The 144,179-nt window shown below is 36.6% G+C and overlaps 2 protein-coding genes and 1 non-coding gene across 4 annotated transcripts; 2 read left to right on the forward strand and 1 right to left on the reverse strand.

Moving 5' to 3' along the window:
* The first annotated feature begins 5,999 nt into the window (after positions 1–5,999).
* On the forward strand, positions 6,000–16,077 carry TTC14 (tetratricopeptide repeat domain 14). 2 transcript variants are annotated; one of them, XM_043874611.1, is made up of 12 exons: positions 6,000–6,316; positions 6,778–6,902; positions 7,001–7,200; positions 8,128–8,212; positions 8,312–8,441; positions 8,773–8,928; positions 9,344–9,415; positions 9,831–9,950; positions 10,055–10,177; positions 12,364–12,481; positions 13,391–13,500; positions 14,542–16,077. In XM_043874611.1, the coding sequence occupies exons 1-12, from the start codon at positions 6,156–6,158 to the stop codon at positions 15,455–15,457; spliced, it is 2,316 nt and encodes a 771-aa protein (XP_043730546.1). In that variant the 5' UTR covers positions 6,000–6,155; the 3' UTR covers positions 15,458–16,077. The 2 variants fall into 2 exon arrangements, 1 of the variants encoding a protein (XP_043730546.1); XR_006335304.1 differs by lacking the exon at positions 14,542–16,077 and having other exon boundaries at positions 12,364–12,954; positions 13,391–13,429.
* A 1,446-nt stretch (positions 16,078–17,523) lies between these two features.
* On the reverse strand, positions 17,524–71,312 carry CCDC39 (coiled-coil domain containing 39). The gene is made up of 20 exons (XM_043874610.1): positions 71,104–71,312; positions 61,841–61,960; positions 58,309–58,455; positions 56,854–57,012; positions 55,965–56,057; positions 55,739–55,867; positions 52,976–53,167; positions 50,332–50,435; positions 49,883–50,015; positions 47,237–47,431; positions 46,252–46,416; positions 43,442–43,579; positions 38,925–39,133; positions 34,750–34,873; positions 24,905–25,064; positions 24,352–24,458; positions 22,890–23,030; positions 22,566–22,745; positions 22,339–22,424; positions 17,524–18,455 (listed from the first exon to the last, which is right to left on the reverse strand). The coding sequence occupies exons 1-20, from the start codon at positions 71,191–71,193 to the stop codon at positions 18,302–18,304; spliced, it is 2,826 nt and encodes a 941-aa protein (XP_043730545.1). The 5' UTR covers positions 71,194–71,312; the 3' UTR covers positions 17,524–18,301.
* A 29,659-nt stretch (positions 71,313–100,971) lies between these two features.
* Positions 100,972–101,044, forward strand: TRNAG-UCC. Its single transcript has one exon. It is a non-coding gene; the product is annotated as a tRNA-Gly (tRNA).
* The last annotated feature ends 43,135 nt before the right edge of the window (positions 101,045–144,179 follow it).

Consider the following 144,179-nt stretch of genomic DNA (forward strand, 5'->3'; position numbering starts at 1 on the left):
TACAGCCCTCAGACAAAGCAACATTAACAGCCCTCAGATGGACCAGTGTTACAACCCTCGAATGGACCAGTGTTATAGCTCCATGTTATAGCTCAGTTTTTGTTTTTTGTTTTTTAATTAATTTATTTATTTTAATTGGAGGCTAATTACTTTACAATTTGTAGTGGTTTTTGCCATACATTGACATGAATCAGCCATGGGTGTACATGTGTTCCCCATCCTGAACCCCACCTCCCACCTCCTTCCCCATCCCATCCCTCAGGGTCATCCCAGTGCACCAGCCCTGAGCACCCTGTCTCATGCATTGAACCTGGACTGGCGATCTATTTCACATATGGTAATATACAGGTTTCAATGCTATTCTCTCAAATCATCCCACCCTCACCTTCTCCCACAGAGTCCAAAAGTCTGTTCTTTACATCTGTGTCTCTTTTGCTCTCTCGCATATAGGGTCATCATTACCATCTTTCTAAATTCCATATATATGTGTTAGTATACTGTATTGCTGTTTTTCTTTCTGACTTACTTCATTCTGTATAACAGGCTCCAGTTTCATCCACCTTAGAACTGACTCAAATGCATTCTTTTTAATAGCTGAGTAACATTCCATTGTGTATATGTACCACAGCCTTCTCAGTTTTATTTAGAAAGTAAAGGAAAATACATCCTCAAGGCATGAGGGCATGCCAACCCAAAAAACGTGAAGAGAAGAGAGGCACCCCACCCCCGGCCCAATTTTGGCTCCTCTTTTTGTATGTTTTTTCTCCTCCCCCTGGACCTGCCCTATGTAAACTGGGCCAGCCAGGAGTGCTGTTTGCTTTACCTGAGGTCCTCACTCCAGTCCTGAGACCTTCCTTTGTTCTATTTTCATGGGCTTTTCCCTTCCTTGTCTTTTAGCCACCACCATTCCAGACTCCTTTTTCCTATTCTAACTACCTAACATTAGGAATTTAAATTGATACAACCACTATGTAAGACAGTATGGAGATTCCTTTAAAAACTAGGAATAAAACTACCAAACGACCCAGGAATCCAACTACTAGGTATATACCCTGAACAAACCAAAATTGAAAAAGACACACGTACCCCAGTGTTCACTGTAGCACTATTTACAGTAGCTAAGACATGGAAGCAACCTAGATATCCATCGACAGATGAATGGTTATGGTACATATATACAATGGAATATTACTCAGCCATAAAAAAGAATGAATTTGAGTCAGTTCTATGAGGTGGATGATCCTAGAGCCAATTATTATACAGAGTGAAGTAAGTCAGAAAGAGAAAAACAAATATTGTATATTAATGCATATATATATATGAAATCTAGAAAGATGATACTGATGAACCTATTGCTAGGGCAGTCAGACACAACTGCAGTGACTTAGCATGCAATGGAGATGCAGACATGAGAAAAGACTAATGGACATGGGAGGGGGGAGGAAGGAGAGGGTGGCACAAATGAATGGAGTAGCATGGAAATACATTCACTACCATATGTAAAATAGATAGCCAATGGGAATTTGCTGCATAATTCAGGGAACTCAAACCAGGCTTTGTGACAACCTAAAGGAGGAGATGGGGTGAAGGTGGAAGGGAGGTTCAAGAGGGAGTGGACATATGTATACCTATGGCTTATTCATGTTGACATATGGCAGAAACCAACACAATATTGTGAAGCAATTATCCTCCAACTAAAAATAAATAAATTTTAAAAAAAAGCAGCTTGTAGTTTGAATTATTTAATAATGAGGATGGATTTTGGCTAACTATACTTTTCATTTAATATTCTTCACTTTTTCTTGAGTCAATTTAGGAGGACTTTGAATAGAACTCTGAATAGAACAAATCTACCCTATATGGTAAAGTGTTAGTCACTCAATCATGTCTGACTCTTTGTGACCCCCATGGACTGTAGCCCACCAGGCTCCTCTGTTCATGGAATCTTCCAGGCAAAAATATTGGAGTGGGTTGCCATTCCTTCTTCTGGGGATCTTCCTGACCCAGGGATTGAAGCCAGGTCTCCTGCATTGCAGACGGATTCTTTACTGTCTGAGCCACCAGGGAAGCCTATATGGTAACAAGTCATAATCTAAACCTCTTGTACCACATGCTTTTGAATGAAACCAAGTGTCCTCATTACAGGAAAAAAATGTTCAAGATTATCTTTAGATGTTAAGATACTAGACCTGCTTTAAATAAAATAAGTTCGATACATATATACTTATAAATTACATCCTTAAGGAGCATAATTTCAGTCAACCGTATAAATTGTATGGCACGGTAGAAAGAGTACCAGATATAGAGGAAAATAATGTGTATTCTAAAATTATTTTTTGAACAAAGTATTAATCTCTCCATATCTGTTTCTTCACAAAAAAAAAAAAAAAGAAAGAAAGAAAGAAAATTAGAGTAGAAACCAGAGCAGAGAGTAGTTGATGGCTTCTTTGTGTATTAGTCAAAGTTCTTCTGGTTCCAAACCCTAAATTTACTCAAGTTGGCTTAGGCAATAAAAAAGAACTTTTTTAACAAACAAAAAAAGAGAGAGAGAGATGCTGAAAAATTAAAGGGAGGAGTAGTAACACATCACTAGGATCTTATTCAGTTCTATTCATGCTTTTCTGATACATACATCCCAACCTTGACCCCAGATGAGGAATGGGCTTTGCTGAAATTGTTTACATCAGTTCAAGAACCAGAAAGAACCTGTCTACAAACATTTATTATAAAAGTCATAGATTAGTCTGTGTAAATTTTTTCCAAATGGTAATATACAACTTTCTGAGATCTAGACAGACCTTATCTGTGGCATACAGTTTTACCAGCAGCCACACATGTTATTTTGGGAAAATTGGGGGATCTAAGAAAAGCTACTTTGTAATATGCTGTTTCTTCCCCTACTTCATGTGGCTACCTTTTTTCAGCTAAGTTTTTGTGTTCTTTGCTAAATAAATCAAGCATTTAATCTGTGAGTTTGTGTGTGTGCACGCATTCACACAGAGACAGAGGATCTCTTACCACCAATCTATAACTTGCCTGAAAAGACACTTAAATAATCAAAATGTCCATTATTAAAATAAAAATAAAATATCCCTAACTTCAATCTTGCAATCACCAGAAAGCATTTTGCTTTTATACATCTCTATTCCTTTAATTATATTGTTCCTCATCCTAAAATACACATACTTGCCTCCTCCTCTCCTCTCTTACCTTCATCAATTCCCACTACCTCATCCCCCAGAAACAAAAGGGGAAACTAAGCAGATGTGTAGCAGGTGTTCACAACAATAGTACTTACCATTATCCCACATTTGTTTCTTTTTGTGTTTATTCCTCTGTTGAATAGTATGCCAGAAAAGAGCCAGATGGGTTTTTTTCATATTTAAATATCCAGAGCCTAGAGAGCATTTATTAAAATCTGTAAATATGTATTTATTTAGAAATGGAATTTGACATAAAAATATGCCCAGGATGAAGACACCAAATATCTAGTTGTCTGTAATGCTCTGCCCTCTCTTATCTCCCATATATTCATGTAATCACTCATAATGCTTAGTGTGGAAAAATTATTTTGAAAATATTTTTAATGGTCAAACCAACAACCAAACAAATTAAATCAAGAAATGAAAAAAAGGGTCAACTTTCTATGCCCAACTTGAAATGTCCCATATGTAGGACTAGTTTCTCCTAGAAGCAAAACCAGTTTCCCCATTTTCTCTCCTCACTTCCTCCAGTCTTACTTCAAAGATCCAGTACTTGGTCCCCTTCAAAGCCAAAAGTATCCATCCCAGGAGAAAATGAATTGAAATACACTTGTAACTATAAAAGGCTCAAACCCCTGCTGTGGGAATGTTATTTGCAAAGTGAAGAACAATGTTGCCTCTGCACTTAACCATTACCATCACTACTCCATTCAAGGCACTAACCAAAGATGGAAAACCCCAGCCTGAGCTTTGATTAACCCTACTTGAAATTTATTAGCATTTGATAAATGTCACTCTTGACAACACTGCTTATCCTCTAAAAGTAGCTACTTTTTCCTATTTTCATGGCCATATCACAGCAGTTTTAGATGTTCAAATTATGGGGTAGTAACTCTGACGTTGGAATTAGGAAAAGGAGTGTTGCTGTTTAGTTGCTAAGCCGTATCCAACTCTTCTGCAACCCCCAGGACTGTAACCCCCCAGGTGCCTCTGTCCATGGAATTTCCTAGGCAAGAATACTGGAGTGGGTTCTTTCATCCTTCTCCAGGAGATTTTCCCCAACCAGGGATTGAACCCACGTGTCCTGTACTGGCAGGCAGATTTTTTACCACTGAGCCACCAGGGAAGCCCAAGAAGAGTAGCCAGATCCCATAGTGATGTTACTCAAGAATGGCTTTATAAGGGGACATTCTCAGAGTAGACGCACTGTCCAGCATCTGCTTCTCAGCCACTAGCTTCTCAGTCCCTCCAGAGATAATTAGATCCTTGATAACAGATCAGCTATAACTAAAATCACATACCTTATTTATCAGAATGTCCATAGTTTCTTTTTAGAAATCAGTTATCCTTTTCAGTGACAGCACCCTCTTTCCTAAAAATAGCCATTGTCTGAAGTTGTAGCTTAACACAAGTCAGTCTGTACCAATGATTAAACCTTCCTGATGTGCACCTCGTGGCTTGAAAGTTATTACCTTTTAATTTATCTTTAGTTTATCTTTACATTCTTTGTTTCATTTTCTGGAGTCTCAGTAAACTGTTAACCTATTTGCCTGGGTTTTTCCCAAAATAGTGTGGAGGCATTCACTGACTGGATCTTCTATCCAGGTAGTGAGAGGGCAAACTAAATTCCCAAATATACAAAAGCTGAAGATGTGGCAGAATAACCACTACTATTTATTTCTGTTCAAGAGGACGATACTAAACTACACGATTTAAGTAGTACAGACGTTGATATATTTTAATACAACAAAGTCACATTATTTCAATTTAAAGACAGGCCTGCTATATGAAAAAATACTTTCTCCAGCAACTCTGCCAGTGAAGATCTATTTAGTGGAAGGTTGGAATTCTAACTCTAGCCTTTTGCCAGCTGGTGATATTGAGCAATATACTGAGAGTCTCTGGACTTTCCTCAGTACAGCGGTTAGGATCAGTAAGTGTGGGGGAGGGGGTGAGAGCCTGTCATAATTATCTTCGAAAAATCACTTGAATTACACAGTAAACCTATGGGCACTAAATTTTGAGAAAACACTTAAACTAAAACAAATAAAAAGGAATGTATATATACATTTGGGGCTTCCCAGGTAGCTAGTGGGTAAAAAATCCGCCTGCCAACACAGGAGCGGGAGGTTTGATCCCTGGGTGGGGAAGATCCCTGAAGAAGGAAATTGCAACCCACTCCAGTATTCTTGCCTGGAAAATTCCATGGCCAGAGGACCGCGGAGGGCTACAGTCCCTTGGGTAGCAAAAAAAGTCCGACACGACTAAGCGACTAAACAACAAAACAAAATATGCATATGTCTAGGCATTAAAGTCATTCTGGTTTTAACTAAAATCACTAACAGTGAACAGAGTACGGCTAGAAAACACAACTCCAGTGTTTAATAAATATTAATGTTCTTCCTTTCTTCTGCCCTACAGCCTAACAGGAAGTCTCCCAGAGCGGTCGTTTTAATGCAGTTATGCCTGAGACGTAGATATTTATCCAGCGAAACTCAAAGGTAAGAAAGTTTGTAACCCGCTCAGGGTTCTCTTCCTGACACTGGCCCTTAGAGGCGCCTCGCTAAACACAAGGATGAATTATTATTTACCACAGATTAGAGCTTGGGCCATTTCAGTGTAATAACACCTCAGAAATTTTAAAACGAAAACTTGTTACACATTTCACTACCTCAGAGCGAAACCGGCCCTTAGCACCAGAAAAGCTTGCCCCAATCCTCCCGGCTTCCGTAATCTCGCTCAATTTCGCGATACCAAAACTGCGCTCCGCAGCACCGCCGCTGGGGGGCGGTTCCAGAACACTTCCGGGAGGCCACTCTGGAGGTGTTTGCGATGTGTGCTTCCGGCGGCTTCCAGGCCGCTTCCTCAGCCTCCACGACCACGGCCTGAAGTAGTGGGCACCGAACCGGGGGCTGGCAGCCCACTGGCCTCTGGTCACGACAGTTTCTAGCCATGGACCGAGACCTCTTGCGGCAGTCACTAAATTTCCACGGCCCGTCTTTGCTCTCCCTGCTCCGGAGCGAGCAGCAGGACAACCCGCACTTCCGGAGCCTCCTGGGGTCGGTGGCCGACCCTGCCCGGGGCCCGCCGGGCCAGCAGCAGTTACCGGGCAGGTAATGGGACGGCGGCGCCGCTGCAAGACGGGAGAGGGGACGCAGCTCCGGGCTTCATTACCGCAGTCCGGCTGCTGAGCCGAGGCTGTGAGCACGTGAGGACTGCGGCGCCGGCTTCGAGGGCAGGATGGAGGAGGATACCTTCTCCCTGATGTGGGCAATGCGGGATGTGGGTTGAACTTTTAAATCTAGTACTGCCACCAGAGGCGCGGATTCTTTAGCTAAAATCCTTTGGGCTTGTGTATATCTGGAACAGCGCGGTTGTTTTTTTACGTTTCCGCGCCCTCCATCTACAGACTGGCGTATGAGGGGATCCCTGGTTAAAACTTTTTTTCGGAGGATATGTGGCCAAGAGCTTAGGATGGTCACGATTGGGCGATTAAAACAGAGAGCAGAAGCTTGTACGTACTAAAAACTTTTGCAGAAAAACCAGTTTTCATAAATTTTGTTTTCTTTTTAAGAAAAGAGAGGAGAGTTGACAACATTGAAATACAAAAATTCATTTCCAAAAAAGCGGATCTGCTTTTTGCACTTTCCTGGAAATCAGATGCACCTACAACTGCTGAAGTTAGTGAAGACAATGATGGTGTGTTTAGTCTTAAAATTGTTGCGTTTTGGTTTAACAGCACTTTGATGAAGCAGAACACAGAGCTGTTGTTAGTAATTTTGTTACTTTTTTTTCAGATTATTATGCAGTCATGCCACCGTTAGAGCAATTCATGGAGATACCTAGTATGGACCGGAGAGAGCTGTTTTTTCGAGATATTGAGCGTGGTGATATAGTGATTGGAAGAATTAGTTCCATTCGGGAATTTGGGTTTTTCATGGTGTTGATTTGTCTAGGCAGTGGCATTATGAGAGATATATCCCACTTAGAAATCACAGTAAGTTATTCACCCTTTAGTTATTAATTGTTTTTGATAAAAATGTCATCTCAGTGCAAAAATTATATCTTTTCATCCAGCTGTAATTAAGTGTACTCTGCAGACCTAGTTTTTAGAATTAAATAAGTGTTAATAGAAAAATTAAGTACTTTTTAATTTTTTAAAAAAATTATTAGCAGTAATAGAATTACAGTTTCTGCCACTGTTTCTAGTTTGGGGGTTTTGGTCCTTTGGCTGGCAGAAGTGGGGTCCTTTTTTAAATGCTCAGATATTAGTGGACCTGGTGAGATTAGTTAGTAGCCAGGGTTATTTCTTCTAGCTGAAAAGTCTTTAATTATTTAGTATTCAGCATTAGATACTTGCATGTGGGTAATTTAGAAACAAATTCCTGTCTTCCTGTCTTAAGTGTATATATTTCCAGTAATTAAGTGATTGTACGTCATGATACTTTGCCCAAGGTGAATAGATCTAAATTTGAAATGCAGTATGTCACTTTAATTTGAAAGGTTTGATATTATCTATTAAGGCAGATAGAGAGGGAAGAAAACCAGAAAATGCCACAAACTTGATAACACACCTAAACCTAGAAGAAGTCACATTTCATTTTCTTTGAAAGTCTCCTACTTTCTGGACAGATTTTAGTTTTATATTTAATAAGCACAGAATATCTTTTTGTTTCATCATGCATACTTATATTCAGTTTCTAAAACTAATTGCAAGTTTCATGAGAGTTTAGCTTTGACCTGAACCAGAAAACTTTTTTGTTTATGTTTGGGCACAGAAGTTTAAATTTAGACTCTAGAGTGCTAGTTGTTTTCTTAATGTTCCTGTCAAGTCTTAGCTGTTTTACTGAACTGCTAGAATAAAAGAAGACACTTCTCACTGAAGAATAGAATGTCTAGTGTTTTACAGTGCTTCTCATTGCAGGCTCTATGTCCACTAAGAGACATGCCTTCAATCAGTAACCATGGGGATCCTTTATCATATTACCAAACTGGTGACATCATTCGAGGTGATCAGTTTCCTCATATTAGTAAAAAAAGTAACTGTGGTCGTATTTATGTTAGTTTGCATTGCTTTGCTAATCAACTTAATTTTCTTATTTTTTAAGCTGGAATCAAGGATATTGACAGATACCATGAAAAGCTTGCAGTGTCTCTATATAGCTCATCTCTTCCACCACACCTATCTGGTGTTAAATTAGGTGTAATTAGTTCTGAAGAACTTCCTTTGTACTACAGGTAATTTTATCCACATTGTCTCAACAAGTTAATTGCAAAACAGTTTCTTGGCTAAAAAATTGCAGATTTTGCCCAACTTCTAACAAGAAAGTAGAATTCTAATTTCTCTTATTTCAAAATATGCTAATTTTATTTTTATAACCCATAAATCATTTCAAACTTGGTAAAAGAAACCAAATCATAATTGCCACGCTTTCATGTACAAAAATGGTCTGAGTATTTAAATCTCATATAATAATGTTATTTCCATAATGAAAATGGGACACGCTGTTTAATTGTGTAAATCATCTTAATCATCTTTATATTTTGTGTTTTTTTTTTTTTTTTTAAGGAAAAGCGTTGAACTAAATAGCAATTCTTTGGAATCCTATGAGAATATCATGCAGAGTTCTTTGGGATTTGTTAATCCAGGAGTAGTTGAATTCCTTTTAGGAAAACTAGGAATAGATGAATCTAATCCACCATCTTTAATGAGAGGCCTTCAAAGGTATAGTAAATGAGTATTGTCCTGTTAAGTGGTGAGGTCTGTGGTGCTGATGTGAGAAGCTGCATAACTGAAGAACATAGTTGATTATCCTAAGCTTGGTGGCCAGCAGTATGCCAGCGTTTGAATGAACTAGATGATCCCTTCTCCTTTTGGAGTGGAGTCTTATCAGTGATTGATGTGTGCCATGTTACCAGGTAGATGCAGAAAAAATCTATAAGATGCAGAAAATTTATAAGAATATCTATATGCTAAAGGAAAATACTTTTTTAATAGTCATTCCTGAGAGTTCAAAAATTTTGCATTATAAATGGGAACACAGATTTCTTGCTTGAGATTCAGTTTTTATCTGTCAGGTAAAGTGAGATGTAGTTACCCAAAAAAATATTTACAGTTTTACTTTTATTTTCTTTAATAGCAAAAATTTCTCTGAGGATGATTTTGCTTCTGCGTTAAGGAAGAAGCAGTCTGCATCATGGGCTTTAAAATGGTATGAAGATTTTGTCATTCAACAATTGCATTATTTAACCTAACAGGTTAAGTTAAGGCAAGCATGCATATGTCATCTTTAAGACAAAATTTGTTTATAAATGAATTTAAATGATACCTTTTTTGAGATTAGCTTTTTTATAGATATAAATGCTACTATGTTGTAAACTTTAAAGATTTACATTTTAGCCAATATTTTTTAAATTTTGTTAAAAAGGAATTAGTATATTGATACCTGGATTTCATAAATATTTGTTACAAAATTATCCAAAGACTTATGAAATTATCCAAATACTGAGAATATTGAAGACTAATAACTAATAAATTTGGTTTGCTTTAAAATTTTATTTATGCTAACATTTTGTTTGGATATTCTGTGAAATATTTGTTATGTATGCTTTAAAATATATTTTTAGTGTGAAGATTGGAGTTGATTATTTTAAGGTTGGACGCCATGTGGATGCTATGAATGAATACAATAAGGCTCTGGAAATAGACAAACAAAATGTGGAAGCTTTGGTAGCTCGTGGAGCATTGTAAGTGGATCATGGGTTTTGAGGAATATTTAGAAGATAAATGTATATAAGATTTATGAATAGCTCACAAGATAAATTCCTCTAATTTTGTCTCATGTCTGTAGATATGCAACAAAAGGAAGTCTGAACAAAGCAATAGAAGATTTTGAACTTGCACTGGAAAACTGTCCAACTCACAGAAATGCAAGAAAATACCTCTGCCAGACACTTGTAGAAAGAGGAGGGCAGTAAGTGTCAGATTTGTTTAATAGTAGAGATCTAATATTTAATAGCCAACTACTATAAATCTTGAACTTAAAGAAATAGCATCTTTGACTTAGCTCAGATACTCTTAGTTTCAGTTTTGATTGAAAATGCTTTTTAAATATAGTCCTTTTTACATTTTCTGGTCCTTTTATCCTTCCTTATTACTTTCTTCATGATTGGAGATACTTTAGTGTCTTGAGTTCACTGTTCTGAGTATGTATTTTAATACATAGAAAGATAATAGGTAAATCTTATCTTTGGGCACAAACCAAAAGTTTTTGTTTAATAGAGAGAAATTTCTAACTCATTTCATCATTCTAGTAATTATAATGCCAGAAATATAAATTGAGAACTCTGTAGTTCATTGTGTATAAGATTTCACTGTTGTAGTCAACTTATTGCTCTGCTTTGTCTAATAAAATCCATGAACTTAGATTAAATGAAGAGCAAAACATTAAGAACAAACCCTGTAACGTGTATTATACTGTGCTAACATACTGGCATAGTACTTGGCATAATGACTAACAGACTAGTCTAATTTATATTTTGAAGAAATATAATACTTTTAATATAAATAATTTGGTAACAGCCTGCTTTAATAATTAAGGGCCACCATCTTTTTTGCTATCATTTTTTCTTAAATAGAATCATCCCTTTTCTGCTTCATGAATTTGCCAGATCATTACAGTTTGTACAATCATTTCAGAACTCCATACAATTGAAATTTTGCAAAGTTTGTTTTTAACTGATAAGAACTTCTACTTGGACCCAAGTGATTGGAGCAGCTTTTTTCTTTCTCACATAGCTTACATAACTGTGCTTAGTCGTTCAGTTTTCTGTCCAACTCTTTGCAACCCCATGGATTGTAGCCTGCCGGGTTTCTCTGTCCATGGGGATTCTCCAGGCAAGAATACTGGTGTGGTTGCCATGCCCTGCTCCAGGGGATCTTCCCAACCCAGGGATCAGACCCAGGTCTCCCGCATTGCTGGCAGATTCTTTACCATCTGAGCCACCAGGGAAGCCCCTAGGTACATAGCTAGTTCCTACTTAGATGTGGTTGTCTTACTATTCACATACTTGTGATTTTTAGCTCTGTGAATGGCAACACCATCTATTCAGTCATCCAGTCCAGAAATCTTGATCGTCTTTGGCTTGTTCCTTCTTCCCCTCATCCTATCTGACACAGAAGTGATTGCATTGAAACCACTGGGTTTATTCATTTGTTTTACAGTGAATACCTTTTCTGCTTTCTAAAAACTGAAAATATTGTGCAAAATCCTTTCATTGATCTGTGTCTAAACTTTCTAATTCTGATATTTCACAACATAGACTTGTGAGCATCATCTAATAATGATGATGATTATTCTTTCTGCAGGCTGGTTGTGATATGTGTGCCTTGGTATTTGTGATTTTAGCAGTGAATTTTCTGGGAAAATTTTTCTGTAGAAAGGAAAACTCTTCATAAACTACTAGGAGAAGCCAGCCTACATAATTCTGTGCTAAAGCTCAAGATCATACTAAATTTCAGAGGGTGTCATTTGATCGTGTGTTTTCACAAATTATATTAAAATGCCACTGCTTGACCTACAATATGGCTTTAGTTATCAGTAATGAATTCCTGTTTGTTTTTTTATTTGTTTGAGATATAGTTAACACATAACTTTTATGTTAGTTTCAGGTTATGTTCAACATAGGATTGACCGTTGTGTCTGGTTAACATTCATCATCACACAGTTATCATTTTTTTTTCTTGTGATGAGAACTTTTAAGATGTACTCTTTTTGCAACTTTCAGATATACAGTATGGTACTACCTATAATCACCATGCTGTATATTACATCCTCAGGACTTTATTTTATACCTGGAAGTTTATAAAATGAATCATTTTCACCCATTTTACCCACCTCCAACCCCACCTCCAGCAACCACGAGTCTATTCTCTGTGAGTTCAGTTTCTCTGATTTGTTTTATGTGGTTTTATATTGTCTTTTACAACAACACTAACAAAAAAATAGCACAAGCACAGTATTTAAGTATTGTTAAATTTGGAAAATTTTTTGCTAAACATAGTTTTTCCCTAATGAACTCACATAAGCTTCTGCCCTACATGCATATTTCAGAACTTCTAATTTTTACCAAAAAAGCTAAATTTTCTTTTTGAATTTAGGTTAGAAGAAGAAGAAAAGTTTTTAAATGCTGAAAGTTATTATAAGAAGGCTTTGGCTTTGGATGAAACTTTCAAAGATGCAGAGGATGCTTTGCAGAAGCTCCATATATATATGCAGGTGATTCTTTATTTCCTCTTAGAAATGTAATCATTTTTAAAATTAATGCCAAAACTTAACTTTCTTCTAGGGAAAGTATTCTAGATCACTTAATTATGGCATTATGAAAAGTTTTTTAGATACAGCTTTTCTTAATTGGGTTTGACATTACTTCATAGTTTTGTTGAGAAAATTCCCATTGCCTATTTGGTATGCAGTTGTCCTTGTAGAATTATCCTTGTAGTGAGCTTTCCTGATGGTTACAAAATTCAGTATTATTACTATAATTGAACTAATTATAAAAACCGTTCTGAAAAATATTTTAAACTGTCTTTTCCTGTAATACTGATGATGATGTTTTCTCATGCATTTTCTTCTGAATTGGACCATTGCTGCTGTGTCTGACATCTGGTGCTGCTCATCCCCATCCTCAAACTGGAAAATGATTTCTTATGTAACCATGCATCCAACTGGGCTGTGCTATTTTTTAAATGGTTTGTATTTGAACATGGTGATTCCCCTCTCAACTCACCATATTGGGATTTCTTCCTTTGAATTTTATTTATAAAATTTGTGTCCTGTTTCAATTTTTAATGGTTTTTATATATATATTTTTTTTTCATGGATTTTATTTTTTCTCTTTCTTGCACTCTGGGTCATGGGTATCAATGCAATGGCTTCCCTTTTTTTTCATGGAATACCGACTGCAATATGGTCCTCAATACTGTTCTGGCTATTCAATGATTAATGCCAAACACCTGTGATTAATTTTTATATGTTAAAAATACTTTTTTAATGCTGGATATATGGTGATTTGGGTATACCACATTTGGTTTCTGGTTGGGGGGTGGGTTGGTCTTTTGAAAACTGGATTTTATATATTCTGCTATTTTTAACGTGTGGTTTTTTCCGATATCTGGGTTCTAAAAGAAATCTTTGGAATTAAGAGAAAAACAAGCTGAAAAGGAAGAAAAGCAGAAAACAAAGAAAATAGAAACAAGTGCAGAAAAGTTGCGTAAGCTCTTAAAAGAGGAGAAAAGGTAAACTATAATATTCAGTATTTTAAAACTTAAAGCAAGTACTCAGTTGAACCAAAGTGCCATTTGGGAGATAAAGTAAGTAAAAAATTAAAGTGTTTCAAGTCATAATCAATGATTCTTAGCAAGTATGTGTACCATAAATTTTTCTGTAAAAGAGATAAAGCAAAATAGAATGGATGGCTAGAATTCTGCAAAAAAAAAAAAAAGAAAAATTAGAATTAAAATAGTATTTTAATTATCTGTATTTTAGGGAGAAATGTTTCAGAATTAGAGCAGTAGTTCTCAGCTGGGTGTGGTTTCCCATGGGACATTTTTGGTTTTCTTAACTGATAGGTGCTACTGGCATCTAGTGGATAGAGGTCAGAGATGCTGCTGAACTTAAACAATGATGTAGAATTTCACCACTCCCTGCCCTCCCAGCAAAGAGTTATTTGGCCAAAAATGTTAGTAGTCCTGAGGTGGTAAAACCATGAACTCAGTTCAGTTCAGTTCAGTCACTCAGTCGTGTCCGACTCTTTGCGACCCCATGAATCGCAGCACACCAGGCCTCCCTGTTCATCACCAACTCCTGGAGTTTACTCAAACTCACGTCTGTCGAGTTGGTGATGCCATCCTGCCATCTCATCCTCTGTCGTTCCCTTCTCCTCCTGCCCCCAATCCCTCGCAGCATCAGGGTCTTTTCCAATGAGTCAACTCTTCGCATGAGGTGGCCAAAGTATCCAAATGTAAAACGTTAGTTCTCTAATTTATGTATTCAGATGGTCTTAAATTTTTAACGTAATTTTAGAAATGTCACCATGTATTTCAAAAATGATGGATTTGCTTTCAATGACAATTGTCTACACAAGTATTTTTCCAAAAGTCACAACTAATGGTAAAATTGGATATTGTAGTAAAAACTAAACTTATTGCTAATAATTCTTATATAAGCCACAAACTTTTATGAAATCGTTAAAGAGAATAAAATAGAACTAAAATCTTTATGGGTAATTAAACATTTTTATACTCAACATATCTGATGAGTTAACTACATTTTTTTAGGCTAAAGAAAAAGAGAAGAAAATCAACTTCTTCTTCGAGTGTCTCTTCTGCTGATGAATCAGTTTCTTCTTCATCATCCTCTTCATCTTCTGGTCACAAAAGGCATAAGAAACATAAGAGGAACCACTCAGAGTCTTCTCGAAGTTCTAAAAGGCATTCAGCTAAGGCATCCTCAAATCAGATAGATCAGAATAAGAAAGATGAGTGCTTCCCAGTTCCAGCTAATACATCAGCATCTTTTCTTAACCAAAAACAAGAAGTGGAAAAACTATTGGAAAAGCAGGATAGGTTACCATATCAAAAGAAACAGGTAAAAGAAAAAGATAAATGTTCTTTCTCATCATCTTCTGTTGAAATTCCGGATGATTTTGGAGGTAGGTCTGAAGATCCAAGAGATTTTTATGATAGCTATAAAACTCAGGCAGGTAGTAGCAGAACAGAAAAGCCATATAAATCAGAAAGACATTTTTCCAGTAGAAGAGATTCCTCAGATTCTTTTTATAGGAATTCAGAGGATAAGGTAAAAATGTATGGTTATAGAAGATTTGAAAAAGATACAGAAGGAAGAAAAGAGCACTATAGAAAGTGGGAGCCAGGTTCCACAAGACATGCTACCTCACCAGCAAGCTCAGACTACTCTTGGAAGTCAGGAGAAAAATATAAGAAATCCACTTACTCGGGATCACGTGATCTAAGTAGACATGAGCAAAGATATCAATTAAATAAAAATCAAGGAGAATATGAAAGAGAGGGTAATTATGTGGAGGATATTAAAACAGAGGTTCAGGGAGAGGGACTCAATAGCAAAGACCATTCAGAAGGTGGAGTTAAAAAAAATTTACCTCAAAATTTACTCAATATATTTAATCAGATAGCTGCATTTGAGAAAGAAAAAGGAAATAAGCCAAAAAACTAATATGCCAAGGATATCCTCAACATTACACTAAAGACTTTTAATAAAATATTTGGATCTTTTAGTAATACAGTCCAGTGCAGAAATCTCTGCTCCCGTGGTTATTTTATTTGTAGACATTATGGAAGTCAATTGCTTTTTATAGTGGTTCTCAAGGTATATTTGTTTCAGTTATAGGTCCCCTTTTCATAGCTTGATTTTTATTTTAATGTGTGTATGTTATGTACAGTTATTTCTTATTCTGATGATTTAAACTTCTTCACCTAAAGATAACTCTCAAAGTATTGTTTCTTCATTGTACTACGGTATGTTAGAATTCCTTGGGTTCACCTTATCCTGCTGTTTGAGAAAATATTAAATTTGTGCATTGAACACTTGGATCATTTTTATCAAAAGTTATTTCATTCTGTTAAAAGCTCTTGACTTTCTAAAGAGATTATTTGAATGTTAAATACCATTTTATAATCATTATTTGTTTAAAGGTGAATTTTCTTGCATAACATTTTTAAACGGTAGACAGATATGTGTCTTGTCTAACTGACCTCTAAAGCCTGATTTAAAATGACTTATGTACCAGATGTTTAAAAGTACTTTAGGAATAAAGCCATGAAAGTTGAATAGGGGCCCATCTTGCTCATCTCTCTTTTTTTTTCTTCCCTTGCTAACAGTGTAGCCCTAAGAAATGTTTTTAAATATTGACAAGACCATACATTCCCAACAAGAATAGATCAGAGTAGGAAAGAGTCCTTTTAGCAAAAGCAGCAGTGGCAAGTGAAGCACACTATATATCTGGTCTTCCACTAAGGGAAGATTTCACTTCCTTTAAGTGAAGAAACTCTTAGTTTTGCAGATGTCCAGCTGAGAAGGCACTGAGTGTGTTCTTTGATAGCCTAGAGCTGGCTTGCATTTCTGCTTTTTTTCCTAGAGTCTGAACAAATGATTCAGCTGACAGAACCTGGACTTAACTCAGAATTAATTTCAGCAACTAGAGCTGAAGAAGGAAGGAACTTGGATCATAATGATTCTTCCCAAATTATTAAAAACAGTATAGATGAGAGTAGAGATAGGTATACATAGGAGTCACAGGTGTTTAGAATCTCATAGGCTTTAGAATCTTTCCAAGTCATGATGACACTGGATGGGTGGGTTGAAGGGTAGTGAGTATCCCCATCTACAAATGTCTAAGTGACAGAATGCTAGTGGAAGAAGACACTTAGTCCTTGCTCTGTCTCTCAGTTCTTGCCAGCAATAAAATACCAAAACTTAATATAACTTAACCATTCCACAAATACTGTGCTAGGCTTTGGTTGCTGACTCAATAATAGGTAAAAGCTACTGTGCAATTCGAGGGCTTCCCTGATAGCCCAGTTAGTAAAGAATCCGCCTGCAATGCAGGAGACTCCAGTTCAATTCCTGGGTAGGAAAGATCGCTGGAGAAGGGATAAGCTACCCACTACATTATTTTTGGCCTGGAGAATTCCATGGACTGTATAGTACATGGGGTCACAAAGAGTCAGACATGACTGAGCGACTTTTCATTTTCACTATGCAATTCCAGTGTGTTGGGCCCTGTGCCTTTATATAAATTACCTGATTTCAATAAACTTAACGTAGATAACTTTTACTGTCTCTATATTATAAATGAGAAAAAAAGCATAGAGAAGTAACTTTCCCAAGGTCACAGTACTGCTCCCTGCCTGCTTGGAATACAGTGTTTAATACTTCAACTTCCAGGTAATTTGCAAAGTAAAATAGGGCAAAGAATGAGAATTTTGGTGAACGTTCAAAGTGATGGTAAGATTAGTCAGTTTTTATATTTTACAAATCTCAATGGAATAATGTTTTACAAAAAAAAAAATATTCAGCTTTTTACCCATCTTATTGATTGGACTTGGCTGTGCCTTTTGCTGCCTGTTACAAGAAATGACAGTAAATACTCCAGTGATCCAGAGAAACAGGTTTACTACCATTACTGCCTTTCAGAAGGAATTGCAAGTGACAGTTCTAAACAATGACAGTTTTTATAAGAAATACTTTTTCCCAAGATTTGAAGAAGACAGTACTCATTTAATTATATATATTCTGATACATTTATTTGAAAACCAGTTTTATAACATAAGTCATACTTCACCCTCTATTCCAGAGTTCAAAGTGTTGGGCACATGTTATGATAAAAAATTGACAGAAATAACTAATTCTTAATCTGGTAGTCTGCCTTTACTGGAAATATACAGAATTCTTACTGCAAATCTAATCACGCCTGACTTTCTTTAAATTGTTTATTAAATCAAGGAAATCTTGAAAACATATTCTTGGTTGTATCTTGAGAGCAGAATCTTCACTATGTTTGACTTATTTCAAGATCAGAGTGGCCTGCTTCCTAGAAATTTAAGCTCCACTGTTGTTGACATATAGTGGTTCTCTTTCCTGTCAGCTGTTTTCTTGGTGGAGGGAGGGGGAGAGATAATGCTAAAAGAAGTAACTAACAGGTTTCTTCTCCCAAAGTCTAAGAAATGTTTCTTTTAATAAATAAAACCTAATTTCAGGATCATCTAGGCTAAAAGAATTTTAATAGTGTTATAAACTATATAGTACAGTAGATCTTTAGAGATTTCTTCCTAAAAGATTCTGTTACACTAGAAGTGAGTAGTTTCATGGCTAGCATGAAGTTTTTACATTTTTCACTGGATAAAACTTTTCTCTGGTCATTTGTATTTCTAACACTTATCTCAGTAGGCCTCTCTATCAGTATAAGGCACCCAAAAGCATAGGGTGTGGTACACTATTTTAAACTTAGGATCCCTTTGGTTTTGTGTTTACAGCTTGCTCAGGAGAGATTTAAAATGTTCATTTGTTGGTCTTCCTGCTTTTACCAGCACTGGAGGCACTGCTGGCACTGGTTGGTCTGGAAGTGCTGCCAGTTAGCGGGGAGGCTGGGAAGTTCAGCTCTAAAACTTTGATAGAAGTCTGAGAAGCAGAAGTGCTTGTACTCTTAGATGACCTAGAATAAAACCAGAATTACTGTAATGTAATTCAGAATTTTTATTTTAGTAGAGACCCCCTCATTAATCACAAAGATGCCATAATCCCACAACTACTTAAAGAGATCAAAAAAGATATAATGTTAAGAGTGCTAATAATGAGTTTTAAAAGATGACCATTAATAGTATCAGGAAATTAGTTTAAAAAGAAAAAGATGATAAACATAAGGTTTGAAATCAGTAGAAAAACAGTTCTGCAAATATATTTCTATTTAAAACATGTTTCAACTATAATTTAGAATCATTAGGTATTAAAAGTTTGCCAAAATCATTCAAAAAAAGGTAAGAGGCAAGAAAATTTGAGTGCTGGCAAGAGTGATTAAAATTATAGGTTATATAATTTGAGCCAAAAAAAAGAAAGAGAACTATTGACAGGATAAAGTGGTGGGGTCATTTGAAAAGCATAACTATCCATACAATTCTGCTAAGTTTTGAAAGCATGCCTTTACAAAAGTACTAGGGTGGAATGGGTGTTTTTAACTCAGATGACCATTATATCTACTACTGTGGGCAGGAATCCCTTAGAAGAAATGGAGTATCCATCATAGTCAACAGGAGTCTGAAATGCAGTGCATGGATGCAATCTCAAAAACAACAGAATGATCTCTGTTTGTTTCCAAGGCAAACCATTCAATATCACGGTAACCCAAGTCTATGCCCCGACCAGTAGCACTGAAGAAGCTGAAGTTGAACAGTTCTCTGAAGACCTACAAGACTTTTTAGAACTAAGCCAAAAAAGATGTCCTTTTCATTATAGGGGACTAGAATGCAAAAGTAGGAAGTCAAGAAACACATGGAGTAACAGGCAAATTTGGCCTTGGAGTACAGAATGAAGCAGGGTAAAGGCTAATAGAGTTCTGCCAAGAGGACACACTGGTCATAGCAAACACCCTCTTCCAATAACACAAGAGAAGACCCTACACGTGGACATCACCAGATGACCAACACTGAAATCAGACTGATTATGCAGCAAAAGATGGAGAAGCTCTATACAGTCGGCAAAAACAAGACCAGGAGCAGCTCAGATCATGAACTTCCTGCCAAATTCAGACTGAAATTGAAGAAAGTGGGGAAAATCACTAAACCATTCAGGTATGACCTAAATCAAATCCCTTATGACTATACAGTGGAAGTGAGAAATATATTTAAGGGACTAGATCTGATAGAGTGCCTGATGAACTATGGATGGAGGTTCATGACATTGTACAGGAGACAGGGATCAAGGCCATCCCCAAGAAAAAGAAATGCAAAAAAGCAAAATGACTCTGAGGAGGCCTTACAAATAGCTGTGAAAAGAAGCTAAAAGCAAAGGAAAAAAGGAAAGATAGACCCATTTGAATGCAGAGTTCCAAAGAATAGCAAAGAGAAACAAGAAAGCCTTCCTCAGTGATCAATGCAAAGAAATAGGAAAACGATAGAATGGGAAAGTCTAGAGATCTCTTCAAGAAACTTAGAGATACCAAGGGAACATTTCATGCAAAGATGGGCTCAATAAAGTACAGAAATTATATGGACCTGACAGAAGCAGAAGATATTAAGAGGTGGCATGAATACACAAGAACTGAACAAAAAAGATCTTCATGACCCAGATAATCACAATGGTTATCACCTAGAGCCAGACATCCTGAAATGTGAAGTCAAGTGGGCCTTAGGAAGCATCACTAGGAACAAAGCTAGTGGAGGTGATGGAATTCCAGTTGAGCTATTTCAAATCCTAAAAGATGATGCTGTGAAAGTGCTGCACTCAATATGTCAACAAATTTGAAAAACTCAGCAGTGGCCACAGACTGGAAAAGGTCATTGTTCGTTCCAATCCCTAAGAAAGGCAATGCCAAAGAATGCTCAACTACCGTACAATTGCACTCATCTCACACGCTAGTAAAGTAATGCTCAAAATTCTCCAAGCCAGGCTTCAGCAATATGTGAACCGTGAACTTCCAGATGTTCAATCTGGTTTTAGAAAAGGCAGAGGAACCAGAGATCAAATTGCCAACGTCCGCTGGCTCATTGAAAAAGCAAGAGAGTTCCAGAAAAACATCTGCTTTATTGACTATGCCAAAACCTTTGACTGTGTGGATCACAAAATACTGTGGAACTTTCTGAAAGAGATTGGAATACCAGACTACCTGCCCTGCCTCTTGAGAAACCTATATGCAGGTTAGGAAGCAACAATTAGAACTGGACATAGAACAACAGACTGGTTCCAAATAGGAAAAGGACTACGGCAAGGCTATATATTGTCCCCTGGCTCATTTAACTTAATATGCAGAGTACATCATGAGAAATGCTGGGCTGGAAGGAACACAAGCTGGAGTTGTTTGCTGGGAGCAATATGAATAACCTCAGATATGCAGGTGACACTACCCTTATGGAAGAAAGTGAAGAAGAACTAAAGAGCCTCTTGATGAAAATGAAAGAGGAGAGTGAAGAAGTTGGTTTAAAATTCAACATTCAGAAAACTAAGATCATGGCATCTGGTCCCATCACTTCATGGGAAATAGATGGGAAACTAGAAACAGTGGCTGACTTTATTTTGGGGGGCTCCAAAATCACTACAGAGGGTGACTGCAGCCATGAAATTAAAAGATGCTTACTTGGAAGGAAAGTTATGACTAACCTAGACAACATTAAAAAGCAGAGACATTACTTTGCCAACAAAGGTCCATCTGGTCAAGGCTATGGTTTTTCCAGTAGTCATGTATGGATGTGAGAGTTGGACTATAAAGAGAGCTGAGCACTGAAGAATTGATGCTTTTGAACTATGGTGTTGGAGAAGACTCTTGAGAGTCTCTTGGACTGCAAGGAGATCCAACCAGTCCATCCTAAAGGAGATCAGTCCTGGGTGTTCATTGGAAGGACTGATGCTGAAGCTGAAACTCCAATACTTTGGCTTACTGATGTGAAGAGCTGACTGATTTGAAAAGACCCTGATGCTGGGAGGGAGTGGGGGCAGGAGGAGAAGGGGATGACAGAGGATGAGATGGTTGGATGGCATCACCAACTCAATGGACATGAGTTTGGGTAGACTCCAGGAGTTGGTGATGGACAGGGAGGCCTGGCGTTCTGTGGTTCATTGGGTCGCAAAGAGTTGGACACGACTGAGCGCCTGAACTGAACTGAACTGAGGGTGTTCAAGTGGGTGCTCACCATTTTTACATAGGAAGTGTTTTTGTTTTGTTTTACTTAAAAAATACCCTTTAGGAAATCCTTTCATGACATCTTGCTGTGGAGTAATGAAAAGTAATATGGCGCTGAATGTGCCAGATTGGGAATTTTAAGATGAGGATCATCTTTAATATTAATAATTATTATTTTGTCAGCAAGGCACAGGAATGTTGACTAAATGTCTACCTGATAGAATTCCGGGTAAAACTAAACTGCAGAAGTAAAGAATAATTTCCTTTTTAGCAAAACAAAGCAGCATAAATAAAATTCTGACTCTTTAGATTTTACAGTGGATTTTAATCTTATAAATCTTACTCAATATGTATGTACAACTAAGTGGTCCTTTTATGATTTAATCAATTCTCCCTACACTCAGGGATGACCATGCTATGTGTATCATCCAAAATTTCACCCTGCTTGATCCTGCTGAAATAGCTGATAGTCATAAAGCACTATATGTCAAACTGGAAATGATAACACCAGACAGAAGGGAAGAGTCTTGTGCTGCTGGCTGGTTTCTGCCTCTGACACAAACATCAGAAGGTAGGGAAAGTGGAGGAGAGTTTAGCAGTGCACTGGCAGGTCCAACAGCTATGGCATATGGAAGTGGCCGAATTTGCTTGGGATGGAAGCTATAACTGAGTGAATCAGGAGATGGTGTTTTCTCCTTCCACTTACCTTACTGATAACAGTGAAGTCTGGGAAGGAGATCTAGAACTGTGACGACTACCTTTAGTACTACTTGTAGGTAGTTCTAAACCACTCTGGAAAAATATTCAAGAGCAATCATTAGTACCACTGCATTTCAGAATATTTTTCAGTAGATTTCATTTTATGTTGACTACCATAATTTTTTCTTCATGAAATGTTTAAGAAGTGTTTGACTAGAAGATAACTCTTATTACCTGTTGAAAGTATGTTTGAAGGATAACACCGAGGTCAGCATTTTCTTGTGTGATATCAATTAACATTTCATCAATGATCTTGTGAAGCTGTTTCACTTCACGAAGTTTGATATCTTGTTCTTCTAGTGTTTCATCTTTTGTATCTTTCAAAAGACGGACTTCCTTGATGAGTTTTGCACACTGTTGGTCAACAGCAGTCAGTTATTTAAACCTATTTTCTAGAACTAAGTATTTTTTAATGGATGAAGGAAGATGTGAGGTTACCATTTGGAACTCCAAAACATAAATAGGACAGACAGGTCAGTTTTTTAAAGTTTCCAATACCTGTTTAGTTACTCTTTCTAATTTTGGCTTCTGTTCCTCAGTTTCTCTATTTAATTGAAGTACATAAGCTTGCTTCTCTGTTACTTTTTCTTTGACATTATTTGTTAAGTGTTCTATAACTGTTAAAGTATTTTTCATGCTCTGCAGAAAATAAATATTAACAAATTTACTGGTTAGGATCAGAAATGACTTTTATAATTGCCACTTGTCAAGTATTTAATTCTGATTCCTTTGTTTTTGTATATATGTGCTCGGTTGCTGAGTCGTGGCCAATTCTTTGCATATATAATGTATATTCTATTAGTAGATAATAAGTTTAATGGTTTTATGGATTAAGTTTTATATATAATTCCACTGAAAGGTTATTTTATGGTATTTGGGAGAAAAACAAACAATGACTATTGAAAGCACACAATTTTCAAAGATTCCCAACTCATAATCTATTCCTTGAATCAAAAAAAAAAAAAAATCTCTGTAAGTGAGCTCAGTCATGTCCAGCTCTGTGACCCTTTCAACTGTAGCCTGCCTGGCTCTTCTGTTCTTGGGATTTTTCAGGGAAGAATACTGGAGTGGGTTGCCATTTCCTCCTCCAGTGGATCTTCCCAACCCAGGAATCAAACCCCTGTCTTGTGTCTGCTGCACTGGCAGGTGAATTCTTTACCACTGAGCAATCAGGGAAGCCCTTAAATGTTTATATAGAGCCTGCTTTTTACCAAGCACATTGTTTTCTCATCTTTCAAATTTTTGTTTTAAGGAACAGTCTTTTAAGGTGATTTTAAAGGATTTAACTGAAATAAAGATTAGTAGATAGATCACAGTTCAGCTCAGTTCAGTTCAGCTGCTCAGTTGTGTCTGACTCTTTGCAACCCCATGAATCACAGCACACCAGGCCTCCCTGTCCATCACCAACTCCTGGAGTTTACTCAAACTCTTGTCCATCGAGCCGGTGATGCCATCCAACCATCTCATCCTCTGTCATCCCCTTCTCCTCCTGCCCCCAATCTCTCCCAGCATCAGGGTCTTTTCCAATGAGTCAACTCTTCGCATGAGGTGGCCAAAGTATTAAGAGTTTCAGCTTCATTATCAGTCCTTTCAATGAATATTCAGGACTGATCTCCTTTAGGATGGACTGGTTGGATCTCCTTGCAGTCCAAGGGACTCTCAAGAGTCCTCTCCAATACTACAGTTCAAAAGCAGCAATTCTTTGGCACTCAGCTTTCTTCACAGTCCAACTCTCAGATCATAGTTAGCTAGCTATACTTTATTGACTGATTACCAAGTAATTGTCAGGGCTTAGCACTGGGATTTTAACTAGTTAATACTTTGATCACTTTTTTCTCATTTAAGTGAGATATCTCTAACTGCCTTTCTAAAAAATTGTATATTAGCAAGTGTAGAATAATTATAATAGTGATAGTTAACTTTTACTAAGGACTTATTATTAAAGCCCTATAGAATTTACCTGGATATCTTCCTGTAGTTCTCTGATTTGTCTTTGTTTGTATCTGTATTTTTCATCAACAGCTCTTTTTTGTTCTTCTAGTTGAATTTTTACCTCATACTCAGCACCTAGTATTTAAAAGAATTTTTGCTTTAAATTTTTAACATGCTGTGTAGAAAGCAACTTTAAAATATTACATAATTTAAACTTCTAACATTTTTCATTATGAAAGGTCAACTTCCATATGTCTAATTTTTGAAAAATAGGATATGAAATAACTATTCTTATATTGTCAACATAGAGCACCCAGTATGCTGCTGTTTTTTTCAGATTTGAAATGAACTCCATAGAGGAGTAATATGCCACATCACTATAACTAGTGACAGATGGAATTAATACCTTAGCACTTATTTTAAGTGGGGGAGGGAAGGGGGGTTGTGGTGATTAGGTTTTCCAGCTGAATCAAACATGATGCACTTGTTTTCCTTATCGCATAGTGATCCTCTTTTAAAAATAACTATGCAGCTTTCATTGCATGTACATTCATTTAAAAGTTTCAATAATTTCTACATACTAGATGGAGTCACTTTCTGAAAAGATTGTTTGTAATTGTTGTTGCAGCTGTTGAGCACTTGCAGGGTGTTTCCTAGAGCATAGATTTCTTTCTCAGCTTTGTTGATCTTAGCATCCAAACTGTCACCTTCCCTTTGGAGTTCTTCTTTTTCTTGAGCAGCCTATTTAAAACAGAATAGAATAGATTGGTTAAAAGTATTTATCATGGTGGGGGAGCAGAAGAATGTCTGTGATCAGGGCAAGAAGTACTTAAGTCACACCAATACCAATTTGCCTTGGGACCTACATGCAGCACCAAGCATTTATTTCTTGTACTTGATTTACCAAATCCTGAAGGCCTTTCAAATATAGCACTTAGGATACAAAACCATAATGGGAGTTAACTAAAACTTACATGAAGACTCTTGAACAAAAATGACCAAAAAATTAAGCAGGTATAAACTTTACTGAGAAAAGAAAAGGTTAAGTTGAAGAGGTTTCAAACTAGATATTAAATAAAAGGAATGTATGTTTCTTTCCTGGAAGAGGCTTGGCACACTTTGTCATTTTAAATCTTAGGAGTAAAAGAGGTTAGCAAGCTATGCCCATGAAAGTGAAAGTGTTAGTTGCTCAATTGTGTCCAACTCTGCAACCCCATGGACTGTAACCCACCAGGCTCCTCTGTCCATGGAATTCTTCAGGAAGAATATTGGAGTGGCTTGCCATTTCACTCTCTAGGGGATCGTCCCACCCCAGGGATTGAATATTTTTAAGAGGAAAAACTACTGCATGATTCTACTTACGTGAGGTACCTAGAGTAATCAGATTCACAAAAGCAAAGTAGATTGGTGGTTGCCAGGGATTTCAGGGAGGGAGAAATGGGGAGTTACTGTTTAACAGGTACAGTTTCAGTTCTGAAAGGTAAAGTTCTGGAGACGGCTGTTGTGTTGACTGCACAACAATATGAATATACTTAATACTACTGAACTGTACACTTAAAAACTATTAAAACAGCAAATTTTAAGCCCAATTTCATGTATATATTCCTGGAGAAGGAAATGGTAACCCACTCCAGTATCCTTGCCTGGAAAATCCCATGGATAAAGGAGCCTGGTTGGCTACAGTCCATGGGGTTGCAAAGAGTCAGACAGAAGTGAGCAACTAAGACTTCACTTCATGTATATATTATAATATTTTAAAACAGTTTTAATTAAAGATAATTATGATAAATGTGGCCAGGAACAATTGAAGTCTATAAACTGCTGAAAACCAAAAATTCCTCAGTGAGCAGTCAGTGGACTTCTGGGCTTGGCCTTCTAGAGTTGTACCCAGTTCCAAAGCACTTCTCCAATTAAAGACTGAGAGAGACAGTATGCATATATATTTAAAAATGCCCCCATGAAAAGATGCTCATCACTAATCATTACAGAAATTCAAATCAAAACTACAGTGAGATACCACCTTAAACCAGTCAGAAATGCCATCATTATAAAGTCTAAAAATAACACATGCTAGAGGAGGTGTGAAGAAAAGGGAATCTTCCTACACTCTTGGTGGGAATGTAAATTGGTACTGCCACTGTGGAAGACCTGTATGACGGTTCCTGAAAAAACTAAAAATAGAGTTGCCATATGATCCAACAATCCTACTCCTGGGCATATACTCATATAAAATGATAACTCAGAAAAGATACATGGACCCCTCTGTTCACATTATTCACAAGACATGGAAACAACTTATATGTCCACGGACAGATGAATGGATAGATGTGGTACATATATACAATGGAATATTAACTCAGCTGTAGAAAAAAATGAGGAGAAGGCAATGGCAACCCACTCCAGTACTCTTGCCTGGAAAATCCCATGGGCAGAGGAGCCTGGTGGGCTGCAGTCCATGGGGTCATGAAGAGTCGGACTTGACTGAGCGACTTCACTTTCACTTTTCACTTTCATGCATTGGAGAAGGAAATGGCAACCCACTCCAGTATTCTTGCCTGGAGAATCCCAGGGACAGCAGAGCCTGGTGGGCTGCTGTCTTAAGGAGTCACACAGAGTCGGACACGACTGAAGTGACTTAGCGGAAAAGAATGAAATGATGCAATTTGCAGCAACATGGTGGACCTAGAGGTTATCATACTAAGTGAAGTAAGAAAGAGCCAAATATCATATGATATCACTTACATGCAGACTCTAAAACAAGCCTATCTATGAAACAAACAGTCACACAGACATATTAAACAGACTTGAAGTTGCAAAGGGTGGGGTAGAGGAGGAAAAGAGTGGGAGTTTGGGATTAGCAGATGCAAATTTAGCCACTGGCCCACCAGGGGAGTCCAGAAGACTGTTGTTTTTTAATGACTAATATGGTAAAAGCAGGGTTCAGGAATCAAACCTCTAGTTCTCATTTATTCTAAGCAAGCAAAAAGTTCTCACAGTCAACATTACTGCCTCCTTCAAACCTGATCAAATTTTACATAACTTAAGATCTATAGTTTTTAAAGTCCTTCTCAGGTTCACTATTGTGAAATTAACTACATTTTAGTTATCTTTCCTAAAGTGTTAAGATATTACAATTGGCTCAATTACTGAAGCAAATTTGTGATAAAATGTATTTCTAAAAATAAACATTGACATAGAGAACAGAGGTGTGGTCACCAGGGGAGAAGGGGTGGGGAAGGGATAGGAGTTTGACATTAGCAGATGCAAACTAATATATACAGGCTGGGTAAACAACAAGATCCTATTGAATAAACCACAATGGGAAAGAATATTGGAACAAGAATATATGTATGTATAACTGAATCACCTTGCTGCACAGCAGAAATTTAACACTAAACAAATCAACTACATTTTAATAAAGTTTCTTTTAAAAAAAGTAGCAAAACCTATTTTTAGTCAAAATCAACTAATAATTTCTTTGGTAAAGTTATTCAATCCCAAGTATCTATCTTTAAATCAGAATGTGATCACTGGAAAAGTTTTGGCAACGTTTGGATTCTTAACATTTTCACTGTTTATTGTTTTATTATGCCTCAAGGTATACATTTTATATCAAATAAAAAGCTTAGCAAAAAAAAAAAAACATTCTGAGATAAATTACATCTAATTCTTTCAAGTTGAGTCTAGAATTAGCAAACATTTCATTTAAAATATAGTGTAATGGGAAAAAGAGCTAGAATGAGTCAAAACAGCTAGATTTCAGTTGTAGATTTCCCACTAGTAAGCTGAATATCATTAATAATTTATTTCACTACTCCAAGTTCAGTTTGTCAAATAAAGGTGTTGGATTTGTTCATTTATACAAATTCCTGATCTAATTCTATATATACCTTAAACTTCTAAACCTTTATGGTCCCATTTGCCTCTAAATCATCAATTATATAATGTTTACCTTTTATCCTGGATTAGAAGAGAAGTTATTTGGAAGAAATGTTTATACCTTTCTGTCAACATTTTAAAGTAATTTAAATTACCTTAAAATTTAAATTTTAAAATTTAAAAGGCTGTTTCATTAAATTCTGATCAGAATTGAACTATTTCCTTATAAAGATAAAAGGGAACTTGGAAATGTGATTTGAAAGATGCCAGACCTTCACTGATTGCTGATTATATTTTTTCTGACTTTTTAAGAGTCAGATAGAGAAGCTGCTAAGGTGGGAAAGATTGAAAGCAGGAGGAGAAGGGGATGGCAGGACAAGATGGTTGGATAGCATCACCAACTCAATGGACATGGGTTTGAGCAAGCTCCAGGGAAGTCTAGTGTGCTCTAGTCCATGGGCTCGCAAAGAGTCAGACATGACTGAATGACTGAACAATACAAGGTGGGTAAAAGGGAACATGACGATGTGTGTAACATAGACAAGAGGATACTTGCAGAACCAAAAATGAGGACTGTGGGTTGAATTGTTAACCTAAAAAAAATACAAGAAGTCCCAACCCCTCAGTACTTCAGAATGAGACCGTATATGGAAATAGGGTCTTCGCAGATGTAGTCAAGTTATGATGAACTCAATAGGGTAGGCCCTAGTCCACTATCCCTAGTGTCCTTACAAAAATGGGAAATTTAAACACAAACACAGACAAAGAAGAAAGGCTGAAGAGACACAAGAAGAATGCCATGTGAAGATGAAGGCAGAGCTAATGATGATGCTTCCATAAGCTAAGGAATTCCAAAAACTGCCAGCAAACCACCAAAAACTAAGAGTGAGGCATATAACATATTGTCCCTCCCAACCCTTAGAAAGAACCAATCCTGCTGACACCTTCATCTTGGACTTCCAGCCACTACAACTGTGAGATGTCTATAGGATAAGCTACCTAATTGTGACACTGTGTTATAGCAGCTCTATAATACAAGGGGTCAGAAAACAGTGTGGGAAAGAGTAAATATTTTAGGCTTTATGGGCCAGTCAGTCTCTAAACCACTAGTATTTAATACCACTGCTATTGTAGCATGAAAGCAGCCAGAGACAATACATAAATGAATGAGTCTATGTATTGTGTGGTTCAGCGCTTATTTATAAAATGGTAGTGGGCAGCATTTAGCCCAGAGTCCATGGTTTGCTTACTCATGAAATAAAGTATGCAGAAAATAAAAGAGTGGTTTGCTCTGTAACCAAACTCCTCTCCCCCAGTGCTATAAACATACATGTATGTGCCTATCAGGAAAGACCACCTTCAGGAGGAATGTAAAGGATATAAGGAAGGGAAAGGAGCCTGAATGGAGTGAATTTACATCGTAAATCTACCACATTCAAAACTAGAAATGATGTTTAGCTTGTAAGTTTTTTCCAGCAGTAAAACTGCTGAAACAGTATTTTCAAAAAGTTAAATATCATGTTTATATGAACATGTCAGAGATTTTATCCAATTCATTAGTGAAGGAACCAGTAAGACATTTAGACAAGTTCAAAAAGAGAATTAGAACAGATTTTATATACATACAGAGTCAGAAATGCTGAAATTAATTTTCTTATAAAACTGGCTAATATCTTTTAAGGGAATAAAATATAATGTTTGGGTAATCTTTCCTACAAGCATAAGTGAGTTGTATTACACTGGGAAAAATTCATTTGCATTGTTATGAGTGAGAATCATATGCATTACCATCTTTTTTCCATAAGATAACGTCTATCCCTCTAGAGAATGGTAAAATAGATTAGTCAACAGAAAATCAGTCAGAGGTGTGCATTCCTGTAGAATCAGATAATCCCTGGAGGGCCTGCTAGAAAATGGCAAGCCTTCTCTGTCACCATGCAGTGGCATCACTGCACACCCACTGATTGCTTTTCCCCATTTTCAGACCATGAATGATTTTTCTCAACATAAGCCAGACTGACTTTAATTATTAAAGAAAGTTTCAGTTTTATACATCTGGCACACATGAGGTATAATGAGTAAAACATTTAAATGTGCTATAAACAAAACATGTAAATAACTGTGTGGCAAGCTATGAACCCTGGAGAAGATGGAAAGTGGAATGTGGCATCAGGAAGTTGAGAACAACTGATAGCCTTGATTAATGTCACATATTAGAACTATTGACACAAAGGAATACTCTTCCTCATATGACCTGCCTGTTTTTTCCTAAAAAGTGGATATGTCCCATCAACATCATCATCATAACAGCAATAACAATAATTTCAGCTAACATTCATTGAGAGCTCATTTTGTTCCAGGCACTTTAAGGGCTTTACATGTATTTTCTCATTTACTTCTTACAACAAAAGTAACAGTATCCTAATTTTGCAAGTGAGGACACTGAGGCCCCAGTGGTTACGTAACTTATTCAAGGCCACCTACCTAATCAGTGATAGAATTAAGACTCGGAGGAAAGCACTCTTAACACCAGTGCTTTTTATGTAACTCTCATCAGAGCCCTTGTTGGGAGAGAAACTTCACTGCAATTGCAGCATCTATCTACTTCCCAACAATTAACATTTTAGAGCCTCCAATTCACCCCTTGGGAACCTTCAAAACCTGAGAGGAGGAAAATACTGTTAATAGTGGGCAGAAGCCTGAGGTACTAAAGACTGATGAGATATAAGAAGCATTTGAGAGCTGGGACTCATTTCTCATATAGGTTGAATGGAATTTCCTGAGGCAAAGTGGCAGACATATCACACAGTGTAGTATGTGTTCAGTTCAGTTCAGTTCAGTCTCTCAGTCGTCTGACTCTTTGCGACCCCATGAATCACAGCACCCCAGGCCTCCCTGTCCATCACCTACTCCCGGAGTTTACCCAAACCCATGTCCATGGAGTCAGTGATGCCACCCAGCCATCCCATCCTCTGTCGTACCCTTCTCCTCCTGCCCCCAATCCTTCCCAGAATTAGGGTCTTTTCCAATGAGTCAACTCTTCACACGAGGTGGCCAAAGTATTGGAGTTTCAGCTTCAGCATCAGTCCTTCTAATGAACACCCAGGACTATCTCCTTTAGGATGGACTGGTTGGATCTCCTTGCAGTCCAAGGGACTCAAGAGTCTTCTCCAACACCACAGTTCCAAAGCATCAATTCTTCGGCATTCAGCTTTCTTTATAGTCCAACTCTCACATCCATACATGACTACTGGAAAAACCATAGCCTTGACTAGATGGATCTTTGTTGGCAAAGTAATTAATGTCTCTGCTTTTAAATATGCTATCTAGGTTGGTCATAACTTTCCTTACAAGAAGTAAGCGTCTTTTAATTTCATGGCTGCAATCACCATCTGCAGTGATTTTGGAGCCCAAAAAAATAAAGTCTGACACTGTTTCCGCTGTTTCCCCATCTATTTGCCATGAAGTGATGGGACCAGATGCCATGATCTTAGTTTTCTGAATGTTGAGCTTTCAGCCAACTTTTCCACTCTCCTGCACTTTCATCAAGAGGCTTTTTACTTCCTCTTCACTTTCTGCCATAAGGGTGGTGTCATCTGCATATCTGAGGTTATTGATATTTCTCCCGGCAATCTTGATTCCAGCTTGTGCTTCTTCCAGCTCAGAGTTTCTCATGATGTACGCTGCATGTAAGTTAAATAAGTAGGGTGACAATATACAGCCTTGACGTGCTCCTTTTCCTATTTGGAACCAATCTGTTTTTCCATGTCCAGTTTTAACCATTGCTTCCTGACCTGCATACAGGTTTCTCAAGTTCAGGGCAGCCTAAAAGAAGGGCTACAGAAGGAAACTTAGAAGAGTAAGTAGAAGTCAAATAGAGGGTGCATCCACAGGGGCCATCCTCTAAAAGTATGAACTGGAGATCTCCTCCCCACTCCTATTCATGTATAATACAGAAAAAAATGTGCTAATGTTACAATTTCCATTCCTTCTTTGAACTGTTTCGAGTAACTTTCATACCTCTCTGCAAAGGAAATTACACCTGTTCAGGGTATTTTATGCAAGGGAAAGATGAACACAGAAGCAGTCAGGAAGGAAACTGCATCTAATTCCTGATCACTTCTAAATTTCCCTTAGGGTTACACCATAACCCTAAGATAACCACAAGATGGCAGTCAACTCTCGAAACCTCAGAAAAAATCAGACTAAATTCATCTGGTCTGTTTGTCTCCTAATATGAAGGCACAGGAACAGCCCCTTCCTCTCTGGATATCTGCCATACCAGGACAGCAGTGGTAAACTGGAGTGTAAGATTCGGAGGCGGTGGAGCTCCAGGAGACAAAGTCTAGGCTGGGTCACATGAGTGGGTACAGTGAAGTGAAGCTCTGAGCCTAACGTGCTACATGGATTGTCACAACCATGTGATACCCAGAGTGACAGCAGGTTTTAGAGTAAAAGAGTTTATGAATTTTGAATAAATGAGGGAACATAACATGACACAGGTGCGAAGAACTGACTCACTAGAAAAGACCCCGATGCTGGGAAAGATTGAAGGCAGGAGGAGAAGAGGACGACAGAGGATGAGACGGTTGGAGGGATCACTGACTCAATGGACACGAGTTTGAGTAAACTCCGGGAGTTGATGGACAGGGAAGCCTGGCGGGCTGCAGTCCATGCGGGTGGCAAAGAGCGACTGAACTTAAGTGAACTGAACTGAACATAACACAAATGATAACCAAAAAAAAAAAAAAAAAAAAACCTGTGTCAGAATGGTCTAGCCCTTTCTTTGATCTCATGTGTATAAAACTAATAGTCCTTCAGTACCTCCATCTAGCAGCTCAAGTTCTATGACCTAATTATGTACAATAGCTACTGGAGTGCTATGAAATTTGAAATTCCATGGCAAAAAAAAAAAAAAAATGCCATTTTGGTTGTTAACAAAGAGTTTGGGATTCATTCCAATCCCAAAGAAAGGCAATGCCAAGAATGCTCAAACTACTGCACAATTGCACTCATCTCACACGCCAGTAAAGTAGTGCTCAAGATTCTCCAAGCCAGGCTTTAGCAATATGTGAACTGTGAACTTCCAGATGTTCAAGATGGTTTTAGAAAAGGCAGAGGAACCAGAGATCAAATTGCCAACATCCACTGGATCATCCAAAAAGCAAGAGAGTTCCAGAAAAACATCTATTTCTGCTTTATTGACTATGCCAAAGCCTTTGACTATGTGGATCACAATAAATTGTGGAAAATTCTGAAAGATATGGGAATACCAGACCACCTGACCTGCCTCTTGAGAAACCTGTATGCAGGTCAGGAAGCAACAGAAAGCAACCGGACATGGAACAACACACTGGTTTCAAATAGGAAAAGGAGTACGTCAAGGCTGTATATTGTCACCCTGCTTATTCAACTTATGTGCAGAGTACATCATGAGAAATGCTGGGCTGGATGAATCACAAGCTAGAATCAAGATTGCTGGGAGAAATATCAATAACCTCAGATATGCAGATGACACCACCCTTATGGCAGAAAGGGAAGAAGAACTAAAGAGCCTCTTGATGAAAGGGAAAGAAGAGAGTGAAAAAGTTGGCTTAAAGCTCAACATTCAGAAAACTAAGATCATGGCTCTGGTCCCATCACTTCATGGCAAATAGATTGGGAAACAGTAGAGACAGTGGCTGACTTTATTTTTCTGGGCTCCAAAATCACTGCAGATGGTGATTGCAGCCATGAAATTAAAAGACGCTTACTCCTTGGAAGGAATGTTATGACCAACCTACACAGCATATTAAAAAGCAGAGACATTACTTGGTCAACAAAGGTCTGTCTAGTCAAGGCTATGGTTTTTCCAGTAGTCATGTATGGATGTGAGAGTTCAACTATAAAGATAGCTGAGCACTGAAGAATTGATGCTTTGGAACTGTGGGGTTGGAGAAGACTCTTGAGAGTCTCTTGGGCTGCAAGGAGATCCAATCAGTCCATCCTAAAGGAGATCAGTCCTGGGTGTTCATTGGAAGGACTGATGTTGAAGCTGAAACTCCAATACTTTGGTCACCTGATGCGAAGAGTTGACTCATTTGAAAAGACCCTGATGCTGGGAAAGATTGAGGGCAGGAGGAGAAGGTGATGACAGAGGATGAGATGGTTGGATGGCATCACCGGCTCGATGGACAAGAGTTTGAGTAAACTCCAGGAGTTGGTGATGGACAGGGAGGCCTGGCACGCTGCGGTTCATGGGGTCACAGAGTCGGACACGACTGAGTGATTGAACTGAACGGATACTCATTTTACCACAACTGTAAATCCATTAGAAGTGGAAATGTAAGTCACTCAGTCATATCCAACTCTTTGAGACCCCATGGGACTGTAGCCCAGCAGGCTCCTCTGTCTGTGGAATTCTCCAGGCAAGTATACTGGAGTGGAGGGCCATTCTCTTCTCCAGAGGATCTTCCCAACCCAGGGATCGAAACCTGGTCTCCTGCATTGCAGATGGATAATTTACCATCTGAGCCACCAGGGAAGCCCGTAAATCCATTAAGCTTACCTTTATTACATAGTAGGCCTGAGTTTTCTCCTCTTCTCCTTCAGGAGGCAGCATTACAACAGTAAGAATTTCATATCTATTCTTCAGCTTATCAATTTTACTTAGCCGCTCATGAAACTCAGCACTAACATGAAAAGAAAAATTAAACACTGAAAAACAAACAATATACTTTTTTAAAGGACTATACTGTTCTTAGAGAAGACATCTGTATTTGTGTTACTACTAAAACAGTTTAAATAGGTTCTCACTTTGCAGTTTTACACTTCTGTTTGAAAATAGGAAATCAGTCCTGAATATTCATTGGAAGCATTGATGCTAAAACTGAAACTACAATACTCTGGCCACCTGATGCGAAGAACCAACTCATTGGAGAAGACCCTGATGCTGGGAAAGATTGAAGGTGAGAGGAGAAGGGGACAACAGAGGATGAGATGGCTGGATGGCATCACCGACTCCTTGTATATGAGTTTGAGTAGGCTCCAGGAGTTGGTGATGGACAGGGAAGCCTGGCGTGCTGCAATTCATGGGGTCACAAAGAATCGGACAACTGAGCAACTGAACTGAACTGAACTGTGAAAGGTCTCAGATTTCACCCTATATGAAAGCTGAAAGCTACCAAGTTAGTCTGCCACTTTCATGGATGTTGGCAGAAAACACAAGATATCTGGGTCATAGAAAAAGGACTTTACCACTCATTGGCATACCAAGTAGCATGAGCTGCCTATTTGCATTGGTTCCCCTTGCTCTTGAAGTCACATGCAAGTGAGGAGGGACTCAAATGGATGCTGCACATACAGTAGGTTTATGTCACAACTGAAGAACTTAAGCTTAGCTAATCCAAATATTTCATAATGGGAAATAAGCAAACATACCTAACCTTTGCTCTGGAGGGAGATACTATCTCTAGCTCTCAAGGCTATTCACTATCCAAATAGCCTTTAAAAGATAGTCCAATGCAAACCAAAACCACAATAAGATATCACCTCACACCCGTGAGAATGGCTACTATCAAAAAGACAAAAAAAATAACAAAGTGTTGGTGAGGGTGTAGAGAAACTGAACCTTTAAGAACTCTTGATGGGACAGTAAAATGGTGCAACCACTATGAAAAATATGGCAGTTCCTCAAAAAATTAAAAATAAAATAGCTGTATGATCCAGTCATCCTACTTCTGGGTATATATCCTAAAGAACAGAAAACAGTTTTCAAAGACATGTCTGCACATTGATGTTCATATATTATTCACAATAGTTCACAATAGCCAAGCCAAATGTCCATAGGCAGATGAAACTGTGATACATGCATACAATGAAGTATTATTCAGCCTTAGAGAGAAAATCTGTCACATGCTACATGGGTGAGTCTTGCGGACATTATGCTAAATAAAATAAGCCAGTCACAAAAAAACAAATATCAATACTACATGATCCACTTATGTGAGGCATCTAGTGTAGTCAAATTCATACAGGCAGAAAAAAATAGTGGCTATCAAGGGCTAGGGGAAGGGGAAAATGCAAAGCTAATATTTAATGGGTATAAAGTTTCAGTTTTACAAGATGAAAAAGTTCTAGAGATCTGTTGCTCAAAAATGTGAAATAACTAATACTACTAACTATACAGTTTTAAATAGTTAAGATAAATTTTAGGTGTTTTTCACCAAAAATTTTCAAAAACATGGTCCAGAACAGGATAGCTATTGCCTCTCCTTGCAAGGTATGTAGAAATATGAGAAACCTTTGGAGAATTATCTCCTGAGATTTACAGCCTTAAAATTGCTGGTTACTTTCTTCCTTTTATTACAGTAAATTTATATTCTTAAATCATTTTTAACTTATTTTGTAATAATACTAATAATGCTAATATATGTACAGCAACATGGAGACTCATTTGCCTGCTAACAGCTTCATGAAAATAAGTCTTCCAACCACAGTGAAAAGAAATCTTCAACATACCAGGTTCCTACTCCTAAAGAAAGTTGATGGTAAAATATAGTAAGTATCAGAAGTTATAGCTTTGCTTATTTTTAAGTATTAATATTGTTTTATCAGAAAATATTTACTCATCCTTTATGTGATTGCAAAAGACAAGCCTTGTTGGCCTTTCAGGTTAAGATGGTGAACCAAGCACAAACATATGTCTCCCCCTTCCTAAAACAGAAAATATTAAAAGGAAAAAAAAAAAACTTACCACAGCTCTGGAAACAAGAAAGATAATTTCCTCTATGAATGAAAAAATGGAAAACAAATGTGATATGATTGAGAGGAGGAAAAAAAGGAGATACAGAAGATTATGCAGAAATAAGAGCCACTTTTCATTAAAGAAGTCTGTAGAAATTTTTTTCTAGAGAAAAATAAGAAATTTACTAAAACAGATGCAAGAAAAAATACAAGATCCACACTGCCCCATAACCAATAAATAAACTGAACCAACAGTTCAACTGAACTAAATCTTCCTCAAAAAGCTCCAGATGTCCAAAGGCTTTACCGGTGAGGTGTTCAAAAGTTCAAGAAAGATGTAATTCTGCTCTTTTACAAACTTACCTAGAGTATAGAAAAAAAAGAAACACAAAAATCATTTTATAAAAGTAGATGTAACCTTAATAACCTGATAATTTGACAAGGACAGGAGAGAAAGAACTATAAGCATAAAATGTAAAAATTATATAAAAATATTAGCAAACAAAATCTAGATACATACAAAATATAATATGTGACAGTTACATTTACTACAGGAAGGTGCGTTAGTTTAACTTTGAAAAAGCAATCAATATACAGTTTTCAATTATACTAACAGATTGAAGAAGCTATATCATATCAACGACTGAAAAAAAAACACATAATAAAAGTCAACATTCATTTCTGATTAAACAAATTAAAACAACCTCTTAGCAAAGAATGAAAATAGATGGGATCTCTCTTAATATTGTAAAAAGAATCTCAAAAAACACTATAGTAAACTTGATACTTAATGATAAAACAATGAACACCTTCCCTTTGAGATCAAGCATCTGCAAGACAAGGGTGCCTGCAATCACCATTACTATTAGGCATTGAACCAGAGGTTAAATAGCAAGGACAAGAAAGCAAGAACAAGAAAAGTTATAGAGGTTGAAAAGGAAGACACAAAACTGTTGTTTGCAAATAATGTCAATTGAATACCTGGAAGGTAGAATCTACAGATCAACTGTTAGAATTAATAAAAGTTAAAGCAGGTTGCTGAATACTTAATATATAGAAACCAACTGCATTTCTATATACTAGCAACAAATCAAATATGAAATGCTTTATAAAGAGATAACATTGACAGTAACATTTAAAAAGTAGCATGTATCCAGAAATAAATCTTATACAAGATAGGTGAAATCTCTAGGGGAAAATTGCTTCAATAAATGCAGCTATTGGGTATCCATAAGGGAAAGTATGTTATTGGACCCTTGGGTATGCGTGCATACTCAGTTGCTTCAGTCATGATCGACTCTGTGCAACCCCACAGTCATAGCCCAATAGGCTTCTCTGTCCATGGGATTTTCCTGGAAAGAATACTGGAGTGAGTTGCCATGCTCTTTTCCAGGGGATCTTCCCAACCCAGGGGGGATCTTGGGTCCCCCTGCAGGATCCTGAACCCGCATCTCCTGCATCTCCTGCATTGCAGGCAGATCCATAAGGGAAAGCAGGTTATTGAACCCTTACCACAAACTATATACAAAACTAAATTCCAAGGGGATTGGTGATCTTAACGTAAAGTGATAAATCTGCAGAACAAGGAGTTAACCTAAAGAAAGAAAGAGAGAGAGAAGCATAGGTTTGCTGCTAAAATATGGCCTATGTATTATATTAATCTTCCCTGGTGGTTCAAACAGTAAAGATTCTGCCTGCATTGCTGGAGACCCAGGTTCGATCCCTGGGTCGAGAAGATCCCTTGGAGAAGGAAATGACTACCCACTCCAGTATTCTTGCCTGGAGAATTCCATGGACAGAGGAGCCTGGCTACAGTCTATGGGGTGGCAAAAGAGTCAGACACGACTGAGTACACACACACACATTATATTAATAGCCTTTTCGAACAAATAAGAAAAAGATGGACATCCAAGGTGGTGGAGGGAGCAGTCAGTTCTTCTAACAATACTCTTATGTTTTCAAACTTCATTAGCAATATTTAAAAATTCTAATTATTACCTTATATTTTGCCGTTCTTGATCAACATATCTTATTTGTGATGCAAGCATTGTTTTGTGAACCTTAATTTCTTCGGTCCTTTCTTCCATAGCTGTGTGTAATTGTTGTTTTCTTTTTTCCAGAGAAAGAACTTCTTCTGCCTTACTGTGAAGCAGTTCTCGAGTACGTTTAACCTCAAGTTTTAAAAGATTGTCTTCAATCATCAAATCCTATCAACATAACAAAATCATCAAATATTGAAACAATTATTTGTATAACCAATCCAAAATATGTTTCTTTTCTATTGCTACAAAAGTCAAACTTGAAAATAGAATTTTTTCCAATTTGACCATTTTCCAAGATATTAATTAGGGTTAAGTTTAGATTGCTCTGAGTCATAACTCTGCCTTTCCCTTTTAAGAGAAGGGTTTATGACTATTCCAGCTTTTATTATAATGTAATTGTAAATTCAAGTTTTACTATTAATAAAAAAACAAAAAGAAGTTATTCCTAAAATTGAAAGTTACAATATCCAGAAAATATATGATGCCCTATGGATAAGAATTTTTATATTTTAAACTAATTCTTACAAGATAATGTGTAAATACACTGAGGAAACCAGATCTGAAAGAGACACGTGCACCCCAATGTTCATCGCAGCACTGTTTATAATAGCCAGGACATGGAAGCAACCTAGATGCCCATCAGCAGACGAATGGATAAGGAAGCTGTGGTACATATACACCATGGAATATTACTCAGCCATTAAAAAGAATTCATTTGAATCAGTTCTAATGATATGGATGAAACTGGAGCCCATTATACAGAGTGAAGTAAGCCAGAAAGATAAAGACCAATACAGCATACTAATGCATATATATGGAATTTAAAAAGATGGTAACAATAACCTATATGCAAAACAGAAAAAGAGACACAGATGTACAGAACAGACTTTTGGACTCTGTGGGAGAAGGCGAGGGTGGGATGTTCTGAGAGAATAGCATTGAAACAAGTATACTATCAAGGGTGAAACAGATCACCAGCCCAGATTGGATGCATGAGACAAGTGCTCAGGGCTGGTGCACTGGGAAGACCCAGAGGGATGGGGTGAGGAGGGGGGTGGGAGGGGGGTTCAGGATGGGGAATACATGTAAATCCATGGCTGATTCATGTCAATATATGGCAAAAACCACCAAAAAGAAAAAAGAAGTGGACTTGAAAATGAAAAAAAAAAAGATAATGTGTAAATACATTTTTATTTTAAAATAGTTCAATCATAAGTAGAATACTGAAAGAGAGTCAAGAGTAGAATAGAGCACAGAAGCAGAAGAGATTAAGAAGAGGTGGCAGGAATATGAAGAACTGTACAAAAAAGATCTTAACGACCCGAATAACCACAATGTTGTGGTCACTCACCTAGACTTGGACATCCTGAAGTGTGAAGTGGGTCTTAGGAAGCATTACTACAAACAAAGCTAGTGGAGGTGACTGAATTCCAGCTGAGCTATTTCAAATCCTAAAAGATTAAGACTTAAAGTACTGCACTAAATACACCAGCAAATTTGGAAAACTTACAAGTGACCACAGGACTGGAAAAGTCAGTTTTCATTCGAATCCCAAAGAAGGGCAATGCCAAAGAACGTTTAAACTACCATGCAATTGTACTCATTTCACATGCTATCAAAATTATGCTCAAAATCCCTCAAGCTAGGCATTAATAGTATGTGAACCAAGAATGTCTAGATATGCAAGCTGGGTTTCAAAGAGGCAGAGGAACCAGAGATCAAATTGCCAATATGTCTTGAATCATGGAGAAAGCAAAGGAGTTCCAAAAAAAAAAAAAATCTGCTTAACTACACTAAAGCTTACTGCGTGGTTCAAAATAAACTGTGGAAAATTCTTAAAGAGATGGGAGTACCAGACCACCTTACCTGCCTCTGAGAAACCTGGTATGCAGGTCAAGAAGCAACAATTAGAACCAGACATGGAACAACTGACTGGTTCAAAATTGGAAAAGGAGTATGACAAGACTGTATATTGTCACCCTGATTATTTAACTTACATGCAGAGTACATCATGTGAAACGCTGGGCTGGAGGAAGCACAAGCTGCAATCAAGATTGCTGGGAGAAATATCGACAACCTGAGATATAGAGATGATACCACTCTAATGGCAAAAAGTGAAGAGGAACTAAAGAGCCTCTTGATGATGTGAAAGAGGAGAGTGAAAAAGCTGGCTTGAAATTCAACATTCAAAAAAGTAAGATCATGGCATCCAGTCCCATCACTTAATGGCAAATAGAGGTGGGAAAAATGGAAGCGGTGACGGATCAGATTTTCTTAGACTCCAAAATCACTGCAGACAGTCACTTCAGCCATGAAATTAAAAGGGAAGCTATGACAAACCTTACCTGGTGACTCAGTGGTAAATAATCTGCCTGCCAGTACAAGAGATGTAAGTTCAATCTCTGGGTTGAGAAGATCCCCTGGAGAAGAAAATGGCAACCTGCTCCAGTTCATGCCTGGGAAATCCCATGGACAGAGGAGCCTAGTGGGCTCCATGGAGTCACATGGAGTCCATGGAGTCACAAAGAGTCGGACATGACTTAGTAACTAAACAACAACAATGACAAACCTAGACAGTGTATTATAAAAGCAGAAACACCACTTTGCCAACAAAGGTCCGTATAGTTAAAGCTGTGGTTTTTCCAGCAGTCATTATGGATATGAGAGTTGAACCATTAAAGAAGGTTGAGAGCCGAAGAAGAATTGATGCTTTCGAACTGTGGTGTTGGAGAAGACTCTTGAGAGTCCCTTGGACTGCAAGGAGATCAAACCAGGCAATTCTAAAGGAAATCAACCCTGAATATTCATTGGTAGGACTCAATAAAGCTGAAGCTCTAATACTTTCACCACCTGATGCAAAGAGCCAACTTGTTGGAAAAGACTTTGATGCTGGGAAAGATTGAAGGCAGGAGGAGAAGAGGATGATAGAGGATGAGACAGTCAGATAGCATCACTAACCAATGGACCTGAGTTTGAGCAAGCTCCAGCAGTTGACGATGTACGAGGAAGCCTGGCTTGCTGTAGTCCACGGGGTTGCAAAGAGTCAGATATGGCTTAGTGACTGAACAACAACAGAGTACGGACACAAGATCACACTTAGCAGATCAATTTTCAGAAGAGAAAGCCCAGAAAAAAATACTCCAGAATATAAGATTTTACTATTTCAAGACAAAGCTTGTTATTTAGAGCAAAGATTAAACCCCTGTATCTCACATGTACCAGAAATAAATTCCAGATGAATGAAAGAACTTAATGTAAGAGATGAAACCAAATGCAGCCATTAGAAATAGTAAATATTTTTAGTGTGACTAAAAAGTTTCTAAGCATAAAAATTATACAGGGAAAAACACTTAAACATATGATGTTTAAAGAAAGTTTTATGGAAAAAAACTGAATAGAAGTTTAAAGACAATGAGACAAATACTTATGAGTTAATATACGAAGATCTTTTGCCAAGTATTTTAAAAATATAAACCACCTAATGGAAATATATGCAAGAAAATGAACTAGAAATCTAAAAGAAAAATTATGGAAAATAACATAGCAGAAAAAAATGCTTAAACATTTTCAATGAAACATAAATATTTTAAATTTTATGCTTAAAATGTTTTAAAATGTCACTAACTTTAAAATGCAGGCTTCCCTGGTGACTCAGATGGTAAAGCATCTGCCTGCAATGTGGGAGACCCTGGTTTAATCCCTGGGTTGGGAAGATCCCCTGGAGAAGGAAATGGCAACCCACTCCAGTACTCTTGCCTGGAAAATTTCATGGACGGAGGAGCCTGATAGACTACAGTCCATGGGGTTGCAGAGAGTCGGACATGACTGAGCGATTTCACTTCACTCACAACTTTAAAATGCAGACTAAAAACAATGAAATACCATGTTTGCCCATCAAACTAACAGTAATTTTATACATTATTATCCAGCCCTGGTGGTGGTGAATAAAATAGAATGCTTATACATTGCTGGTGGGAGTATTAATTGAACTTTCTAGAAGGCAAATGGCTTGAAAATAATTTCAAGATACTAGAAATATACATTCTTTTGAACCATAATTATACAGCTAGAAATTTATCCTAAGGAATTATGTGAACAACTATACAAAGAAATATGTGCACAGTACATAAGAGTACTATCTATAATAGCCAAGCACTGGAAAAAATACATATCCAAAAATAGATGGTCAAATAAATTATAGTAACTTCATGCAATGGAGTGTAGGAAGTCTTTAAAGATACTTAATGTTTAGAAAACATGTATCATATATTTTTAAATTTTTGAATACAATATATAAATCTATTTTCTTTAAAAGACTAAAAGATGATAATATACTATAACACTGCTTATTATCTGTACAGTGATTATATTGACATTTTTTCCTTTATAATTTGGTATATTTAAAATTTTTTCTACAATTAGCATGAAAATATGTGGGTTTTAATATTATATATAAACATGACTTTATTGCACCTGTTTGAAAGCTTTGGCTTTAGTAAGTTCTTTCTCTGATCTGTCATTGAAAAGGGTTAGTTCATTTATTTTGGTCATGAGGGACTGTTTTTCATCACGATATTTACTATTCGACTTCTTGGTAAAGTAAAGATCATTCTGTAAAAAGGAAAAAAGGTACATAAATACATATTTTAAATAACAATATTAAATGCATGACACACTGAATTATATGCTCCATTAAATATTTATAATAATCAGATTTTTAAACCTCATCCCTTCATACTCTGACATCTCTAATAGGATATACATGGATACTCACATAGAAACACTTTCATTTTTATTATTTGTTGATGTTTGGGTTCAGTTTGATTTTAGTAATTCTAAGAAATATCATGTATGATTACCGTTCAAACTGAATTATTAAGTGATTGCCATTTAGGGGAAGACAAGGGAGGGCAGAGTTTGAGTTTTGTTTAAATACAGGGTCCACCTTCTGGATTCCATCATTTGATTCAACCCAAGGTCAGAAGGTAAAAATGTTAACAGTCTGAGAAAGCATAGGGTTTTGGTTAACTACAAGCTCTGGAATTAGATGGCCTTCATTACTTATCAGCCATCCAACACCAGCGGGCAACCTATTCTTCCTTAGTTTCCTCATTTCTAAAATGGAGATGATAACAACACCTACCTACCTGGGCTGTTGTGGAGGGTTAAAAAAGTTACTGTAATATATGCAACAATGTTTGACACAGGGAAATGTTGTTATGATTATTATTACGTATATAATCACATGTTGCTGAAGAGAAAAATGCTAGATAAGATCTAATTCCATTGAATGAATGACTGGGTCATACATTCATACAGTTTTCCAGCTTTATACAAGTTTGCACCCTCCCTCCCACCCAGAACTAGAATGAGGTTTGCTCTCTTTGTCCTCCTTAGTCCCTGTTAGGGGACCCAAAACAAAACGTTTCTAGTGCCAAGATCTCTCTCCCTTGTCCCTCTCTCTCCCTCTCTCCCTTGCTTCCTCCCTCCCCTACCTTTCTCACTGCCTGTATTTCTCTGAACAATCAGAACCTAAGATTGAAGCAAGACAGTAAGATTTTTTTTTCACATAAAGATATGACTTCAAAAAATTAACTTTTAGAATTAAAATATTAATTTAAGGTAATTTTCAACTAGAGGAAATTTGTTTGTTACTCAAAATAAGAGATGGAGTGGCATGGGAAAGAGAATGTAGAATGACTTTACAATCTAACGCTACTATCGAGAAGAGAAAACCTTCATTAGACACTTAACCAGCTTTAATATCTTTAAAAATTCACTTGTATGTCTATTAATTTATTTACCTCTCTGTCAAAACCAGAGTTGGGATAGGCATAAGTACTAGCCTACTGCATCATGGACAGAGCCCCACAGTAGTTAAAACGGGGAACACTAGAACCACTCTCACACAGCAAAACAGACACAATTGAGTTAGCATCAAAAAACACATCCAGATACGAATGTCATCCTCCTAGCATTCTATAGCACTAATATTCTCATATTCTGTATAATTAAAACAATACCATTTATTGAGAACCTGCTAAAGGCACTGTGTTAAGATACACATTGCTTCTAATTCTCCCAAATGTCCTAAAATAAAATCAAATATTGTTTTCCATTTAAAAATGAGTAAACTGAGACTCAGAAAACTTAAAAAAGCAGCACTGTGCTGTGTAAGTCACTTCAGTTGTGCCCAACTCTGTGTGACCCTAAGGACTGCAGCCTTCCAGGCTCCTCTGTCCATGGGATTCTCCAGGCAAGAATACTGGAGTGGGTTGCCATGCCTTCCTGCAGGGGAGCTTCCCAATCCAGGTAGTTAGGTATAACCTTGACATTCAAAACCAGTTCTGATTCCAAAACATGTGCTCCTATTACTAAACCAAGGAAATAGTCTTTTAAAAATTTAATCAGGCTATAAACCACTCAAAACCAATATTTTGTCATGTTGAATTTTTTTTTTCTTTCCTAATTTAAAAAAGTAATAGCTCCCTTTCACCTTTGTAGCCCTTAAGGAATTCAGGGCAATTTTTCATTTAACCACTAGAAGACATTCATCACTAGCCTTTCCAGCTGTTCAACATTTAAAATTGGAGCTCTCCCCCCAATTCAGATTCATGCTTTCAGGCCTTCATTCTTGCCAGTTAAACTTTAGCATAGGTTCTACATTACATAGGTTCCCCTAACACAGGTTTAATATTACCATAAACATATTAAAGTACCTAAGGATGAAGAACATTTTTAACCTTATTAACAAAATATAGAGTCATATGAAATATGTAACTAAGTAAATATTTGAATAACAAAAGTAGACCCATAAAAGAGCAGCTTCTTTTAGATGCTACTTCAGTGATAAAAAGCAATCAAGTTATTATGGGAGGAGACACATAATAGAAACTAGAACTTATCAATGTTTTAAATCATGTACCATTTAAGACTATTTTTAAGTCACATGGACCAAGGATCAAATCCTCACTGTGAAATCATGAACAAGTTACTTAATCTGGAAAACAGGTAATAATATCTTCCTCACATTTATAAGGATTAAATGAAATAAAACACTAAAGCCATAAACATAGCATACAGCAAATGCATAGTCAATGGTAACGTTATTTTCATATTTCCATATGAGAATGTAAGCACAGAAATATGGGCATTAGTTCATACATTTATTACATATGTGGGTAGCTTGGCAATCATCCTATCCAAAGTCTTAGGAACATGTTGACGTAAAATGACTAATAACTAGGATATTTAAAGCATAAAAAGTATTTTAGCTAAGTTACATGAAGCTTCTTGATCTGTGTTTCCAAAAGGCAAAGTGCAGATTTTTTCTCTTCCAATGTCTTCTGAAGTTCAACAGTTTTTGCTTCAAGGGCTTGTTTTTCTTCTGAATTAATTTCTCCCTTTAAGCGCGACATTCGGCGTTCTACTTGTTGAATGTAAAAATCCTGTTACAGGTTTTAAAGAAAGTTAGTAGGGAGAAACAGTTAAAACCATTTTTGTAGATACAAACACGCTGTAAATATTTTCATGAGTTTGGTCTGATGTCATCCTTTACTAAAGTCACTTTAATTCTTTAGTGATGAAGTCCTTCTTACTCCAAGGGGAGAAACAGTAAACTATTCTTTAACAACCAGAGTATATGATAATAACACACAACTAATCTGAAAATATAATAGAGCAGTTAGGTGGGTATTTATCATACTATCATGATAGAACATCAGTAAATCTACTAGATTTACATGGACATGGATTTTTGAGGATATTTTTCTACAGAGTGCAAAAAAGAGTCACAGACTGTTAGCCATGAAAGGCTCAAATATGATGAACTTTTAAACAATATTTTGAAAATTATACTTCAGCATCTGTAATTCTGAGAAATTAAGAATATATTAGATGCAGAAATTAAGATGGAGAGAGGGAGGACAATAAGAAATTAACATGGGACAGAATACGTAAAGAGAACCAAAAAGGAAAACTTAAAAAATACTTTTAACCTATTGGGGAGTCTGATGTATGCACAACATACAGTTTTGCAGGGGTTTTAGGAGTTCGTTTTGTTGTTGTTTTTTTGGCTGCACCGTGCAGCATGTGGGATCTTAGTTCCTTGGCCAGAGATGAAACCCACACCCCCTGCAGTCTGTAGCATCTGTCCACGCCCCTCAACCTCAAGAGTTCATAGAAATCTTTTTCTTAGGACACTGCAGTATCTTGACCATCACAATTATGACAAATCAATATGAAGACATTCATAAGAGTAACATCTACCTGAGTGTACATAATTTCTTGCTGCTGCAAAGTTTCAAAGTCCAGTTTATGTAACTGATGGTTGAGGTGCTTTAGAGAAGAACGGGTTCCTTCAATTTCAGATACAAGAGCTTTTTCTTTCATTGTTTCAGTCTGTAATTCCTGAACTTTCTTAAATAACACATCTTTCACTATGTTCAACTGAACTTCTACTTCCTGATAATAAGAATAACAATGATTAATGTAATATAATATCTTTAAATGTTTTACTGAATGAATATTATAATTTAGGGGCTCATCAATGAACCCTCATTTTAGCCCTAGAGAGTATAAAGCCCTTCTTACAATTTCAACACATTCCCAACACTGCTTGTAGTCTACTCTTGTCCACTATTCCTGTATCATATACCTTGATATGTCATCTACCCTATGTCACCTTAGCCTTAGAACTTGACCATTTTTCACTGGTTTCTTTAGAACATAAAATACACTGAAGACACACAGCTTATAAGTTCCCAAAGTTTACTAAAGTCTTGAAAATGTTAAGGGAAGATCTCTCCTACCTTCTTTGCAGCACTATCCAGTGGTGAGCAGATAAATGCTTAACCACCAGGTTTCTAGTAGATGGGAGGTTAGGAGGAAGAGGCTGATTTCCATAATTATTTATATTCCCACTAAGGCCAACTTTAAGCTACTCACATGATTCCTCTAAATGCAAAGCTGGGAAGAGATATGCAGTTGCAGATCATTATGCAGTATATCTACTATACTGATATAATAGTCGGACACAACTTGGTGATTGAACAACAACACTATACAGATATGATAGATGTTAGTAATTTTAAGTAACCTTAAAAGCATAGACAACAGTAAAGTGTAGAAAACTAATATAGAAGTGATATGCGCTGAGTACTTTTTTACTTTGTTTTTAATATAATTTATTTAATAGTGAGTATATATAATTTGATTTTTAATAGTAGCTACATTTAGCAGCTGACTTATAAAATTCCAGAAAATTTAACTATCAGCTTTTGTGAGCTGGTAAGCACTAGCACCAACACTACTGGCACTTTTCCTTACTCACATCTTACCTGCAGCTGACTTCCCTACCCATGCAGCCCACTAGGAAACAGAAACCAGTATCCCATTTTCACTTCTCCCTTCTCAGGAGGCAGGTCTATCTTGACCTCAAAGTGTCACACTAATGTATTCTAGGCTTCAAATAGATCTCACATGCCAAGATCTAGTGAAAGCTCTCATTTTAGAATGTTGAAATAATTTCCCTCTGTGCTCTTATACCCAGGTAAGCATATTTCTCTTTGGCTTCCAATGAACCTCAATATGAAGCAAAGCAATCTGTGATTGGTACATCTGAATTTTCACAAATGAAGAAACCTAATCTGATATACAAGCTTATAAAATACATTGCTTTTCATATAATAGAAAATTTTCACTGGGTTCAGGACCTTCTCAACGACTGCCTGGCTGAATTTTAAAGTCAGTGCTTGGTGGTAAATAAGTCAGCAAAACATATAGGGCTGAGATTTTTCCCAAACAAGCAAACAAAAGCCCATGAACACAGCCCTGCTCACACATGCGGCCAACTTTACTGTTTATTAATTCAGCTAATTTCTTTTCAAATATCACTTTTTAATTCTTTCTTTAGAAGGTTTATTTCATATAAAATTCACAGTCTTTAAGATTTCTGATAAGCTCCAAAACTGTCCCATTTCATGTGCTAGCAGAAAATCATGCTTTCTGAGGGGAAAAAATCACAACATTTTTTTAAATAATGTTGTATGATTTGGACTCAAATGCCACTCAAATCAAGACTGTTGCATGATGTCGTTACTCAGGATTTTAAACATACAACGGCACACTGAGGAAGCTGGATTCTATCCAAATATAAATGAAACCATACCTGAAGCCTCTGCAAATGGGAGATTCTACAAGCACCTTGAGCTGCCCTTCCTCTTCTCCCATCAGACAAAAAAGAGTAAAAGCAAGAAGTAGTGCCTATACAGTGCCTATGGTGACAGGTCACACAAATCGTTTGGAGTTTTCAAAGAGGAAATGGCAAACTAGCCTTTTCCGGTTCCTCAAAAATTGGCTTTAATGCTACCAGAATGCCGAACAGATTACGGTAGAAAGGGGGTGCCAGTGAAGTTAGTCAGGTGTTAGCATTTATAAGCCCATTTACCAATAATGGTGCCAAACCGGAAGAGCTTAAAGAGACAGCAGATGCTGAAGAAATATAGGTAATGAATGCAGACCACTGGGAGGGAATTTGATCACAAACAAAAAATGATAGGCAGGTAGAAATCAGTGGTAAAACAAGGGCATTTTTCAAGATGCATTTGCAATTTAAAATACATATGGATAGCAAACAGGGACAAGGACACAGTAGGCGTTGGGAGGACATGGAATCTCAGAGGATCTACCTTTCAGAGACGACATCAAAATTAAATGCTGACAGTGAAGCAAATGGAGAATTAAGAGCTTAAAATAAAAAGAGGTTCAACAACTCAACAATCTAATTACAAAGGTGATGACCCCAGAAATCACAGCTTCATTAAAAGACCTCCTGCTCGTCTGATCTCAAGAGTCTAATTTATTCACTATTACTAAGTTTGCTGTAATTTTTTAAAAACTGAAACTAAACTTTACCTTCACACCTCTTTCTTCCTCCCTCAGCATGTCTTCCAAGTTGGTAGCTTTCTCCTCTACAGACATAGTTTTCTCAGTTATCTGCTTTAATTTTTTTATTACAATCTGATTATGATTTTTAATTTTGCATAACCTATAGAGAATTACGAGGAAAAAGCAGAAAACATGTCTATAAAAGATATTTAATGCAAACAAACAAAGAACAGTTTATCCTAAGATTTCTTCATATAACGTGAAGCTTCTTTTGCCATAAACCTTTTAATACCGGCATATATTTAGTAGGTCATAAAAATATTGCTCCTAAGGCTTTGTTTTGAAAAACTCAGGAAAAATTGTTTAACAACTTAGTAGCTATAATTTTATAGTTATTGAAGCAAAAAAACAATATTCAATAATTTTTCTAGAAATATTAAAAAACTACAAACATTCTTAAATATCTTTTTTCTTACCTTGCTGTTTCTTCATTAATGTCCATCTTTATTTTGGAAATATTTTTCCTCAGAGCCTCTAAATCACTGGAACTTCTATTCACAGTGGCTTTTAAAGAATCCAGCTATTTATTAGTTAACAGACAGAAATTATATATTTACTCTATATCTTGTAATTCCATTTCTGAGAATTTCTATTCTGAACACATTCATTTCTAACCTACATAACACCGACAAACATAGTAACTATATTTCTGTAACATATTTAACAATTTTTCTTTTTGATCTGATATTAAATTTCAAATGACTTGTAAGATACTGACAAATTATAGAGATCTACATATATGAGTTAAAAACACATAGAATAAAAGCTTCACAACATTGTATCTGGCAATGATTTCTTGGACATGACACCAAAGGCACAGACAAGCAAAGAAAAATAGACAAGTTTGACTTCATTAAACTAAAAATTTTTGTACAGCAAAAGTAATACCAACAGAGCAAAAAAGCAACACAAAAAATGAGGGGGAAGTATCTACAAATTATATATCTGATAAGGGACTAGTATCCAGGATATATAGGGAACTTCTAAAACTCAACATCAACAAACAAGCCTGACTCAAAAAGGGGCAAAGATCTTGAATAGATATTTCTTCAAGGAAGAGATACAAAAGGTAAATAAGCACATGAAAAAATGCTCAACATCATTAATCATTAGGTAAACAAAAATCAAAGCGACATTGAAATACCATTTCACAACCATTAATGTAGCTACCATCAAAAAACCTCAAAATAACAAGTGTGGATGAGGATGTGGAGAAATTGGAACCCTTGTGCACTGTTAGTGCAAATATCAAATAGTACTACCCCTGTATGGTAATTCTTCCAAAAATTAAAAATGTAATTATTGTTTGATCCAGCAATTCTGAGGTAATTCTACACCCATGCTCACAGCAGCACTATTCATTATAGCCAAAACGGGAATGCAATCCACAGTCATTGACAGGGGAACTGATAAGCAAAATATAGTATATACACACAATGGAATAGTATTCAGCCTTAAAAAGGAACAAAATTTTGACATATGCTGTAACATGGATGACCCTTGAGGACATTATGCTAAGAAAAATAAGTGAAATAGGCCAGAAAAAGACAAGTATTTTATGACTCCATTTATATGAGGTACTTAGAGTAGCTAAAATTATACAGACAGAATGTAGAATGGTGATTTCCAGGGGCTGGGAGGACAGGGAAATGGGAAATTATTGTTCAATGGGTACAGAGTTTCTGCTTTACAAGGAAAGAGTTATGAAGATGGTTGACAGTGATGGCTATACAACATTAGTGATGTATTTAACACTAAACTGTACATCTGAAGACAGTTAAGATGGTAAATTGTGTATGTATTTCACCACAATAAAAAAATGTTGAGAGAAAATGAAGTACTTTTTCATGTTACAGCTTATAAAAACCTTCAAAACATTATGTAAGTAAAAAAACCCTGACACAAAATGCATCATATTGTATGATGTTCAAAATAGGCAAATCCACAGAGACAAAGTAGATCAGGAGTTGCCAGGGCCTGGGTGGGAGGAGGAGAGGGACAGAAGGAAAGCCATTGCTAACGGGTATGAGGTTTCTTTTTGAAAGTCCAAAATACTCTAAAATTAAATAGTGATAGTGGTTTAACAATTCTGTAAAATACTAAAAGTTATTGAATTGTACACTTTAAGAAGGTATATTTGATATATGAATTCTATTTCAATAAATAAATTATAAATGAAAGAACCTGCATTCTTTTCTGCAATTGGTTTAAGCTTTAAAATTTTTGAGAATGAGCTATTAGCAGTGACATTTAATTTATGTAAGAAATTCACTTTTTTGCTTTTGCAAGATCTTACTTATTCTCTTCAGATAGAAAAAACTTTCCTTCTTTATCAGAAATATAAAGTATAACAACTTATAAAATGAAATGCTCTGCAATGTTCCAATTTCCCACCCAAATAGCAGTAACTTCAGATAATATGGCCTCAAGGCACAAATTTCACAAAGATCCCTTTATTGCTAACTACGGGAATTGCTAACTCTACCTATGGAATAATCCAGTTGACATGTATGCTCAAAAGAAGAAAAGACCAAAGGAGAAGATTTTATTCTGTCTCTGTTTAAAGACATTGTCCCACTACTACACTGAAATGTTTTCCCTTAACAAGGTAAAACACTGAACTTCAAGAGTAGTTCTTGCTAGAATTTGAGTGGTAAAGCCACCATATACATGTATCTCTGGAAAGACACTTCAAAATATCACCAATGTCAATAATTCATCTTCACATTTATCCATTTGCCTTTATCTTATGATTTCCAGCTAGACCTTTCAGAAGTCTTTTCTCTTGAGTTAATAACAAAACACCATGTGTGACAGGCAAGTTGAGCACTGCACAACCCCAGGGGAACCCTTTATACCACCCATGATGTGAATGACAGCCCCCTGTTGCCTTTATCCAATCAAGGTTTCAATCGTGTACCCTAAAAGTTTGAGTTTCACAACATGAAGGGATGTAACAAAAAGAACTAGAAGGCAGGTCCTTAACAAAGGAAAGCCTTTATGCTTATCTGTATAGTTACTTGTTATAAACACACAAACCAGTCCTTTAAGTTGGCATACCTCATCCTTCAGCTGAATTCTATTAGCTTCATGACGGTGATATTCCATTCTACATTTTAAAACTTTACGATCAGCAGCAGAAATTTTTTTTTCATACTCTGTGTTATTCCCAATCTCACTTTCCAAAAACTTGATTTTTTCCTTAACCAGATTTTCTTTCTCTCTTATTTCCTGCTTTATCCTTGCTAATGCCTAGAATTTGAAATATAGGTTAAATACATGTGTAATATGACAAATAAAACTAAAACTAAAAGGAATTCAGTTTTTATAGTACTTATTTACCAAAATTTAAGGAGAGACTATTTTATTTTATTTTTAGGAGAGACTATTTTAAATGAATAAAATAAAATATTAGTATGCCACTAGTATCTATAAGCTCATATTTTTAAAGAACTCTATATTTTATTTCATCCATCTGGTACTTTGCTAAAGGGATAAGAAAAATGTCAGTCTTTTATCAACAAAAGGTGACATCTAAACAATAAAACAGTACTGAATAGTTTTCACATTTCAATGAAATTTTCCAAGACCAGTTTAACAAGACCAGTTTTTTTTTCCATTTTTTGAGAATATTACTTTTGTTATTTGTTTCAATAGGAATATCTTCATCACTCAGGTTTTGTGCTGGTCGTGGAGATACAAAATAACTAGAATATGCAAAGTAGTAACTGTGGTGTAGACAAAGTACCATGGGAGCAAAGAGATGATTGAAATCTACCCAAGAGAAATCATTAAAAGCATTACCTAAGAGGTTTCATTTGAGTCGGGCCTAAAAAGATAAGTAGGGATGCATAAATACTCTAACATGGTTAAGGTGTAGGGTGGGAGGGCAAGGATGGAATGGGGGGATGTTAAGAAAGAATGGATACAGACGACAGAGATGAAGGGTGGAAGGCAGAGGTTAGGGCCAAATGGTGAAGAATTCAACTTTTCAATTGCCATGTTAAGGAAGGTAAACTTTTAAGCAATATGGAATAAAGATCTTAGAGTTGGGGAATAAAAAGATCATATGTGGGTTTTCAGGTTATTCTGATGACAGTATGTTAGATGAGTTGGAGAGAGAAGGAAAAATCACCCTAAGATAAATTTCTTTCAAGTTTTCTGAAATAGAGTCTCACCAAACAACTAATCTCAGGAGACTGGGTCAGGGGAGACTGTTTCTGAAGCTGGTAAGTTTTAGAAATGCTACATGTAATATTGTACATATTAGCATATTAAATCAATATACATCTGAAATTCACTGCATTTTAAAACACATTATAGATTTGTTTACTCTAGTATTCCCATCTATATAACAATTAACATTCTATATTTGTAACATTCTATAGCTCTACTGTGCCCATTCAACCAAAGGATAGGTTAAAACTTCCTAAATTCGTATGTGTCAAATAATTATTCTAGAATTCCCTGCTTTATATTAATTTTTCTACCACTTAATCAGAAGCTTTAATTCCTACATTAGAGGCATTAACAGGGCAATCTATTCACAGTTAAGTTTTCATGTAGGTGATGCCACAGATCAAAAATACCACAAATCAAGAGCTAGTTGTTAAACACTTAGAGGCATCCCACTACCTATGGAACCATTTCTAAGCACCTTCCCTAGTCTTTTTCAATACATATAGCCAGGAGATGTCACCGTATGAATAAGGAATCACAGAGGATATAACAGAGAGCTGTAGGCTGTGGATTCCACCAAATCAGCAGGCTGAATAACTTTAGCTACAGGGTTGTATGAGCATTCAGATTATGGATTTGCAGTCTTAGATCTTAGTCTTAGATGTAATCTACACAGAGGAAGCAGTCAGGACTTGATGTTTGAAACCAGTATAAAGCAAGAAAGAGAAACCAACATTAGTAGCAAGAAATAAGAGGAACTCATAGTTAAGATTGGTTCTTCCAACTCCCTTCTAAGGAGGCATAAGCCATTTTGTTGATAAAATGATTACTCACAGAAATACAGAAATAACATTTTCAGATAAGTTACATGTAACAAGTAAACCACATCCAGTTATCAGAATTCCAAACTTTCAGTGACCTGAATAGCTTGCCAATTGCCTTTCCATGGAGTATATTCAGAATGGAAGTTCTCACATTTCTCACATGCCTTCTTTCCTCCTCAATTCCTTCTCCCTCCCCAACTTCCCTAATCTTCCCATTTTCACTCACCACTATTTCACTCTTTAATGACTTCCCCAAAAAGTTCTCCTAAATTACCTCTGAAAAGAGCAAAAGATAACACTAGACCCATGTTTAATCAGCATGGTGTTCCTCCCCTTCAGAGGTTTTACCCCATTCTGGATGGTAACTCAGTTTCAAAAGGGACAATTTATTGCAGTCAGGGTTTCTTTCCTGACTCTCCATCCTTCTTTCTTGGCTACCCATGAGCCTCATTTCCCTACACCTTTTTATTCACACAGAAACAGCACACATGTTAAATCCAAGGCATCGTGGACAACACTGTATATATGAGTCAAGGCATTGGCTTTGCTGCAATAAAGCTGTCTGTTGATTTTCTCTTGTTTCACATTTCAGAGATATTAGAAGCCAGTTTTCGGCATTATATCATAAGTAAATAACCTTCATAAAATCACATTTCCAAATAGATATAGAACCAGCTTTAGAAAACATTTACCAAAACTATTGGATTATGCTACAAAAGTGACTTTCAAATAATAGTGTGATTTAATTCGAAATGAATGAGTTAAATACAAAAAGAGATAAATACAGCTGAAAGTTGCAAGAACCAAACAACCACTTTACCACGGCACAGTTATCGATGTCTTTATCTCTCTTCTGCATCTGTTCTATTGTGCTCTCCCACTGTAGAATGAGTTTTTGCCTTTCATTATGAATCTGTCGAAAATCTTGGGCTGCTTTATCCAATTCTAACTGTAAAATGAAGACCAAATAATATTTCTGTGAATTTAAGTGCTTTTGTGAACATCATTTTGACAATTAAGAAAAAAGAAATCCTTACTAAACCAACCTGTACACTTAGAGTCTCTGCAAATTCATTGTCAAGTACCTTTCTTCTCTGATTACATTCCACAGTCAATCTTTCTAATTGCAGGGTCAGGGCCTAGAATGTAGTTACATACAAAAATATTCATAATTATCATTTTACTAACATAAAAGCTGTTAGCATATCTTATATTAATATATTATATATATACACATATTATAGACATATTACATATATTCATTTGACATCTAAAATAACTCCAAATAATATATATATTCTTTATCTTCTAACTTCAATGGAAACCCAATTGTTTCTAAAAAGACTTTTAATACTTTTTAAAATGAGTTAGAAAAAAAGATTAAACAATAAATTTTCATTTAAGGTTATTTTAACTAATGCATGCAGTATTAACCTATTAGAAAACAGAATGTTTCATGATACTAACATATTACCAGATTTAATTACAAGTAGATTTTTAAGTAGTGGTTATAATAATAATTATATTATTTAATATATTATGATACACTAAATAATCAATAGCACTATAGTCTCAAATCAGCAAAAATTATCTGTAATATTCAAACTGTTACACAAAGTAAGTTAAAATACTAATACATAGTTCTAGTACAAAACTTTATTTTCTGAAATACTTTGAGAAATCTTCTCAATCAGGATTCTTAACCTGGAGTCCAAAGATCCTTAAATGGTCAAAGGGCTTTAGAGGAGCTGTAAAACTTGCATCAAGATTGTGTGAGTATTGGAGTACATTCATTTTTCTAGAGAGAGGATAACTGACTTTATTAGACCCAAAAATGTTTAAGCACTACTTTAAAATTGTAAGTCCAATTTAAATTACAGGTTGCTTTACTATAGATTCAGAGAAAATCTAACACTACAATGTACAACATCTCACCCTAATTTTATTATCATCTTGCTGAGCGTACTTCTGAAGAGTGAGAGCATCACTATCTTTATGAGCTGATTCTTCCAGCCAGGCCTCCAATGCTTGCTGGTCCCAGTTCATTTGACATTTCAAACCATCCAATTTTTGAGTAATTTTAAATATGGAATTCTAATTTTCAAAGAGAGGGAACAGGGAGAAATTACAAAACATTATTTACTATATAAACTAAAATAAAACATAACATTACATATTTAAAAGGAAGAAAGAAACCTTGTCTCTGTCCCCAGTCTCCAGATGTATAAAACATATTATATTTGATTATATAACTATCATAATGGTATTTCAATTCTTTAGTTGTGAAATAGAGGGAAGTGATTATCAAATTGAGAACAACAGTTGAGTCAAAGTTTACTTAAAAGACATTAGGGTATCTCCCCTAGAGCAATCTCATTAGTCACTCTACCAAAACTACCCAAGCAGATATGCAATTATAATAAAAATAATGTGCCTCATATGTTAACTCAAGCCCAGGACAAGTTCTCTTCAGCCCCATTTCCAATCAAATTGCTGTCCCTAAAAGTTCTCTTATATAGAAAATTTGGAAGCACATTGAATTAAAACAAATATAGTAATTAAGGAGATAAAATATTTTTCAATGTATTTAACAAATTTAGATTCATAAAAGAAAACAGATCAATACACAAACAAAAACAAACTAACATGATAAAATAGGTATGTATGTGTATATATAGGATTCCCTGGTGGCTCAGATGGTAAAGAATATGCCTGCAATGCAGGAGACCCAGATGTATATATACCAATATATATATATTTCCATATATGTTTATATATATGTGTATATACTTACTGTGTGTATATTTATGTATATATTTATTATATATGTATAAGAATGTATATATTTCCATATATACAAATATACAAATACATATATATAAATACATTTCCATAAGTATATGCATATGTAAAGAGAAGAATTGAATTTGGAAAGTGCTCCCAACCAGGTAACTAAAAGCTAAAGAAAAGAGAAAAACAGGTTATAGTACTTTAATATTAGAGTCACAGGTTGATAATATGAAAGGTAAAAATTTTGACTGAAAAATTAAATTCAAAATTATAAGTGACTTTTTAAACGCAGATTTTAAAAATGTAGCACTTATAAATAAATTATGCCTAGTATGGTGTAATAGGTAGACAGCAGGGTACCTCACATATTGTAAGGCTCAATGACTATTTGGTAAGTGAACACTGAGAAAATAAATGTAATATTCTATCATTGTTGATTTAAATCACAGCTCCATGCAACTTTCATTGTCCAAAAAACAACATAAGTAAATGTCAGGAAACTAAATGTGTTTCCCACACAGAAGAAAAAAAAAACACGTTTATTTGGTGAAGGAAGAAGGAGCAATTGCACAAAATTTTAGGTAACAGTTCAACACATACTTCCTTATCATTTTTTTTTTCCCGTATTGAAGTTATCTCATTTTCCAGTCGTTGAATTTCATCCTTCACTCGTCCCAGCTCTCTTTCAGCAATCATCTTAAAATGTTCTTCACTTTCAATCTCATGATCCCTGGCTTTGCAAAGAGACTACAGAATAACATACAAAAGAGAAAGACTTTTTACATTTTAAAATTATAACACTAAAACTAGACAAAAAATAACAAAGTTCCCACAAAATGCTTAGATGACCTACTATTAATTCCACTTCTCTGAAACTCGCACATTAGATTTTATGATTCAGTGTAGGCAGTGCTACTTACTAGTTGTGAGAAAGAAAGACAGCTCATTGAATGTGCTAGGAAAAAAATGTTTTCAGCAGATTTCAGTTTTGGTCTAGGTAAACTGTTGAAAACCAAGTTTATATACTGAGACTTTAAAAGAGACATTCCATATCCCTGGGTAGGAATAGTCAATATTGTGAAAATGATGATACTTCCAAATGCAATTTACAGATTCAATGCAATCCCTATCAAACTACCAATGGCATTTTTCACAATTCATATGGAAACACAAAAGACCCCAAACAGCCAAAGCAGTCTTGAGAAAGAAGAATGGAGCTGGAGGAACCAACCTTCCTGACTTCAGACTATATATATTAGAAAGCTACAGTCATCAAGACAGTATGGTACTGGCACAAAAACAGAAATATAGACCAATGAAACAAGACAGGGAACCCAGAGATAAATCCATGTACCTATGGGTACCTTATTTTTGACAAAGGAGGCAAGAATACACAATGGAGCAAAGATAGCCTTTTCAATAAGTGGTGCTGGGAAAATTGGACAGTTACGTGCAAAGGAATGAAATTAGAGCACTTCCTAATGCCATACAAAGATAAACTCAAAATGGATTAAAGACCTAAATGTAAGATCAGAAACTATAAAACTCTTAGAGGAAAGCATAGGTAGAACACTCGATGACATAAATCAAAGCAAGATCCTCTATGACCCACCTCCTAGATTAATGAAATAAAAGCAAAAATAAACAAGTGGGACCTAATTAAACTTAAAAGCTTTTGCATAGCAAAGGAAACTACAAACAAGGTAAAAAGACAACCCTCAGAATGGGAGAAAATAATAGCAAATTAAACAAGTGACGAATAATTAATTTCCAAAATATACAAGCAGCTCATACAACTCAACACCAGAAAAACAAACAGCCCAATTGAAAAGTGGGGAAAAGATATAAAAAAGACATTTCTCTAAAGAAGACATACAGATGGCTAATAAAAACAATAAAAGATATGCTCAACATCATTCATTATTAGATAAATGCAAATCAAAACTATAATGAGATACTACCTCACACAAGTCAGAATGGCCATCATCAAAAAGTCTACAAACAATAAATGCTGGAGAGGATGTGGAGAAAAGGAAACCCACTTGCATTGCTGGTAGGAATGTAAACTGATACAGCCACTATGGAAGACAGTATGGAGATTCCTTAAAAAGCTAGGAATAAAACCACTATATGACCCAGCAATCCCACTCCTAGGCACATACCCTGAGGAAACCAAAATTGAAAAAGACACATGTACCCTAATGTTCATTTCAGCACTATTTACAACAGCTAGAACATGGAAGCAACCTAGATGTCCATCAACAGATGAATGGATAAGGAAGCTGTAGTACATATACACAATGGAATACTATTCAGCCATAAAAAGGAACGCATTTGAGTCAGTTATAATGAAGTGGATGAACCTAGAGCCTATTAAACAGAGTGAAGTAGGTCAGAAAGAAAAATACAAATATCATACACTGATGTGTATATATGGAATCTAAAAAGATGGTACTGATGAATTTATATTCAGGGCAGCAATGGAGAAACAGACAGAGAGAACAGACCTACAGACACAGGGAGGGGAGGAGGGGAAAAAAACTAGACAGAAAATAACAAAGTTCCCACAAAATGCTTAGATGACCTACTATTAATTCCACTTCTCTGAAACTTGCACATTAGATTTTGTAATTCAGTGTAGGCAGTACTGCTTACTAGTTGTGAGAAAGACAGTTCATGGAATGTGCTAGGAAAAAATGTTGTCAACAGTTTTCAGTTTTGGTCTACAGAAACTGTTGAAAATCAAAGTTGATATACTGAGACTTTAAAAGACATAATTAATTTATTTAAAAATAAGAAATTAAATTAATATTAAAATACTTAGGAGATGGTATGCTTATAAGAATTGACTACATATCCAATTAAGAAATAATTTTAAAAATAATTATGTAAACAGTGATGGTTATAAATATGCCTTAGAGTATGTTAACATACAATGATGCCTTTGTGCTAAGTTTTACTTAATAAAATCGTATTTGTTGCCTACTGATCTTGTAGGACTTCAAAGTTACCACCAGTGGTATTGTTTTTACATTATTAAGGCTGTTAGTGTTGAAGGAAGTTTATTGTCTTTCATCTCTATTAGCCTACTTGAAGTTTGACTATAATGAAATATACCTAAAGAAGATCTCTGCTTCTCAAATCCCCAACTCAGTGGTTTAATAACTTGAGGAAAAGATGTTATCCTAAACTGCTCATTAATTACTAAATCACATCAGGATTCCAAAATCTTGGGATTGTTTTTAACAGTTCATTAAATTTATAGCTTTCTAATGAGACTTGTAAAAACCCATGAAATAGTTACTTATCTATTTTAATTATAAATTGGTATTAAAAACATGACTTGTTCAGTTTTAAGAATTACATATTTCTTCATAGAAAAGTAGATGTACTTTTACAAAAAAAAAAAAGTTTGAGAGAGAAGCTAGTAAATTCTCCAATGCTGATTTACAGAGCCTTTGGATTTTCTGGGCATCATCAGAGAAAGAGATTCTTCACATGAATAGACTGTCCATAAAACAGATGCTTACTTAATTAATTACCCTAAGTTTTAATTTTTATTGTTTGTACTAATATTTCTAAAATGCATTGTACTGTCCCTAGTCACCTTAGCTTCCTGAACATAAATTAACTCTTCTATTATCTCAGGATTGTTATTATAAAAATCAGTCCTTAAACTATGCTAAAATATTGTGGTGTCCTTAGGGCTACTGAAGTGTGTTGACAGTTTGCCTCCTCTCAAAATCACTCCAGGAGGTTGTGCTGAAAAATTTCAAAGTAGACAGAAACTCTATTATATGTTTTATTAGATCTATTTCCACTTAAGGCCATCACTTCTCTGCACTGCAGTCACCACACGCTTCTCATATAACCAGCTGCCTAATATTATATCAAACTGTCTGAATGATGATATCTCCTGACAAATTAATTGTTCCTTGAATTTGGTGGCAGTAGAGTTCCTAAAAATCTTTTTTTCTACCTACTTTCAGGTTTAAGCTTATGTTCATAATCATTTAGTTACATGAAACTTTCTTATTATATCTCTAAAATCAAATCACAGATATAAATGCAATGTGAAATGTTCCATGACTACACATGATACAATCAATGTGAACTTCAAACAGTATTGTACCTGGGTAAACAAGAACTCTTGCTTAACATTTTTGAAGTGAGAAGTCATAGCATTAATTCGATCTTCATAGTCACGTAGCTGATCTTGCATGCTTGACCTTTCATCTTGCAGCTTTGATAACTGTAAATAGAAGTTTTTACCATATTAAAAAATATAAAATCAAAAGAAAATTAAATTTTCATTTACTTTGCTTCTTTCAATATCCATTTGAATTTCTAAAATCTACTGATCTTTTAAATGTCATAAAATAGTGTTGTGATTTAGAGATAACTGTGGGAAAATTAGCACCATATTAAAAGAGATTATCAGATTTACAGTGTTAGCAGGTCCACTGATAAAATGTATTTTTCATGTCACAAGATTTAAAGGGAGAAATGATATTCTATTCTATAATTAAACTACAAGATAGCTAAGGCAAACAGACCATAGCAACAAGATGTAACAAAAACATACAGCACAAAACATAAATTTGAAAAGCAGCTGAACACCCAGCATAATACCTTCTCCCTGAACTTCTATTCAAAACCAGTAAATTTAGTCTAAGATCACCTGGGGAAGGAAAAGGCTGCCCACTCTAGTATTCTCGCCTGGAGAATTCCATAAACTGTATAGTCCATGGGGTCACAAAGAGTCTGACACAACTGAGTGACTTTCACTTTCACTTTTCAACAGTACAGAACAGTATTAACTCTCACAGGCTTAAAATCTGTTTCTTAATGAATTTTATATGGCTTTGAATGAGAACCTTGAGTAGAAAAAGAAAAAACCATTGCAAATGCAAGCAGACAAACAAATCTTTAGGAAATTACAAGGCAGTTTCTCAGGACCACTAGAATGTGTCACCCCTCAAAGCAATATAAAAGCTTAACAAGGCTTAACAAAAGCTTAACATATTCCTTAGTGTCTTCAGCTATGGCTCCCCATGTTGGGGCAACGATCCAGGAAGTGCACAACACCATCCACTGAAGTATAGAGGAAATATTTAAATTTTCAACTAAATGAGAAAGAAAATACTCATTTACTCATTTTTCATGTCCTATATTTTATTAAACTTAGGGTAGAATTGATCCTTGAACAATCTGGGTCTGAACGGTGGGTTTACTTATACACAGATTTTTTTCATTTAAAAAAAGTAACTATATTTTCATTTTACAGATCTTTAAGTGTGGGGAAAAGTTTGTGTTTGATTAGAGACCACAATATGGGGAATCAAAAGAACTAAAGTTTGAGTCCTGATTCTATCCAAACTGTTTCAGCTTCCTGCCCTTCAGTAAATCATTTATCAATTCCTTGTTTTTGAGGCAGAGATAGTAGTACTCAAATTTTCCACAGCTGGCAGGGCAGGTAGCACCCCTAATCCTCACACTGTTCAAGGTCAACTTTAATGATAAATATATATTTTTGCTTTTTATTTCATTAACTTCAGTTTTTATTTTAATTCCCTCTTTTTTAACTGTACTATTCTTTTTAAAAACCTATTAAGAGGAATTCTTAGTTTATTTTTTGTCTTACTGATTTTTATGACCTCAATGTTTATGTCACCCCCAAATTCATATACTGAAACTTTAATACTCAATATGATGTTACCTGGAGGTGGAGTTGTTGGAGGTAAGTAGGTTTAAATTAGGACACAAGGGTAGGACCCGCATGATGGGATTAAGGTTGGAGAAGACTCTTGAGAGTCCCTTGGACAGCAAGGAGATCCAACCAGTAATTCCTAAAGGAAATCAGTCCTGAATATTCACTGGAAGGACTGATGCTGAAGCTGAAACTCTAATACTTTGGCTACCTGATGCGAAGAACTGAGAAAGACTGAAGGTGGGAGAAGGGGACAACAGAGGATGAGATGGTTGGATGGCATCACCGACTCAATGGACATGAGTTTGAGTAAACTCCGGGAGTTGGTGATAGACAGGAAGGCCTGGTGTGCTGCAGTCCATGGGGTTGCAAAGAGTCGGACATGACTGAGCAACAGCACTGAACTGAAGAAGAGGAAGAGAGACCAAAGCTTTCTCTCTCTCTCAGCCACATGAGAACGGAGCCAGAAGGCAGCCATCTACAGGCCAGGAAGAGGGCTCTCACCCAATATATTCATCCAATATGGCACCCTGATCTTGACTTCTAGCCTCCAAAATTTTGAGAAATAAATGTCTGTTTTTTAAGTTACTGAGTCTATGTTATTTCAGTATAGCAACCCAAGCTAAGACACTGATTTAAATATAAAGGAATTTAAAGTTACAAGTTTTCTCTAAGATGCTGAGGGGCAGGGAAGCCTGGCATGCTACAATCCATGAGGTGACAAAGAGTTGGACATGACTGGGTGACTGAACAACAACAATTCACAATATATTTCTGAGAAACTTGCCTAAGCATTTAAGATGTCTATCTTAGTCAGCTCAGACTGCCATAACAAAAAACCATAGACTGGGTGGCTAAAACAATGGAAGTTTATTTCTCACAATTATGGAGGCTAGGAGGTCCAAGATCAAGGCGCCAGTCAATTTGGTTTCAGTGAAATTTCTCTTCCTGACTTGCAAATGACTGCCTTCTCACTGTGCCCTTACATGACAGAAAGAGCCCTGGTCTCTCTTCCTTTCTTACAAGAGCACTAATCCCAGTGTAACACCCTCTCCCCTACATCTTCTTGTCATTGTTCAGTGGCTCAGTTATGTCCAACTCTTTGCAACCCCACGGACTGCAGCATGTCAGGCTTCCCTGTCCTTCACTATCTCCCAGAGTTTGTTCAAACTCAAGTCCATTGAGTTGATGATGCCATCCAACCATCTCATCCTCTGTTATCCCCTTCTCCTCCTGCCCTCAGTCTTTCCCAGCATCAGGGCATCAGGCTCTTTTTCAATGAATTGGCTCTTTGCATCAGGTGACGGAAGTATTGCAGCTACACGCCCCCCCCCCCCCCAACTAGAACTCCCAAAGGCCCCACCTCTAAAGATCACGGTCTCTCTTACTCTTCTGGTTGTTCAGTCATCCAGTCATGTCCAACTCTTTGCAACCCCATGAACTGCAGCACGCTACACTTCCCTGTCCCTCACCATCTCCCGGAATTTGCCCAAGCTCACATTGATTGTATCAGTGATGCCGTCCTGCCATTTCATGCTCTGATACCCTCTTCTCCTTCTGCCCTCAATCTTTTCCAGCAACAGGGACTTTTCCTATGAGTTGTCCATTTACATGAGATGACCAAAATACTGGAGCTTCATCTGCAGCATCAGTCCTTCCAGTGAATATTCAGGGTTGATCTCTCTTAAGATTGACTGGTTTGATCTCCTTGCAGTCCAAGGGACGTATAAGAGTTTTCTCCAGTACCACAGTTTGAAGGTATCAATTCTTTGGCATTCTGCCTTATTTATGGTCCAGCTCTCACAACCGTATGTGACCACTGGAAACACCATAGCCTTGACTATACAGACCTTTGTCGGCAGAGTAATGTCTGTTTTTCAACACACCGTCTAGATTTGTCATTGCTTTCCTGCCAAAAAGCAAACGTCTTCTGATTTCATGGCTGCAGTCACCGTCTGCAGTGATTTTGGAGCCCAAAAAGAGGAAATCTGTCACTACTTGCACATTTTCCCCCTCCATTTGCCATGCAGTAATGGGGTCGGATGCCATGATCTTAGTTTTTTTACTATTTAGTCTTAAGCCGGCTTCTTCACTCTCCTCCCCCACCCTCATCAAGAGGCTCTTTAGCTCCTCTTTGCTCTCTGCCATTAGCACATATCTGAGGTTGCTGAGGTCCTGCTTATCTTGATTTCAGTTTGTAATTCACCCAGCCCAGCCTTTCTCATGATGTGCTCAGCGTATAGGTTAAACAAACAGGTGACAGCAGACAGCCCTGTCGTACTCCTTTCTCAATCTTGAGCCAATCAGTTGTTCCATACAGGGTTTTAACTGTTGCTTCTTGACCCACATACAAGTTCCTCAAGAGGTAAGTAAGATGGTCTGGTATTCCCATCTCTCTAAGAGCGTTCCACTGTTTGTCATGATCCACACAGTCAAGGCTTTAGCACAGTCGATGAAATAGAGATAGATGTTTTTCTGAAATTCCCTTGCTTTCTCTATAATCCAGTGAATGCTGGCAATTTGATTTCTAGTTCCTCTTCCTTTTCTAAACCCAACTTGGACATCTGGAAGTTCTTGGCTTGCACAATGCTGAAGCCCAGCATGTAAGATTTTAAGCATGACCTTACTAGCATGAGAGATGAGTGCAATTGTCTAATGGTTAGCAGATTCTTTGATACTACCCTTCTGGTGGTTGGCATGAGGATCAACCTTTTCCAGGTCTCCTTCCTCTTTTTATAAGAACACTAATCCCAGTCCCCACCCCATCTAGACCGCATCTAAACCTAATTGCCTCCCAAAGATTCCATCTCTAAAGACTATCACCCTGGGAGTTAGGGCTTCATCATATGAATTACTGGAAGAGGAACACAAACATTCAGTCCATAATAATGGAGAGTAATCTTTTAAACTGTTTATTATTAATTCTGTTGACTTATGATCAGAAAATGTGACCTATAACATTTCTATCATTCACTTTTAATTGTTGTAAATATATATCGCATAAAATTTACTATTTTAAACATTTTCCAGTGTATATTAAGTACAATGGCATTATATATATCCACACGTTGTACAACCATCACTACCATCCATTTCCAAAAATTTTTCATCCTCCCAAACTGAAACTCTGTATCCATTAAATACTAATCCCACATCCTCCTTATCTCTAGCCCCTGGAAATCACCATTCTACTTTATGCCTATAAATTTAACTACTCTAGATTACCTCATATTGGTGGAATCATACCTTTCATAATCATGCCTTACCAAACCATATCAAGTGTTCATCCTTATGTGTCCAGCTTATTTCACTTAGCATACTGTATTGAAGGTTAATCATTCATTTTTAGGTTTTACGCTGGTATAGTACACAATCTACCTTTGTAAATGTTTTGTGAACATATTATACTTAAGGGATGTATGTTTTCTTTGTTTTTATTTTTGTCATATTATTCATATACTGTATATCTTTATTTTTGTCTTTTGTATGTGTGTGTGTGTGTGCTCAGTCACTCAGTCGTATCCCACTCTTTGTGACCACATGGACTGTAGCACACCAGGCTCCTTTGTCCACGGAATTTTTCTGGCAAGAATACTGGAACATGTTTTCATTTTCTACTCCTGGGATCTTCCCAACCCAGGGATCAAATCCAGGTTTCTTGTGTCTCCTGCATTGGCAGGCAGATTCTTTACCTCAGCGCCACCTGGGAGTCCAGATACTGAAGTACCTCACTGAATATTTTTGTCAAGGTCTACTAGAATTTATAATAGCTTTTACTTTTATGTATTTGGCTGTTGTGTTGTTTGGTACTTTATCACTTTTATTTTCTTTGTCAATTATGACTTTTATCTTTGCATAATAAACCCAAAGCAAAAGAATCTGCTTTTCAAATTAAAGCATAATGATTAATTCTCCACAACTTGATAATTCCTTCCCCATAGAGCTCCCAAACAACATTTTACTGCCTCTTTCTTAAATATAAAATGATATGCAAGGATCACCAGCTACTTATTGAAAACTTACATAATGTATGGTACATAGATAAAAAGATCCCAAAGAAAACAGAGAATTCAGGACAAAAAAGACAAGAACTAAAGACACACACACACATATACACTCAGATTGTAATTGATAATATACTCCTAAGAGATCATGTGACACAAAAAAGCAACAAGCACATAACCTGAAAATTAAAAATATGATTGATATAGTTGCCAAAATTAAAATTGCTATGAAAGATGAAACAAAACTCTAAAAGCTTCCAGAGAATGAAAAAGTAACCTATAAAGAAATGGAAATCAATTTTAAAAAATAAGAACTGAAAATCATTTTAATCAGAAAACTAAGATCATGGCATCTGGTCCCATCACTTCATGGGAAATAGATGGGGAAACAGTGGAAACAGTGCCAGACTTTATTTTGGGGGGCTTCAAATTCACTGCAGATGGTAATTGCAGCCATGAAATTAAAAGATGCTTACTCCTTGGAAGGAAAGTTATGAGCAACCTAGACAGCATATTAAAAAGCAGAGACATTACTTTGTCAACAAAGGTCCGTCTAGTCAAGGCTATGGTTTTTCCAGTGGTCATGTATGGATGTGAGAGTTGGACTGTGAAGAAAGCTGAGTGCCAAAAAATTGATGCTTTTGAACTGTGGTGTTGGAGAAGACTCTTGAGGGTCCCTTGGACTGCAAGGAGATCCAACCTGTCCATCCTAAAGGAGATCAGTCCTGGGTGTTCATTGGAAGGACTGATGCTGAAGCTGAAACTCCAATACTCTGGCCACCTCATGCAAAGAGTTGACTCACTGGAAAGACCCTGATGCTGGGAGTGATTGGGGGCAGGAGGAGAAGGGGACGACAAAGGATGAGATGGCTGGATGGCATCACCGACTCAATGAACATGAATTTGAGTAAACTCCGGGAGTTGGTGATGGACAGGGAAGCCTGGCGTGCTGCGATTCATGGGGTTGCAAAGAGTCGGACACAACTGAGAGACTGAACTGAACTGATTCACCATCAACACTGCTTGAAAGACAACAGGGCAAAATTCTTGATAAATTCTGTGGAAATTTTATTTTTAATCTAGGATTTTTTTATCCAGCCAAATTACCATCAAATGTAAAGATAAATAAAAATATTTTCAGATTCAGAGTGTTTACCTCACATAGACACTTCTTAGGGAGACACAAGAAACTAGTTCATCAAAATAAGGGAATGACTCAAGAAAAAAAGAAGATATGTGACATAGGAAATAGACCATCAACCAAGTAAAGGAATAAAGTGAATTCACAAGTTAACAGCTGGGAAATAGGCTTTTGGAAAAACAGTCCACTTGGGAAACACAGGAGTCCAGGAGGAAGTAGTAAGGCAGAGAGAAAGCATCTTGATGATCCAATAGTATGATTTAAGGAATATAAAGTTAAAGCAGGCAGAGTAAGTGGCAACCAAAGATGTGAGGAATTAAAAGCACAGTACTGCGGGCCCTTCTTGAAACAACCACACATGAACAGTATCCAACCAGCCAAAAGATGAATCAAAAGTAAAAACTTCAAAATAAGATAAACTTAGTAAAGTGCTGTATTAAGGACCATTAAATCCTGTTAAATATAAAATTAAGATGAAATACTTGTAGTAAATTAAGAGCATTGAATAGAATGCAAATAAAATAAACCTTGATAATACAGAAATAATAAAAACCACTGTTTTTAATGGAGAAAAGAAAGGTATCAGAAAGGGTAGGAGGGCTAATCTCTTCATTTCAAAGATGCAAAATGAAAGATCAGGGAGTCAACTCATACTGTCTACAAATGAAGCAAATAATTTCTTTAGAAACACTTAATTTAACCATTTCGTTTTTCTTATTTAGTTTTTCTTAATGTTACAGAAATTTTTTCGCAACCACTATCTCTTATAACCAAGTAACACTCACTGACAGTCAACAATTTCTTTCATTTTCTCCTCTTAAACACAAGTAAAATTACATTTCTATGCTAAAAATAGCACATGTAATAGGATCTTATTTTTATAATACTCCTGTCTTTTTTGTCTATATACCCATAGATCATGATGTCTAGGATATTTGTTTAAAGTCATGATAGTCACATCTATGGTCAACAGTGAGTATTCTGGAGAGAGAATATCTTGTATTTTTTATTTGATACCCTTCTCTTCTGTTTGAATATTTTAAACTTTCAAGAGTTGCTTTTTTAATATCAGAGTTTATTAGGTGACATGATTATGGTCCTCATTATTCTTTGTTCTTTAATATTTTTTTAAAAATAGCTAATCCAGGTAATAAGTATATAAAATCCTGTAAGACATATTATAGCAATAATACACAAAATGAACATTTTAATGGAACTTAACCTATATTAATGTCCTTAGAGCAGTATAACAGCCTTGTGAAATAATTATTTTCCTTATCTCCAGTTTACATAAGAAGAAGAAACTGACTCAACGCTGATATACAGGATCTGAACTCAGGACTGGATACTTATTAACATTATTATTCCTCAGTATTCAGTGCTAGATCTCTTATATTTCCTAACACAGTTCTTCACTTAAAAAGCAAAATCTGAAACCATCTAATTAGATATAAGTAAATAAGTAAGAATATTTTTAAAATATATTTTCAAGAAGCAGAGTGGAGGATTTTCATTTTCATTTCTCAGAGGAGAGAAGACTTTGTCTTCTATTCTCTAAAGCAGTGTAAGCATCATAGGTTCTTCTTGGACTCTTCCACACAACACATTGCCATGTGATGGAACTTTAGACTGACTGCTCAAGGTCTTTAAAAGTTTCCTGAGCTGGTTACAGTTTTTATTTTTAACAACTACCATGCTTTGGTTGCAAGCTGCTTAAAATACTCCTTTGTTGTTTAGTCACTAAGTCCTGTCCGACTCTTTGCGGACGACAAATGGATGACACCCACCAGGCTTCTCTGTCCACGGAAGGATTACTCAGGCAAGAATACTGGAGTGGGTTGCTATTGCTTCTCCAGGGGATCTTCTGGACCCAGAGATGGAACCGCCTCTCCTCCATTGGCAGGCGAATTCTTTACCGCTGAGCCACCTGGGAATCCCCCAAATACTCCTTGCAACGTAAAATATTTTTATACCGTTCTGTGACAACTTAATCCTCACTTTGAAAAGCTGTAAACTGCACACTGTACATACTTACTAGAACATCCCTCTTGAAAACATTTCCTCGAGTCACTTTAAATATCATAGGAAGAAACTCAAAAAGAAAAGTCAACCATACGTGTTTTGTTTACAAACATCCGCAAATAACTGTTGCTACGCAAACCTCAGAAGTCACTTTGCAAACCGCGCTGAATTCTGAGGCAGGAAAAAGCCGGCGCTTTTTCCCTCTACTACTCAGGAGGTTGCAAATGAGTGCAAGAATTGGAAGAGGAGGGAGTAAAAAGATTCAAACTTTATAGTCGTGTATACCAATTATCGTTTCAATTGGATTGATTGATATCAACGCTTAGCAAATACCGAAAAGGGCTAGCAGGTGAGCAAAGAAAGAGATGGTACCGAAGAGGTAAACCGAGAAAAGATGGCATTCGGGAAGGAACGAGAGAAATAAAAGGGTTTGGGTATTTCTGCCAACCAAAAACGTCCCCCCAAAGGCCTTCTCTCCCCTCGCCCGCCCCACCTCGCCTTCTTCACCTGATCCTTACCTGCTCTTCCAGTGTCTTGTTCTCCTCGTTCGCCACCGGGATAGCGAACCCATCCTCCCAACGCAGCTCCGCCAGGAATTCACTACTCATGATGACAAATAGATAGGGGACCTCAGAAAAGGTGCAGAAGAAAGAGCCACTTTCTCATTTCACCCGTGAGCGGCACCTGAGGCAACCCCAGGAACTCGCAAAGCTCCGCAGTGTTGCTACCCGAGCTCTAGCAACCGTTTCGCGCCCTTAGTTACCAAACCGGAAGCGCTCCGGTCCTGAGGCAAAACTTCCGGTCGAGAACACTGTCCCTGAATCCAGGACAACTTTTTCTTCTTGAACCCCCAGGGAAGAGAATCAATTTACTCTTCCAGAGCTTCCTTGGGGTTGCCAGGTGCCGGCATAACAGTCCTTCAACGTGCGGCTCGGGATAACCTCATCTGCGGTCCCGGGGGTGTGTAAAATCCGGCGCCTGCGGTCTCCCGGGGGCCGCAAGGCACGGATCCGCACCGCGCCAGGCGGCAGATGAAAGCTAACGAAAAGAATGTTCAAGTGGCGTTTGAGTTTCATTAGTAGGTGAAATCTCGGTAGACTGAAGTAGACAGGGGTTTTGAAGCAGAGTTAACTCCCTGGAAACATTTCTGGATGTTTTGATCCTCGTCTGTTTTAACTTCTGGTCTTCCAGCTTACAATCTTAGCTAACCGCGGACGTGAACTGTGCAGAGATGGCTGACTTGCAGCGCAGAGTTCCTACACCTTTATTTTCTTTACATTTTCATTTGTTAACATGTGTACAATCTTTAATTCCGCAAAAAAAAAAAAGTTGTATTTCTTCCTAATCTCAAAAAAGGAGATTTACAATGGCAGACACGTCAATTAACCCATTTGGATTACCTACTTGGCACCGGTAGGTGTTTGAGTTTATACCCTGTGTTGTAGAACTTATCAGAACTGGAAAGGACAAAACAGTGAACTAATTTAATCCCTTCAGTTCCTAGATAATAAACTGAAGCTCCCTGAAGTGAAGGGGTAAAGTGGACAGAACCAGACAGAACCTAAACTAGGATACAGGTCTCAAACTATGCTTTCTGCAATGAGGGGTGTTTTTGGCTGGAATACTCTACCACTGCATGTGAAAGTGAAAGTCGCTCAGTTGTGTCCAACTCTTTAAGACCCCATGGACTATAACCTGTCAGGCTCCTCTGTCCATGGCATTCTCTAGGCCAGAATACTGGAATAGGTAGCCAGTCCCTTCTCCACGGGACCTTCCCAACTCAGGGATCGGACCCAGGTCTCCTGCCTTGCAGGCAGATTCTTTACCAAGAGCCACCAGGGAAACTCCTACCAGGCATCCTGAGGATCAATTAATTTTGCTTATCCAATAGTTCACTATCTGTTGCTTTTTCCCCCTTTTCTGAGTTTTATTTTAGCTGTTCGTAGTTTAACTTTTATCAAAGTTTAAATATATGTCCTCATATACTCAGGAACCAGAGATCAAATTGCCAACATCCACTGGATCATCGAAAAAGCAAGAGAGATCCAGAAAAACATCTATTTCTGCTTTGTTGACTATGCCAAAGCCTTTGACTGTATGGATCACAATAAACTGTGGAAAATTCTGAAAGAGGTGGGAATACCAGACTGCCTGACCTGCGTCTTGAGAAACCTGTATGCAGGTCAGGAAGCAACAGAAAGCAACCGGACATGGAACAACACACTGGTTTCAAATAGGAAAAGGAGTACGTCAAGGCTGTATATTGTCACCCTGCTTATTCAACTTATGTGCAGAGTACATCATGAGAAACACTGGGCTGGAGAAAGCACAGGCTGGAATCAAGATTGCTGGGAGAAATATCAATAACCTCAGATATGCAGGTGACACCACCCTTATGGCAGAGAATGAAGAAGAACTAAAGAGCCTTTTGACGAAAGTGAAAGAGGAGAGTGAAAAAGTTGGCTTAAAGCTCAACATTCAGAAAAATAATATCATAGCATCCAGTGCCATCACTTCATGGCAAATAGATGGGGAAACAGTGTCAGACTTCATTTTTTGGGGCTCCAAAATCACTGCAGATGGTGATTGCAAACATTAAATTAAAAGATGCTATTCCTTGGAAGGAAAGTTATGATCAACCTAGATAGCATATTAAAAAGCAGAGACATTACTTTGTCAACAAAGGTCCATCTAGTCAAGGCTATAGTTTTTCCAGTGGTCATGTATGGATGTGAGAGCTGGACTATAAAGAAAGCTGAGTGTCGAAGAATTGATGCTTTCGAACTCTGGTGTTAGGGAAGACTCTTGAGAGCCCCTTGGACTGCAAGGAGATCCAACTAGTCCATCCTAAAGGAGATCAGTCCTGGGTGTTCATTGGAAGGATTGATGCTGAAGCTGAAACTCCAATACTTTGGCCACCTGATGCGAAGAGCTGACTCATTTGAAAAGACCCTGATGCTGGGAAAGATTGAGGGCAGGAGGAGAAGGGGATGACAGAAGATAAGATGGTTGGATGGCATCACTGACTCAATGGACATGAGTTTGGGTGGACTCCAGGAGTTGGTGATGGACAGGGAGGCCTGGCAAGCTGCGGTTCATGAGGTCGCAAAGAGTCAGACACCACTGAGTGACTGAACTGAACTGAACTGACTCATCACCTTAACACTTTTTTTTTGCCATATTAGCTTCATCTATATCTTTTGCTGAAGCATTTTAAAGTAAGACACAAATCTAACAGTTCATCCCTAACTGCTTGAGTATACATCACCTACATTTAACTTATTAATGTTTTATGACATAAACACAGTATCATTATCACATCTAACAAAATTAACAGTATCAAAATAGCTTCAGGATCAATATCTTTTCATATTCATATTTCCTCAAATGTCTTAAAAATGTTTTTTTCCCTTGGTTTGTCACTATACTTTTGAAATCCTCTTTTGTAGCTTTGGCTCTTTGTGCTCACAATTTTTCCATGTATTTAATCATTCAGACTTAGAAATGGTGACTTCAAAGACTAGAGTTAGTAAGGTATTTTAACCTCTATTTCTACAATGCTAAATTTACAAGAAAACAGCTTGTAGAGGGAATGTTGACCTATATGAAATAATGGACTTTTACAGCTTAAATAACCTTATAGAGATCATCTTTCACTTCACAGTAGCTTAATCATCCGTGCTAACGAAAATGTTAGTATCTAGCATATATTAAGATGGCATAGTTATTTATACTTGAAAATTGTTATAGCAGTGTCTTTTTTTAACAATTATTTTAAAATGTGAATACTGAGGCAGCTGCCCTGGCCTGTGCCAGTCTGTTGATCCACCCCTCAGTGTCAGCTGTAGCTGCCAAATGCACGGTTGCAGCTGTCTTTGCTGGGTTCTCCTCTAGGCCCGAGGACATAAGGACTTTGGCAGCCAAGTCCCTGCCGATAGTCCCATTCCCCATAACTCAAGGCTTCTATTTCCTGAATTTCAGGATGATGATTGTATCCATGTTGAATTTTGGACAAAATATCCATGCATCCTCCAAACTCTACCTTTTCACCTTTAAACAATATCCCTGCTTCTCCCCTTCATTGCCACAGTATTTCTATCATCCAATTCCCACTTTTATAAATTCTACAGTTTCCAGATTCTAACTGTATTCATTTGGATCTAGATTTAGAAACAAAACTCCCAAGTTTTACAAGCCTTGTCACTGACCATGAAATAATCAATTTAATTCCCAAATGCTAAGGTAGATGTTACCCTTTTACTATTTCATTCCCAAGTAGATAACTTCATTCAAATTAGGTTGTTCAGGCTAAACTATTACGAGATATTTGGTTTTGCAAAAATAACGTGATCTTTGTTTTAAAAAGAAAAATACATATAAGTATGAAGTATGCCAATCTCACTCTTAAAAGGTTGCCACATTTTGGCATTTATCCTACTGGCATTTTTTAAAATGAAGCTATATATATATATATAAATGAAGCTATATATATACATATATATAATGAAGCTATATATATAAATTTTTTCTTATAGAAATAAAACAAAAAACATTCTTTTACAAATTCATTTTTTCATTTAACAACAGTGGCCATGCTTTCACATCAGTACATTACATCTTTGGTCTTTTAATTGCAGCTTAAAATTCAGTATTATCAATCAATTTTAACTTTAGAAACAATGCTATAATGAATGTCTTTAAAATGCTCTAGCTCATCAATTATAAAGTATAATTATTTTCATATTTTAGTATCTCCAAAATTGGAATGCAATTTCAATTAGTGTTTTATTTGGTGAATAAGATATAACCTTACACACTTATGTGTGTCTGCATGACATTTTCTTAGAAGTAAAATTAATGGAAAACAGGTATAAGCAATTTTATTTTTATAGATAACATTAGATTTCTTTCAAAATGTCTTGGATACCCATAGAGTATGCCAGTATTCTTGCATACTCTGGATGTTATGAAGCATCAAATATTTTACAATGTAAGGAGAAAAATATATTATTTTGTTGTTTATTGACAATTCAATAATTATGAGTGTGACTGAACATCACATTTCTTCTGCAAAGAATTTCTTTAGCATATCTTTTGCTCATTTTTTCCCATTAGGTTGTCTTCTCTTATTGAATTATGGCAGTGTTTTTCATCATATAGATAGTTTCTTTGTGCATGTTTGTGTCTGTGTCTAAGAAGAATATTTTTTCACCTAATCTTTTCTGTTTGTTTTTTAAACTTTTGTTTTTAGTGTATTTTGCTGTACACACCTCAGACACTGCTCATGTTGCCATTAATATCCTTCATATTCCAATGGCTATATTCATCATTAATTTTTTGTTGTTGTTGTTCTCTGGGCTGCATTCAGCTCATCTGTTCCTTCCCTATTAAAACATCTTCTTTTGGCTTTTATGACTTCTGCCTATCTCCACTGCCACCATTCCAATTAAGACTATCATCATCTCTTATTGCCCACTGTAATTGCATCCTCAACAATCTGCCCACTTCTACTCTTGTTCCTCTGAAATCCATTCTCCCTCAACAGCTGAGGTAATCTTTTACTTCCAGCATCTAATTCTGAAGTACTTCCCACATACAGAAAATCTGAAATAATTTTACAGTAAGCACCATTATCTCCCGGATCTAGATGTTTCCTGGGTCCTACCATAAATGTTTGGCTATTCTTGTTATCACATATGTATCTATCCATTTATCAATCCATGTTATTTATTAGTGCATTTCAAAGTAAATTGCAGTAATCAATACACTTCTCTACTAAATACTTCACTATGCATATGTTGACTTTTGTTGACATTCTTCCCTCTACAGGTAAATTTACATACAAATACACAAATCTTGAGTTTTGACAGATGCATATACCAGGTTAACCTAGACTATGCTCAAGAAGTGGAACGTTACCACTCCTCCAAAAAGTGTCTTCTTGCTTTTCCACTCCGTCCCTGCTCTTACCCTCCTCTAACCTCCCAGAGGTAACTTACTGTTCTAGTACTTTCTCTGTCATAAATTAGTTTCCTCTCTTTTAAAACTTCAAATAAATAGAACAACATTGAGACTATATCATGCCATATTTACTATAATGACAATTGATTGCCTCTCAGCTTCAAATTCACCCATTTTGCTGCGCTGTGAAAACAGATATTGGCCCTTACATTTTTCTCCTTCGACAGTTGGCACACCATCAAGCTTTATCAATTAAGGGCACAGGAGAGACACTGCAGGAGAAAAGCCTTTTCCTTCCCCTGGCGTCAGTGTGCTCCCCTGGCAGGTTCCTGCAAGCATACACCGTTTCCTGTTTCCTCAGCATCCAGCGCCTGCATCTCAAGCAGTTTTTCCAGCATCAGGTTCCTGCAGTGCTTATGGCTTCTCCAAGTCCCAGCTCCTGCTGTGCACCAGCTCTCCTTAGCATCCGCCTCCTCCCCAACTGGAGAAACTGGCAACAGAGTGCCCCCAGTGAGACATCACCCCTTTAATAGATTTCCCTGGCCCCAAAGAGAACAGATTTCCAACAAGTTCAACCAGCACAATGACTTCGCCATTCGTTTAGCTGGGAGGGCTGGGTGAGAAGGTTCCTCCCGGGGCTTACTATCTCAGGTTTAAGGATAGTAACTGCTCTTATATCTGCTGTTTCTACGTTCTTTACAGTTTTTCCTACTTCTTAACGGCCAGCCTCTTGTTATCCATCCTCTGTTACAGTTAACAATTCTTTATATTGAGCCTTCTCTATAAAATCACTGTGTGATTTTTCGCTCTCCTGATTGCACCCAGATGGATAAAAATATGTACTTTTTGATGTTAGCCTTTTTTCCACTTAGCTTCATGTTTTTTATATTCATCCATATTGCAGTATCAATGGTTCATTTCTTTTTATTGCTGAATAGTATTCCCTTATAATAACTATAACACACTCTGTTTATCTGTTCTAATGATGAACACCTGGACTATTTTCAGTTTGTGGAAACTATGAAGAGCTCTATTATAAACATTCTTCTTTTTTAATACAATTTTTATTTTATTTTTATTTTTTAATTTTTTAACTATTTTATTTTATATTGGAGTATAGTTGATTAACAATGTTGCGATGGTTTCAGGTGTACAAAGTGATACAGTTATGCATATACATATATCTATTATTTTTCAAATTCTTTTCCCATTTAGATTTTTCCATAATACTGAGCAGAGTTCCCTGTGTTATACAGTAGGTCCTTGTTGATTTTCCATTTAATATGTTTTTTTACTTCACAGTAACTTTGATTAACAGAAAACTTGCAAAGATAATATACCCATATATCCCTCATAGTCTCAGTTTCCTCTAACATTATCGTCACACATTACCATGGTATGTCTGACAAAAGTAAGAAGCCAAAAAGAAGTGAGAAATCTATTACTATAAAATAAACTCCAGATTTTCTAGTCTTTCCATTAATGTTCTTTTTCTGATTCAAGGATATAATATAGCATGCCACACTGAATTTTATTGTCATATCTCCTTAGTTTCCCCTGGTCTATAACAAGTTTTTAGTTTTCATCTGCTTTTTATAACCTAGACAGTATTGAGAAGTACTGGTCACATTATATAGAATGCTCAGAATGTCTCCTAATGGTTTATCTCTTGGCTTTCTCCTGATTAGCCTGGAGTTATGAGCTTGGGGGAGAAAACCACAGAGATGAAATACACTTCTCATTACCTCATATCAGAGAGCACATGATGTTATTTATCATGGCCTTACTGATTATTTTAACTGTCATCCTTTTGTTAAAATAGCATTCTCCAGGTTTCTCCACTCTAAAGCTACTATTTCCCCTCCCATACTCTGAATAATTCACTGAGCTCAGTCTGCCTTCAAGAAGAGAGATTACACTCTATCTCCCAAAGAGAGAGCATCTACATATATTGTTTGAAATCCTTCTGTAAGTGAGATCATCTCTTCATCTACTTATTCAATTATTTATTTATATTACCATGGACTCATTTTATACTTTGGATTATAATTCAAACTTGGCTATTTTGTTACTCAATTTGTTCCAGGGGCCATTGGCCCCTATCTCTTTGATATCCTTTCATCGTTTTGTTTTTTGAGTATCTCCTTTCTGGCCTGCAAAATGCTCTAGGTTTATCTTGTATTTTCCCTTCCACAACCCAAGAACTAGCATTTCTCCAAGGAGCTCTGATTCTTTTTATTGGACAATGGTATTTAGAAATCGAGATCTAGGCTCTGGGCCTGTTTGCTGTTGCTGGATTGTCATTGCTTCTAGGCCCTCTCAGCAGACCAGATTAGATTTTATATTGATGTTTATTAACCCAGGAATTCATGCATATCTGTAATTGTCTTTGTGTCTGAGTATCTGTAAAAGCTAAACACTGATACATACTGATGTCTCTGACTCCAATCCAGTACCACAAGTTCATTCTTGCCTTCCCTTCTTATTTATTTGAAACTTCCCTTCTAATAGCGAGAAACCTTGCTCCCACTATGTATCATACATTTACTTATTTGTTCAACTCCAAAGTACATTTAAATTTTTTTCAGAATTATTAATGTGTTCCCTGGTGGCTCAGAGAGTAAAGAAACTCCCTGCAATGCAGGAGATCCAGGTTTGATTCCTGGGTTGGAAAGATCTCCTGGAGAACGGAATGGCAACCCACTCCAGTATTCTTGCCTGGAGAATTCCATGGACAGAAGAGCCTGGCAGGCTATAGTCCATGAGACTGCAAAGTCAGACACGACTGAGCGACTAACACTTTGAACTTCTCTTAGTACAAGCCTTTTCAAGGACATATGTTTTTATTTCCCTTGGATAAAAACCAAGGAGTACAACTGCTAACCTTAGGATAGGTGCGTGTTTAGTTTTATAAAACATGCTGTACCTTTCCCAAAATAGTTGTACCATTTTAAAGACATTATAAAAAATTAAATCAGATTTCTCCCAAGTTAAAACTCTTTGGTGGATTCCTGGCTTAGTTGCAATTAAACCCAAACTTCTTAACCTGGTCTGCAGAAGCCTATGTGATCTTATCTCAGTTGATTCTTTTTTTTTTTTCCAACTTCATCTCTTGGCCTCTTTCCCCTTATTCACCATGTTTTAGCCACCTTGAATTTTTTTAAGTTATTTCCTCAGAGCTTCAGAAACACCAAGGAGTCTCATAGCCTTTGAGTCTTCATATATGCTGATCCTCCCACCTGGAATATTTTCCTTCCATAATGTCTAGTTTTAGAGTATTCTTCAGGGCTCTACAGTCTTTATATATAACCTTCTTAGAGAAGTCTTCCTTGTCCATTCAACTGAATATAGCTCTTACCAGTTACTCTCTCTTATAGTAGAATCTTCACATTTAATAATTACAGTCTGACATTCACCACAATGAGTACTTATGTTTTTATTTCCTTGTTAGCTTGTTTTCTGTTATTGCCACTAGACTATAATATATAAGACAGTAGGAACCGTATGCATTTTGTTAACCCTATATTCAGAAACTAGAACAATATCTGCACATGCTCAATAAAAATCAGCTGAGAGAATAAATATATAAATGAAAAGAGGAGTTTTAAGTTTTTACATAGTTAAATCTGTCAGTCCTTTGCCTGATAACATTTATTTTGCATCTTACTAAGGAAATCCTTTCCCAGAGGACTATAGAGATGATCTATTCTTATACATTATTTAAATATAAATATGATACATCATATGTAATTTTACTTATTAAATGTTTCAGTCAGTTCAGTTCAGTCGCTCATTCGCGTCCAATGGACGGCAGCACGCCAGGCCTCCTTGTCCATCACCAACTCCCAGAGTTTACTCAAACTCATGTCCATTGAGTCAATGATGCCATCCAACCATCTGTTTGGTACCTCTGTCATCCCCTTCTCCTCCTGCCTTCGGTTTTTCCCAGCAACAGGGTCTTTTCCAAGGAGTCAGTTCTTCGCATCAGGTGGCCAAAGTATTGGAGTTTCAGCTTCAGCATCAGTCCTTCCAATGAATAATTAGGACTGATTTTCTGTAGGATGGACTGGTTGGATCTCCTTGCAGTCCAAGGGACTCTCAAGAGTCTTCTCCAACACCGCAGTTCAAAAGCATCAATTCTTCGGCACTCAGCTTTCTTTATAGTACAACTCATATTAAAATTTACTATATTTAATATTAAATTTACATTAATATTAAAAGTTAGTATTTAGTCATTAAAATGTATCATTGATTATACATTGAAGTACTTATATATAAATTATTTATATATTTTTCTAGTACTTTTTTCAGCTTCCTAAGAACTTTTTAACTGAAATATAGTTAATTTACAATGTTGTGTTAATTTCTGTTGTACAGCAAAGTGATTCTGTTATATGTACATATACATTCTTTTTATATATATATTCTTTTCCATTATGGTTTACCATAGAATATTGAATATAGTTCCGTGTGCTATACAATAAGACCTTGTTGTTTATCCATTCTATATAAAATAGTTTGTATCTGCTAACCCCAAGTTCCCAAGTAGTTTTATAATTATGTAATTACTTTTAAAATCATATATTCAACATTAAAATTTTAATGCACATAAAATTTACGTTTGTGTATGAGACAAAATAGATTCATAGTTCTTTTCCAAAACAAATAGGAATTTTCCCCAACACCGTTTGTTAAATAATCTATGTTCTGTGGTTTGAAATGTGTCCTTTTTTGTATACTAAATTCTCACATACACAATTTACATATTTCTGGATGTCTGGTATTTTATTGATTTATTTATCTATATGTACAAAAGTACCAAACTGTTTTGAGTAGCATAACTTCTTACTATGGTAGGGCCAAACACATCGTCTATCACCACCATCACAACTACTCTTATTTTCAAATACTTCCTTGCAATCAAGTTATCAAGTTCAAAAAAAGTTGAAGAACCCCAGGGATTTTCATTGAAATTCCTTTAATATACATGACAATTTAAGAAGAAATTAAACTTTTATTGTCTTCATATCCAGAAACATGGTAAACATCTCCATTTTCTCAGATTTTCATTTTTGCAATTTGTTCTTAATACAGCTACACATGACTAGATTCAGAACATTTATATAACCTCAGAATCAGAAGAAAAGTCTCAGATTGCCTCCGGCTACAACATGCACCTCAGCAACATGCGGTGCTTTTACACTGCTACTGTATTGTTTAGGTACTCACTCCCTCCTGAGGAAATGCAATTTTTTATGAAATAGAAAATGACTTTAATATTGAGATAACAGTCTCATTGGAAGAAGATCAGAAGGGTCTTTTAATTGTCCTTTTCCACAATTTCCCTCCCTATATGATATGTGTTTCTAGTATTGAATATCTTAACCAGTATCTATAACATTTTATAAACTTGTACATTTTACAAGGCTCTATTGGATGACTGGCTGCTCAGTTAATGAAACAAATGGATGTAAGTTTTCACAAAGGAACATTTACCTCAGCCAAATATTATACAATATCACTAAAATTAATGTTCCATTTTTTTCAATGTTTTTATCATTATTACAGAATATAGTAATCCCTTGATTAATACTTGCTGAATCTACAAATGAATCATTTTTAAGGATTTATTTCTCCTCATAACAGGGAGCCATAGCTATTTTTAAAGGAAACATTTTCTACTGCAGAGAAACAGTAGAGGAAAGACCTCCCTGATTATAGACTTTCTAATACCCTTTTCTGGTAAATTACGTTTACAAATTTATTTTGCCAATGGCAACCAATGCTTTGTAAAAAAAATTACGCAATTATATTTTTTGATGTGCCTCTGTGTGCATGTGTGTGTACATAAAAAATCAATTGCTGTAGATGGGTAACCTAAAATAATATCTACCAATTTTTTTGTGACTATTTCCTAGATGCAAGGACAAAGGGGAAGAGAAGGCCCTTTATAGCAAAGTAGTCTCATCTAACAGTAAAACAATCCTCAAAATCAAAAGAACTGGCTAAACCAATACTATAGGAATCTTTAATATTCATAGTTTCATACTTTTCCTAGTGGAAACACTTGTTTTACAGATGTTATTCATTTATTCTAATCCAGTAGATGGTGCTACATGTCTGTCTATGTAAAGTACCGCAAATGTCTCTTTTTTTCAATCTTTTCTTTCTTTTTTAGCTAGAACTCTCATCAAGGTCTACTATTATAATGAAGCTCATTATTCCTGACATCTGAGCCAAATCTCTGGGTGCAGCGTTAAGGATGTACTTAAAGAGAAAACCCCCAGAAATAATTTTGGCCCAAATACCAACCTAACAATCTCTTAACAATTTTTCCCCTCATCTCATTCTCACTCTAAAATGACAAAATCTTTGGTGTCACACAGAACTCTGTGTCATTCCATTTAAAAACATCCAGATCCAAAATCATAGTCCATCTTAATCTTCTAAATACTGTTAGTTACTATTATTGTGAAGCAACCATAACAATGATAATAATTAACAATGAAAGTTTAAATGTAAGATCATCATGGATAAATGGACACATAAATTAATCACTTAGAAGATAATGTATACTAAAAAATTTAGGTATGTGAAATTTTAGAAACAAAGTTTGTCGACTCTGATTAAGTGAGTCATACAAATTAATGTTTCATTGTGAGTCATTACGGCTGAAAGCTATAGAAAAGTAGGGACTCTAGCTAGGTATTAGCAAAAATAATCCTTGTCACCCAGCAACCTACAAACAGTTAATTTATGTTACTCATTTACTGGAAACACAATAATGAAACACTATATAATCTGAATCAGAAATCATCAAGTTTTTTGTCTTTTTTATCTTTGTAGATTTGAAACATGTTATTAGTTCACAGACTTATAATGATTTGAAAGTGTCATTGTATCATAAAATAGGGAGAAGAAGATGTAACTACTAATATAAAAATTAGAACAGTTTTATTATTGCATTAGTTTATTGTATAGAATTTTGATTGAGTTAACTGTGATGTGATTTCACAAAGTCCTTTCACATACTTTGAAAATTCTTTTACACTTTTGCATTGTATCGAAAGAAAAATGAGAGCTGTAATCACTAATTTTAGATGAGTTCTATACATAATATAGGTATTAATAATCTGCTGACCAAAGGCTTAATAAAATGATTTTATTCAGTAAATTATATCACTTTAATGACTAGATTCTAATACAAATACAGGGAAGTCAGTAGAAACCTTTCAGATGTCTATTTCATCATTTATACTTTCCTTCGTTTGTATCTTCATTAACTCACCAGTCTTTGAATAAACACAAAGAGGCAGAATTGCATAGATTATTCTTGGGTAGGTTGTGCAACATGGAAAAGCCATGATCTTCATCCAGCAATGACATCTTGATGAAAAAGCAAAAAAATACAATTTAACTGGTCAGTTGTAATACAGGCAAGGTAAGGTGAGATAAATCAACTTAGGGATATAAGAGGAGCCACCAGATTAGGACAGAGCTGCCACTAAATCTCCTTTGTGTAACTAGATTACCTGGAGGGAGTGCAGTTCAATTCAGTTCAGTTGCTTAGTCGTGTCTGATTCTTTGCTATCCTGTGGATGCAACACTCCAGGCCTCCTTGTCCATCACCAGTTCCCGGAGTTTACTCAAATTCACGTCCACTGAGTTGGTGATGCCATTCGACCAACTCATCTTCTGTCATCCCCTTCTCCTCCTGCCTTCAATCTTTCCCAGCATCAGGGTCTTTTCCAAGGAGTCAGTTCTTCCCATCAGGTGGCCAAAGTATTGGAGTTTCAGCTTCAACATCAGTACTTCCAATGAATATTCAGGACTGATTTTCTTTAGGATGGACTGGTTGGATCTCCTTCCTTGCTGTCCAAGGGACTCTCAAGAGTCTTCTCCAACACCACAGTTCAAAAACATCCATTTTCAGCTCTCAGCTTTCTTTATAGTCCAACTCTCACATCCATACATGACTACTGGAAAAACCATAGCCTTGACTAGATGGACCTTTGTTGGCAAAGTAATGTCTCTGCTTTTTAATATGCTGTCTAGGTTGCTCATAACTTTTCTTCCAAGGAGTAAGCATCTTTTAATTTCATGGCTGCAGTCACCATCTGCAGTGATTTTGCAGCCCAAAAATATAAAGTCTGTCACTGTTTCCACTGTTTCCCCATCTATTCCCCACTTCCTTTGTGTAACCAGATTACTTGGAGAAAGTTACATTCATCCAAAGATCAGATGAGCCAAAAGGGAAATGGCTTTTTTTCTTTTTAATTTTTTAGCTGTATCATGTGGCATGTGTGATCTTACTTCCCTGACTAGGGATTGAACCCATGGCCCCTGCAGTGCAAGCATGGAATCCTAACCACTGGACCACCAGAAGTGGACATTTATTCATTCATTCATTGTATAGTCACCGAGCAGCTATTATGTGACATGCTGTCTGTAGTAAGTGATAGGGACGTGTATCATTGAGCAAAACTAGACTAGGATGCTGCCTTCCAGAACTTTTGTTATCTAAGCTAAAGCATACCAGGTACACACAGTTTGGCAAAACTGTCAGAGCTCATCAGGGAAGCATGTCTGTGGGCATGTCAGGGGCACAGCTGCCACACTATTAAAATAAGGTCTTAAAAGAGAAGGTAGGATGATTCATGTTGATATATGACAGAAACCAATGCAATATTGTAAAGCAATTATCCTTCAATTAAAAATAAATAATTTTTTTAAAATGAGGTCTTATCTCCTAAGTTTAAGGGCAGATACTATAAAACTCTTAGAGGAAAACATAGTTAGAACACTTTTTGACATAAATTGCAACAAAAATCTTTTTCAATCTGTCTCCCAGAGTAATGAAAATAAAAACAAAGCAAACAAATGGGACCTAATTAAATTCAAAGCTTTTGCACAGAAAAGAAACCATAAACAAAATGAAAAAACAACCTACAGAATGGGAGAAAATATTTGCAAACAATGCAACAAGGGATTAATCTCCAAATTTTACAAACAGCTCATGCAGCTCAATATCAGCAAAACAAACAACCCAATCAAAAAATGTGTGGAAGATCTAAATAGACATTTCTCCAAAGAAGACAGAGAGATGGATCAAAGGAACATGAAAAGATGCTCAACATCACTAATTATTAGAGAAATGCAGATCAAAACCACAATGAGGTATCACTTCACACTAGTCAGAATGACCATCATCAAAAAGTCTATAAAGCAATAAAAGCTGGAGAGTGTGTGGAAGAAAAGGAACACTCCTTTACCATTGGTGGGACTGTAAATTGGTACAGTCACAATGGAATACATTACAGAGGTTCCTTAAAAAACTAACACTAGAGCTACCATATGACCCAACAATCCCACTCCTGGGTGTATATCCAGAGAAAACCATGGTTCAAAAAGATGCAGCCCAATGTTCATTGCTGTACTGTTTACAATAGCCAAAATATGGAAGCAGCCTAATGAATGAAGAAGGAAGATGTGGTATACATATATACAATGGATTATTACTTAGTCTATAAAAAGAATGAAATAAGTCCATTTGCAGCAGCATGGATGGACCTAAAGATTATCATACTAAATGAACTAAGACAGACAGAGAAAGATATCATATAATTTTGCTTATATGAGAAATCTAAAAAAGCGATGCAAATGAATTTATTTGCAAACAGAAATGTTCACAGACTTAGATCATGAATTTATGGTTACTGGGGGAAGTGAGGGGGAGGAATAGTCTGGGAGTTTAGAATTAGCATGTACACACTATCATACTTAAAGCAGAAACACAACAAGGACCTACTATATGGTACAGGGAACTTGGCTCAATATTCTGTATTAACCGAAATAGGAAAAGAATTTGAAAAAGAAAAGAAACTTGTATGGGTATAACTGAATCACTTTGCAGCACACCTGTAACTAACAAATCATTACTAATCAACTATACTCCAATATAAAATAAAAATTAAAATAAATAATGTAGCCAATGAGAAAACAATAAAATATATACACTCTATGAAAAAAGAATAAGGTTTCTTATCTGAAACCTCAAAGATGGAGATACAAAGGTTCCTCATGAAAATCTGAGATGAAAGTGTATTCCAGGTAGAGAGAATAGTAATAATGTAATAATGTGGAAAACTTTGAGTCTGGGAGGTGGAGAGCAGTAAGAAATTACAAGCAGTTCAATACTGCTAAATGGGGAAGGGAGTGACTTTTGCGGATAGCATTTGCCTGGGAGAGTAATATTAGATGAGTTAGAGAGTTAGTCGCTCAGTCGTCTCCAGCTCTTTGCGACCCCATGGACTGTAGCCCACCAGGCTCCTCTGTCCATGGAATTCTCCAGACAAGAATACTGGAGTGGCTTGCCATTTCCTTCTCCAAATATGAGATGATGCAGGGAGAACTGAAAGGTACAAACAACATCACAAAAAAATTTTCATATAGACAATAGGGACACACTGAGTAATTTTAAATGGAGTAGATGAATGGAAAAGAGATCAGTAATGAGGATGCAAAATAAGGAAAGAGAAAAAAGGCAGAAGATAAGACTTCGTGACTGTTTAAAAGTGGGACCAACCAAGAGGATGGTCCAAGAATAAGAATTCTGTGGGAAATATTGAGGCCGAGTGGGTTTGGGATAAGAAAAGCTAGTTCCAAAACCTGACAACAATATTGTGCCACAAATAGAAGTGTTTTCAAAATATCCTTAAGATTATCTTATAGAAGTCTAAATGTGGTTTTGTTTAGCCTTTCAAACCCTCTATATTCTCCCACTTGCTTGACAATGCCACTCTATATCATCATTCTGATATATGTATCTCTATATCATCTATATCTATATAGCATCACCTACTGGTACCTGTATGTTTGTGTACATCATCAGAGTGTTCTTATTCTCTTGGTCCATGATTGATAGACGCAGAAAAATAGAGAAAGAAAACAAGCAGGAAACAATGTCCTGCATTTTATGCTATCCTAGCAGTTAATAAAAAAAAAAAAAATTGGTATCAGCTTTATTTGCTTCCAGTACTGTTCTTCAAAACAATACAGAGATTTTTTCATATCCTTCTTCATTCTTTTGTGAACTTTTTCATATTTTGTACAACAAGCCTGAATTATTTTCATGACCAAAAGAAAAATACGTTTAACAACAATACCACCCCCAAAAAATCCTTGGGAGTTAACAGGGGGTGGTAAAACTGCAAACAAAAATGCACATCCACCATATAACTACTGTATAGAAAAAGGTAGGGTAAATATACAAAGAAATGTGTGTTATGATACATACACGCCATCCATGTGAACAAAATATAAAAACAAGTCTAGTGGAACAGGGCTGTGGCTTCCATGCTTCTACATGGACAAAGCACCACTCCACTAGGCTAAGAAACTTGGCTTTTTTATAGCTGAGGTTTTAAGAAATCCCACAGAGTGGTGGCCTGCTTTAATTCAGTGAGCTATAGCTCTCCACATAATATATGGGTAAGTTTACTCAAAGCACTTTTTATGAGCTATCAATCTGTTTTCCAGCCTGCGTTTGGCTACAGTTCAGGTAGCAAAGGAGAAAGGAGGAATTGTTCTATGGCTTTTGCCCTAGGGGAAATAACTGTTACCCATTACTTTAGTGAATTGTATGTGAAGTAATTGCCGTTCTCCTGCTGTTTTTTGTAGTATTATTCACGCAAACCTTAGGTAAAGCTAGGTCTATATGCCGTCTACTCAGTTTAGACAAAAGTGCATGTCTGGGTACAAGTGCCTGGATAGTTGGAAGTGCTAGTTTTATCATCTCATGTTGAGACATCGGTGAAAGTATATTGAGTCCTTCCTCTTGAAATCTATTCACTGTGTCTACCCACACTATAAGGAATTTATGCCATCATTGTTTTTCCTCTCGACACATTGAATGATGATTTCATGTAAATCCTCTAGCATTGCCTTACTCCAAAGTCTTTTGTGAATGAGTTTCTTAAGTTTCAGTGAGGATGCTGAAAATACGAACTATTCTACCCTCTTTTCTCATCTTCTTTTAACTCTCTCACTGAGGTTCATGTAAGTGTGGCTAATAACGGGAGGAGAGAGAGAATGGGAGAGAGACAGGTGGGGGAGAGGGAAAAAGATGCACACATTAACCAACAGTTTTCTTTTATGAACAAGAAAATTGGCCGTTTTCCTATTAGCATATGAGGAACCTAAGAATGTCCCTTGTTGTCAAGGCAACAGCTGTTCCTTGGGTAGCTGCAATAGAAAAGAAGCCAGAGCAATCTTTACAGGATCAAGTCTTTTTTATCATCAAATCATAGAAAGGAACCTTGAGAGTATACCCAGCCTATTCTCCTGGCTTTAGTTAAGACCTACTAAAATAATTTGAAACTAATACAAAAAGAGTCTAAATAATTCTACAAATGTTGCATAGTATTAATTAGTAATCATTTGCAATGTTTTACAGTTCACATTACTTAGAAGTTTTTTTTCAATCATCCTAACTTAAATCTTCCGTGCTGCAGTTTGAAAGCCACTTCCTATTATTCTAATATCAGTGGAAATAAACAACTGTACACACTTTCCTCTTTAAGAGAATCTTGCCTGTACTGGGAAAAAAAAAAAAAAAGTCTGACAAATTCCTCAAAGTGAATAACGCTAAGTTCTTTCATCTTTTCAGCCATTTGTATTATAGGTCTCCTCTGATGACATCCTACACTCTGTAAGACCATACCTATTCAGGGAACCACTCCTATCTTGTTATTTATCTAAAAACCTGATCACTGGTGCCCAAAAGAGTAAGACACCACCCAGTTCTCAGTCTATCTATTCAAGTCTTTTAGGTTATGGTAATCTGTAAAATTGCATTCATCATACATCGTTTTGCACAGACTGGTTGATAGAACTTTTGCTTCTTGGTTTGAGCATAATCATTCATTCCTCACCAGGTACTCGGGCAACTGATTTTCCTTCTTCAAATAGTCTACTATCACTTTTCCTGGTAGAAGTGTATTTTCTTGCTTCTTTCTTTCAAGGAGAAGCTCATGCTCTCCCTCCCTCACACTGGCAGGCTTAATGAGCATACTTTCTGTGCCACTGTCCAGGTTACTAATTAATATATGCTGAGCACTAGCCACAGGAAAGCATCATGTAAGTATATTCTAAAAGATACCCTAAAATCTAAAAGAGATTCTAAAAGTCGCACAAAAAATTTATCACCTAGAACCATAAATATCCTCCTCACTGTATTTCCTGTATTATTTTTGCTGATGGGATTAATTCTTCAGCCATAGATGACATACTTTCTGGCCCTAATTTTTCTCATCTTTAAAATGGAGGGACTGCAAATATAGACTAATAGTTAACATTTATTGATCCTTTCTCTATGAGAGGCTCTATTGTGAATCATCTCATTTCGGTTTCACAGCAATCCTAAATGTAGATATTTTCATTGTCATTCCTGTTTTATACAAAACCAAAGTGAAGCTTAGCATGGTCAAGTCACTTTTCCAAAATAACATGACTATTGGACGATGGAGCCAGAATTTGGCCTGACCTCTCATAGCTCAGTTGGTAAAGAATCCGCCTACAATGCAGAAGACCCCAGTTTGATTCCTGGGTCAGGAAGATCCCCTGGAGAAGGGAAAGGCTACCAACTCCAGTATTCTTGGGCTTCCATTGTGGCTCAGCTGGTAAAGAATCTGCCTGCAGTGCAGGAGACCTGGGTTCGATCTCTGGGTTGGGAAGATCCCCTGGAAGAGGGAAAGGCTGCCAACTCCAGCATTGTGGCCTGGAGAATTCCATGGACTGTATAATCCATGGACTCGCAAAGAGTTGGACACAACTAAGCGACTTTCACTTCACTTCACTTCCTATACTTTTAACTAGTCTGCCATGGGAGCAGGAAAATGGGTACTCCACTCACACGCTGCTTTAATTGGTAGGATCTTTCTGAAAGGTAACTTGGTAATATCAGAATCCTTTAAAAGATGTGCATCCTTTTCTCTGGGATTTATTTTTTATTTAACAAAAATCTATATAATACTTACTATCTGCCATTAACTGTCCTAAGCACCTTTTCACATATTAAAAATAAACTTTATAATATCTCTATTTTACAAAAAAGCAAATTGAGACACTTGTAAACTAAACAATTTTCCTAAACTTTCACAGTTTATAAGATGTGAAGCTGGGTTGTGGCTAGCTCCTGAATCATATATTCATAGGAAAAGACAGTAAATGAAACACTATTATAGTATATCTAATTTTTATTTAGAAAACAGACATTTATATTCATATATGGACACATGAAAAACTAGAATACAAGAACAACAAAATTAAACAGTGATGAGGCTATACATGGGGACTTTTTCTTGAATATATCTATGTTTTTCTTCTTTATGCATCTGTATTTCATATAGATATATGAAAGTGAAAGTGTTAGTCACTCAGTCACGTCTGATTCTTTTCAATCCCATGCACTGTAGTCCATCAGGCTCCTCTGTCCATGAAATTCTCCAGGCAAGAATATTGGAGTGGGTTGCCATTCCCTTCTCCAGGGTATCTTCCCAACCCAGGGACTGGATCTGGATCTCCTGCATTGCAGGCAGATTCTTTACTGTCTGAGCCATCAGGGAAGCCCATATACACAGCAATTCTTAGTTTAAAAGGAAGCTAAAGAGATTGTAATAAGGTTTCTCTGGAGTCTTTTTGGCAGTGTATGATGCTTATATTGCACAAATTTATGTGAACAGCCATGCTTGGAACAAACTTTGACTGGAAATCTATCTTGGTAGTCCATCCTTTGTTAATATCAGTCTGCAAGCAAGGAGGATTATTTTATTTGCTTTAATTACGTTATGTGATCTAGTGAACAACCAGAATTTATGAGTTTGGAAAACCTCATCCTAGATCCATCAATATGACAAACCATTTAACTCTTCTTGCTACATCTCTGGGTTATGTTGAAGTTATTTGTGGTTCTGGGATAGAATGATGGTTAAGAGCCAGTTCAGAGGACTCTAGTTTCATTTCTAATTCCACCACATATTTTAGCTGTGTGAACTTGAACTCTATAGGATTCATTTCCCTTATCAATAAAATAAGGATACCAATAGCATTGAGCATTAAACCCTAAGGCTTTTGAGAGTGTTAATTGAGATAATCTGTGTAAAATACCACTATGTCAGGTACAGAGTAGTAACTCAGTATAGGATAGCTGTTTTATTATAACTGCTTATTATTGCTTAATGTTCATTTTTAAAGTATTTTGAGATTCTCTAGTAAAAGTTACCATGCACTTTCTTCAGGTATATTCATCTGAGGGATTTAAATTTTTCTTTAATAAGGAGATGAGAAAAACCAAGGCATCATTTATGATCTGATCTACTTAAACACTTGTTAAACTTCAATATTTTAAATGATCCCTATGGTTTTCTAAGATCGGTTCTTAAAATGAATTTGATTACTACATATATAATGATTAGTAATGATTGTATGAACTAGTCAGGATCGAGAACAGAATGGCAACCCACTCCAGTATGCTTTCCTGGAGAATCCCCTGGCCTGAGGAGTCTGGCGGGCTACAGTCCATGGGGGCGCAAAGAGTTGGACACGACTGAGCGACTAACACTTCCACACTTTCAGAAACTTTTGTCAATTTATACTTGTTTTGGCTATGCCACAAACTATTTGCTTTTGCGTACAGTCTCAGATTAAGCTGTGGACCCTCATGCACGCTAATCCTCATCAGACACCCATGCTATATTGTTTGACTGTTGCCAGTTTCCACGGGAAAGGAGCATCAGATTAGATTCTGTGTGTTATAGAAAATAGGAATGAAACAGCTTCATCCTGTAGCACTCTACGGCCTTGTCCAAGAGAGACTTCTTCCATGTTTCTATGCCAGTGCAGGGAAGAATGAATGAGTGCACACATGTACACACACACACACACACACACACACACACACACACCCCTAAACCTTTTTTAATAAAATAAATTAAGAGAGTAGTATTTGCATCCTTCTAGCACCGTTTCCTCTGAATTCTGAAGAAACAGCTTGGGGAAAATCCTTGCTGTCTTTTGTGAACAGAGTCATTACACCAAAATCTAAATTGTCTTTTCAACTGGATTCTGTCTGTGAGTCAAAGCAGAGCTTGTGTTGTTATATGTCTCCCTACCCCTCTCCACTCCCCACATTAGTTGAGCCTCACTGCTCTTCCCTGTAATCCTCCTAGCCCCACTCTCCAGGTTGGTTGAGGCTCACTGCTCCAACAAGTAATGCACTCCTGACACAAAGGGGGCCGGCAGGGGCAGTGTGGGGGAAATCAGATAATGCACACACCAGCTTGACAGACTTGCTTCCCTTCAAGTGTCACATTATAAACTGGCCAAGTGAAACAGGAAGGTATTATTCTGTCTTATCTTGCGGTTGAAAGGGGTTGCAGCCTCCTTATTGGTAAGGTTTTGGTCTTGTTTCCAAAGGATTCTCTCCCTTTCAACTGCTTCCCGTGTTCACCCAGAGCACTGTCTCCTCCCCTCTGTGAGCTGTTTTGACTTAAACTTGCTCCAGGATGAGAGATCATGACCTGTCAGGACCAGCTGATGTCACTGCTACACAGGTTTTATGAAGAACAGGTCAATTCTGAAGTCATATTAGAAATGTCTACAACTGGAGGGAGAGTTTAGGGACTCCAGGATACCTTAGAGATAACCTAGATTTCTTAGAGTTTCTCACCCCTTCCCCAGAACTGGCTTTAGTCTTCTCCCAGGGAAACCTTTACTCTGGGATCACTGTCTCCCTATCTCAGAGAAGAGCATGTAAACATACACACACATTTATACACCCTTCAGAGTCAGAATCTGCTTCTAATGGCTCCAGAGTTGGTTTTTTCAAGCTTCACAAGCAGATCTGATGCCTCATCTGAACTTTGAGTGAGAATGACTGCCCACAGCATTCCTATAGTCCCAACTAGAGTCAAACTCAAGGACTAAGGTTTAAAATTTATGAGCCATTCTGATAGAGCAAAATGCCCTGCAGCTCAAAGTTCCTCTTATTGCTGATAATCAATAATAAAATGTACAGCACTACTTTTGAAAAAATATCCAAAACACATACCTAGTTTTTATTCAGTGTTATGAGTAAATGACTTAGTATGCCAGAACCAAAAGCATAGCCTTTTTGAAGCATAATTAATTCTACAAAGATCAGCACACGACCATCATCCAATTGTTGCTTGGTGACCTTGAAGAAAATTATTTAAGGTATCTGAAGTTTGGTCTCATTATGGGTAAAATGTATTCTCTATTTCATACAATTTTCTAAGGATTAAAGATAAGTAAATACCCTTGCTCAACATGCGGTTGGTAGACAGGACCACCCAGTTCCAAAGGGAAAGTTGGGTTCCTTCCCTTTTATATTTCTGTACCTCCCTTTCAAACAGCTAGACTTTGTTTTCCACTGAGCCAAAGACCTTAATTTACCCATTTGTCCATGATGCTAAATAGCTACTCTATTCAAGGACTTAGGAAAGTAATGCATACTATCCTAGGAATTCAAAGGCATGTATAGGTAATATTTCATTAAACCACATAAAAGTCTGATGTTGAAGGAAGCAAAGATTCTCATTTTCATTTTACAGGCACTTGAATTTTTTGAGGTTGTATGCTTCCAAGAAAACAACCAATCTGTGACCAAGATGTAATTAAGACCCACGATTTCTAATTCCCAGGCTTTGACTCCAACCTCTGAAAATGCTTCAATTCAACGAAACTAATGGCACTTCGGTCTCTGGAATTAGATCCTGTTATCAATGACTTCCACATGGAAAGATCATTCCAAAATGTGTAATTAACCAAGAAAATGCAAATAAACCAATTTGTACCTGCTATTTAGAGGTAAGACACAGAAGTGGCTTGAGTTCATTATTTGAAAACTACCCTTTTTCTGCTTAAAATGTAGCTTATGTTCTTCACTTGTTCACATATTTTTCAAAAATTACATTTTCAGTAAAATATTATAGATCATTAGTGATTTTATTACCAGCACAGAACTTGGAACAGAGAGAGAAATACATGTCATCAGGCACAATAGGAAGAAAACCCTTCTTTGAACAACCTTAGCAATTCAATGTAATAAATATTTTTTAAAATTCTACTGTGTACCAGGCTCTGTGCTGAGTGAGGTATGAGTCAAGCTCCCAGTCTAGTCCAGTGGGAAACATGGTTACACTTGGCAAATATTACTAAATGATTGAACCTAATGGAATAGGAAAATAATTAGCTATACCTTCAGAAAAAGCAGATGGCAATTGCATAATAAAGCAGATCTATAAGGTTACAGTCTAGAAAGGCTTCATAGAGGAAGAAATATTTAATGTGGATGGACCTGGAGGACTATTTATTTTAAGTGATACTCTCAATTCTAAAAGAAAAGAAGGAGATTATGATTTGTCAATGTTAGATCAAGGTCTGGAACACCCGACTCTCTCAGTCTCCCCAACTCTCTTATCTGATTCTCTTTGCATGTTGGCCTCAGAACCTACTACATGTGAGCTTTCTCCTTGTCTTAGGAAACATGGTCACCAGCAGCTTTGGGCTAAACGTCACTCCAAAGCAATGATTCAGAAGGCAAGGGTATCTCTTGAGTACCAGCAATCTTGGAAGGACTCCTACTGGCCCAGTTTGGATTACTTGCTCACACTTGGGTCAATCATTGTAACCATGATGATGTTTGGCTTCATCATATATGGCCTCAGCTGGCGGACAAGGCTTTCGGAAACACATCATTGCAAAGCGAGAGAAGCAAGTTTTCCCAGAAATAGGAGTTCTGGGTGGGCCAAAAGAAATCCACTGCAGTCCAGAAAAACAAATTGGCTACTCCCATGCTAAGATGGAAAGAAAAGTCATTCTGAGCAGAGAGTTTGAGCAAAGGCTAGAAGATGGATAACACTGGATGGTATTGGTGGTAGTAAGGTAAAGTTAGGCTGAAGCAAGGTAAGGCTAAAGAGCCTCATGATGAAAGTGAAAGAGGAGAGTGAAAAAGTTGGCTTAAATCTCAACATTCAGAAACTAAGATCATGGCAACCAGTCCCATCACTTCATGGCAAATAGATGGGGAAACAGTGGAAACAGTGGCAGACTTTATTTTGGGGGGCTCTAAAATCACTGCAGATGGTGACTGCAGCCATGAAATTAAAAGACGCTTACTCCTTGGAAGGAAAGTTATGAGCAACCTAAACAGCATATTAAAAAGCAGAGACATTACTTTGCCAACTAAGGTCTGTCTAGTCAAGGCTATGGTTTTTCCAGTAATCATGTATGGCTGTGAGAGTTGGACTATAAAGAAAGCTGAGTGCTGAAAAATTGATGCTTTTGAACTGTGGTGTTGGAGAAGACTCTTGAGAGTCCCTTGGGCTGCAAGGAGATACAACCAGTCCATCCTAAAGGAAATCAGTCCTGAATATTCATTGGAAGGACTGATGCTGAAGCTGAAACTCCAACACTTTGGCCACCTGATGCGAAGAACTGACTCATTTGAAAAGACCCTGATGCTGGGAAAGATTGAAGGCAGGAGGAGAAGGGGCTGACAGAGAATGAGATGATTGGATGACATCACAGTCTCAATGGACACGAGTTTGAGTAAACTCCGGGAGTTGGTGATGGACAGGGAGGCCTGGAGTGCTGCAGTCCACGGGATCACAAAGAGTCAGACACGACTGAGCAACTGAACTGACTAGAAGGTAAGTTTACTTACCTTACCTTAACGGGAAAGAATGGAAGGTTGGTTGAGGTCAATAGTGTGCATATTTGAAGCCCTATAAAGAAGTTGGTGTTCCTAAGGGTACAGGTTTTTAAGGTTTTGAGAGTTACATATTACACTCTGTATTTCAGAAAAATGCTTTTCTTATGTCATGGAGGATATGCTAGATAGGAATACTAGAGACAAGGAGATTGGGTAGAAAGGTATGGTGGGCATGTTGTTTTGTCTGAAAGCCTTCATTTCCTAGTGAGAACTTCCTCTCCACTCTGTGAGGTTTTAGTGAGACTGTCTGTCAATCCGTGTCTCACAGAACTGAAAGGTTGGGTCAATTTTAATGCTGTATTTCCTGGAACACACAATCGGTTCATGGATGAACATGTGACTCAAGCAAAGCCAATCAGAGCTCTTTCCTGAGGTTAACTCATAGATCCTTTCAGAATAATAGTCTAAAGGTACAGGCTAAGAGCTCCCATCCCATGGACAGAGGAGCCTAGTGGGCTTATAGTCCATGGGGTCACAAAGAGTCTGACACAGCTGAGTGACTAAGCACACATACACATCTTGTCATTACACAGAGTCTGTGTAAAAGAGAATCTAACATAAAAGAAAAAAATATGTGAAAGGAGAAAAAAAGCTCTACAGACATTGTGTCAACCCTGGGTGAGAGTGTTGAAATTCCCAGTTGCTTGTGTCAATATCATTCATCTTTCGTTTGTCTCTTAATTGCATTTACCTCAAAAAGTGCCTGTCATTTACTGAACACCTATTAGGTACTAGGCATGGTACTGGGTACATTATAATATTAAGTTTTTACAATAACCTCAAAAATAAATATTATGATTCCCTGTTTCATAGAAGGAAAAACCATAGGTTTGAGACTAATATATCTATACCAGTGTTTGCCTCTGGAGTGGATGGGACTGTTCACAGACAACCTGTGCAAGTGAGCTCAGTCACTTTAATCATGTCCAACTCTTTGCAACCCTATGGACTATAGCCTGCCAGGCTCCTGTATCATGGGATTCTCCAGACAAGAACACTGGAGTGGATTGCCATGCCCTCCTCCAGGGGATCTTCCTGACCCTGGGATCAAACTCGAGTTTCCTGTGTCTCTTGCATTGCAGGTGGATTATTTACCACTGAACCACCAGGGAAGCCCCATAGACAGCCCATAAAATGAGGAAAAAAAGATGGCAGAAAATGAATCTTCTAGATTTGAAAACATCAGCATTTAAAGAGTAGGCCTTTGTTCCTGCCCCGCTAAAATGCTCTTCTCCTTGTCTACCTTGTGTATGGATAGACATTTGTAATGACATTACACAAGCATGATACCTCTTCCATTCTTCATCCTCCAATAGAACTGAATGCTTCAACCTTTGTGCTAGGCCCCTGGAACTTTGCACAATAATGTTCTTATCACAGTTCTTATAATTCTTTTATTCTATAGCATCAAGAACAACAGCACAGAGACCAGATTTAGACAAACCTGCGTTGAATTTCCACTCTATGATCCACAAGTTACGTGGCCTTTAACAAATTATCTATCTTTTTTTGAGTCATGATTTTCTCCTACATGAAAAGAGGATGAAAATATCTCTTTTTAAGAATAAAGGAGATAGCTGTAAAACTCTGGTACAGAAGCTGGCACACAGAAAACACAGGAGTAGGAGTAGACATGCTTTGTGTATGAATCTATTTCTACTTTTCAAATTTCTCCCATCTCTTATTCATCTTTATTTCTCTGTTCTCTGACAAAGCATGTGGTACCTGATGGCCACTCAGGAAATATGTGCTTAATTCACACAGGAATAGATACAGAGTCAGAGAAACAAGAGGACAATCAGGAGAGAGCAGTCACATGGAAAGAAGCAGGAAGAGCATTGCAAGAAATAGGAGTGATGAACAGTACCAAACGCTCTAGAGGGATCTGAGAGAACAAGGTCTGCAAATATGGCATGAGATTCCACAGACAGGACCTCCATCACTTAGTGATTCTAGTGAAATGTTGAGTCTCAAAGGAGATTACAGTGCCTGAGGCATAAATGGGGTGAGGAGATCAGAAGGCAGAAAGTCTAGATAACCTTTGCCATAAATTAACTAATAAAGGGAAAGAAAGAAACCTGGAGGTAGTTTGAAAGTGAAACAAGGACAATTCTTGTACAGTAGGAAAAAATGTTACATGTATTTAACCAAAAGGGAGGACATGATTGGGTCAGGAAAGGAACTGATACATGTGTGTGTGTGTGCTTAATAGCTCAGTCATGTCTAACTCTTTGTGACCACATGGACTGTAGCTCGCCAGGCTCCTCTGTCCATGGGATTCTCCAGGCAAAAATACAGGAGTGAGTTGCCATGCCCTCCTCCAGGGAATCTTCCCAACCCAGGGATTAAACCCAGGTCTCCCGCATTGCAGGCAGATTCTTTACTGTCTGAGCCACCAGAGACGCCCCATCTGATACTTAGAAGTGGGCAACAACAATTATTGAATGTCCTACTGGGCCCCTCCAAGTGTTTTACAACTATGTGGAGGTGGAAGTTAACTTGTTAAAAAAAAAAAGAAGAAGACACCTGGGTAGTACTGCAAATTATTCTTGGCAATAGCTACAAATGGATTTTGTCTGAAAGAGATATAATTGATTTTTGCCCTATAAAAAAGATAAACCCAAACATACCATTTGGTAATATCCTAAAAGATATAACCAGTTTTCTATCTATTAGTAAGTTTATTTCAGCATTCCCAACTACTCTGTTTTTCAAATTCTCCTTCGCCAGGCATAATTATTTTAATAACATTCTTTCATTGATTAATGACCTGAATAAACTTTTTGCCAAATGTTTGTTTTATATTGTATGAGAGTCATTTGTATGAGTGGATGAAATTCATATATTAACACTGAAAATTATGATTCAGCAGTGGAAGGGCACTGTTGAAGGACAGAGAATAGAGAGTTGACTAAACAAGATCCTGGAAAACAAATCCAGTTAGAGACTGGTTTTGGATGAAGCATCTTCTCTTTAGGAAGAAGGGAAAGGACAAAGAACTTTCTTTTTCTTCTTTTTGTATGTTTAAGAAGTATTTTATTTTTAATTAATTTTTTAATTTAAAAATGTACAATTTTTAAAGGTTACTTTCCATTTACAGTTATTACAAAATATTGTTATATTCCCCATGTTGTATAATACATCTTTGAGCCTCTCTTACACCCAGTGGTTGGTACCTCCAGCTCCACCAGCACTGTATTCTCCCTTCTCCCCACTGGTAACCACTAGTTTGTTCTCTATATCTGTGAGTCTGCTTATTTTTTGTTATATTCATGACTTTCTTTTATTTTTTTAGGTTCCACATATAAATGTTATCACGCAGTATTTGTCTTTCTCTGTCTGACATATCTTGATGGAAGTATATAAGTCAAAATCTTGATCATGCATTGTTTAATTTACTCTCCACTGACTATGTAACAAAATGATGAGCTCACTTCATACTAGATCACTTTCATTGTCCCCTCTTTTGTGAAGCCATGGTAAATGCAGTGCATTCAGTTGATATGAAGAGACACTAAGCCCCCCCCGTTTTTTTTTATGGTAGGTATCTGTACTGCCGCTTTTCAAGAAAATAACAAAACACATTTTCCCGCAACTCAAATATCTGTTACTTTCTCCTGATTTAAAGACATTACCTGAAATGTTTCTGCTTTCTGGGAACACTCAAACATGATGTTCCAGGAACACAGGGAACACTCAAAACATTGTTATCAAGTATAAGGTCAATTTGGCATTATCTATTAAGAGACTTCAAGATGTAAATTCTGATTTAGCAATTCCACTTCAAGGAATGTATCCTAAATAAACAGTCAAAGGCTAATATTACATTTAAAAATGTTCATTGTCACAGTGTTTATTATGGAGAAAAAAATAAATTACTGTTCTTCAGTAGAGAAATGGATCAAAAAATTTTAGTATAGTAGATTACTGTCCTATCAGTACAATCACATTTTTAAAGATTATATGATGACACAGGATAAATGCAAGCAACAAAATGCTAAAGAAAAAAAACAGACAATTAAACATGCATTTGAAGCCAATTTTGTGAAATGTACACATAAAAAGAGTGAAAAGAAATGCAAATATCAAATTTTATTTCCTGAAATTAGATAATAAGCTTTCAGACAGAAACATTTGTACGTTAAAGTAGTAACTACCTCTGAGTTAGAAATGACATTATTTTCTTCACCTACTTTTGCAGATTATGCACATTGGCTAAATTAAAATACTTCCTTCACAGTTAAAAAGTTGTTAAGATACAAACATTTCTATTGTTACAATAAGAGATGAAAAGCATTTTCTTTTAACCTCAGCTTTTAGGGGGTCACTGCAACCCTGTGATTCTATATCATTTCACATTTAAGTTAAGGTACTTTTTTTTTCTTTGCTGCCAAGTGGTTAAAACATATATAAACTGATATACTTAAAATAGATAACCAGCAAGAACCTACTGTATAGCACAGGTAACTCTGTCCAATATTCTATAATAACCTAAATTGGAAAAAAACTTGAAAAAGAAGGTACATGTATATGTATAACTGAATCATGTTGCTGCACACACACCTGAAACTATCACTGTATTGTTAACTATACTTCAATACAAAAGGAAAATTTAAAAAAATAATCAGGGACTTCCCTGGTGGTTCAGTGGCTAAGACTCTGTGCTTCCAATGCAGGGGGCCCGGGTTCAAACCCTGGTCAGGGAACAAGATCCCATGTGCTGTAACTAAGACCTCATGCAGTCAAATAAATAAATAAATAAATAAATATTAAAAAAAAAAAATCAAAATCAGATATAACTAAGTAAAGCAACCTATTAGTGCCCCAAACTTGTGAATCATCTAGAGTTATCTCTCTTTCCAGCCTACACACATCATCTAGCCTTAAGAATGGTATATGTTTTCCCCTTAACAGTCTGCGAACAGTCTACTTCTTTCTATCACCACCACTATGTTCAGTTCACCACCATCTTTTTCCTAGACTTTTTTCACAGCCTTTTAAATTGTCTGTGTACTTTCAGCCTTGCCCCCTCCCCTTCAGCCCAGCTAGTAAGCATAGTGAGTATCCTGAATTTCAAATCTGACAAAGTATCAATAAAATCCTTCAGAGGCTTCCTCTACCGAGTGTTCAGGGACAGAGTCTCAACTCTTTAACACAGTTCATGATAGCCTCATCTTTTGGAGTCTACTTAATTCTCCAGCCTTACGTCTTCTAGCCTCTTTGTCACATTCTATGCCCCGGCACTTGCAAACACTAGCACCAGAACCCTTAGAATATGCCATGTCCTTATTCATGTCCTCTTGATCTTTGTACAGTCTGGTCCTATGCCTTGAATGTTTTCTTCTTTCTCCCCTTCTCAGTGTGCCTAACAACAGCTGATACCTGGTTATCCTCCAGGTCTTAGTTGAGATAGCTTTTTCTGCAGGAGGCTTTCCTTGACTTCTTTGTTTGTGTGATATGCCTTTCCACTTGCCTCCATGTCATCCTGTTATAAGCACTTTTGTGTATTATACTATCAGAAAGTATGCTATGATAAGATGTGGTATGGAATATAGTGTAACGTGTTTTATTGTAATTGGTTTTTCTTTGTATGTTTGTTTACTTGATTATATATATTTGTTTGTTTGTTATTTGGAGGAGACGCGCTCTACTTCTTTACTTCTGTAGTCTCAAAGCCTAGCACAGTTCCTGATAGGAGCACTGATAGGGGTCGGAGCTCAGTTATATCATCCGTGATTAAACGGACAAATGAATGAGAGCATCGCAAAGCCAGATAAAAATGTCTCGGGCTACCCACTAGATCCTGAATTAATATAGATGGAGAGCAACCACTATTCCACTATCAGCATGGACAGATATTTTTTTAATATAAGACACAGAAAAAATAATTGGAAAAAAAAAGACATAGAGAATGATATGGAAAGCAGAGGCTTGTTTAAGAAATGAAATAAATAAATGTTAACTGATCAAAAATGTCTAGCTATATTTAAATATACCACTCATTGTTTTTAATTAAACTGAATACCTTTATTTTATCTTTATCAGAACTTTGATGTCATTCATGATTTTTTCCCTTGTGATTTCTTTAAATTTGCTCAATGTCTTTTCACTCTAAAAAAGGAAAAAGGAGACATAATACTCCATTGCTGCAATTCTCAAAAGAACATTGTACACAAGTGACCTTTTGTATGTATTATGGAAAATGGGAGTCTGGGCCAGGAAACTTTGGGAAATGCTACTTATTATTTCCTGCTCTTAGAAAGATACAGCACAGATGACATACTAAAGGTTGAGAAAAATTTGTTAGCTTCACTTTTTTAATGCTTGAATTATCAAACCTGTCTAAGTTTGTAACCCAACTAAAACATTTTAGAAATTGGTGAAATGTGGATAGATGATCGGATTCAAGGTCAGGAGACCAGGCTTCGGTTCTGTCTGCACCAGTTCCTACAACTCACTTCAGTTCCAACTCACTTCAATCACTAAGTTGCCTGATTTGTAAAATAAGAAAATTGGTCTAGATGGTATCAAAGATCACTTTCAGATATAAAGTTCCATTTCAGTCATGCCAAATAATTTGTTGATCTACTTCGCATGGGAGATACTTAAGAAAAAAATATATGTCACAGATTATTTAATGTAATCATAGAGAGTTGAATTTTACTACACTTATATTCTGCTTTCTAATTTTGCATCATCATCTAGACCTCTAGATGGACATTCACATAAGTGAAACCTATTTGATCCTCACTCATGAAAATAAAAAATAGTTAATTTGGCCCTCTCAGCAATGGTCCTCTTAAATATACAGTACCATTTTCTTCTTTTCCCTCCTGATAAGTAACTGAAATAAAACTAATGGATATACAAGTACAAAGATATCATAAGGTTGGGACCTCAGAGTCTGACAAACAAAAAGCCGATTCCATGTCTGCAGCATGCTGTAGACACATCTGGCTTACTTTAGCTCACAATGGAGTAATATGAATTGTGCTAAAAACCACTATTTGTGCAAATGCAAATAATATTCCATCTGCTCAGGATTTTTTTTTCTTATATAGCTTTTGTTCCAGTGTGGTAAAAGGCTGTTTCTTTACCCTGAAGTGCTCCTGCTGATGAAGAGTGAAGTACATGACAATGAACGAAAATCCATTATCAAACAAATACAGTGAGCTTTTCAGCAAGTCATCACAGGAAATGTTGCCTTTTTCTCCGGCATTAAGTTGAAAGCGATTTGTGCTCATGCAAATAAGACAAAGTGGTGGGGTTTAAAAAATATATATATATATATATATATTCCATACACGGTAGTTTGCTTTGTAACTCATCCATTTTTATATCTCTCTTGGTGGGGGAGGGCAGCAGAGAAGTGTTTTGGCAGCCTTCTTTAGATTTCCTTTTGGTTTGAGTAGTGATAAGTTCTCAACAGAAGAATTTGAGCTCTGCCTTACGCTGTCTTGAATAACTTACTTGGGAATTGGGAGAACTGCCTTCCCAGCTCCTGAGAAAACCTAGGGCAAATTGGAAGAAAATTTAACCCCTGTACTGCTGAAACCATAGTAAGTTTCAAGAGCTCCAACTTCAAGATTTGCTGATGATGACAGTCAAAGGTAATGGCTGAAGTTCAATCTTAAACATTTCTGACTGTTCAGACATTCTTTTCAATGCCCTGAGCCTTAATCTGAGGGCTTTGTGAAAGTTAGACTCTTCCTGAAATTAATAGACTATTTCTCTGTTTTCAGGAAGAGTATCTCTATGAGTGACAATTACACCACTTCTGCTATTATTACTGCTACTACACAAGACGTTGATAAGCCAACTCCGGAGAGCAGTCAGATTCTGGTAAATGTATGCAGCCTTCTTTTCAGTCCACTTCTTCCTTAGCTTTGCCCTTTGTTTCGCTTTCTTGTCCCCTTTTCCTAAGATCTGTGATTTCTATTTGACAAAACAGAGAAAAAAAGCAAAAGAACTTGATCCTTTCTTCCTGAGATCAGAGAAGTGGGGCAGAAGAAGATTATAAGCTTGTATAAGCATGAAAACACACTTTCATTTTTACACAAAAACTGAAGGCTTATTTTATAGCATTTCTGGCTGTTTTATTTATGCCTGATGATTTTATTCAATATTAGTTGGCTTTTAAATAATCCAACTAATATTTTCATCTTTGTGAAATTTGAAGGATTTTTTTTTTAAACAGAGCATTTTTGGAGGTTTTTCCTCTTTTATAACTTTTAGAGTTTATAGATATCAGACTATGCATTTTTCTTTTAAGTTTAAATTTTATAATGCTATTTTCAATTAACATTGATTTGTGAGTTTGAAATATAATAAAACACATATTGTGATGTTAACATACAATGAAATAAAAAGTGTAAAAGCACTTGAATTTTTAGAGAAAAGTTTGCTATGAACATCTAAGATGGTAATGCCATTAATGCACATAATTTATAATTCTGGGGGAAAATGATTGCCAAAAAAGAATAGTATTTCCTTTCTAGAGCACGTTGTAAATATCAGCAGCTGATTATTTTCTTACAGCTTACTTTCTAGGACATACATTAAACTACCTTTTACAGCCAAGTAAAAACTGACATTAAGCACTTTGAACACAGAATTATGTTATATCAACTATTTTGCAATAAGCTACCTGCAAATATTAACATTATTCCCCAAAGAGTTCAATTTCAGAGCTAAAAACATGATCTAAATGAATAAGCAATTTAGAATTCAAACCTACTATACTAAGCAGTTATGTTGGTATAGTGTCTGTGATTATATTTACAATTTTGTGGTGTGTTTAAGAGCTACTGAGAATTGTAAAGAGATAAAATAATATTTGCCCTATTAAGGCCACTTCTATCAAAGGTGATTTTCTTTTATGTTAAGGCTAGATAACTTTTCACTCTTCCTGACTTCAAAGGAAAACACATTATTCCAAATATGTTTTAAACTTTCAACATAAAATCCTTACACATTAAACCATTAATATACGGTTGGTCAGTAAAATGTCTCATTCCACTCACAATAATGTCTCAGTTTAATTAGACCCTGAAAAGTAATGGATTTAAATTCAAATCCTGGCCAACATTAATTATAGAATTCTTAATATTGTAGCATGCCCTTTACTAAGTTCCTAGGATATGTCCTGTGCTAAATAATAAAGGAAATGAGCTTCTGGGGACAAAGGACTGATTATTGTAAAATAATGTATGTACTGATATGTGGTACATCATTCTAAAGTCTTCTCTTAAGACTAAAAAAAAAAAACAAAACAGAACTTGAAATCCTAGAACTCTGAATTTTGAAGTACTGGAACTTTGTTCCAGTGATCTTTTTCTATATGCATGGGAAACCAAAGACCAGCTGTTTCTAACAGCTGACTCTAAAACATTTTTTAACCTATTTAATGGGGAGATCACTCTTCATGTACGTGTGTGTATGTTCAGTTATGTCTGACTCTTTGTGACCCCATGGGCTGTAATCCACCAGATTCCTCTGTCCGTGGGATTTTTCCAGGCGATAATACTGGAACGGGTTTGCCATTTCTTTACCTGTGGGATCTTCCTAATCCAGGGATCAAACCCTCGTCTCCTGCATCTCCTGCATTGGCAGGCAGATTATTTACCAGTGAACCACCTGGGAAGCCAGAGTCAGACACAGCTGAGTGACTGAAGCATACACACCTGGGAAGCCATGGCCCTCCCTTAATCCTAGTTCCGTGGAGAGCTGGTCCACATGCAGCAGCTATGGACACTGCCAGGGAAGAAGTATTCCTGGGCCATTTCATAGGAATAGCACATAGCAATGGCCAAGAATAAAATGCACAGGCACATCTCAGATTCTCTCCAGACTTATTCTGAGATCCTTGCCAGCCTCCTCTCACTTCAATTAGACATGACTTGCTTCCATACCAATCAATCAACAGGTTTTTATTAAACATTCGTTTTCATATCAGGACTTCTATGAACCACTCCTCAGGCAGCAACTGAAGGGAAAAAAGGCACTGACTAGACTCACATTCACATCTAAATTCTACCAGTTACAAGCTGGGTATGTGACCTCCTTGGTCTGTCTGTCCATTAGTTGCAGTCTTAACGTGGCTCAGTTTTCTCATCTGTAAAATAGTGATAATACCTGCCCCGTTTACCTCTTGACATTGTTCTGAGATCTAAAAAAATCACATTATGGAGCGAATGCTTTGGAAGTTGTAAAATACAAAGCATACAGAAACTAATACTATTGGACTTCTTTCTATGTGATTTACAAATTCCTGTAACTTCTTGGCAAAATGGACCTTAAATAATTTTAAAATTGCAAAAAAAAATCTCTATTATAAGAGGCACTTCAAATATCACTGTCAACTCTAATTTCAATAAATAATCCAATAAATTAAAAGTTATTGTAGGACAAACAATAAAAAAAATTTAATTTTCCATTTATTTATTTCTTACTTTATCTCAGCCAAAAACTTAGACAATGACTCTGAGTTTCCAGAAGTCAAAAAGAAACAATCCCAAGTGTATTAATACATTGTAATTTGGTCTTAGATTAAAAGAATTTTTAAGAATTCAGTAGGGTGTCACTAGTGTTCAGTGCAGGATTCCTTTCTGGTGTTTCTTAGTACGTTTATATGTTTTGTCATAGCCTATATTCAGAGAAAAGTTCATTTAAGAAGTTGGTATAAGAGGAAATGCATTGTAATCATCCTTTGTGAGTGAAGGCTTAACAATCAACACAGAGACACAACTGGTTTCAAGGAATCCACTGCCATCAAGTCAAAAGCAGAAAACATCGAGTATCAGAGTAACCATTTACCCATCCTGAAGCATGGGTCTGTGGCCTCCTCACCTATCTCGAAGCCAAAAAGGAATATTAAGTTATTAAATGATATATTACAACACACAGGCAGTAAAATTGACACACTCTGCTTAGAGGAGAGACCTCATGTCAATAATCCAAACCAATCTAGTTGTTTAAGAACATTTATAATCTGTTTCCAGATAAAAACTGATCTGAAGCAGCAAACTAGGAAGGGAGAGAAGGACTGTAGAAGGGTATTTCATACAAGCAGAGCTTAGTATATTAACAAGACGTGACAATAAAGAAAAAAAAGAAAAGGTAGAAACACCATAAAATGCAAAGCAAGGATTCAAAAAGGGTAACTGTGTACAGAGTTCTTTACGGATGGAGCAGTCTCACACACATCACAGGAGCAGTCTAGAGGAATCCACCAAAGCCTCTTGGAAGTGTTTCCTTGGTACACAAATGATTAAAACTCATACTGGAAAAAGTAAAATATAATAAAAAGGTTGATTATATTGAGGGTTTAATCCTTAAGAGGATGAGATGGTTAGATAGCATCACCAACTCAATGGACATGACTTTGAGCAAACTCCGGGAGAAGTGAAGGACAGGAAGCCTGGCGTGCTGCAGTCCATGGGGTCATAAAGAATCACACATGACTGAGCAACTGAACAACAGAATAAATCATTAAGAAGAGTACAAAAAAAAAAAAAAAGAAGAGTACAGTCTGGCTATAGAGTACAATTCACTTTCCAAGAGTTCAGAATACCCAGATATAACTACATTTAACTTTTTAAAAATCATCTGAATTTTTCTAAAAATATATATTACTCAATTTTCTATTATAGTATTATATATTATACATATGATATATAATATATTATAATATTAGTGGCTTTTTATTGATGTGGAAAGCATTTAAGAAAATACTTCATATGGTTTTGTTACACTATGATAAATTCCTAGTTCTACCCGCCTTATCTGGCAGAAGTAATCTCATCGATTTAACATGGCTATTTCTTCATTTCTACATTAGCACCAACTACTATAGTTTGGTGCTTCTGATTGTGATTATAATATTGTGGCCAGAATAAAAACAAAAGCCCTTACATTCATAGTAGTTTATTAACTAGAATATTCTATTGCCTAGGACTGACTTTCAATTGTTTTGCTCATGATGGTTCTTTCTGGAAAAAAAAGTTAGATTTTTTAATCAGTTCATAATTGATATCTAACCAGTGGATTCCTTTGCAGGGAACTGATATGCCAGGAGGACATAGAAAATCTATTGACATATGGGAGAAGTAATGAGTTTATCTTTATCTTTAAAAAGGAATAAAAGAAACCCTACAGTGTTTAATATACAGTTGACACTGACACTCTAAATTGGTCAGCCTATCATAAAAGGTTTGTCAGTTTGGCTAAGGGAAGTATGTGGTTTTAGCAGTTCCAAGGATAAACAGGAAAGCCTTAATTCATTTACAAATTTATTATGGCCTATTGAAATTTATGCATGAGGCCAAATATCCATACAGATATTGCTTTAAAGAATGAAGTCTTTACAATATACCTGAATTTAGATTGGGAGGGAAGCCTAGTATATTACAGATTTTGTTGGTAACTTCTTCAAAAAGTACTTAAAAGTACTTGAAGTACTTAAAAGAATTTGGAGTTGTGACTTTTTTTTAAAAAAACAACTGTTCATGATTTGTTGACCCTTCCTGAGACAATAAGGATTAGGTAATGGTGTGTGATCCAGTAGATAATTTTATAAAATAAATAAACAAATTTAATAATGATGCTATTAGTGGGGAAGAGTTTTCTGTAACCTTATTAAGTGAATAAAATAAAATTATTTTTAAATTAGTCATTTCATCTTTATCTCTTCCTAGTTCCTTCCTATTTTGTGAATTTTTATAATGAATATAATATGCAATGCTAATTTATTATAAATGTATATTTTTATATATCACATAAATATTTATAATAATTACAGTAATGCATCTACTAAGTAAATATATTGAAGCTGCATTCTCAAAACATTTTGTTAAAAGAGATGTGTGATCAACTAACTCATGCATAATGACAGCAATATTTCATATCTAATGACATCTTAATGATGACAACCACATTTTGGCACATCCTGGTGATATTCTAAAGCACCATGGAATCATGCTTTTATTTGCTTATCATGCTGAACGGGGAAGAGACAATATGTATCAGTCAGGATGGTTTCAGTTGCAAGTAACAGTAACCTGCCAGAAGCAGTGTGGGCTTCAAGGACAGATAAGGGCTCCAGGCCCCATCTTCTGTTCTTTTCCTAGCTGTTCCCTCTCTTTCAGTCGGTTATAGTGTCCTCAGGCTGGTTTGTCTCATAATCTCAAGATGACTGCCAGTAGAATACAGGGGAATGGAATTCCTCATCCATGTGAAAGGGAAACGCATGTGTGTCAGAGAGACAGACAGACAAGCAGACAGACTGAAACCACTTCTACCCATCTGTTAAAGCGCAGGAAGCTTCTTGTCCAGAAGACTGAGTAAGACTTTTCTCAAGTTTTATTGGCCCAACTGGTTCAGAACCTTATCTAAACTAATCACTGTTAAGTATGAAAAGGCTATCATAATTGGCTGCTAAAGAGTTTGAGTGAAATGCTTACTGAAGAGTCAATCATCATGTTCACATACTGTTCTCATTTTACAGATGCTTCCCACTTTACTTACCCCAAGAGGTAAGTAGCTTACCCAAGGACACAAATCAGTCATTGACTTGGTGATCATTCTTATCCTAATCATAATTATCATTTATTGTAATTATTACTTTATTATTGCCAAAATAGTGATAAAAGGACAAAAATTTCTATTGCACAAAAGTGCACAATATTAGGGGAAAACTACCAAAAGATAAATAGGTAGTCTAACTGATAACTGAGAAGTAAGTCAGAAACTGCCAAAAATCCACGAGAAATCCAATACAAGAGGTAGGGAAAATGTGGCCTACTGTATGAAAAAAAACCCATCTAACACCCTACCTCTTCATAAATACAAAAATAAATTTCAGATAGTTTGTATAAAATGTGAAAAGTAAAACTATAAAAGGAGAATTAATTTTAAGCAATAATTTTTCTACTCTGAGTAATATTTTGGAAATAATATTTATTAAAGCATGGAAATTTTATTGTTATAAATAAAGAAAAGGATCTATTTTTTAACTATAAAAATATAAATCTATATTAATTTAAAAACATCATAATATTAAAATGCTAACAATAAATGCAAAATATCAAATGATTTTTACTTTATTATATAAGTAGTTCTTATAAGTCAAGAAGTAAAAAATAAACACACCAATAGCTAAATGATAAAAGGATGACAGGAGATGATTCACCAAAGAAGACAATTCAAATTCCAATAAACATAGAAAAAAATTATTCAAGCCCACTAACAGTTTTAAAAAGTTCTAGTAAAAACAAATATACATTTCATTCAAAAAATAAATTTCACCAAAACCTTTAATAAAAAATGACCTTGTTCTGTTGATAATGTCCAGTGCTGATTTGGTTTACTAATACACCTTTGATAGAAATAGAATTTGTCATTTATTAAATCCACAAAAGTTTCAAAAAATAACATGCTCAATTTATGCAATGGGCATTTGAGAAGGATTTTCTTGCATTTTACTTGTGGGAATATAAGGTATTATAACTCTTGTGGAGTTTGGCATTAAATTCCAAACACCTCAAAAATGTCTATATTAATTGACAACTATGTTACCAACGAAGGAGACAGAAAAAATGCAGATAAAAATTTGTTAGTTAAATAAATTTATGTAATAACCTTAAATTAGAAACAATCTAAGCATCCAAAAATAGTAAATGGTTTGGTAAATTATAAGATTATTCAATCGACTATTTTGCAGTCTTCCCAGGTGGCTCAGATGGTAAAGAATCCGCCTACAATGCAGGAGACCCAGGTTCAATCCCTGGGTCAGGAAGATCCCCTGGAGAAGGGCATAGCATCCCTAGTATTCTTGCCTGGAGAATCCCATAGACAGAGGAGGCTGGTAGGCTACAGTCCAGAAGGTTGTCAAGGTTCAAACATGTCTGAGCAACTATCACATTTTTCAGTCATTAAAAATTATGCTTATAAAAATATTTATCATGAGAAAGGACTAATATGTTATTAAATGAAATGTTTATCAAATCTTAGTAAATGTAATATGATCTCAGTTTTATTAAAAAATATGGATATGCATAGAAATAAACTGACAGCATCTTCAAATGTCTTTGGAATACGGAAAGAAAGAATATTTTCTTTTTTCAATTTATATCATTGTATAATTCTCAAATATTCTACAAGGAACTCAAGTATTTTCTTATTTAAGAATGTATTGAAATCCTTTGTATTTTCAAAATCCTTGTCCTTTCTAAAGAAAAAAACTCTTTTCTCCATCTCGGATGTATGTACTGAGGAATTTTAAGGAAATCATAATAATACACTGTAAAAATACATATTACATTTAAGTACAACAGCAAAAAAATTTTTACATACTTACAATTGACTAAAGAGAAGTTATGTGTGGAAATAACATCTATAATTAACTACCAAAAATATATAAACTCTGAAGCCCATTTTAAAGTCTTATATACCTGAAGTTGGTTAAATGCACTAAAGAAAGTCTAATTTTTATTGAGCACCTACATACCCATTAATCAATCATTTTCATACATGACCTATTCAATCCTCCCAAAAAACGTAAAGTATTATCCCACTTTTACAAAGGAAGAATTGATGCTTTTGAACTGTGGTGTTGGGAAAGACTCATGAGAGTCCTTTGGACAGCAAGGAGCTCAAACCAGTCAATCCTAAAGGAAATCAGCCCTGAATATTCATTGGAAGGACTGATGTTGAAGCTGAAACTCCAATATTTTGGCCACCTGACATGAAGAACTGACTCATTGGAAAAGACCCTGATGCTGGGAAAGATTGAAGGCAGGAGAAGGGGATGACAGAGGATGAGATGGTTGGATGGCATCACTGACTCAATGGACATGAGTTTGAGCAACTCCAGGAGTTGGTGATGAACAGGGAAGCCTCGCGTGTTGCAGTCCATAGGATCGCAAAGAGTCGGACACGACTAAGTGACTGAACTGAACTGAACTGAATTATCCCACTTTTACAAAAGAAGAAACTGATGCTTAAATGAGGTTATGGACCTACCCAGCTATAACGCTGTAGTCAAGTTTCAAATAAAGTCTGTTAGATACAAAAGTTCCTAGCTTTTCACAACTTTGTTCATGCCGCCTTTCAAGTCATTTACAGTGAAAAAACTGAACAATTAAATGATGAATTAATTCAAAGCAAAAGTTTATAGGAAAAGCAATCTTTAGTTTTTAAGGAATAGCATGTGATTGATTTACTTGCAAAAGTTTATTTTAGCTTTTTTGCCTGAATTATCCTAATAGATTAATTCATCTCCTATTTTCAATTTAGATTTAAGTTTCTTCCCAGCCCACAATCCTTACAACTGACAGGAAGCTGTGTCTACAAAGTGCCAACCATTCTGTTACCTTAAACTATCTAAAAGAATAGATGCTTCTCTTTTCATGCAGGTGTTAGGTTTTACGCAGTTGCCTGGGGAGTAATCACACACTAATTATTTGTCTTCCAGGGGATTTTTTGGCTCAAACCACCATTGCCAAGGTAAAACACAAGTCATCTAAGAAAATTCAACTAGTTAAGTATTTTATAAACAGAGGATTAACATATCATGATTCAAGTAGCTCACTGATCTCAAACTCTGTATTCTTTTTGATACATTTGACAAATTCCACTTCTCAAATTTCAGAATAAATGTATTTCAAAGGCAACATAATACCATATAACTACACACTGGATTTTAGAATTAATAATGCTGAATACACACATAGTATTTTTTCATCCACTTTTCTCAAGGAGAAACTATTCTGTCAGTAAACTTTGACAGGAGAGATGACCCCATTTGAAAAACTCTGTGGACGGACCTGAAAATGATATTTGCCTCTAGTGTCTTACAGCAGCAGATTTCCAAAATCACTTGTATTCTTTTTAGTTGTATTGCTAGGTTTTGTTTGCTTGGTAGTCCTTTTCAGCATCCATTTTGGATATCAGCGTAAGTACGTTTGTTACCTTTGTTTGAAGTATTTCTCCCAAAGAGAAAGAAAATGGCTAGTTTGGATTCAGAGCAAGGATGAGGAGAAAAAGAGGTATGTGTCTCCTTTCCCCATTCCACCATTCTTTCCTGAGACTGCTCTACTTTCACCCTAGACATACACCACAAATACTCATTTGAATTTTATTTGCATTAATAACTTATACTGTCAAGACATTATTTTAAAAACTCCATTTAGTTATATGCAAAGCTTGTATCAAAACACTATGAAGATCTTAACAACAGAAACTAATGAGCATGTTTAATTTTTCAGAATTAGATCAAATGGCATTTGAATATGGTAACCATCCTCCCCAACACAGAATGCAATTCTGTTTTTTAAAAATCAGTTTATATTGACATTTTATGAAACAGCTTGGGAATGTTCTTTATTTCATCTTTTATAATATGATCTGGAGTTGAAGTTGCTTTTCAAAACAGTGCTTTGATAACTTTTTTAACACCATGGTGTTGCAAGGCTAGAGCTTCATCAATACTTATTCAGGCTTCAAAGACATGGTCACCAATATTCTAAGAAATCTGTGATCTTAATTGAACAAAGTAATATTGACAGAAATTAGACTCACATTATTAAGAACTTTGGGCTTCAAAACCCTCTGAAAATAAAAACTTTTCACCTGTCCTTAAAACCAAGAGGTCAAGTATTCATTGACCAATAAAGACCTCCCCCCATCAGCTAGACAACATTCTTTGAAATCCAATTAACTCTTTCACACAGACAACCTTCATTTTCTATTTTATCAGAAAGTTAAATTTGCCATTCTATACGCCAATAAAAGTTGTTTTGATCTGATAATTGTAAGATGTACTGTATGTATCTTAATTTGTAAGTTTTTAATGCTAAAGCTCAAAGCTTTTCAGATATAACAGGAGTGCTGGAAATGAGGTACAAAATGCTGGAATTCAAATTAACCAATAAATATATTTTAATATATATCAGCAGGACTCTAGAGGATTCCATTAATGTTGAAAAATAGAAAGGATTTAGGTTAATTTGGTAAGAAGGCAGGTCAGAACGTTTACAACAGTGGTATAGAATTGTATAGAGATGCAAAATTTTTCAAGAGAGCAGAATTTTTTCAAAAACGCTGACTCTAGCTGTCACAGCCCTGCCTTGGCTAAATCCAGTGGAGAGATAGGAGGACTTTCTAATTTGCTTTCCCTCTATTTTAATAATAGCTGTGCATAAGTAATTTATGAAAGGCCAACCAGGCAGTGGGCAACAGAAAATTAAACTCATTTTATCTGAAAGCAGGTGGATTTCTATATATCATTAGCATGCATAGAATTCTCACAATGTTATTTCTCATACTGATGGAATGTAACCAAATAATATATGAGTTTTTTGCTTATGCACGAGTGAAATTTTTAGATAAAAGTGCCAGCCCCAATGGCAATTTTCTGCAAAACGAAAACTAATTCTGCGAAGCTTCTTATTACTGGAAAGACTCATTTGGCTTGCATTAGAGACTGACATAAGTGACTTTAGGATTTTACTAACAGATTAGATGAGATGTGCCACATACTGTAATATCATTAGAGAATGTAACAGCCCTGGAACGCTTTGGGGCACTTATTAAGGGTACTGGCACACGTAAATTGTTTTCCTTTATGACACAAGCTTTTGAATTTTTTCTCTGATTAGAATGCTTTATTTTTATGGATATTTTTTTCTGACATTTAAAACAACTTTTATTTTACACTCCCCAAAATTGCACACAAATTATGTTTTGCATGATTCAGCTCAGTGTTACTAAATGCATTATCTATGCCTTATTTCATGACTATCACCTAGGCAGAGGGTAGATATGTATTAAGAAAACAGCTTACACAATACTAAAATCAGAACTCCTCTAACAGAATTTTATCCTAACTTACAGCAAAGACTAATCTTCATAGCTTGGAGGAATTTTTGCTAATAGTATCTTTCACTAACTCAATGTTTGTATGGGTTCTATTCTCAGCCTCTAACAAGATCTTAAAATGGGATCATCAAAAATGGTTATTATAATGTGAATACTCTTATTGTTCTATTTAACTTCCATCCTAAAATTCATTTAAGTATTTGACATATTATAGCTTTTTTGTTTGGATGTATCTTCCCTTATTAAAAATTATGTATCAAGCAAAATACTTCTTGCTAAAGTAGGCAAAAATGTAGGGTGAAGATGGAAATGCTTGTCACTTTATAAAAGAAGCTTTGGGAAAAGCTTGGAATATCGGGGGAATTATATTATGCTCAACATTTTTTCCTTTACGAATTATCTTTTCCTGATGTAAGTTTTTACCTCTTCCTGAGTATGGAGAGGGGTATTTTCCCTCTTCTTTCTAAAAGACTTTCATCATCAGAGAAGGAAATTAATGAGAAAAATGTACTAGACACCAACTTAAGAGAAGAGCAGCCATAAAAATGAGTTTGGGAATGTGCATGTAGTGTCCCAATCTATAGACTGGTGAAGTTAAGTGTTGTGGAGTCACACAGATGGTAGGCTGATTTCCAGCTCTGCCATTTTACTACCAGTCTGATCTTAAGCAAATGACTTCCCTTCCTGAATTTTTATTTCCTCACCTATTTGATGGGATCATGATAGACTGACCTCGAAGTTTCTCTCTTAGGATCACATGCAACTGAATCATCTTGCTGTTTATATTCTATTTCTACAATGGAAAGGATGTTGTTGTTACTGTTATTTAGTTGCAAAATTGTATCTGACTCTTTCTGACACCATGGACTGTGGCCTGCCAGGCTCCTCTGTCCATGGGATTTCCCAGGTAAGAATACTGGAGTGGGTGGCCATTTCCTCCTCCGGGCATCTTCCCGACCTGGGATCAAACCAGAGTCTTCGGCATTGGCAGGCAAATTCTTTACCACTGAGCCACCTGGGAAGCCCACACAGTGGAAAGGAAGCTCTGGAAAGAAGGTGGCCCAACAGGTTAAAAATTGTATCAGACCAATTGTGGATAATGTTCCAGATTTCTACAAGAACTCAAGACTGTATTAGTTAAAAAATAGAATGTGAAAATAATCAATGAGACATCTTTCACAAATGATCCTAAGCCACAGACTCTTCAATCTAGGAATGTCTGAAGTCAGTCACCATTATGCTCAAAAGTCACTTCTTCTGAGAAGTGGGCTGGGCCCAATTAATCACAGCCGTCTGTATGTCCCTAATGCTGTTATTAGTGCACCTTTCACCCTGCATGAGTATTATTTCCTTAAACACCTTGCTCACATCTTGAACTCTTTCAGAACAGACACTTTGTCTTTTCAACTTCTTAACTTCATCTGCCAGTACATTGCTTGATATATAGATATCATTAAAAGGAGTATCTCTGAAGAAACAGACTCACAGACATAGAGAACAGACTTGTAATTGCCAAGGGTGAGGGGTTGGGGGAGGAAAGGATTGGGAGTTTGGGATTGGCAGACTCAAACTATTATATACAGGATGGATAAACAAGGTCCTGAAGTATATAGCAAAGGGAACTATATTCAATAACCTGTCATAAAACATAATGGAAAAGAATATATGCGTGTATAACTGAATCACTTTGTTGTATAACAGAAATTTACACATTTTAAATCAACTATACTTCAATAGAATAATTTTTTAACAATGAGTGCATTTGTAAAAATGTTTAAAAAACATTTGTAAAAAAACATGTTGTAAAAAATTTTCAATACAAAAACTTTAAAAGTAAATTAATAAGTGCTTAATTGAAATTTCCACAAACTGTCACCCTTAATGTCTTCTTTATTTCCTGTGAAATTTAATATTCATGAAATTTCATTACATTAAAAGAAGAGTAAGATATATTTTTTCATCACCAAAATTTCTGAGAATGTACGATGATTACCAAAAAAGTTAGAGTCAATCTTAAACAAGTTATACAAGGCTAAGAAGTTTGGACATAGAGGTATTATAATCCTTTTAAATTATTTTTACAGAAAAAAAATATAGTTGAAGTGGGATGTCAGTGCATTTTTATGTGATATGATGTGGGGTAGGTCTATAAAAGTGTGAGGCCCAGGACCTTGGAGGTCTTTAACAGCCTGATAACAGTGGAAGAGTAGGCCAGAATTTAAACAGGCTGGCTGAAGCATGGTGAGACTAATCAAGAAAAGCTTCTTAGCGGAGGTTTCCCTGATATCCAGCATAAAGGTGGGGGGAGAGAGATGGTTTGGAGAAGGGACGTTGTGCCTCACCAGAACTAATCTCATAAGTAAGCAAAGTAAGAGACTGGGAGTGTTTTCTGAGGTGCTGGACAAGACTCTTTGACTCATCTGAACCACCCCCAGAATCTTTTCGAATATGTCTTTAGAGGTCTGAAATTCTACCAATAGAGAATAATTTTATTATCTAAAACTCATGTCAGCTAGTAAGTGTAGATGTACCTGAGAGATCTAACCCTCTAAGCAATATCATTGATTTAGACTGTATTGTGGTCTTTAAGTCTTTGTTGGGGTTGAATTTGTTAGGAAAGAAAAAGGCATGGGGATACTAAGTGACCAAGAAAGACTATGACGAGAGAGGGGTTGTAAGCCAGCTACCAGGGTTCTACTCTGGACTGCATTCGAGACAGCTTGCATTCCTAGGCAGAACCTGTGTGCCGTCCCATGCCCAGTTGCTCAGTTGTGACAGACTTTTTGAGAATCCCATGGACTGTAGTCTGCCAGTCTCCTCTGCCCATGAAATTTTCCAGGCAAGAATACTGGAGTGAGTTGCCATTTCCTCCTTGAGGAGCTTTTCTTGACCCAAAGATCGAACCCAAGTCTCCTGCATTGGCAGGCAGATTCTTTACTGCTGAGTCATCTGGGAAGCGGATAGGACCTGAGACAAACACAAATTGTACTGAACCATCTGTTGGTGAAGTGTGAGCTGTATTTAATGCAGGAACAGCTGAGGGCTCTTGAATTGTAACAGGATTGGAGAATTACCTGAGCCAAAGAAGAAGCAGGGAATGAAAATAGCAAACAGCAGCAAGCCACATTTTTATTGAGCCATGCAAAAGAAAAGACACACATTAATCCTATAAAAATGCTAAAGACAGGACAGTCAATCTTAACATAGCTATAGCTATTTGTTTTGTATATTTATTTCTCAGAGTTTATTTATCCATTTGTTGTTGTTGTTTAGTCGCTAAGTCATGTACAATTTCTTTGCAACCCCATGGACTGTAGCCTGCCAGGCTCCTCTGTCCATGGGTTTTCCCAGGCAAGAACACTGGAGTAAGTTGCCATTTCCTCCTTCAGGGAATCTTCCAGATCCATGGATCGAATCCACATCTGTGTTGCAGGTGGATTCATTATCATCTGAGCCAACTGGGAAGGCTTATTTGCTCATATGTCCCAACTAATAGTGGTCTCCAGGAGAAACTTATCAATATTTAATGTCTACTCCAAAGTTGAATGCATGTGTAGTTTTTAAGGTTAGTGACATCTAGGAAAACACCTACCAAGGCACCATATATTTTTAAAAAATTTAATTCAAGTTAACAAATGGATCATACAGTATAATGCCAAAAGATTGGCAAACAAAAAGTAATAATAAGAGTATTTGCTATCATAACTGTAAATGGAGTGTAACTCTTAAAAATTGTGAATTATTATATTGCACAGTGGTATCATATTGTACAGCAACTATACTTTCATTAAAAATTAATGAAAATTTAAAAATATTAAAATATATTAAAAAATATCTTTTTTAAAAAGATATTTGTGACATGTATCTCAGAAGCTTCAAGGAGGCATGGAAATATGCAAACCTCACTTTTGGGATTTAGTAAGCCAGGAATTCATAACAAATCTTTGAGGTCAAAATCATACTTCTTATTAATACATAAATTTATTTTATTTTTAATATTAATATGAATATCTGTGCAGTAGTTGAGAGAAGAATAGTTCTTTTTCTTTGTTGTTTTATATCATTATTTATCCTATGTCTTCCATGGGTAAAATGATTGGTACCCAAGGTTGTATCAATGAGTTCCCCATTCCTCTCACAGCATTCTATTTCCTAATCTCTTTTGTCTGTCCTCACCATAAAATGCTAAATCTCATACCTTATAATGTTCAATTTCACCTCAATCAAACTGAGAGAAACATAGAATTATTCTGCTACAGTTGTCTCTAAACTACCTTCTAATTTGAGGAGGAGTCTAATTATTGATCTTCACAGGACCTTCAGGAATGTTATGAAAATGAATTAATATTTATTTAAGGAGGATTCATCAAGGGTCTTATTTAAAACAAACAATTTCATCCTTTCAAAATCAGGGAAAGGAGAAAAAAGGATATTTTTCTCAAAGTATGAATGCCACAAGCGTTTCTCACATTGATTCATTGCTTATAGATAAAAACAACTTAAGCTGATTTTTGTTGTTTATAGAGTAAGTGTAAAATGTTCCACCAAAATAGGTAATGACATTTTTGTGTCCATAAATGTGCATATAAGTCCAATTATGTATTTGTTGTCATTTAAACATCACCACCATTATTGAAACAGAAGTGCCAGTACTAATTTTTGCTGTCACATTTTCCAAAAATGAAAATAAGGCTTTTAAGTAAAATGCTAAGGTTTTCAATCTGAATTATTCATTTTTTGCATGGCCTTAGCAGAACACCCTCAGCAAAATAGCTAAACAAAAGCCTACCAGGGTTCTGGTTTCTAATCTAGTTAAGAAATACATTATAGGATTTTTTTTTAACTTCACAGTTAATGGAAAAGTTTTCCTTTCCTGAAACTCAGCAAAGAGTTCAAGAAAGCTTCTCTAACTGCCACAGCCTCCATCTAATTGAAGTGCCATGAGGAGACCTTGAAAACAGTGGCATTAGTCACACAGCTAAACAAACTACCTTTGATGGTTCCAGTTGACCAATCAGAACCATTCCCCAGATGATCTTTGTGGGAATAGCAATCCATTAATAATAACTGAAGCAATGATCTTTCATGCCACCTTTCTTTCATGCAAGACCACTCCACTGGTAATCTCTTAGGGGAACTATTAGCTACTTCAATGTCCTTCATAGAGGACACTCTGCCTGTTCCAACATTTATTTCACTGTAACGTTTTTTTTTTCCTCTCTCCCACAGAAGTGCCTTTTAGAAATTAAAATAATTTTCACTGTCGCTCTAGCAGGGACATAAGAAGTGAAGAAAAGAAGAAATGGGTGTGAGAATAAATGAGTTAAGAAGAAAAACACCATTTCTCCTACACCTAGCTCTGAATTTCAAGATTATCAAAGAAGAGTAATGCATTAAATAATAATATCCAGTGGCTGCTCATCTTAGTTACTCTTTGTCATTAAGGGGAATAAATATATATGTTCCTAAATGTTTCAAGCTAATTATAAATAATGTTTTGCAGAATTTTCTAAATTCTGATCTTAATTTTAATTTAAAAAAATTGGGAGAGTGAGAGGATGAGAGGGTTATCAGAAGTAGTCCAGACTGTACCCCCAGTTATCTACCATACCATGACTGCCATGTCTGAGTCTGTGTATCGTCTTCTCCTGTCCAGTTCTTTGCATAGTGGAGGTGCTCAATAAATGTTTTAGGGATAAATTCTCTATGATAGGGGACAAACCAGGGATTAAATCAGCCATTATATTGCTAAATATTCTATAGCCTGCACAGTAGCTGCCTTGTCTTTTTTTATATTGATATGAACATTAGCACTACTTTATTTTAATACTATGTTTTACATGTACTGACTTCTGTCTCTTATAGGAGCTTGTTACATTTTCAAGAGTGTGGTTAGATCAACTTACACAAACTCTCAGCAACAGAGGCCATAAATTGGAAATTTTTTTCCATTAGATGAACTGTGCACAATAACTATATGATGTAATTTCTACACTACACCTGTCCCCAAACCTGCTGCCTTAATTGGTTGACTAAAAATTATCCTCAAGCCTACAAAGTATTTTCACAGCTCCAAGCTTTCTGCGTTGCCTTGCATATCTAATATGGTGAATATATAACCAATGGATACTAGGAAAATATCAAAATTTCACAATTTTAATCATTAAATAAACATATCCAAAGTCTGAACTGACTTACTAGTTTGTGTAATAGGATGAAACTTTGTTATATTAACAGGATTTCCCCTTTCCAAGAATATTATGTCACTCTGTTCAGTTCAGTTCGTCGCTCAGTCATGTCTGACTATTTGCAACCCCATGGACTGCAGCACACCAGGCTTCCCTGTCCATCACCAACTCCCAGAGCTTGCTCAAACTCATGTCCACTGAGTTGGGGATGCCATCCAACTATCTCATCCTCTGTCATCCCCTTCTCCTCCTGCCTTCAATCATTGCCAGCATCAGGGTCTTTTCAAAGGAGTCAGTTCTTTGCATCAGGTGGCCAAAGTATTGGAGTTTCAACTTCAGCATCAATCTGTCCAATGAATATTCAGGACTGATTTCCCTTAGCATGGACTGGTTGGATCTCCTTGCTATCCAAGGGACTCTCAAGAGTCTTCTCCAACATTACAGTTCAAAAGCATCCATTCTCTGTCGCTCAGCTTTCTTTATAGTCCGAATCTCACATCCATACATGAAGACTGGAAAAACCATAGCCTTGACTAGACAGACCTTAGTTGGCAAAGTAATGTCTCTGCTTTTTAATATCCTGTCTAGGTTGGTCATAACTTTTCTTGCAAGGAGCAAGCATCTTTTAGTTTCATGGCTACAGTCACCATCTGTAGTGATTTTGGAGCCCCCCAAAACCAAAGTCTCACTGTTTCCATTGTTTCCCCATCTATTTGCCATGAAGTGATGGGACCAGATGCTTCATCCCAGATGAAGTGATGGGACCAACATGATCTTAGTTTTCTGAATATTGAGCTTTAAGCCAACTTTTTCACTCTCCTCTCTCATTTTCATCAAGAGGCTCTTTAGTTCTTCTTCACTGTCTGCCATAAGGGTGGTGTCATCTGCATATCTGAGGTTATTAATATTTCTCCCTGCAATCTTGATTCCAGCTTGTGTTTCATCTATCCCGGCATTTCACATGATGTACTCTGCATATAAGTTAAATAAGCAGGGTGACAATATACAGCCTTGAAGTACTCCTTTCCCAGTTTGGAACCAGTCTGTTGTTCCATGTCTGATTCTAACTGTTGCTTCTTGACCTGCATACAGATTTCTCAGGATGCAGGTCAGGTGGTCTGGTATTCCCATCTCTTTCAGAATTTTCCACAGTTTATTGTGATCCACACAGTCAAAGGCTTTACTGTAGTCCATAAAACAGAAATAGATGTTTTCCTGAAATTCATTTGCTTTTTTTATGGTCCAATGACATTGGCAATTTAATCTGTTTCCTCTGTCTTTTCTAAATCCAGCTTGAACATCTAGAAGTTCACAGTTCACGTACTGTTGAAGCCTGGCTTGGAGAATTTTGAGCATTACTTTACTAGTGTGTGAGATGAGTGCAATTGTGCAGTAGTTTGAGCATTCTTTGGCATTGCCCTTTTTGGAATTGGAATGAAAACTGACCTTTTCCAGTCCTATGGCTACTGCTAAGTTTTCCAAATTTGCTTGCATATTGAGTGCAGCACTTTCACAGCATCACCTTTTAGGATTTGAAATAGCTCAACTGGAATTCCATCACCTCCACTAGCTTTGTTCATAGTGATGCTTCCTAAGGCCCACTTGACTTTGCATTCCAGGATGTCTGGCTCTAGGTGAGTGATCACACCATCATGGTTATCTGGGTCATGAAGATTTTTTTGGATAGTTCTTCTGTGTATTCTTGCCACCTCTTCTTAATATCTTCTGCTTCTGTTAGGTCCATACCATTTCTGTCCTTTATTGTGCCCATCTTTGCATGAAATATTCCCTTGGAATCTCTAATTTTCTTGAAGAGATCTCTAGTCTTTCCCATTCTATTGTTTTCCTCTATTTCTTTGCACTGATCACTGAGGAAGGCTTTCTTATCTCTCCTTGCTATTCTTTGGAACTCTGCATTCAAACAGGTATATCTTTTCTTTTATCCTTCGCCTTCAGCTTTTCTTCTTTTCTCAGCTATTTGTAAGACCTCCTCAGACAACCATTTTGCCTTTCTACATTTCTTTTTCTTGGGGATGGTCTTGATCACTGCCTCCTGTACAAGATCACAAACCTCCGTCCATAGTTCTTCAGGCACTCTGTCTATAAGATCTAATCCCTTGAATCTATTTATTGCTTCCACTGTATAATTGTAAGGGATTTGATTTAGGTCATACCTGAATGGTCTAGTGGTTTTCCCTACTTTCTTCAATTTAAGTCTGAGTTTGGCAATAAGGAGTTCATGATATGAGCCGCAGTCAGCTCCTGGTCTTGCTTTTACTGACTGTCACTCTGTGATTCTTCACAATTGGTCAGAGCTATGCATTATTCAGGGAAGGATGGATGACCATAGTGAGGATGACCACAGGCATTCAATTCTTATTTTCTAATTGCTGTAAGAGGTTCTTAGAACTTATGGCTTAAATATATTTTTATTATGGGAATTCTCAAACAAGATATAAAAGCAGAGAGACAAATACAATAAACTCCTATCTAGGTACTGCCTAGTTTCAACTATTATCAACTCAAGGCCAATCTTAGTCTACACCCTTGCTACTCAGATTCTGCCCTGTAGTTTCGGAGACAAATTCTGCACACCGTACAATTTTACTACTGAGTATTCAATATGTATATCTCTAAGATGAAGACTTTTGTGATTCCCTTTTTCCATACCAGTTGGTTTGTTGTACAAGATACACTACCTGGAAAAGACTCTCATTTTTTAAAGAAAATATAACCACAATAAATATCATTATCACATTTAAATTTTAAACAATAATTCTTTAACATCATTAAATATCTTGTCAGTCACATTACTCTGATGGCTCTTAAATAAAACATGTGATTTCTTACTTGCAAAGCATTTCAAAAATTCAATCTGTGATGCATTCAGGGCATAACGTTTATCCATTTAAAGAACATTGGAAGGAGACCAGTTGAGGAGACATAACATCTACTCCAAAGGCTAAACATAGATTTTCCAGACTAGGGGATGGTAAAGCGTAGTGAGGGGATAGATGAGAAAGCAATTGTGCTAGATGTTTAAATGGATTGGAGTGTGGATCCTGAACCCAACTCTTTGAGCTAAGACCCAGAAATTCTTGGTGAGTGAGTGCCATGTAAACCTTCTAGGATTTAGATTCAAAACTGAATTAAATGGAAATTGAATCTCTGCCTCTCAGAGAAATAAAAGCTAAAGATAGACATTAATTTTACCTGTAGAAGAATAAAGTGCTTTTTGACACAACTGATTGTGTGACCTGTAAATTTATTCTCAAGTCGCTTGATTTGTTTCTCTAAGTTGAGAACTGACAGTGTGAGTTTGACCTTCTCTACATGGCTGGCCACCCTCTTGGAGGACACAAAAATAATAATCATACAGCTTTCCTGGAAAAGTTGTGTTCTTACCTTGTTCCCCAAATGAAAGCACTGTCACCCCCAAAATAGTTTCTTTGGGCCCTATAAAAAATAGTTTCTAATTTCTCATTCCTGGAGTTACTTGGTTTCCCAGTTGTAGATTTCACACAATGCCAAAATAACAGGCAAACATGGACAAAAATAATAGTAATTTTTTTTTCTTTTAAACATCAAGGTATATTTCAGAACATTTCAATGACAAAATTACAAAAGAATCTGGTTTTGGGTGCCCTCGCCACAAAAAGAAAAAAAAAATCCAGACTCCCTTGGTGGTACAGTGGATAAGAATCCACCTACCAATGCAGACGACACAGGTTTGATCCCTTTTCTGGGAAGATTCCACACGCTGCAGAGCCGCTAAGCCCATGCACCACAACGACTGAAGCCTGAATGCTTTAAAGCCCATGAGCCTCAACTACAGAGCCCACATTCTGCAACTACTGTAGCCTGTGCTCCTCAACAAGAGAAGCCACTACAATGAGAAGCCCACACACTGCAAATAAAGAAAAGCCCACAGAGCTACAAAGACCCAAAGCAGACCCCAAAAAATAAAATGTAAATAAATAAAAGTTTTGTAAAAATCCTTTTGATAACTAAACGCTTCAGACCACAAAATTAACATTAGATTACATATTTTACAACCAACACTACTTCCATCTGTTAAAATAATAGCTAACTTGATATGTGTAAGAAACTGCTGAGCACTTTATATGAGTTGTCTCATTTAATTTTCATAAAGGACCTTTGAAGTAGCTGTGTTATCCCCAGTTTATAGATGAGGACACAAAGTTACATAGCTAACCAGTGGAAGAGCCGACAGACTAACAACAGTCTGGTATGTCATTCACCAAAGCCTTCAGATCTTAACATTACACTACCCAGAATCCCTCTCTTGGTAATTAAAAAAAAAAAAATCTTCTCAAGAATATGGTCTCCAGAAGTGACATTTCCCTGAACTCTAAACTATTCATATTTTTATCTTGAATTCTCAGTTTAAACTTCGAAGTATAGAGTGAGAACAAAAGATACTTAAGAAATAAGTTCTTCAGAATCCTAACCCATACTGATGTTTTACTCTTGTTTTTTTTTAAGCTACAATAAGCTTTGTATTTATTATCAAGCTGGTTTTTCAAGCTACAAGTATAGAATTTGACCTGGTATTCATGACCAGGGTTTCTGTAATTCCAAGTCAGAGTTATGAAAGAAAATTATGAGACAATGGTTGATAATATTGAAAAAAATCCATATTTACAGGAGATTTTTTCAAGTGACTTACTATGATGTCTATTCATGGGAAGAAAGCATTTGAAAAGACAAGTATATAAAGAAGTTATCCTACAGTGAAGAGAACAAAGCCCATTAATGACAATGATGTGAACATTCAAGAAATTATTAAAAGGACCTTTCAGTTTGAGGGAAAATTAATTTACCCAGAATTTAGAGCAATTGTTGAAATAAGAAAATCAGAGAGGCAAGGCAGCAGACCTTGTGGCCAAAGTTTTGCCTAAAGTAATAGCAGTTATGAAGGAGACAGCATTCTGCTTTTCTCTTCTACATTTTGTCAAAAAAGCACTGGAGGCATATACATCAGTAGCTCTTAACATTGTTATTTCTTTTTTCACTGCCAGAATTTAAAATAATTAATAAGTCTATAGACTCTTATCTCTTCATATTTTTATCTCTACATATTTTAAAACTCTTTATTCCTGAATTTTAGAGGAAAACAGTTTTATTTCACAAAATTCCAGGTTTTGTTTTTCAAAATATTTAAATACATAGAGCCTTACAGAAAAGAAGCAAGTGTTTATCAGAGACATTTGCCTTGGGGCAGAGAGATGGCTTCTCTGGGTCCCTCCACAATGAGTAAACATCTTTGTTCAGGAAAGTATATCTTCAAAATTTGAATTCCATTGACTCTTCAACAGACCAACAAAGAATAATATTGGAGGGAATTCCCTGATTGTCCAGTGGCTAGGGTTCCATGCTTCCACTGCAGGGAACACGAGTTTGATCCCTGGATCCTGCAAGCCATGCAGTGCTGCCAAATAATGATAATAATAAATTAACAATAATAATAATAGTGGAAACCAGGTATGATAAAAAGAGATATGAGACATGTCCCTTGAACTCAAATTTCATATAGTCTCCCCTGCTTAGGGAGAAAATTTCTATTTTCTCTGCTTGTCAGTATGTAAATTGAAACATTGGACCCCACTACTCCAGGGAAGAAAGGACACAGCCAAAGAAAAAAGCAAAGGAAAAAAATAGCTAATTCTTGAATTTCAGAGTGTGCAGATCAGACCCTACCAATTTAAATGGTGATTTAAGCAATTTTCAGGGATCATTTCCATATAAGAGGAAAACTCTAGTGAATGAGTTGAGTTGGTATGTGTCTAATGTTTTCTTTAGACCATTTAAACACTAAATAAATTCAGAAAAAGATGGTGCTATGACCACAGTAGTCAGAGAAAGTTTCACATTGGGCAGTTTCACAGAAAGTTTCACATTTCTTCATGAAGGGCAGTTAATTTCAGATGAAAATAGATTGGCTATCTGATTCAAGAACTAGTGTAAGCAAAGAGCATAGATGACACTCAAAATTCAGCAGTGACTTAACATAACATTGTAAGTCAAGTATACTTCCTATACTTCAATTAAAAAAAAAAATTAGCAGTGATGATGTACATTCCCCGGAAAGTCCATCTATCAGGATGACCACAAAGCTCATTAGATTCCCCTATTCATAGTGTCCTAAGTGCTGACTTCTTTCATAAACATTGCTATGTCATGGATGGAAAATAATTAATTATAGGGTAGATTTAGCACCATTGTTTTACAAATTTACCTCTAGTCCCTTACACCACAAAATAGACATGGGCGCTATCAAATATGTGTGTTCCCTGCTTCCAGCTGAAAAAAATCTGTCCTCTAAAACCCTGTTATCCTTCATACTTCTAAGCCTTTGCATTTCATGGAACACTTACCTCTCAAGAATTAGCTCAACTATAATTTTATACCTGAAATATTTTTGATACCTCCAATTCCTGAGATACTACCTCTCATTCACTGTAAATGGAATGTATAACCTAACTAAATACTATCACACAAGTATGATCATCTGTTTCTTTATATTTTTATCTTACCAGATGGTTCTTCTTCAAGGATATAAACAATAAGTTGTTCACCTTTCGATTCTTAGCTCCAAGTCCAATGCTGACATATGCGAAATATCTAGTTAAGGTTTCTGTCTTGGAAGAGAGGAGGAGGAATTAACTTCCGCTGAGTACCTGTGCTGTGATGAGCTAAGTTACTTCAGTTGAATCTGACTCTTTGCGACCCCATGAACCATAGCCGCCAGGCTCCTCTGTCATGGGATTCTCCAGGCAAGAATACTGGAGCGGTGGCCATTTCCTCCTCCAGGGGATCTTCCCGACCCAGAGATTGAACCCAAGTCTCTCAGGTCTCTTGCATTAGCAGGCAGGTTCTTTACATTAGAGCCACCTGGAAGCCCACTGAGTACCTAGGTGACCTCAGTCAGGCAAACCGGAAGCGGTGAAGGTAAAAATAAAAACAGAGATAGAAAGCACGAAATTTGTTCCTCTAGCTGAGCAGTATTGGACTAAATTATGACTAAGCCATTTTGACTTTGAAGGTTTCTTCTTAAGACCTACCCCCCAGGGCCCCTGGCTCCCCCAAGATGTCCTCAGTCACTATGAGCTTCTCACTTGAACTTACCCTCCCTAGGCTCCATCCCACATCCCACCTGTTTTCCTGTTTCCTCTTTCCCAAATCCACCATTCTCGTTTCTCTCTTAGCTTATCGCTCTCTGTTAGCAAACCTAAAACTTCAATGTGTGCAAACTTGTCATATATTCCAAATGTGTTCCCCTGAGATGCTTCATTCAGACTGTTTTTCCTATTACATTTAGGAAATGTTTATGTACAACCTCACTCTTGAAGACAAAATGTACATTAACATATTAATGGGTCAGAGAATTCTTACACTGAAAAACCTTATTGATTTTGTTTAATCCTGCATTTTCCAAAGTTATTTGTTAATGAAATCTTTCTTATACCACCTCTTAATGTTCCACAGGACTCCTGTTCCACAGAACACATCCCAGGAAGCACCAGGTAAGGATTAGTAGTTGCAAGTGACTTACTTGAATTGCAACAGGTATTTTCTAAAGACTGTGTTTTAACTGAAAGGCCTGATTCTTTGGTAGGAATTCCAGGAGCTTACTGTGGTAGAACTTTTGGGTAAAAAGTTTCTGTGGAGCACTTAAGGTTATGTCATGATGGGGAAACTTGTTATATGTTTATTATGTGCCAAACAATATACTATATATTTTCAAGTATCTTTTTCCAGTTACTTCGAAAAATAATCCTATGAGATAATCACATGTTTACCTATTTTAAAAATAAGGAAACTGAACTCATAGGTTAAGTATCTTGCCCAAGATCACATAGTTCATAAGTGGTGAAGATGAGTCAAATCCAGTTCTTATAGTATTAAATCTCATATTCTATCAATGTCTCCACATGAACTTGAGTTTCTAGGTCAGTATTTCTCAAAAATTGGTCCTAAGGTGTTTATTGAAAATTCCGGTTCCTGGGACCTATCCAGATGTACTAAATCAGTTTTGTGGAAGGCCCAGGGCCAGGTGATTTTAACAAGCTCCTCAGTTGACTGTTATACACCCTAAAGTATGAAAACCACAGTTCTAGGTATATATTATTTTTACCACATTGCACTGCCACCATCCAACTAATTAATCAATCAACACATTATAATGTTGGTCTTGACTCACACTGCTGTCTTCTCAAGGCCAGCCCAATTAAGTCTTCATCCTACATTGTCTTTGACTATTGCCATACAGCTTCTCTTGAGTAAGGCAACTCATATCCTGAAGATAAAAGAGACAAGTGAGTCTTCTTGCTTTGAATGAATTGCTTTTGTTGATGTTAGAGGTAAAACCACTCCTACTGGCTGTCTCAATGAAATAACCTGTCTCAATTGGCAAAAATTTCAAAGCAAAAGATATCCATTGAAAGGCAGTGCTTGAAATAAGCAAAGAAACTCAAGGTTTTGGCTTTATTCTGCTAACAGTGATTTGCAAAAGATTTGCTTCTTTTTTATTGCTGATGCTTTCTTATATACTAGTTATTTTCCTCTTTTACTAATTACCTAAACAAACCAGCTGTCCTTTCTGTTAATTTATCTGCTATTAAGTGCAAAAAGGTTAAGTAACTGTCATTTTTCTTTTCACTGGATCACATGAAGTATTTTCACCTCTACAGTGAGGTGCTTTGGCCAGGAAATAAGAAAAAATATTTGTGTGGAAAGAGGAGGAGGGAGAGAGAAAGGAGGAGAGAGAATATGTCCTTGTTCCCTCTTGTCTTTTTGCTCCTAAGTTAGAAGCCATCTCTACATTACCTCTTGTCTTCCCAGTTCATTACTATTGTTGTAGAAGTCACATGATGTAATGTAAGAGAGTAATGTTTCATTGCTCTGTACTTTCATCCAGGAGAGAGTTGGTGAAGATAAAATGAAGAAAAAAAGTAGTAACCCAGATGAAGAATTGGTATTAGAATAGGCATCTAGTTGGCATGCAGACACAGACTGATGGCTGTCTGCTCTGATATTCATTCTCACCTTCTTCCTTATTAATAAACTCAGCACTTTACTGCCAGAATAAAGAATACAGTCCTAGCCTTCCTTGCAGCCAGGTGTGGCCATACATTTAAGCAATGACTTTTGAAATATAACCGGATGAGCTGTGTGGCAGTTTCTGGGAATCTCCTTTGCCCTCAATCTTCTGTATCCCCTGGAATGCAGATATGATGATTATAGCTAGAACTGCTATTTTGGACATGAAGTAAACTCAGAATGGCATACCAGCAAGAACAAAGGAGTTGGGATCTCTGAGGGCTACGGGGCTCCCACATCAGCTCTAGACTCATGAGCTCCACAGTCATTTCACTTGAAAGAGAAATTTTTAATCTTGTTTAAGACCCTATAACTTTGGGCTTGCCATCACACACAGCCTAACCTCTGCTAATCTACACAGCCTCTGTTCCCCCAGCGATTGCATACAGTATGACTCTGGTCCTGAACTTGTTTTGATGTAAGTAAATAAAATAAAAGAGATGCTATCTATGAAAATACTTTTATGTAAAAAATTTTAAATCCTATTCATAGTTATCTTTCAGAATTTTCCACAGTCTATTGTGATCCACACAGTCAAAGGCTTTGGCATAGTCAATAAAGCAGAAATAGATGTTTTTCTGAAACTCTCTTGCTTTTTCGATGATCCAGCAGATGTTGGCAATTTGATCTCTGGTTCCTCTGCCTTTTCTAAAACCAGCTTGAACATCTGGAAGTTCACAGTTCATGTATTGCTGAAGCCTGGCTTGGAGAATTTTGAGCATTACTTTACTAGCATGTGATATGAGTGCAATTGTGCAGTAGTTTGAGCATTCTTTGGCATTGCCTTTCTTTGGGATTGGAATGAAAATTGACCTTTTCCAGTCCTGTGGCTACTGCTGAGTTTTCCAAACTTGCTGGCATATTGAGTGCAGCACTTTCACAGCATCATCTTTTAGGATTTGAAATAGCTCAACTGGAATTCCATCACCTCCACTAGCTTTATTTGCAACCTAGACAGCATATTAAAAAGCAGAGACATTACTTTGTCAACAAAGGTCCATGTTGTCAAGGCTATGGTTTTTCCAGTAGTCATGTATGGATGTGAGAGTTGGACTATAAAAAAAGCTGAACACTGAAGAATTGATGCTTTTGAACTGTGGTGTTGGAGAAGACTCTTGAGAGTCCCTTGGACTGCAAGGAGATCCAACCAGTCCATCCTAAAGGAAATCAGTCCTGAGTGTTCATTGGAAGGACTGATGTGGAAGCTGAAACTCCAATACTTTGACCACCTGATGCGAAGAGCTGACTCATTTGAAAAGACACTGATGTTGGGAAAGATAGAAGGCAGGAGGAGAAGGGGATGACAGAGGATGAGATGGTTGGATGGCAACACTGACTCAATTGACATGAGTTTGGGTAAACTCCGGGAGTTGGTGATGGACAGGGAGGCCTGGTGTGCTGTGGTTCACAGGGTGGCAAAGAGTCAGACACAACTGAGTGACTGAACTGAACTGAATAGTTATCTTAACATAATATTCAACTCGCAGCTACAGAGCTACGTGATCCTGTAATTTTTTGACAGAATTAACCTTGAGGGCCCTAATGTGGTATGCATGCATGCTCAGTCATTTCAGTCGTGTGCAACTCTTTGCGACTCTGTGGACCAAGCCCACCAGGCTGCTCTGTCTGTGGAAATTCTCCAGGCAAGAATACTGGAGTGGGTTGCCATGCCCTACTCCAGGGGATCTTCCTGACCCAGGGATCAAACCCACGTCTCTTTGCATCTCCTGCATTGGCAAGCAGGTTCTTTACCACTAGTGCCACCTGGGAAGCCCCCAAGATGGTATGCGAGATTGCAAAAGAACCTGGATAGACTCCTATACGAGTTAAACAATGTTTTCTTGTGTAAAGTACAATGTCTAGGTTGACTCAGTTTTAAGTTAAAACTAGATCATTGCTATTCCTAATGTTTCTGTATCTTGACTCTTTTTCTTCCATTTTAAATATTATTTTTGTAACCATGACACCTGATCACCACCAAAAATCTGGAAAACCAATGTTGTTCCTTTGTTTCCCCTTGCCCTTTGTTTCTCCAGAAGTACCCAGCAAGGCAAGAGAAATGGTAAAATCTAGAGGAGGTTCTGGGGAAACCGAGGGAAAAGAAGGGGTAAGGTCTCCAGAATCTTTTATGCACTTGAATTGTCATAAACTGGGTAGTGGTTTGAAGAGGAGCATTTTATATGTCTGCTTTTTCAGAGCAAGTCTCACAATGGCACCTTCCTCTGTTATTGTTCCTAAACTTTTCCAGCTTTTTCTTCTTATGTAAATATGTAAGTCCTGCACCCCATTTCATGCTTTATTATTCCCAAATAGCAAATGCATTAGACCCTTTGATTCATCTGTGGAGAATGCATTTTGAAGCAAAGCTTAATACCCTAAAATGGTTAGTTCATGGGGTTTTAATTTTAGGAATATCAGAAAAGCATTAATTCATAGTCTTCAATTGGCACAAAAACTCAACGGATCGCCTCATGGAAAATCCCCCCCTCCTGTCATTTGCTCAGAAGTGTGCAAGAGACTTAATGCAAATCAAAGCCCTCATAAAACTTGTCTGCTACCCGCTGTCTTCCTGGAGAGGCCACCTGGACTGCAGTCTTAAAGAAATCTTTCTCCATAGGGGATGCAAGTCCTTGACATCTCATATGGCCAACCAAAAGAAAACTCATACCACCTCTAGGTCTATCAAAGTGTTTTTATGAGAGACCCAGTTTCCATCCCATGACCTGAAGATCCTGATCTTATTTCTATTTTCTGCACCGAGCAGACCTCCCTGATCAGTGGCCCATCTGTGAAAATAGTTTTGTTAGGTTCATATCACAGGAATCTTAACATAGAGGAGCCTGGCATGCTGCAGTCCATAGGGTCGCAAAGAGTTGGACACAACTGAGCGACTGAACAACAACATAAAAACTGCATCATGCTAACGGCAATTTTGTGACTATTATTAACCAATAGGTCATTTTTTCTCTATCTGCATACATATTAATTTTGAGCAAATCATTCTCCATGAAAATAAATAGTTTCATAGTAAAAGAATAGTTGGAATATAATTTCTGCAAAACAAAACCAAATGAACAAACAAAAACCCAGAAAGAACGCTAACGTTGTTTCCGAATTTTCTTAACATAAAACAAAACTAAATTTTACCTGCAAAAATCCTCCTAATATTGAGTTCCTTGGTGATCTAATGATTAGGATTCAGCTTTCACTGCCATGGTCCAAGTTCAGTCCCTTGTCAGGGAATCAAGATCCTGCATACTAAGTGGTGGGGCTGAAAAAAAAATCCTCCAGAAAAACAAATATGGGTGGAGGGTGGGGATGAGCAAAGCATTTTTATGTGACATATTGTGCATCTTTCAAGTTTTTTTAAAAAACAGCCTCTATTAGTTTATCACTCAATATAATGTCCCACCTGGCTATCAACTCTGCAACAGGATTCCTTACACACTTCTTGGTCAGAGTTAAGATTGGGCTCAGCCTGAACTCACCCTGAGGCTGGTCTATTTAGGAGCAATTTTAGTTCCTTGTTTTTGGTGTTTTGTGCTCTGAACTTGGGTCCCATTTCTAGTAGCTAGCTTTCTATTTTGACCAGACTTTAACCTTGTAGCCTTGAACTGGGTCCTAGCTTCCTCACCTTAACTATTTTCTGACTGACACCTGCCTGGTTCTCCCCAGTTGTCTGTGGCTCTGGAGGCTGGTCCCTGAATGCCAGTTTGGAAACAGGGCCCAGCAACCTTTGCCCCAGGCTTCTTTTTCTGAACCTCCACTTAATTCTAAGTCTGGGATTCTCTGTTGATCTTTGAGAACACCAAGCTCTTGCCACATCACCTAATGTTGTTCTCTAACCAGACTACCACATTTTTATGTCTCCATTCTCGCTGGATATTGTCATCCATCCTCCTAGCCTTCCTCTAAGGAACATGCACACCCAAGAGGTGTGTAGATTTCCCAGTGCCTCTCTGCCCTACTTTGCCTGACTCTATGCTACCCACCAACCTCAAGTCCTATCACTGATTCTCTAAGATTATGCTTTCCCCATGTCTATCAGCTTGTTAATTTTAGGTTTTTAGTTCTAGAAAGGAAAAAATTAAAGTCCACTATCTTTAGCTAACTTCAGGATCCAAGCATCTGGTACAAAAACAAATCAACAAACAACTAAAACAGATATTCAACTTTTGTTTTAAAATCTCAGACTCCCAGAGTCAAGGAGAGATCGTATATGTGATCTTGTAGATTCCTGCTCACCGCAGACATCCTTGATAGCTGATTCTGAAATCTTTCCAGACAACCTGTCCCATGGTTAGCTACTTCCTTTTTATATTGAACGTGTAGCTCTAAACATTCTATTAATTAATGGAAGATGGAAACAAAGAGCATATGAAAATTCCTAATTTTCCATTCATTCCATGAACATGATAGTATGCACTGCTTTACAGTTGCTCAGCAGTCAGGGTGACGGAGGAGCAAGCTGGAGGAATTTTTCAACTTCAGGAAAAAGCTGAGATTTGAGAATGGGTCACGTTAAATGGAATGAGATGGGAGTTTGGGAGAAGAAATCTTTTGAATCAGGATGGAGTAGGAATCTGTCTCTCATGTCCCTAAGGTCCCAAAAATGACACCTATTTCTACATCAGAGGCCAAGAAATTCATAGGAAATTATGTAGAGCTACTGGCATTTTGCTGCTGTTGATCCTTCAGTACCAATCTTCACTGCAAATTCGCTTTTTTTTTTTTTCGTTTTCACAGGTGAAAGTAGTCATTTCTAAAATATGGATAAAAATTGGCAACTTTTGAAGTAAAAATTATCCAACCTTCAATTTCTTCAACTTCTAAGAAAAAGAACCATAAATCAGAATCATTCTAATTAAATCCAGGCACTAGCCCCAGATTCTGTCTGATCTTGAAAAAGCTGTTTAACCTCTCTGAGCCTGAATTTCTCCATCTGTGAAAAATTAGAGTTAAAATAGTTCTTCCCACATCACAGAGCCACTGTGAAGCTACAAAAGTAAAAGCCACCATTCATCAAACTCTTAATTTGGGCCAGATTTCGAGCTCTGCAATTTAGCTACATTACCTCTTTAATCCACACAACAGCCCTGGAAGATAAGAATCCATTATTCCCATGTTCCAGATGATGAAACTAAGGCTTCCAAAGGTTCAGCAATTTTCCACTGGCACTGTAATCCACGTGTATCTGACTCCAAAACCCTTTCTCTTAACTAGGTTCTAAATTATGGGAAAGGGTCAGAGTTCTTATGAAAGCACATGAAAGAAAATGGTAATAAGAAATTTTGTCTCCCCTCTAGTATGCCTTGTTTCTATGAATTTGATAGTGAGTTTCTTGTTTTTATTTCACTGCAAAAGCAAAAAAAAGCAATATTATTAAAAAAATTGTCAAACAATACAGAGCAAAAACTTCACACATACACACACACAGAGACATTGCCCGATCGGCTAATCTCAGTCTTGCTCTACCTCCCATCATCTAAAAATTGGAGATCCAGAATTTTTTTTATGCACTATACATATGCATGTATAGAGTGATTTTACATTAATAGGACTACATTACACATATTATTCTGAGATTTGCCTTTTTTCACCAGTCAATGGATCTCTTTCAATCTGTATAACAGTCCACATGTGGATGATATTTATTTTTTAATTTTTATTTTATATTGGAGTATAGTTGATTAACAATCTTGTGTTAGTTTCAGGTACACAGCAAAGTGATTCACTTATTTATATACATGTATGTGTTCTTTTCCAAATTATTTTCCCATTTTGGTTATATAGCAAATTGAGCAGAGGTCCTTGTGATGTACAGCAGGTCCTTGTTGGTTATCTATTTTAAACATAGCAGTATGTATACATCAGTTCCAAATTCTCAATCTATCCCTGCCACCTGGTGACATAAGTTCTTTCTCTGAGCCTGCTTCTGTTCTGTAAATAAGTTCATTTGGATAGTTTTTGTTTGATTCCACATATAAGTGATATCATATGATGCTTGTCTTTCTCTGTCTGACTTCACTTAGTATGATAATCTCCAGGTCCATCCATGTTGCCATAAATGGCATTATTTGATTTTTAATGTCTGAGTAATATCCCACTGTATATATGTACCATATTTATTATCCTAATGTTCATGAACTCTTAGTATGTTTCTAATCATCAGTTATTACAAGAAATGTGATGATGAATGTCTTTATACCTGTATCTTTGAGCACATGTACAAAATATTTCTACAGAATTGCTTATAGAAGTGGATTGCTGGGTCAGGGAGTCTGTGTACTTTTAATTTTGATGGGTATTACAGCAATTCACATTCTACCACAGTATTTGTATGCTCTCTACATCCTTACTGAAACTAGATATAAGTAGGCTTTTATATGTTGTTTAACGGAGGAAAAATGATAACTTGTTCTCATTTGCATTTCCCTGAATGCTAGTGAGAGTATGCATTTGTTTTGACTACCTGTGTTTCGTCTGCCAAGAATTATTTGCCTCTCCATACCCTTTGTTTAATTCTACATTGGAATATTTCTCTTTTTATTGTTGGATTTGAAGGAGAACTTTATATATTGTATATATCATGCCTTTGAATATTATATGTATTGCAGATATTTTCTTCCAGTTTATTGCTTATCTTTCACATTTTTAAATGGGTAGAAAATGTTTTCATTTTTGTAGTTGAACTTGTCACTTTTTCTTATTTATGCCTTGGTAGTTTTCTGTTTTGCTTAGAAATATCTTCCCTGGTTAAAGATCATAAAGAAGTTTCTACTTTATTTTCTTCTAGGATTTTTACAGTGTTGTTATTTTGCTGTCATTGTTGTGCTTTTTTTTTTTTTACATTAAATTATTACTTCCCCCGAATTTTTTGTGAACAGTAAGGATATAATTACATTTTTTTCAAATGGTAATCAACTATCTCCATACATGAGTTGAATAGTTCACTCATTCCATTGATTTGAAATGTGCCTTTATCATAACTACATCTCCATGTATACACTAATCTTATTCTAGACTTTTTATTCTGTCCCATTGACCGCTTGTTCCATGTCTGTATCAATACCCCTTGCATATTAGTGTTATCTGTAGTAGATATTCTTCACTTCCTCTTCCTAAATTTTCTCAGCCATTATAAGTAATGGTGCCAAGGGATCCAGATATACCCTACCTACCCATCTACTCTTAGAACTGCTAAATTCATGGGGAAAATAGTTCTGCTTTTGATGAAAACATCATTAATACATAACATACTCAAAAAAACCCATTGAAGCTACCTAAAATAGCAAATTCAATCACTACATCTTCATATCAAAGTCATTATGACCTTTTACTGAGTGATTTTGAGAACTCCAGACCTCTGCATCTTTCCCTCTTTTCCCAGTTAATATGGTCAAGAAACAAATATTTCTCAAATCTTATTCCCTTGAGCTGCACAGGTGCTGAGCCTGGTGCTCTGTGACTACCTAGAGAGGTGGGATGGGGGTGGTGGGAGGGAAGTTCAAGAGGGAAGGGATATACGTGTACTTATGGCTGATTGACATGGTTGTACAGCTGAAACCAACACAACATTGTAAAGCAATTATCCTCTAATTAAAAATAAATTTTAAAAAATACCATGAAAAAAATCTTGGCAAGGCAGGAAATGTATCAAAAATCCTGGTTTCCATGAGTGATAACACACTGACCATGCAATTCAGAGCATTCATTTTAATACATATTTTTAAATAATGATGATTGTATAATAGAGTTATTTAAACAATTAGAAGCAGAATAATTTAGAGATTTAAATTATGGACTTTAGAATCAGACATTTTAATTCAAATTATAGATCGTGGTAAGTAACTTAACTTCTGGGGTAACTCAATTTCCTCATCTATAAAATTGATGAAAATGCCTACCTTGTCTGGATGTAAGGATTAGAAATAATGTATGTAAAGTATTTAAACATCACAGCACTTAGTAGGTACCCAATACCTACTAATGTGCTTGTTATCATTGTTATTCTGTTGTATCTCTCGCATGCATATAGCAGTTTTCTCTTTTCAAAGTGCTTTTTGTGTCTTTTCCCTTCATGCTCTTTTTATGGATGAAATGTGGGCACAAGGACGTTGAGAGGGAGGGCCGCTGGCCATCGTTCACTGCTGTGGGGGGAAGAAAGGGCAAGCTGGAGAAAGCACTGTACACTGTGGAATCTCAAGGACTCAGATTCCTCCTACACCCCCAGTCAAGACCTGAGAGGCATAGCTCTTTTGAGAGCATCTGAGTGTTAGAAATTGATGAGGTTTTAATAAGATGACCCATTTAAAATAGATCATATTTAATCCCACTTATGATCTGTTTAGATGAGCTTTACTTTTCTATGTAATCATTGTGAATGAAAAATAATGTCAAAAGTCTAACTTCCTTACATTTGCACAGAAGTCAATGGGGAAATAAAGTTGTATTTACATTCTGCATTATTTATTCGATCCTCATGTTAGCCAATAAGTTACATATTAAAAGTCCTCAGTATCTAACTGCTTACCTGCTAAATTAACCAATTAATTTTGCTATAACCTTTATTAGAGATACTATTTAGAGGTAAGTAAACTTAAATAGCTAGGCGGTGGTTTCAGTTCAAGCAATGAGCAATTATATTTTTTCAGCATTGTAAAAAAATTCATTTGCTAAGAATGACTTGCCTTACTATTTTCTTCCCACCCCTAGAGGATTGATCAATATGATTTGGTATATGTGCCATTTAGCACAGAATAAAGAGGGCAATAAAGAAATAAACCTCAATTCACTCATAAAGAGCTTATTCAGAGACCAAGTCATAGAAAACATGCCTTGTGGGGGTGTGCAAAAAAACATGTTATGGACATTGATTATTGTTTACTTCAAAGTAGAGAGTTACTTTCTGGAACTCAATGCCCAATATGGATCCTTTTGAGGCATACAATTATATGAAAGTTAACATCTGATATAAAAGGTAAAATGAATAATAAATATTTTATATTTGCAATATAGCATCTTAAATGCATTTGAATCTAATTATCACTTTCCTTGTGAAAGATAAATAATGTGATAAAAATAGTTTTTTGTCCATTCAAGCCGATACTAAAATGGACAAAACAATAACCACAAATAAATGAAAAACAAATCAATACTTTTAAACCTGGCAAAAAGGCCACTCGGTACAAAAATGACCAGATATTTTTACATTTTGCGTTTGCAAATAATGAAGGCTCACATGGATCATAATAATTGTTACTGGTTTTTAATATTGGGCAAAGCACAAATACAAAATGTACTTGAAGCTCAGCTTTAAGTAGATTATGAACATTTAATATAGAATGTTATCATAATATTCAGAGCACCAAATTGCAGACTTCTGTCACCCACTTTCAAGCATGCTTCTGAAGATCATAGTTAATTCTGCTGATTTATGGTAATGCTGCAGCATTATCGTCCACAGCATCAGAAACCACTAACAAGCTTAGTATAAGCTTGGGCTGAAATGGTTTGAGGTTTAAATTTCTGTAACGATTATAAAGTAGAAGGAGTAAAATCCCACTTCAGCAAAAAAAAAAAAAAAAAAAGTACTGCATTTCCACTTACTATCACAACCATCCCCCACCTCCCAGTAGCCTTTCCCCGACTACATCAAGAAAAGTAACTTTTAATGGAATGGCATTTTAAATTTTCCACATAGTCTTTTCTGAATGGTAATATTCCTAATTCAAATATATAATGCTCACAGCTTTTCCTTGCTAAGGAAGACTCTAAAAGAAGTTACTCTACCCTATCTTTCTAAAACGGTTGCTCTTTTTAAAACAAATTCCATCCTGGAGGCTCCTTTTTTTTGAACGTTAATTTACATTACATTCAATCTTCTAGAAAATGGTTGGAAATCAGAACATTTTAATGGTCATTATCATCTCCTGGCCAAATGATTGTGTCGTGTTAATGTGTGGCCCTTAAGCAGATGAGACCCATTTGTTGTCTTCTTTCGGGTTTTGAGAGTCAAAGGAAGCACCGGTTTGAATCAGCACAGGAAAATAGGGGCCTGTCTATCCAGCCTGCTCCCCCAAAAGGTAAGTGCGTCCTTGTCATTGAACACAATAAGCAGATGCTAACAGCGGCTAGAGATTTGTGGTGTCTTCAAGATGAAAAATACGGTAACGACCACACCATCCCTGCTTCAAGACAAAAGAGCAGCTCCCATGATTGCAAACCGATTTCCGAGAAAGTGAGCTAAAGGAAGGACCCTGTTGTCACACACTTGTGGCTGTATCCTCTTGCCTTGGAATAAGACAGAAACAGATTCAACAGGAATTAGCCTCATATTTTCTGTAAGAAAGTAAATTCATACCACCATTCACAGATTCAGCAAGTGTCTCAGTGAAAAAGCCAATCTTTGCCTTTTGTTCTTGGGAAATAGCCACAGTTGAAAAACCGGAGGGGGCGGGAGACATACCTTCTGTGAAGGTGCTAAAGGTGTGGGGTGCGGCGGAATTGGGTGTGGGTTAACCATGAATCCTTCCTGAAAGAGTAAGATTTTGGACCAGCAGCATGTGCCTCCCTAGACTCTAACTTCCAAATCAACTGAAAACAGGCTGACACTTGGGACACAGGAATAGAAAAAAGGACGACAATGTGTGTTAATTTACACTGCAAAAACCGAATAAGGACTATCTCATGACACCTGTTTTCACTTGAGAGAAATTTTTGTATCCCTGACCAAATTTTAGGATACCCGAAAGCAAAATCTTGTTCAGAAGGGAAAAAAAACAAACAAACAAAAAAAACCCTGAGATTCCTAAAATTTTTCTCTCCTCAAAAAGATGTTTGGTTTTTTGTTTTTGTTTTGTTTTTTTTAATGTGGGCGGAGGAGGTACCTCCTCAGAGAATACAAAGCATTGACCTCTGGCTCTGAGGACTAGCAGCTGATGGGAGCGAATGAGGAGTAAGGGGTGAAGTACAACTCGGTTGGTGGGAAACGAAGACAGGAGACGGAAGCGTCTGCGGGCTTTGGCCTGACGGCGGCAGGGGTACCCGGGGAACCGAGACTGTCATTCCTAACGGGCTTCCCAAGGCAGAGTAGCGAGGTCAGCAGCGAAGGTTCAGTATAAAGTGGGTAACGGGTCAAAACAAACAAACAAACAAAAAGCCAACCCAAGAAGGAAAGTAACTCCTAATTTCACGCCCTTTAGAGCCCAGAGCGAAACGGGGAAACCACAGGTCTCCCTAAGATTCCGGATGGCGCATCCTCTGAAGTTCAAACACCGACTCCTCACTACGGCTTTCTTTTCAAGATGTCATTCTCCCGCCTCCACACTCACTACCAAACAAACATAGAAATCTACTACTGTTCTCCCCATGCACTCCATTTTCTTCCAATCTGAGAGCCATTTGTGTGTATAATTGAAAATTAGCAGTGCAGCTGTTTGAAGAGAGTAATTTATCACAGCGCATTGTTCGTGCCTGACACTTTAGACCTGGCTCTAACAAGCCAGTGGTTGCTGGGGGTTGAGCTACAGAAAGTGATTCGGCTCTAATGCTGCGTTTCCCCTGCTTTGTTGCTAATTGTAGCCTCTTTTTCTCCATTGAATTGGGAGTTGAGTAAAAGAGCTTGTTTGCTCTGTGCGGTGAGGCTGCCAGGGCCGCTTGGGCTATTATCACAAGATACTCTTGATCTTTTGAAAAGCAGGAAATAGAATTTTTCTCCAACAGGGAAAGTAATTTGCGATGCGTCCATTAGTTCTTCATTAAAGCAAGATTAAATTGCACGGCAAATCACATCTGTGTTTGGATGATTAAAGGGTGGCATTTTAGAGGCCAAAACTAATTACTAGTCAAAATGAATGGGAGTGAAAAAACAGTCATGTTTTTACATTAGATAGTGTGGCTTGTAATTAGATTCAAGCTAATTCCACTATTTCTTCTCTTTTAATGAGATGAGCCTGTCCTCATCTTTTTCTAGGCCATGCTAACAACCCCAAATGTATAATTTTGATAATACTAAGAGTTTACTTTATTGAAATTTCTTTGCTACCTGCCACAAGTGACTGTTCTCTCCAGCGGTACTTCATTATATAGAAACATAGCTACTTAGAAATATAGTCTATGACAAAAGTCATTCCTACAGGAAAAAGAGTAATTTTAAATGAATATGCATAAGTGTATTTGTGTAAAATGTATGTTTTTAAATGTTATTGAAATTAACCATCTCTGGAAATTTGTGCAAAACAAATCCTTCTCAGTTGGGCAACTAAGGCAAGTACCTTTAGCAACGAAGAGTAGGGAGTAAGGTTTACATGCAATGAAGTACTGAAGGACTCCAAATTTACTGTGCATTTAGGTGTTGTTATTTCTTTCCTGCTTTGCAATGTGATTTTTCTCATTTCTCCTGTACGTTTTCACCTTTTCCTATGGTTAAGGCATATTATGATGGATTCCCCCTCTGAGTTCCATTTTCATTTAATTTAAAACAAACACGGGAAATTAAAAGCATTGCCCCAAGGAAAAGAAACATGTAAAGTCAAGATTCCTAAAGCAATTATGAAATTTCTCAAATCTCTCATGATTAAGGCATTATTTTAATAACCCCTTTGGAGCAAAGTCTGTACTGCATCTTCAGGCCAAGGACTGCACTTTCTTTCCCAGCGTAATTCCAAAGTCTAGCACCTTTTATGACAACAGGATAAATGAATAATTAACCAAAAGAAGAGAGAACAAATAAATAAGTGAATTGGGGGAAAACAATCTTTGCAAATCAAATTTTCCTCAGTACTTTATTAGTGAAATCTATGAAATGCAGGCTGGTCTTCCTGTGGAGAGACAAACAGCAAACAGCATTTAAAAACATATAAGCGTGTACTTTACATGTGCTGCCAACATAGAGATAAGAATAGGAACAAGATTCCAGAGATCTAGTAATTGTCCTAGTTACATGGATATTACAGTAACCAATTATTTGTCCATTTACTCAACCATTCATTCCATTTTAAAATAATTTTATTTATTTATTTATTTTTGTCTGGGCTGGATCTTCATTGCTTCATGGACTTTTCTCTAGTAATGGCAAGCAGGAGCTACTTTCTAGACGTGGTACGTGGACTTCTCGTTGTGGACGCTTCTCTTGCGTGGAGCATGGACTCTCGGGTGCACGGGCTTCGGTAGTTTCAGATCCCAGGCTTTAGAGCACAGACTCAGTAGTTGTGGCCCAGGGGTTTAGTTGCTCCACAGCAGGTGAGATCTTCCATGATCAGGGATCAATCCTGTGTCTCCTGCATTGGCAGATGGGTTCTTTACCACTGAGCCATCAAGGGAGCCCCTCATTTCATTTTTTAGCCGAATTTTATTAGGTTAATTACAGTTTTTAGCTTTTTGTACTATAGTTTTCTTTTCTGTGCATGCATACTGTGTGCTCAGTCGTGTCTGACTCTTTACAACCCCATGGACATTAGCCCACCAAGACAGTAGTCCTCTGTCCATGGAATGGAATTTTCCAGGCAAGAATACTAGAGTGGGTTGCCATTTCCTTCTCCAGGGGATCTTTCCAACCAAGGGATCAAACCCACATCTCTTGCATCAGTAGGCAGATTGTTTACCACTGAGCCACCTGGGAAGCTAGTTTTCTTTTAAGCAATACTCAGTATGT

Source organism: Cervus elaphus, chromosome 19 (genome assembly GCF_910594005.1).
Source record: "Cervus elaphus chromosome 19, mCerEla1.1, whole genome shotgun sequence".
NCBI classification, from domain to species: domain Eukaryota; kingdom Metazoa; phylum Chordata; class Mammalia; order Artiodactyla; family Cervidae; genus Cervus; species Cervus elaphus.

Coding starts and splice junctions, on each gene's coding strand:
- CCDC39 (XM_043874610.1), bottom strand. CDS start 71,193: ATGAGTAGTGAATTCCTGGCGGAGCTGCGTTGGGAGGATGGGTTCGCT. Junction 53,168..55,738: donor ACATCGATAACTGTGCCGTG/GTAAAGTGGTTG, acceptor TTCAAATTCTAG/GCATTAGCAAGGATAAAGCA. Junction 22,425..22,565: donor TTCAAACATACTTTCAACAG/GTAATAAGAGTT, acceptor ATATTTTTCCAG/AGTGGTTTAGAACTACCTAC.
- TTC14 (XM_043874611.1), top strand. CDS start 6,156: ATGGACCGAGACCTCTTGCGGCAGTCACTAAATTTCCACGGCCCGTCT. Junction 8,929..9,343: donor TTAATGAGAGGCCTTCAAAG/GTATAGTAAATG, acceptor TTTCTTTAATAG/CAAAAATTTCTCTGAGGATG. Junction 12,482..13,390: donor AGCTCCATATATATATGCAG/GTGATTCTTTAT, acceptor GGGTTCTAAAAG/AAATCTTTGGAATTAAGAGA.